At 42.7% G+C, this 143,808-nt stretch overlaps 2 protein-coding genes across 2 annotated transcripts in view; one reads left to right on the forward strand and one right to left on the reverse strand.

Moving 5' to 3' along the window:
* Positions 1-9,149: 9,149 nt before the first annotated feature.
* oprl1 (opiate receptor-like 1) lies at positions 9,150-103,014 on the forward strand (the record flags this gene model as incomplete). Its single annotated transcript, XM_079239382.1, has 5 exons — positions 9,150-9,346; positions 74,849-74,936; positions 79,006-79,188; positions 80,803-80,887; positions 102,467-103,014. 5 exons carry the CDS (start codon positions 9,150-9,152, stop codon positions 103,012-103,014), a joined length of 1,101 nt encoding a protein of 366 aa, XP_079095508.1.
* Positions 103,015-129,671: 26,657 nt separating this feature from the next.
* LOC306754581 (Ig-like V-type domain-containing protein FAM187A) overlaps positions 129,672-143,808 on the reverse strand; it is a gene marked incomplete at both ends in the record, with an annotated part of 35,876 nt that continues 21,739 nt past the window's right edge. Inside the window, 5 exons of the mRNA XM_079238599.1 lie at positions 129,672-129,898; positions 131,381-131,619; positions 132,933-133,289; positions 135,480-135,757; positions 137,076-137,269. Coding sequence (XP_079094725.1) covers positions 129,672-129,898; positions 131,381-131,619; positions 132,933-133,289; positions 135,480-135,757; positions 137,076-137,269 — 1,295 coding nt within the window. The remainder of the gene's footprint in view (positions 129,899-131,380; positions 131,620-132,932; positions 133,290-135,479; positions 135,758-137,075; positions 137,270-143,808) is intronic.

Below are 143,808 nucleotides of genomic sequence, written 5' to 3' on the forward strand. Positions count from 1 at the left end.
GTTTATTAAAGGCTGAATTTATCAGTCAGATAACTGGAGACTGGAAGGAGGAGGAATAACTGAAAATAGGGTCAATTATAATTTAGTTATATAAAACACTGTTTGTAATTTAATTGAGTTGAAGAAAAAAAACAAACAAAAGTGTCCTGGACAAATTAGAGACTTTTCTGTTGAACAGTGGGACAAAATACCTGTCAACAGGTGCAGAAGTCTGACTGGGAGGAACAGAAAACACCTGACTGGAAACATCAAAGGATTCAAACATATTATTTTATCATATTTGTTTGCTTTAAAAATATTTCTATTGAACCAGAATTTAAATATAATTTTCAGAAAATTTCTATTTTTTACTTTTGTCAAATTCAGCTTATTTCACTGGCAGCTGTTTTTCTCCTTCTTTAATGAGAGGTGGAGGTGTGTGTGTGTGTGTGTGTGTGTGTGTGTGTGTGTGTGTGTGTGTGTGTGTGTGTGTGTGTGTGTGTGTGTGTGTGTGTGCGTGGGGTGGGGCGCAACTGCATGTTTAATATCTGCATTTTAAAACATTTAAATTGATAACTGTATTTTGATTATTTTTCTATGAAAATGATTGTACCTGATATTAAAACATAGTTATTCTGCAGTTTTATATTTAGTTTTCCTCTAACACCCCCCCCCCCCCCCAAAAAAAATATATATCTTACATACTGTCAAGATAATTTACCCTCCTCTAAACAATACCTTATTATTATTATTATGAATTTTACCTGTTTTGTTGCAGTCTGACTCAAACCTGGACATTTTACAGCTTTTATTTATAAAGCACCAAATTAAAGTGTGTTTTATACATTTTGTTGATATCTCAGGTTTGTTTTTGTGCACGTATGAATAACTGGAGTCTGTACGTGGAAGATAAAGGTCAGAAAAACAAAAGCTCTGAGAAGAAATTCTGTAGACAAGCTGAATCAAAAGCTCGTCGATGAACACAAATATGAGCGTAAACTTTAATATTGTTTTAGACATGTTGATATTATGAACATGATTGTTTCCAAGTTATTTTATATTGCTCTGATGCACACATTCACATCAGGAGAGAGTAGAAACCAGTTTGTAAAGCCGTGTTTTGCTCTGTAAACCACGCACACAGTCGGCGAAGATGACAACGGCTGTTTTAAAAAGACATTATGACATCAGAGACATCGATGCAAGACTGTACAGAAGTCCCACCAGACCCAGTCATTCATTCTCTGCATCGTTTGGTCCAATTCAGGGTCGTGGTCGGCGGAGTCTGTCCCAGCAATGAGCCGAGAGGCGGGTACACCGGGACAGGTCGCTGGTCCATCGCAGGGCCATATACTATAAGTTTCACAGAAAATATCTGCTCTTGTATTTTGTGTGAAGTGTTGCTTAGAGTCAGACTTTGCTAGCTGATGTTAGCTAGTTTATTCGCAAAAAAGCCTATTTAAGCCTAATTATCTTACCACTGCAAGATGCTGGAAGTGCACACATCTGTGGCTTGCTGTGAATGTAGCTAGTTATAAAAGTACAAATTTAAACATTAAATTATCATTTCTTTGCTCTTCTTTGCAATTTAGTTGTCCTGCAGTAGAGCCTCACTAGCTGATAATAGCTAGTTATTTAGCCATACCATATGCATGGTAGCAAGCCTGTTGAAAGCTGTTTATTGCTAATGCTAGCTGCCTAAATGTTTCTAGCTTGCTGCAAATTTAGCTGACGGAAGAGGTACAAATTTCACAGAACATCAGCATGTATCTAAACTGCTTTACCCTCAAGTTATGTTTTGAGGTAGGAGCTGAATAGATGAACCAGCTGTGCTATCTGACCAGTAGCGCGGGTTTTGAGAGAAATGTTTTTCACCATTGCTGGACGTGCCAGCGCTTGTAGCTTGTTGCAGAGATGAAGTCTTCTATCCATTCATATTCTGTACCCCTCTGCTAGGCCTGTCGCAATAAGCAATAAGTCAATTAACCCCCCCCCCCCCCCCCCCCCCCGCCCAAAAAAAAAAGAAAAAGAGCGTTATAGGTTTGATGGACGCAATAATTTGCATTTTTCTTTTCTCTCTCGCTCACTCTTTCACCCAATGTGAGAGGGTGAACAAGCTTCCATTTGTTCTGCAGTTTCCCCACTTTTCAAAATAACAAATAATTGGTATAGAGACTGCATATAAAAGATGGGCGGAGCCTCCGTGACGTCACCCGTAGGTTTCTGAAGAGCTGAATTGAAGCTCGGTGGGCGGTTCCTACCATCACCATCTTGGCAGGGGCATGCGTGTCGTCTCGCCCGGGAAATACAAATATGGGCAAAGAGGTGGAGCTGAGATGTCATGGTGGATGAGTGACATTTGACAAACTCTGAACTGCCTGTAGCTAAGAGCTAACAGAGCTAACCCAGAGATAACAGGAGCTAACCAGCTAACAGAGGTAAGCGGACTAAAGCTAAGTCACGTTGTTAACCAGCTACAAACCGCGGTTGTCCTACGTTCTTCCTACTTGAAGCAGGAGATTGGGTGCCTGTCAATCAAAAGGACACGCCCCTAAATGTGCCCTTTAACTTTATGCACTTCAGCATAGGATTCACTTTTAACATCCGGAGGTTGCCGCGTAGGTTTAGCACAATATTATTGTCAATAAATTCTAAAACAATTAATTAGATGGCAGAACGCTGCAGGGTCATGGTGGGTGGAGGCTGGAGCATATCCAAGTGGCTATTAGAGGGGAGGCAGGTCGTCAGTTCTTTGCAGGAAAAACACAGAAAGACAAATACCACTCGCACTCAGTCCTCAGAATCACAATCTGACCTAACAAGCATGAGTTTGGATGGTGGGAGGAAGCCGGAATACCCAGAGAAACCAGGCATGCACCACCACACCCCTGTGCAGCCTCAGGTGAAATCTTATTATTCCATTTCATCCTCTGACATCCACTCCTTACTGGCATGGGTTGCTTGTTGTGTTAACGTTTTTCCAAGCTCTAGGAGGGACGACGGGACTGTAGCTCTACGCTGCACACAACCTGAAGAATTCCTGAGTAGTGAAAACAACTCGTATGGCATGGTCCCTCTACTGTATGTTACAGAAAACACGTTTAGATTGTTGGAGGAGGAAAAATCCTGAGACGCAACGTAAGAAAAGTTGTTATATTTAACTCATCATTATTCACGTGCGTCCTGCGTAGCTTAGTGTGGCAACCTGCAGTCATAGACCTTTCATGGAAGTTAACACGTTGGCTAATGACGGCAATATTTGTGTTGTATAATAAACTTTGTTTTGAATCGGTTTATATAATGTCGGAGTTGGACAAATGTTTTGTGTAGTTAGCAGGGTATTCAGTGCTCATGGTCTACCGGAGCAAACTTCAGTTCAGGTTGTATTTCAAAGCTGTTTTCTTATCTTTCAGTCCATTTTTCAGGTCTAAGAGTGGTCTCATGGTCTCTGCCAGACTTGGCCAGTGGTCTGGTGTTGTATGCTAGCAGCTATGACTGATGACCTGCCTTGTTCTTGCTACCTGATGATTACTGGAACAAGTGTTCCGTGAGATGCTTTTGTGTTGGGATCTATCAACAACAGGAGCTTTTTGCAGCAAAACCAGATGCAGCTTGGGATAATTACCACATGAGAGATGAAGACACACAACAGGAAGCAGATTTGTTGCTGTTAGCATTTGCTGTAGGCTTCTGTGAACAAGTTGGCAGGTTGAAAGTGAGCAGAGTCGGTAACTTCCTCCACTGTTTACCTGAACTGCATGGACTTATTAACTGTTTGTGTTACACGCTTCCCGAGGCACTTTGCCAAACCATCCTTTGTGCAGGGTACCTGCGAGACCAGCTTACTGATAACTTTTGTATACTTGACTGTGTGGCAATCCCTCATTCTTCCTCTTGAGTTTGTCATCACCTGTCAGTGGTTTTAATGTTGTGGCTGGTAAAGGTAGCTCACTTCGAAGCCTCCAGATTTATTCTGGTTTCTCTCCAGGCTCATCTCTTCTAATCCAAGGCCATTAAATACCTCCATCTTTTATAATCCACAGGCAGCTTGCATGCAGAAGCGAGGCTCTGCCATCCATAGCTCAATGCTTAGGAGGCATCAGAAACAAACACGCAGAGGGAGTTTAGCAGGATGGTGGTGGATTAAATGGGGCTTTGAATCATTAGACCTGAGTTTGACCTGAGAACACTCTGGAGAAGTTGTGTCTTCACAAACCTTCATTTGCTTTCCTGGCTTTTCAATCAACGTTTACTTTGAGTTTGAGTTTTTCATCTGTCTTGGAATCCATCAGCTACAGACCGCAGCCAGTCATGTGGTCTCCTGGTGTGACTGGAAGATGCTGAATAATGAATAATCTGACCAATCCTTCCTGTTATGTAGACAGATTATTGTTAGAAAGCAGATTAATTTCCATATATCCATCCTGTTGTGTAATCCTGCTCTGGTCGCAGGGGGATGGATGCTCTCTCGGATGTAATTGGGGGAGAAGATACACCCTGGACTGGTTACCAGTCTATTAGAGCTGAGCTCTCAGAGACAGATCACTTCCATTATAACCTAATAAAGACCAACATAACATTTTGTTAAAGAGACAATTTGAAAAAAAAAAAAAAAAAAAGAAAAAAAGGACTTTTCTTACCATTTCTTCATGCATCGGCCTTCAGAGAGTTAAACAGGAGTAATCAATACACGGGGCTTGGGTTTATATCAGGGCAGCTCATTGAGTTTTACGAGGTCCACAGTTCTGCAGGTAGAAGCTCTTTTAATGTGAGTCAAATGTGTTGGAGCAGGGACACATTTGCTATGTCTCAATTTCAGGTCTCCAGGCTTCAGAATGCATCAGCTACATAAGCTGCGGAGTTGCCTACCATGGCGGCTTACCGTTGGTGAAATGACAGCCTTCCTCGCCATAACATCGTTCCCAGCCTGCTGTCGCCTAGCAACCGAAGATCTGAAATTGTACCATGTGATTAACGTTTTGCCGATGCTTTAAGAAATTGGCCATCTCTATGTACCTCGGATGTAGAGGAAGTTATGCCAGAAAGCCTTAGACTACCAGAAGAAACCACCACATGGTTTCTCCATATTTATATAGTTTCAATCCTTTTCAGATGCCAGAATTACCTGGTTAGGTTTAGGCAACTAAAATATTATAGACAGTGTCATAAAAGATGGTGGGTTGGCAAAAATGATTCACCATGAACCACAAGTAAAACCGTCGGTGTGAAATGATCTGGAACTCTGAGATCTTTACGGCTGAACGGATCTCGCTCACGATGCGCTTTAAAGTTGAGGAGAATATTTTGTTTTTGCTCTGGTTTATCGTGGAGCCAATGAAGAGAAGCTAAAACGGGAGAAATATGATCTCTGCAGCTGAATGTGCAGTGTGAAACTCCTGCATTGATATTCGTTTCCATCATGCTCTCTGTCACCAGTCTGGATGATAGAAACCCCACATGGAGGAATATGAGGAAAAAAACTACGATAAACTCGAATAATAACCACATTCAACCTTGTGCTTTATTAGTTTGCGTCCGTGTTGCTTCCTTCTGCATGTCTACTGGTTTAACAGAAATATTCACTGATCCTCCCAGGTTTTATGTTCACAATGACAACTTTTCTGTTTGAATTGTAACATAATTATGGACATTTCATGAGGGATCAAACCATCGTCTTGTTCAACATTCAGCATGTGCCGTGGCGTGCAGTGACGGCAATAAAAGCATGGATTTAATTAGTGCCTCTTTGTCCTCTTCCACACACGGGGATGGTATACAGCAGCCCACCCGGCTTGGCACTGCAGCCTTACATGGACACACACTTCAGGCTCTTGCTTTAACTCCCCCCATTCATCACAGCTCAAGCAGCCAAAACACTGGCTCAGAAACGTGCACGCACTCTGCTGCAGTGGAGATCGAACTCGGAAAACAAAACACTTAGTAAGGATGAAGAGATTTGGATGTGAGGAAAGAGGAGGGGTGGAGAGAAGGATGTGAAAGAAAAGTTCAGCAAGGAAGGAGAAAAGCCAGATTTTACAGCATATATAATATGTATATATTAAGGCCGGCAGTAACCCTGGGGAAATTCAGCAACACAGCAGAGTTACTTTGCTGTTTTGATTTGATGAATATTCATGATTACGCAGAGAGGAGGGCGGGGGGGTTCACAGCATCCTTTTGATGTATTAGTGCTGCAGCTTGCATGTGAGGCTGTTGCAGTGGAGGAGCCTCGCTTCCCACAGAATCAGATTGTACTTGCACAGTAGCTGATGGAGGGGGGGCAAGGTGCGTTTATGAGCAGAATAATTAAAAAAAAGACGCGCTCCACTGCAAGTTTTAATTTTCCACGCAGTTTATTACTAAATAAAGAGAGAAAACTAAATGCAGCCTCCTGTTTAGTGAGGCTTACGTGTTGCAGACAGACTCCAACCCCACTCCTGCCAGACGCTTATCTCATCAAGGGCAGACTTTATGGCGTCCTTGTTCTGCTCTGCAGCCTCTGGGAGCTTTGCGTGGCAACAAGATGGTGGAGATGCAGTTTTCTGTAGAATGAGAGATTCTCTAGAGAGGCGCTCGGATGACATTGAGGGCTTGTACAACCTCTTCCTGGTCACTGAAGCAGGACTTTCTGGTGCAAAGTGCAAAGTCTTGACTCAACCCTATTTATAAATTGCAAACAAAATGTTGCTAAAATGTCGGTTAGATAACGGAAGAAAACTTTCTCCTTTAGGAAGGTGGCTTTTAAACACACACTACCAGTTCAAAAACATCCAAAAAGTCACCTGCTGGATCTAACTAAGCAAATAAGCAAAAACCTCCCATTGGATAATGACTGCACAGACGGTGTTTTAGTTTACAAAACCGTATTTAACCCCAACTGATGCTGTGAGGATTTTCTGATGTCTTAAACCAGCGATTTTCAAACCGGGGCTCAGGACCCCCATGGCGGTCAAAGGTGATTTCAGGTGACTGTCACATCTTTGTAAACACACACACAGACAATCTGTGGAATGAATGCATTCGTTTTTAATGCATAAAAAAACTTATTCTATCTTGAAAGTCTGAACTTTGCATGATGAAAGCGAGAGAAGCTGGTCCACACGCCGTACCAGTTGGTGATGATGCACCAAAGCGTTGCACGCCCACTGTCAGAAAGCAAAGAAGCTGCCTCATTTACGTAATGGATGATAGTGGGTCACAAACACCAGTTTGTTTTCTGGAAGGTCATTTCTGGTTTCTTCAGAATCTTAAACATACATATTGGAAGACCAATCCCAATGCCGTGAAAAAGATATTTATCTGCTTTAGAAGTGTCAACTTACTGAAACTGAGCAAAGAAATCCTCAAAGGAGATGATTTCACAGGTAAAACTGGGTTAAGACCCATCCAGTGCACCATTAGAAGCTGGAACAACAGTGGAAACCATTATTTTCCAGGAAGAAATGTGTCCAAAGAAAAACCTGAAATGATGGCGATTAACTGTTTGGGAAAATCAAACATTGAAAAACAGTGAAAGAAGTAAAAGGATTTCTCAGGAGAGTTTCTGCAGTTGCTCAGGTCTGGGTTCAGCAGATGAAGTCGGCTCATACCTGAAAGTACTGTATGAGCAGATTATTCTATATTACAAGATGGCAACACCAGGATTCATGGAGCTCAGATCGTCGGAGTGGTTCCAGGAACAGGAGATGTCATTTTCCAACCCGAGTCCAGACCTGAACCTCGGTGAGAATCTTTGGGATCTGCTGGAGAATGCTCTTCGCATTGGTCTTACTCTCCCATCATCACGACAAGGTCATGGAGATAAAGGACTGGATGGAAATAAATGTGATGCTGTAGAAGCTTACTGAGGCAATGAAACAGTGAATGTGTGTTGCAATCGAAGCTGAAGGAGGTCTAATGTGCACCCTTTTTGTTTTTTTTCCATGGGCAGTGTACTTTAATGAAAAAGCAGCCAAAAAGAGATCTCAGGACCTCCAGAGCGCCTGTGGAACTATCCATAAAGATTATTGTGAAAGACAACAAAATGTCTGGTTTCTTGAAAGCAAACATAAAAAAATATATACGACTAAGTTAAAACATTTACACGTCTACAAAAGTAGCTCTCCTTCCAGCTGTTACTGGTGGGTTGCAGGAAGTACCAAAGAAAATCTCACCTAAGGTCCACCGCTGTTGGATTGTCCAAAAATGAATCCAGAAGAGCCTCTCGCCTGACGATTGCTGGAATACGCTCCAGCATCACCGCGACCCTCAACTGGACTAAGCGGTGTGGAAAATGAATGTTTCCAGGCAAAGCATCCTGAGTTGCTGAACTGTCTTTTCATTGGATTGTTTACATCACCTTTACAACGAGCCAACCTTACGAGATGTCGTCATGGCCGAATCCTCTCGTAAGGCCGCAGTCATCAGTTCTCTGTAGAAGCAAGTTAAAAGTTTATTTATAAATCTCTGCAGAATGAATGTCTTGGAACTGATAAATGCATCTGCTTGCTTTCCAGTCATCTGTTATAGGCCTCTCATGGTGCTTCTCATTACATGGTGTGGCGCGATTGGCCACTGATCAACTTGGTACGTCTGTTCAGCTTCCAGTAAAGACAGTAGATTCTCTGTATGTCTTGATTATTGGACAGATTTAGCAGAGCATTTATCGCACAGCAGATTTCATGTGAGGGGTTGAAAAACTGAATATGTGTTTGGCGTTTGGCTCAGAAGGCTCCAGAACTCTGCCGTGACGTGGCCTCTGAATCAGTCTGTTGTGGTGAAAAGCCAGTAGAGCTGATGTTCCAGTCAAGCTGGGCTCCAACTCCCGCTGAAGGTCATGAGCTGTGAGTAGTGACTGAAAGAATACGGCTGCAAATACAAGCGGCAGATCGAAAGGAAAGTGAGCTGGTTGAGGAATCTGGTCAGGATGCCTCTTGGATGCTGCCCAGCGGAGTTGTTTTGGACACGTCCAACATGGACAAGTCCTTGAAGCAGACTCAGGAGTAACTGGAGGAATTATGGCTCAGCTAACTGGGGAATTCAGTGCTGTAAGGACTGGTGACAGGGCTGGAAGTTCAGGAAAAGTAGTGGTTAAAAGTTAGTGAAAAACACAATAAAGTAAAAATCTTTTCTCTTTTCATGAATTCACTTTCTTTTCCCGTCAGGTTGGGAGGAAAACTCTCCGGTCCGAGATGGAGTTGCCGGACGAATACCTACTGGCTGAGCTGCAGCACTTAAACGAATCACTTCTTCATGGCAACTTCAGCACCTACAACGAGACGGAGGCGTTGCTGCCGACAGGTGTGAAGCTCACCATCGTGGTGGTCTACATGATCGTGTGTGTCATTGGCCTCGTGGGAAACTTCCTGGTCATGTATGTTATCATAAGGTAAGATCATTGTACCGTCTAAACGGATACAGCGTGATGCTTCGTTGGTCGGTTCACTGCCCGGTCATCGTGTTCATGACGAGCTTGACCGCTACGTAAGGGAGAAAATCTTTTAAATTACTGAACGTGATGATGATGATGATGATGATGATTGTGGACAGAACATGTCAGGTGACTCGTATTTGGGTCATGTGTGTCAACCTCATGGATTTTATTGCAGTAAATGTAGGTGGAACAGTGGATGTTAGTCAGTCGTTGTCGCTGTCTGGTTGTTTGCTGACATTTGCTGATGAATGTGGAGGCTATCTGTGTGTGTGTGTGTGTGTGTGTGTGTGTGTGTGTGTGTGTGTGTGTGAACTCTAGAGATCAGATTCAAAAGTAGTTCTTCATCGTCCTCTTCTGTCTTTTTGTTTTCTTATTCATCAACATCACCTTTGTCTACTCTGTCTTCTTGTTCTTCAGTTCCTTCGTCATTTAATCATCTTTGTATTTAATTTCTTTCCAGTCTCTTTGTTTTCTTTGCCTGTGCTCTTCATCTTCTTCATCTTTGTCTTCTTTGCCTTCTTTTTCATCATTTTCTTCTTTCTCTATTTTCTTCACTGACTTTGTCGTCTTCTTCTTGTTCTTCTACAACCAGGAGTTATAAGTGTCTATTCTGGGAAATAATCACTGGCTGAAGTGAAAAATTGGATCAGAAAAATTCAAACTTACACACTCCGTCAGCATAAACTGTTGGTTGGAATTATTCTAAAATATCGGTCGTATTTTGTGACCACTCCCCAAGCTGGCAACAATTAACCTCCATGCAAAATAACTTAACTCGTGTTTCATACAAGAAAGAAACCTTATCATAGATCACACACAAAAAAATGTACCGACATAAAATCTACCATATAAGATATTTTAAAACAGTACAGGACATATTTCAGTAAAGATAGAAAAAATCTGGGTGATATGGTTCACATAAAATAGCCGTTCAGTTTACTCGTCATATCTGTAGTTTACCGTTTGCTTTTCTCAACGCTTAGTTGTATGAACCGTTGTATTAAGCAGAAAATGTGAAAATGACCAGTTAGCCCAGTTTTAACAGATGTGTGAACAGAGTTGAGTTTTTTGTTTTTTGTTTTTTTGCATCACATGACAGGAATCATCATAAATGAGTATCAAACTACGGAGCCTGTCTAGTGACATTGGAAGAGAATATACTTAATTCGATGACTACACTTAGCTTCGGGGCATTAGCATGTGATACTGGCTACTAACACACAAGAACGAGATAATTAAGTTGTGGTGCTGATTTACTAACATGGTGACAACTCGGCCAGTGTCAGAAGAGCTCTGTACATTTTCCAGTTGGGTACGTCATGAAATGTGACGTCTCTAAGTTCTGTCTGCAATTCTGTGGTGTGAGTCAAGTGTCCTGCTCACCTGCAGTATGATTTTCTGTTTCTTTGTTTATTTGATGGGATATTAAACTGTAGCATAAAAAAATACATTAAACTTGGAAATCCTACAACAGATTTGATGGGGACATCTAAGCCTTGACCGCTGATTTGCACCTTCTGGAGTTAAGGCGTTTCTGATAGTTTTAGGTTTTACATTTAGGGGTTTTATAATCAGTGTCCTGAAACAAAAATCTGAATGCTGCATTATCTCAGTGAGATATGTTGATTTTGGTTGTGTAGTTTCCTTGTCCTGATGTGGATTATTTGGTGTTAGGCTATGGCTAGTGGTCATGATGGTGAGTAGATAATGTCTAGCAGATGTTATGGCTAACAGATGTCATGGGTCGTTGGTGTTATGGAGAGTGGAAATTGTGGCCAGCTGATATGAATAGCAGATATTATGGCTAGTGGGTGTCATGGCTACCGGACATTATGACTAGCAGGTGTCATGGCGAGCAGGTGGGACGGCTAGTGGACGTAATGGCTAGTGGACATTATGTCTAGCGGATAATATGCCTAAAAGACGTTATGGCTAGCAGGTTTCATGGTTTGTGGATATTTTGGATAAAGGACGTTATGGCTAACAGGTGTCATGGCTAGCTAACATTATGGCTAGCAGATGTTATGGTTAGCATACAGTATGGCTAGTGGACATGGCAGTCATACAACTTATCTTGTTAGTATTTTATCTTTTACAGCATGCAAGCAGTTTTACCTTTAAAACCAAGCAGTGAGTTAAATGAATAATTATATTTTGAATAAAAGATCTTTCTTTTCTCCAGAAACATTCCTCCCTCCCTCAACATATCTGTATGTACTGTCCATTAAAGTAGAGGGGACATATTTATATTGATTTCACATTCTAATTTTTTTTTAATGGACTTTTTATTGGAGAATTTACTACAAGCTGTTTTCTTGCCATTAAACCTTTCACCAAACATGCTCATATTTACACTAAAGCAGTTATATGTTTAACATTTTCTCCTGTACCGTACAATTAAAGTGTGGAACTGTGATCTTAAAACAAAGGTGAACTACTGAACTGTTATACCCCCAGAATTCACCAAAAAATATTTTCATTTATGAAAAATCTGACAGTTTTCCAGCCATACTGTTAGTGGACGGCTGCATGATAATATAACACACAATTAACCGCTCAGTCATTGCATCTGACATTCTGGTCCACACACTTCTTACCAGTAAACTTTAATGAGATTCATAATGTGGTGTGATTTACTGGTGGTATTGTGGTATCGGTGCGCACCTACTGTAGCCTGCAGCCCAGGGTCGGGTGGGATTGGCTCCCTTGTGATGCTCTAAAAGCATATGCAGGTGTTGCTAATGGATGGATGGATTAAAGTTTTATTTTTTTATTGATGTCTGCCACTTTTTTTGTTGATCCTTTTGTACATAATTCTCCAATCTGGTTAAAAGCTGTGCTGCATTCAGCAGAGCGAAAGCTCTCTGCCTTCCAGGTTCCTGCTTGTCATTTGATATTGTTGGATGTTCAAAATAAATATGTCAGATGATATTAATCCTATTCAGACACGGACTTCAGAGCTTTCATTAAAGGTTCTTAGAGCAGATTTCCTTTTCTGTGTATATACTGTATAAGTCAATGGGTTTAGAGATCGGTTTTACTTCTCTAAGCTGTCATATAAATACCATTATCCAAAATGACTTCAAGCTAATTCACTTGTTTTCCACCAACAGGCACTTAATGAAAAACGATGCAGTAAACACGCATTAGGTCATGGAGATCAGTGGCCCTCGGTGTTTCAACGAATTACTCTGTATTTTGTGTTTGTTGTTATGCCGTGACAACTTTAAACTATGAATGAAGCTTTTATTTGTTATCTTGACCTGAAAATGCTTCTTCTTATCAGGTCAGAGCGCTCTCTATTTGGAGGAGGAAGAAGGAATTATTTTAGGAAGCCAAGAGGTGCGTAAACATGGCAACAGAAGAGTACATTTCTAATATCCCAAATATCTGTGACTCATCCTCCCAGGGAGTAAGAGTAGTTTAAGCAAATGGTATAAACGATGGATTACACCAAGCACGCATTTATCATGAAGAAGTTGTTTGGAAAGCATCTGTGTTGCCATTTCATGCACAATGTATTCCGCTGCCGATCAGCTGTTCTAATCTCAAAATACAATTAGAGATTATAAACACATGAGATGCCTGCAATGGCACAAAGTAATCTAGCGTACTGTCTGACCAAGCCGTAGCAGGACTCGCTCTACAGGAACTGGCAAGGTAAGCCATATATAGTTTTTCTTTTAGATTATTGGGATAGATCAGAGCTGCCTCATGTTTAGCCGTTGCAGGAGAAAGCAGAGCATTTTAGACAGACACAGAGGAACCCCAAGCTGAGATGGAGATGGATCAAAATGCCCAGAATGACATTTCTGCTGGACCCCTCCCTGTTACAGATACGGGAAGCAAAGGGACACGAGGTCAGCAGAAAATAAGGCAACAGACAAACAGAGCAATGGAAGAGTTGCTTTTTCTGGCATGTTTGAGCTCATTTTCAATCCACACATGTACCCAACATGAGCCCGGCATTGTGCACCATCCACACAATACCTGCTTTTCATCGCACCACCTGCTTTCACACAGCAGAGGTTTGGGAATCCCACCGGAGCCCTCCTGATTGGAACACTTTGGAAATCACAAAGCAAACACGAGCCTCCATGTTTTCTGCAGCGACTCATCCTCTTTTAGCTTCATCTGGTTTGTGAAATCAGTTGTTTTCCCTTCCATCCCCGCTCCAGTTAGCTTTCAGCCCTTCATTACACCTTCATGTAGCATCATCTCTGTAGACTGCTAGCTTTTTGTTGTACTGCATGCAAGTCCATTTTCCTTGGTTGAATACCCCAGATCCTTCACTCTGCTGGCTCTGGAGTCAACACTGATGCTTTCATGCATACTTCTGCAAACACGCCTGATTGTTATGTCACCGTTTAAAGCCCTCTGGCAAAGATTTCATTGGAGGGATCACAGTTTGTATTAATGTGGGACTGAGTCTTGTCACGCTCTGGCTATGGGATGCTTTGCAAGTTGGATTTAAAACCATCACTCCTTCAATTATCCAAATACAAATCCGTAATGGAAACGGCTAAATGTAAAAAGAAAAATTCAAGTATTACGCTCTCATGAGGTTTTCTAGACATGTTCAGATAGAAGTAGATCGCAAATGTGGTGGAAACAGTTTTCACGTTAAACGTCACTGGACGTAACGGGGGTCACGTGACATAACAGGGGTCATGTGACGTAACAGGGGTCATGTGACCGGTTACTCCCATAGATTATGGATGACTTTTGTTGTATGAGGAGAACAGCAGCAGAAGTAGAACCAAAACAGCTGCTCCAGCGTGTTTTGCATGTCCATCCTCCTCAAAGTGGAGTCTCACAGGACGGGATTGTAAGAGAATGACTTCTGTGCTGAATTCACCATTCAGTGGAAACTCCTGCAAATCAGTCTGTTTTGTTTTAGAAATATGTCTTTATTTAGCTAAAAACTGTAACCGAAAGGCAGCTTATAATTGTGACAACTTTAGCAGTGAAAAGTAAATAAATAAAAGAAGCAGAATCCTGTTATGTTGACTTCCACAGGGATGCTGACACCGCCTGCAGATTCAGCCCTCACACTGCGCTGTGTGAACGTTTGACGTTTCTGCTCAGCCTTGAAGACGTTTTTAACTTTTAAAAAGGGAAACGGCGCTTGCATTAGGTCGTCTTAAACAAAAAGCATAACGAAAGAAAGTCTCGGTAGAAACGGCATCCAGTGGAACTTCCGGGTAGCTGTTTCCCCTGGCACGTAGCAGCACTGTTCAGCATGTTTTATGCATTCGGAGCTGTCAGAGCGAAGGGGAAAAAAAAAGTTTTGACACTCAGGAGAAGTGCAGCATAAAGATGCAGCAGCAGAAATGGCGGAAACAGAAGGGTGGACGGATGGGAGCAACATGCTGGAAAGGAGCTGGTTACAGGAAAGATGGAGGAAGTTTAGGAAAACTGCAGCCTGAAGGGATTCCTGCTGGAAAGAGGGTCAGTTTCCATGACAACCGACTGATTACCGTGTTGTTCGGCTGGTGTCGGTCCTTAGGTGTAAAACGTTGGTCAGTTAAGGGAAAATTAATGTCGACGCTCAAAGGAAACTGGTGCAGGAAGTATCCGAGGACGAAACAAACCTACAGCACCTTTTTGGAAAAGTTTTTTGTCTTTCTAACCTGAGTAGTATTTGTATTATAATGTTAACCTGAGCTCTTACTTTTCCACCCAGCCCAACCACTCAGCTGATCCATCTGTTGATCTCCTGCTCCATAATTCCCTCACTCTGGAACAAGTCCTCCACTGGGGACAAGGTCTCATTTCCAACTTTTATGACAGATTTGCTTCACAAAAGAGTGTTTAGGGTTTTAAAAGGAAGATGAAGACAGTTTGGTGAGTTTTTATCTTAGTCATCGTTTTTGATCCAACATCCAGTTTTAAGACTGGTGAGAAAAGCAGGAAAGATGTCTGGACTGACAGGACTGGCTGAGTGACAGTTTGGGCCGTGATGAAGTCAGAATATACAATCATTTCCAACCCTGAAGTAAAGTCCCTGATTGCAGATCATCATGACAAGCTGCTGGAGGAGAAAAGGAATTCCGACTTATCATGTGTGGTAATGGGATCAGTTCCCTTACCCTGAGTGCAGTAACAGTCGGTTGTAGATTTTGCATCTCATATTCATGCAGCTGATTGGCGTATGATGCTTCCAACAGGGCTGCAGCTTCAGTGGCTGCAGAAGATCACTCTGGTATGACAGGAATGCGCTGAGGATATGAAAAAAAGACCTTTGTTTGGCCTCAAATTAGTCCTGGCCAAACCTTTGAAGACTCCAGAAAGGGCATCTGGTAGAACTGAAGACCCAAACCTCAGGATCAGATCCCAGCTTTCGCAGGTGATGTGGTTCTCAGGCCAAGGTCGGCTGGTTCCGCTGGTAACAAACGGATCGGTCGGAAGTTGTTCTCCTCCCTCCAGATTAGGAATGAGTCTTGTGGAAAACAGAAGAGTTTTAAGTATCTCAGGATCTCGTTTACAAGCGAGGGCAGGATTACATGAGAGAGATGGAGATGGATCAGAGCTTCGTCAGATGTCATGAAGATGCTGCTTCAGTTGGTTTTGGTGAAGAGCTGAAAGCCAAAGGCCTCGACTGAGTTGTCCACACTACGATCCAACCAGCAGTGATTATTTCCTCCCTCAAACATGAACTAATTAGAAAATGTAGAAATATTGTTACTTAAAATAGATAACTCCTGCAGCTGCTCGTGTTTGGCAGCCCTTCCTGTTGCCTTTGGTTGATAACTTCCTGTATTATGTGTGTGTTATGTGTGAGCGCCACCCAACAGGTGAGCATGTGAGTCCTTAAACTTTTGGCAAACAGGTGACCTGATGCTGCTGTCTCATTGGTCAAAGACTGGAGTTGGGATCTCCAACGCCGGTGCCCTGCAGGAATTGAAGCAACACACCAAATTCAAATAAACGGTAGCTGGGAAAGGGATGTCTGGGCGTTTCTGTTGAACCTGTTGCTGTGGCAACCGTGTCTCGGATAAGCAGAAAAAGAAACCCAGATGGATCTTTCCATTGCTACCGCTGAACTTAGTTTGTTCCAAAGTGCAGGAGACGTGAGGCTGTTAAGTGTTAAAGGTGTTAAACGAAGATGACATGGAAAGTGTGAAGAAGAGACAAAGCTGCTGTGTAGTGCGTCAAAGTGGAGGAGGAAAAGAAACAGCGGCGTGAGACTGCCATGTTACATAGTTATTGTTTATATTTGATTTTTTTTCTCCCTATTTTATCACAGTCTTTATAAAAGTCTGAAAAATCGTTAGTATTACACCTTTATTTCCTGCTTTTTCATTTTCCTTTTATTAGCATTATTTTTTTCAGTTTATTTACACCAGACTTTTGGTTTCTATTATATCCCTCATTAAACCCCACGTCTGATTCTAATTAGGATTTGGAAAGAAAAATATGAAGTTGCAGAACACGTGAGCCAATTAAACTGATCAAACCCGGTTCCATAGTTCTTACTCTTCTTTTCTTTGTCTTTGTATTCATCTTCTTCTTCTTCTGTCGATCTTCAGTGAGGGTTGCTGTCAGTGTAATTACACATTTGATTTGGATAAGTTGAGAAGAAGGAAAATGAAGGTATAGGGGTGAGCCTCCGGACACACTGCCTTCCAACTGGCCTTTGGCATAGACAGTAGGAATGTTATCTGCTAGTTTGATCATAATAACTTATTGGATGATTCTCAATTCTTCCCCTTCCGCCTTCCACTTCGCCCTATCCCTCCATATTGCCAATCATGTTGGGGAAGGGGTATCCCAATTCTCCTTTGGACAAAGGCTAAAGGGGAAGGGTGAGGGCTACACACCCCTTAAAGTGAAGATTTTCCAGGACCACACTTCATTGAAGAAGGGATAGAAGCGCACGACTGCCAATTACTAGCTCCTGTCCAGCGCGTTCACCAGCAACATGTCTACCAATGCTGAAAAAGAGGTTTACACATTTAAGTATTTTCAGCATGAAAATATGATTTAATAACAAGACTGAAATTACGGCGTTTTATTTTACCATCGTATGTTCTGCTCTGTGACAGTTTGCTACCGTTAGCACAAGAGGCTAGCATGTGCTGAACTGCTGGTTAGATATATGAATACATAAAACCACTGTGGCTGTTTTCTTTGAGTGACACTCATATATATATATATGTTGTAACATTTCCTCTACTTTTGTGCACAGTGCTAAATTGTATCACGTTTTAACCAGGGACACCAGAACACATGAGGGCACTTATCCACTACAGAGCAGAAAAAGAGGAGTTTATTGTTTACATTCCTGTTCTTGTACTAATTTCTGTTAAAAAGCCTCTATTAACTTATAATTACATAAAGAAGTTACACGTGCAATTCCCATGTTGTAAATACAATGTCTGCAAAACAACATTCAAGGGACAGTAGTTCCCGTTTATGCAGTTTACACAGCATTAACATTTTTACACAATTACTACTACAGTCTGTATTTATATCTACATTTAAAAAAGAATCAAGCTATGCACATGTATCTCATAGACAACTTGTATCTGACCCTCGTAATGGAACGCATTGGGCTGATGAAAACAAACAAAAAATGTCTACTTTAATACAGAACATTCATAAAAGAGGTGTGGTTGGAAGGGAAGGTGACTGGCCAACAAGCAGACAAAAAATGAGAGATATACCGGTTGCCTAGACAACAGAAAGTAGCACGGCTGACGACAACGACATCTTGGAAAACAATCACTCATCGCCTCTGTTTGCGTTGCAGCTAGAGTGCCGCAGCTTGATGACGTCGTCACGGTGTAGTGGTGTCCCATTTCTTAGGGGAACATTTTCACCACTTGACACTTACCCCTCCACTGGGGGGCCGAGGGCTAGGGCCAGGGGAAGGGGTAACAGATAGAATTGAGACTTAGCCATTGATTTAACAATCCGGCCCTGCGATGGACTGCCAACCTGTCCAGGTGTACGTGCCGCTCACCCAATGACTGCTGGGATAGGCTCCAGCTTCCTTGCGACCCTGAACTGGACTAATCTGTTTTGGAAATGGACGTATGAGCGGAAAACAATTTGATGTTTGTCGATATCTCACACAGTCACCATCTGATTTTGATTCACTTCGATCTAAGATCCACGGATTGATATGAAACGACGTCACAGGTGATTGAAAACAATCTTTTCTGTTCATATCAAAACAAATCAAAGCAACTAGAATGTTTAACATCTTTATTTCTGAGCTCAGATATTAAAAATGATTTAAACTTTAAAACAAGTTCTTATAACAGTGTACCAGGGAAAATGCAGCCATTTTCCAAATGACACTGCATTTGTTTAGCTGTTCTATTATTGATTTTTCCCTTTGGATTGATCCCATTAGCTCATTGACCACATGATCAATACGTTGCTGTGGATGGATGTGTTGCTCGGCTGCTTATGGACACCGGGCTTGATGGATTCATCATCATGTTTCATTTCTTGACCCGAGCCCTTCTCATACGCTGAGCTTTCTAATCATAGTTTTGGTAATGAATTATAAATCCGGTCATGAAACACGTCTTGTTTAAGATGTGCAGCTCTTTTGCTTATGCAAAGCAGAGGGTTCCTGTCGGCTCTGATTCCCTGCTGGGGAGCTCATCGGACTTTTTCAGAAAACCTTTGTGCCTGAAGAGTGTAATTAGGTTGTGACTGAGCTTTCAGCCGAACTGACCGACCATCTCAGCCTCTGATTGGCTGCTGGTCTTCCAGCTGATGGAAAAGCACGGCGCGCCCTGAGCCGACGACCGCTGCTGAATGGTCTTACAGAAGATACAACATGGCTGCTGGGTTTGGTAGTTTTCTGCTCCCTGATACTACGAGCAAAAGAGTAAAATATTCATCTCCCACTTTGTTTTGCTGTCACATTAAGCTAACAGGTGCTTAAACATAGCTGTTGTGAAAGAAGTTTTGCGTGGTGTTTACCAGCCGACGGTTGACGTTTAAAGGTCGTTTAGTTTCAGATTGGCTTTAAAAGGCTGTTTTCAGATTCAGCCGCTCGCTCTTCAGCTTTTCCTGCTAAGTGACTGTTGGAAATTGCAGGCTTGAATTTAGCATGAAGAGAAGTGATTAAGTCATTAAAAAGGGCTGCATTGTGTCCTGCTGGTGTTCAGAACATCCAATCAGAAACATCCGTTTAAGGCATTTCTGCATGCAGTTTTTTAGTTCACTGCATTTTTTTTCTTCCTCCTTGTTTCACACCTGGAAAACGCAGTGTGGTCGCCATAAACATCTGTAGCAGCTTCACTTCCTGAACGACGGCTTCATGCTGGTAGAAAATTCCATTTTACTCCTGAAATGAGATGGATTCTGTTTGCTGAAAATCAGAAATCTTCCCATGACGTCTTTGATTGGATTCAGGAGCCGTGATGTGAGATCATGTCTGCTCATTTTATTCCAGCTCCACATGCATGTCACAAATGCCTACCGTGAGTGTTTGAGCCTTGCTTTCAGTATGCATTGATCTTATCTATCAGATTGTTGATCATTGGGCTGACATACATAAGTGTTTAGTTACACCCTGCTTACCTACGTCTTTATGATTCAGCTTTAGATTGTAAATGTTAACTCCAGAAAAAATCCTGACTTTTCTCAAATATTATTGTTTGACTCTGTTGTGAGCGTCTGGATAGAAGTAGTGGTGAAGCCATTCTGGAACCATGGTAACAGAAAACAATGATTAATATTTCTGACCTGATAAAGATCATTTAAGTCCAATAAAAAACTTGTCTTGATAATTTCATTTCCAGTTAAGGAAAATAATACGACTGCATTCCCGTATTGTGGCACCCATGAATCTGCTGGTTGAAATGTGGTCCTGGTGGCAGCAGGTGTCCATTGTTAGTCATTTGAGGACAGCTGTGTAAGTCCGTCCTCCTGACGTCTCTCTGATTGTCTCTTTGGCTCAGAAACATGGAGCCGACGCCGTAGTTAATTGAACACAGATGGTCTGGTTGTGACTGTTTGGACTTCCAAAGAGAACATGCACACACATTCTCTCATTAGTCAGCTCTTCTTCTGCAGAAAAACGTCATCATAAAGGTCAGATTAAGCTTTGTGTTTTAACCCTGTTCAGTAAAAATCTGTCTGAAAGAAGATTGCCTTCATAATAAGCTGTTGAGCGATACAGAAAGGATGTACATATATGTCCTGGGATGTTGTGTGTTAAAGAATCTTAGCTTGTTTGTCACTAATTATTATATAAAAAATTAAGAATTTGGTTAATATCTGATCCATTCAGATCCAACATGCGTGCATCTCTAACTATTCACCCTGTTCAGTCCAGTTTTAGTGAGCGCTAGTGAGCCCGGTTCTCTAGATCCACCATCCTGTAACTTTTAGTTGGACCTTTCTCCAACATACCTGAACCGAATGGCTGAGTTCCCTCATCTGCATGTGTCTCAGCTCTGCAGAGGCCTGGTGACCAGGCGTTCATCGGATCCAGGCCTGTTGGAGAAGGAACACATCTAGAAGTAGCAGGATTGTAATTCCTGCAGATTGGATTTGGGCTCCCCTGTCTTACCGTGTCAAAGCAAATCCACCTTGTAATGAAACCCCCAAAACTACACAAACCTACTGCAACCCAAAGAGCAGTGTTTTCTTCTCATAACTGTCAGGAAGTTCGATCCTCCAAAAAAATGTAAAACCAAACCAAAGGCAAGGTGCAGAAATTTTCAGGAATCCCCCCCAAATCTAATAGAGTCCCACAACTATCCTGATGTTGAGGTGTGCTGGTTGGTCACGTCCAGCGTGAGGAAGCATTTGTGTGCGTCTGCATTTCAGGCTGGATGCAACGAAATCAGAACTTCAAACATAAATTCTGTAAAAATTCCCTGTGATTACTTGACCACTCTCCCAATGCTGCCTCGTCCTGGCAGGTGTTCAGCGCTGGCTACGTCATGTTGCCGGGGTTGTCATGTGACTTAGACCATCCGTAAGCATACATTCCCCTGACGTATCACCAGTTTCTTCAGTCTGAGACTTGTAACCTTGTTTTTTTGTTTGTTCTTTCTGCTGGTTAGTAAACAGGTTGGTAAATCAAGGGCAGCTTGTGGTGGTAGTAACACAATACTGGTAAAAGTAAGACAATTGCATTTTAATACGATTGTTACATTAATGCTTAAATTTCTTACAAATAAATAAGTTTTTAAAAAGTTGGAAAATGATTATCTTTCCCTTCTATATGAATGTTGAATAAATACAATCATATTCAGGACATAAAAACATTCCTTTTCCCTTCAAATTACTGACCAAAATGAAACCTGGAGTTTTCTTCATCTCAAGTGATCACATCTGCCTGAAAGGCTGCGAAATCAAAAGGGTTTTGTTGAGAGTTTTGAGTTATTCAGAAAGCCTTGAACTCTCAGTTTCCTTTTAAAAAATGGTGCCTTGGACCTGAAAGGCTGACAGACATGATAGTCGAAGAGAACGACGGCATCATCATAGCTGCCTGAGTTCACCTTGTGCTCTGAAAACTGCACAAACACTCATGCTGTTTATAAATGTGTGTGTTCTTTGTGCTCTTCCATGAAGCTTCATGCTGCCGTTGTGAAAATATCTTTTATCGGGATTTCCCCAGAAATTCTCTTCTTCTGATCATTTGATCAGAGAAATAGAACAGAAAAACAAATTTACAATTCTAAATATAATATTATTAATGTTGATCGTCGTTCCAGAGGAACTCAGCAGTAGGCGGAGGATGAAAGGGTTGTCCTTCTGCAGTCTGGTTCTATCTTTTAGCACTGGAGAAGAATGAACATGACATACAATCACAACAGTGAATCAGACAAACCTCATCTTGATGAAAGAACTCGTGCTAATGGTGGTTTTATGCATGTTGCACAATTCATGTTAAGCTAATGTGCTGAACACAAAGGACCCGCAACATGTAAACAAATATTTACACACAAGTAGGATCTTAAAAGATGGATACGGAGTCTGCAGTCCATCTCCTGCATCTTTTACGTGCATGATTTGGTCCCCTTCCAGGGCTGTTACAGATGGGTCTCCTGATGAAGTGAAATAAGCAGGATCACTGGGGAACCATGGGGGCAGCGTTGAATCGTTTAGCTGATGTGCAACTAGAACAAAGAACAGAGAAGAAGAAACTACCATAATGTGTTTGATGGCCATACAGACCATCGCTGTCTGCTGCGCTACCTCTTCTGTCAAACTAACGTTGATGTTCTGAACTCTGCACTGCCCCCTTGTGGACGCACTGCCTAACAGTCATGCCAGCATACCGGACACATGGAAATATCATTCTTCGATTTTTTTTACCAAGGTCATCAGCTTCATTTTAAAATTTATAAGGTGGAACATAAGTGGGATTTATCGCACGTACAGTGGATTCTTTCACAACATTATGTAACTAAGTGTGGACAGATCCTCTAAAAGACTTTATGATGTAATATATTGTATTCATTGACAAAGGATTTTCTATTCTGAATACATGGTTATTTGAATGAATTTTATGAATTATAGATGAAACAACAGAAACATTTACCATCAAGCTCGGTCTCACCAGTGACTCTGCCTTTCCATCAGCCTCTGTGCTGTCTTGTTGCTTCACTTTAATCATGTGACTGATGCCACATGAGACAAAATGTGCTCATTAAAAGTTCTGATTGCAAACATGGTGAGTTGTGACTAAAGACACAACCGCCGTTAGCACTGGTGTCTTTACAGTCAATCACCTGAGCAAGAAACAAAAGAAGGGAATCATATCAGCTGGAAATGGGTTCAAGGCGGGTTTTATAGACACAATGGCTTGTTGTTGATGGAGTGCACAGATGACTGATCTCTCAGCTGCAAGAAGTAGCAAACAACTCAGGACTTCCTGGACATCAGTAGAGACATGTCCTTACCATCCCTACCCTTTTCTCCAACATTTGCTATGAATAAAGCAGTGTCTCTCAATCCTGGTCTTCTGGGAACACTGCCCTGCATGTTTCAGAGGTGTCCAGACTTTTGCTCACCCGACTCATTAGCAGGCTGATGAGCAGTTTGATTAATCCGTGTGTTGGAGGTGTGTTGGAGTTGGCAATGCAGGGTAGGGGTCCCTGAGGGGCAGGACTGACATACGGACTTCCCAGTACTCTGATGGAATGGTGAAGGTGTTTTACAGACTTCCCAGTACTCTGATGGAATGGTGAAGGTGTTTTACAGACTTCCCAGTACTCTGATGGAATGGTGAAGGTGTTTTACAGACTTCCCAGTACTCTGATGGAATGGTGAAGGTGTTTTGCAGACTTCCCAGTACTCTGATGGAATGGTGAAGGTGTTTTACAGACTTCCCAGTACTCTGATGGAATGGTGAAGGTGTTTTACAGACTTCCCAGTACTCTGATGGAATGGTGAAGGTGTTTTACAGACTTCCCAGTACTCTGATGGAATGGTGAAGGTGTTTTACAGACTTCCCAGTACTCTGATGGAATGGTGAAGGTGTTTTACAGACTTCCCAGTACTCTGATGGAATGGTGAAGGTGTTTTGCAGACTTCCCAGTACTCTGATGGAATGGTGAAGGTGTTTTACAGACTTCCCAGTACTCTGATGGAATGGTGAAGGTGTTTTACAGACTTCCCAGTACTCTGATGGAATGGTGAAGGTGTTTTACAGACTTCCCAGTACTCTGATGGAATGGTGAAGGTGTTTTGCAGACTTCCCAGTACTCTGATGGAATGGTGAAGGTGTTTTGCAGACTTCCCAGTACTCTGATGGAATGGTGAAGGTGTTTTACAGACTTCCCAGTACTCTGATGGAATGGTGAAGGTGTTTTACAGACTTCCCAGTACTCTGATGGAATGGTGAAGGTGTTTTACAGACTTCCCAGTACTCTGATGGAATGGTGAAGGTGTTTTGCAGACTTCCCAGTACTCTGATGGAATGGTGAAGGTGTTTTGCAGACTTCCCAGTACTCTGATGGAATGGTGAAGGTGTTTTACAGACTTCCCAGTACTCTGATGGAATGGTGAAGGTGTTTTACAGACTTCCCAGTACTCTGATGGAATGGTGAAGGTGTTTTACAGACTTCCCAGTACTCTGATGGAATGGTGAAGGTGTTTTGCAGACTTCCCAGTACTCTGATGGAATGGTGAAGGTGTTTTACAGACTTCCCAGTACTCTGATGGAATGGTGAAGGTGTTTTGCAGACTTCCCAGTACTCTGATGGAATGGTGAAGGTGTTTTACAGACTTCCCAGTACTCTGATGGAATGGTGAAGGTGTTTTACAGACTTCCCAGTACTCTGATGGAATGGTGAAGGTGTTTTACAGACTTCCCAGTACTCTGATGGAATGGTGAAGGTGTTTTACAGACTTCCCAGTACTCTGATGGAATGGTGAAGGTGTTTTACAGACTTCCCAGTACTCTGATGGAATGGTGAAGGTGTTTTACAGACTTCCCAGTACTCTGATGGAATGGTGAAGGTGTTTTGCAGACTTCCCAGTACTCTGATGGAATGGTGAAGGTGTTTTACAGACTTCCCAGTACTCTGATGGAATGGTGAAGGTGTTTTGCAGACTTCCCAGTACTCTGATGGAATGGTGAAGGTGTTTTACAGACTTCCCAGTACTCTGATGGAATGGTGAAGGTGTTTTGCAGACTTCCCAGTACTCTGATGGAATGGTGAAGGTGTTTTACAGACTTCCCAGTACTCTGATGGAATGGTGAAGGTGTTTTACAGACTTCCCAGTACTCTGATGGAATGGTGAAGGTGTTTTACAGACTTCCCAGTACTCTGATGGAATGGTGAAGGTGTTTTACAGACTTCCCAGTACTCTGATGGAATGGTGAAGGTGTTTTACAGACTTCCCAGTACTCTGATGGAATGGTGAAGGTGTTTTACAGACTTCCCAGTACTCTGATGGAATGGTGAAGGTGTTTTACAGACTTCCCAGTACTCTGATGGAATGGTGAAGGTGTTTTGCAGACTTCCCAGTACTCTGATGGAATGGTGAAGGTGTTTTACAGACTTCCCAGTACTCTGATGGAATGGTGAAGGTGTTTTGCAGACTTCCCAGTACTCTGATGGAATGGTGAAGGTGTTTTGCAGACTTCCCAGTACTCTGATGGAATGGTGAAGGTGTTTTACAGACTTCCCAGTACTCTGATGGAATGGTGAAGGTGTTTTGCAGACTTCCCAGTACTCTGATGGAATGGTGAAGGTGTTTTACAGACTTCCCAGTACTCTGATGGAATGGTGAAGGTGTTTTGCAGACTTCCCAGTACTCTGATGGAATGGTGCAGGTGTTTTACAGACTTCCCAGTACTCTGATGGAATGGTGAAGGTGTTTTACAGACTTCCCAGTACTCTGATGGAATGGTGAAGGTGTTTTGCAGACTTCCCAGTACTCTGATGGAATGGTGAAGGTGTTTTGCAGACTTCCCAGTACTCTGATGGAATGGTGAAGGTGTTTTACAGACTTCCCAGTACTCTGATGGAATGGTGAAGGTGTTTTACAGACTTCCCAGTACTCTGATGGAATGGTGAAGGTGTTTTACAGACTTCCCAGTACTCTGATGGAATGGTGAAGGTGTTTTACAGACTTCCCAGTACTCTGATGGAATGGTGAAGGTGTTTTACAGACTTCCCAGTACTCTGATGGAATGGTGAAGGTGTTTTGCAGACTTCCCAGTACTCTGATGGAATGGTGAAGGTGTTTTACAGACTTCCCAGTACTCTGATGGAATGGTGAAGGTGTTTTGCAGACTTCCCAGTACTCTGATGGAATGGTGAAGGTGTTTTACAGACTTCCCAGTACTCTGATGGAATGGTGAAGGTGTTTTGCAGACTTCCCAGTACTCTGATGGAATGGTGAAGGTGTTTTGCAGACTTCCCAGTACTCTGATGGAATGGTGAAGGTGTTTTGCAGACTTCCCAGTACTCTGATGGAATGGTGAAGGTGTTTTACAGACTTCCCAGTACTCTGATGGAATGGTGAAGGTGTTTTACAGACTTCCCAGTACTCTGATGGAATGGTGAAGGTGTTTTGCAGACTTCCCAGTACTCTGATGGAATGGTGAAGGTGTTTTACAGACTTCCCAGTACTCTGATGGAATGGTGAAGGTGTTTTACAGACTTCCCAGTACTCTGATGGAATGGTGAAGGTGTTTTACAGACTTCCCAGTACTCTGATGGAATGGTGAAGGTGTTTTACAGACTTCCCAGTACTCTGATGGAATGGTGAAGGTGTTTTGCAGACTTCCCAGTACTCTGATGGAATGGTGAAGGTGTTTTACAGACTTCCCAGTACTCTGATGGAATGGTGAAGGTGTTTTGCAGACTTCCCAGTACTCTGATGGAATGGTGAAGGTGTTTTGCAGACTTCCCAGTGCTCTGATGGAATGGTGAAGGTGTTTTGCAGACTTCCCAGTACTCTGATGGAATGGTGAAGGTGTTTTACAGACTTCCCAGTACTCTGATGGAATGGTGAAGGTGTTTTGCAGACTTCCCAGTACTCTGATGGAATGGTGAAGGTGTTTTGCAGACTTCCCAGTACTCTGATGGAATGGTGAAGGTGTTTTACAGACTTCCCAGTACTCTGATGGAATGGTGAAGGTGTTTTACAGACTTCCCAGTACTCTGATGGAATGGTGAAGGTGTTTTACAGACTTCCCAGTACTCTGATGGAATGGTGAAGGTGTTTTACAGACTTCCCAGTACTCTGATGGAATGGTGAAGGTGTTTTACAGACTTCCCAGTACTCTGATGGAATGGTGAAGGTGTTTTACAGACTTCCCAGTACTCTGATGGAATGGTGAAGGTGTTTTACAGACTTCCCAGTACTCTGATGGAATGGTGAAGGTGTTTTACAGACTTCCCAGTACTCTGATGGAATGGTGAAGGTGTTTTACAGACTTCCCAGTACTCTGATGGAATGGTGAAGGTGTTTTACAGACTTCCCAGTACTCTGATGGAATGGTGAAGGTGTTTTACAGACTTCCCAGTACTCTGATGGAATGGTGAAGGTGTTTTACAGACTTCCCAGTACTCTGATGGAATGGTGAAGGTGTTTTACAGACTTCCCAGTACTCTGATGGAATGGTGTATGTGTGTTAATGTGTTACATACAAAGCAGAGACTTGCAGCAAAGCACACACAGCAAAGTTGGGCAGGAGAATGCTCTTTAAGTTTACTGTTACCACCTTGTGAAAACAATGTCTTTTTGTTGCCTATAGACGTAGTTGTGATGAATTAGTTAATCAGCGGGTAGTCGCCGAAGGCACCTTCAGCAGGCAGCTGTTTAATTGGTGGAACTAAATGGATCTCTGATGAGCTCAGAGACTTGGTTGGGCTACATACTGATAGCAAGTCAGAGATGTATTGAGGGGCCAAAGTGTTAAGTGCTCCTAAGGATTTTAAAGTTGATTCTGTATTGAACCAGTTGCCACTGAAGGGACTGTACTACTAAAGTGATGCATTTTAATTTCCATGTTTCTGTAAGAACCGTGGTTGCTGCTTTATCCATAAGTTAAAGTCATTTCATTGATTGTTTGAAGAATCCTACAAAAAAAACAAAACAAAAAAAACCGACAACAAAAAAAAAAAAACTGTACTGTTGTCTGACGTGCTCCATGGTGAAAATGGTCCACCAGTTTGGGGAGAAGTCCATTTTTTTACATGCCATACTAGTTAAAACCAACAGGAAGTCAGTGAAGGGAAACTAAGACTGGATTGATGTACTGTTGCAAAACTTTATTCGGTTCTTTATTACGCCATCTATTAAAAGTAAACAATTATCCTGTCAGCAAATGTGTTGGAGGCAGTGTGGCACTATAGGTGCTAATCATACTCATATCTTCTGGGATTGTTCACAGATTAAATTGTTTTGGACATCTGTTCACGTAACCTTGTGCGAGATGTTAAAATACCCCATTCCTTTGACATCCATTACATTGTATCTTGGCTATCTTTCTGATGTTGTAAATAAGGATGACCAGTATTTAGTAAAAATATTGACAGCCGCAAGAAAAGCAATAACACGGCGATGGCTAAAACCTGAACCGCCCAGCCATACTCAGTGGATGGAGGTCGTTCAGGAGATTTTCACCATGGAGAAAATGACTTCTGTCTTGAGACTTAAAGAGGGTGAATTTCATGAAAAATGGGACAAATGGATTGCCTACAAAATTTCAAAGAACACATTTTAAAAAGAAAAAAAGAGGGGGAGAGAAAGAGAAAGAGAAAAAGAAAAGAAAAGAGAAAAGAAGGGAAAGGGAAAGAGAAAAAGAAAAAAAGGAGAAAAGGAAGAAAAAAAGGGGAAAAGAAGGGAAGGAGAAGGGAAAAAAGGAAAAAGAGAAAAGAAGAAAAAGGGGGAAGAAGGAAGGAAAGAAAAAAAGGGAAGAAAAGAAAGGGAAGGAAAAGGGAGAAGGGAAAAGGGGAAAAAAGAGGAAAAGAAGGAGAAGGGAAGAAAAAAGGAAGAAAAATGTATGGGTGCCGATTGGATTTATTGCGATTCTTCGTATATACCTGTATATTCGAATACTGGTTGCTGTCTTTGTGTGTTTGTTCTTTTAATGTTGTGTTATTTTACACAATGTAAATCAATGCATCGAAGGGGCACTGGTTTGCCTTCTGTATATGTTTATATTTTATTTCTAAAAAAATTAATAAAGACTTAAGTGGGAAAAAAAAAAAAAGATGTACTGTTGCCATGGTGGACCAGTACAAAGTCTGGAGGCTTTTTGGACCAATTGAAAGTGGCTCATTGAAGATGGGTGAATGTACATTAGCAGAGCTTTACAATAATCAAAATGAGTCATTAAAAAGACATAAATAAGAGATTAAATTTTTGACAGCTGGCTCAACTAGAATAAATGTAGGGGTGATGATCCCTCTTGGGGAGATATCAAACTTTTTATACCATGGTCAGTAATAATTGTAATGAGAGCTGGCTTCCATTATTTTCATATATACGCAGATGTAGTTCAGGAAGTTAAATCACAGTAATATCTTCGTTACGGGGCATCGCCGTAGCAACGCGTTAATCAACTGGTTCAGATCCGCTGTCCTTTAACAGGTGAATGAGAGAAATGCGCCGTAGTTTGACAGCAGTTGTTTGGTATAAAAGTAAATTGAGGCCAACATGAAATAGCTCCTATACCTTAGCATATTTAGCAAGTGTTGTAAAAGAGAAATAAAATGTTTTCTGTGTGGGACCGTGGTATAAGCGGATTAAAAAACTCGGATCCGTGCATTAGACTGTTATAATGCACTTCATCGTAGTGTGCTGGACTCCGCGTTGTGCATTGTAACCATCTAATGCACGGCTCTTTGTAGTTTAATCCTTTTATGCCATAGTGATGATGGACTTCTCATAAAAGGGCCGGGTGAGAAGGGTCTAAAGAACTGGTCCAGTTTTACAGTTTGAATGAAACATCCCTTCTGTTTTGTTTTCATTTAAGCCCAAAACATTTAGCAACATCCGTTTGCTGAGAGTTAAGTCGAGGCTGACCTGAACATGTAGGATTGTGTTTTGGTGGAATATAAACTTGTCATCTGCATAACAACAGAACAAAAATGTATTTTTATGTAACATAATACCAAATGGGAGCGAAGAGTGCAGCAGCGCCAGTAAAGAGCCATGGGGAACCTTGAAAGAAGTGCTGCAGGGCTGGAAGTTCTATAAAAACTCTTATCAGTATGTGTGGTTTATAAATCATAATCACCTGAATGGGCAAGTGTTCACATGGTGAGCATTTATACATTTGTAGAGGCTCTCAAACTGGCTGCTGTAGAAACATCCATTTTTTTTTTTCTAAGTTGATGCGAGCGGAACAGATACTACCTGCCAGTGAGATCACCTACTCTCACTTCGAATTAAGATGCGACTTAAACACACCATCGTTAAATAAAGCTAATAATGATTCTAATTACGCAATTTAGCAGGTTTTCATCCCATGGAAATGAGAAGTGAAACTATATTTAATCCAACGTTCCTTCACTGAGATTCAGCATGCTTTACATGGCAGCAGAACACGTCTGAAATTCAGACATGTTGAATTTATTCAGAAGTCCCAAAGTCTTCGGCAGACTGGTTCTTAAGACGGAAGGATTCAGCCTTGAATTAATTTAGCCTTCATTAGATTCTCACCATGTGCTGGTGGACATGGAAAGAGTTTAAATGGATTGATACTGAACCATTTATTGATGATCACATTTACTATAGTTATGAGTTTAATGGAAATTGAAACCTGAGAAGCAATTATTTGTTTAAGAAGCAAGAGATTCTTTGCAGTTCGTACAGCATGCGTGTATATACTGTTTGCACATGCTTATAAGCCATAAATGGATTTGTGTGTGTGTGTGTGTGTGTGTGTGTTCTACAGGGTAATGACTGTGCCTTCCTTCTTGCTAATGACCACGTTGAATTATGAGGCCATTTACTCTGAACTGCAAATGAATCCTTCCCACTGAGAACAGAGAGTGACTGCCTGTGTGTGTGTGTGTGTGTGTGTGTGTGTGTGTGTGTGTGTCTGGCACCAAATATAGCTAGCTGTCACATGACTTCTCTGTTTCTATGAAACAGACTCAAACATAATTGCATATATTAGGGATTTTCCTGCTCTCTAAGTCCTCCGTCTGCTTTCCTGTTTTTCGTTGATCGTTTCATGAAATATTGATTTCGGTTAACTTGAATTTGATTTGAGAAAAACATATGAACTCATTTCTGAAAATGTCTGTAAATAGTTTAATAGAAGGATCATGCAGCGGGCCAATACCACATGCACATACATGCATATCCAGTTTTTTTAGGTTTCTATGCAGGACACACATCAGCTCTAGTTCACTCTTATGAGGAGTATTGATAATTCAGATGAATAGATGAATAAAAGTCTCCTGAGTTCTCCTGTCTTAGGGGTGAAAGCAGAAGGCAGGGAAACCAGTCAGAGGTTTGTTGTTGAATCCTGTAACTGCAGCGTTTTCTCTGCCAGTTCAAGTGAACGTTGGATGAGAAAGATAAATATTTCTGACAGTTTTGAATAAACAGCCAGAACCAAAAACTGCTAACTAAATGAAAAGGGTTTTAATGATTTGTTCTTGAAGCATGGATCATATTTTAAAAAGTAATTACAAAAAGCTTTTTATATTAGTGGACTGTAGCGCTTAAAGCCTTAAATATTTAGGTGATTAATTATAACTACAGTTACTTGGAGTGTAGAAAGTAGAGCACAATCTTTATTTTTCCATGATTTTATTTCTGTTCATGCCTCAAAATAAAATTTCTGAATGTTTTAGTTGCAGATTTTTTTATGCTAAAGGACCAACGGGTGGTAAACGCAGCAATAGTAGCAAGCTGATGTCGCTAACAACTGTTAAAGATGTTTCCAGTGAATTTTGTCATATCATAGGAAAGTAAAACAAAGGGAGGTTTTCATATGTCACACTGACTGAAGATGCAACCAAACCTCATGCTGTAGGATGAGCTGGTCATGAACACGAACGCAATGTTGGCTAATGCCTGCTAAGAACCGCTGAAGTGTTTTTCAGCCACCACATAAAACAAAAATATAAGTTCATCTAGTGAGAAACTGTTAGGAAAAGAGCCTCATGCTGTCAGCTGCTGGATTCAAAGACTGAATCAAAAGAAATGAAAGATGAACTCTGGATGGATTGCTTTGGTCAAGCTGCAATCCATCCACTGGTCACGTACAGTCGCTTTCTGCTTGATGCTTTAACTTTAACCGTCAGAGACATGTGGGATTAGGGCTGTGACGATATGCTTTTGTCCTGATTCAATTCTGATTTTTTAGATGCTGATTCGATTTAAATTGCGATTCTCAAAATTCTTCAATATTGGTGATTTTTGTAGATTAAAAACAAAACAAACAAAAAAAAAAATGATAAAACTTATCTTTGCTAGTCATTTTTCTTGATTTCAGTTAGAAAAAAACAAAAAAACATGGTAGCCAGACCATCATTCTGCTGCTATAATGGCCAAGAAGACCAATAAAAGATCAATAAAACCAATAAAAATGACAAAAATTTTGGAGTGGATTAATTTCATTTTATTGAAAAAATAGATTTTTTTTTTAACAAAAAAAAAATAGATTTTAAAATTGTGAAACAAAAAATCCTATTTTTTTTATTTTTTGATTGAATTTTCCCACCCCTACATAGGATCCATGTTTTTACATTGCTTTGGGGTTTTGTTGTAAAACATCCCCATCTTTCCAAGCTGTAGCTGCTGAAACAGAGATTCCAGACAGTTTGGTAGAACATCTGCAGCGTGACGGTGAAACAAAAGGAACGCAGCAAAGCAGCATCCACTGGTCCATCTGTGCGCCTACACAGCAGACATTCACATCCAGCGTTTGTTCACCATGAACCAGCTCACCTGTGTTTTGAACATAAGACTGAAATCATGCATCTAAAACCAATCTGCTCTCATCCAAAGGCACAGAAACCGGACAGCCTCTGCTGTCTAGAATACATCCAAGGTGTCTACGTTGTGTTGGTGGCATCCTGCAGCACACGTGGCAGAGATCGACAAAGGAACAAACACCGTCATGAACGAATCCGACACGAGGTCATTAGTTCTTCACCTCCGTTCACCTCGCCACTTTTACTTTGGTACTCTTTATTTGTCCACATCTCTAATTTTGCTGTCATGTATTTATTTTAGATGTATTTAAGCTTGTAAGTTTGATGATAAATTTGACTTATTTAATGATTTAGAAAGTAAAGGTTATTATATTTTTATTTAAACGTCATTTTGTCTTATTTATCAAGTGTTACGGCTCATGGCCGGTTAACTATCTCATCACTACTCATCTCATCCTTACCTGGGAGATTGGCCTCACCTGGCGCTGCCCTTACACTGAGAGGCCGGACCTCTGCTGAGCTGTCAACATTCTTCATTCGGGGCAGCTCTGTTTGGTTGGGTCTCCCTGTCACAACTTGCCACTGGTTCACTGCCAGGGAATGAGTTTTGACTGTTTGGTCTTTGTGCTTTGGACTACTGTGTTTAGTGAACCTTTCTGTTTTTGTGATTATTGCTTGATTGGCGTAAGCTTTGGTTTCTGCTTTTGTTGTTGGGTTTGTTTTGGCTTTTGGCTTGGCTCTTTGACGAACGCCTGTGGCTCTTGATGCCTTTTCAAGGACCAGTGGGTCCTAAATAAAGCCTTCATCTTTGTATACTTCTGGGTTTCTTGGTATTATTGTTGCAACCTCTTGTTCCCCTGGATGGATGAACGCCATCTGGGGTCAAAACATGAGAGGAAGGAGAAACAACACAAGGAAATTGTTGGGAAGGAATCTGTTGGGTTTTATTCACATGACAGCAAAAGAAACTGACTGGCTGTGATGCTTCACTTTACTTGAGCCACACACACAAGGGCTGCTCTACCAACATGAAGCATTTTTTCATCACATTTTTAAACCTCCTAGCTTGTTTTAAAGTGATTTCAGAACAACAGAGATGGAAAAAAAGTATATTTAGAGTAGGGCTATTGTTTGGATGATAGAGCCTCCTATGAACTGATAGACATTTTCTATAATTTACGCCACGATAAGCTGCTTTACTGCAGTATTTTATGTCAAGGTGCACTTTACGGCACGCTGCAATATATAAACAAACATGGAGGAAGACGGTAGCAGACGTGTTTCAGAGGATAATTCACTAAAAGATGAGCAGCCAACCCAAACTGATGAGCTTGTTCATAAAAAAGGGGAAATTTCTGTGAGATGGATGCAGTTTGGATATAAAAAGAGCGACGTGGAACCGACAACAGACTAGCTCACAGTCCCAACAACGGACTCCGACACAACTAACTCATTTTATCACCTGCAGGAATCAGGATAAAGAATACAGAATAAAGAATAGAGTCAACGACCAAAAGCAGCAAAAGCAGCGTCAAGTGGAGGCGAAAGCTCAGAATAAACTCCAGACACATAACTGATGACTGACACAAAATTACACAAACAGTTTTATATAGTTATGTATATTGTTATGGGGATATGAAATGAGCGAGATCGGGATATGAGATCTGGTCATAACACCCAGTCCTAATTTCAAGCATGTGACAAACCATTAACAAAGAACACAAAGAAATATGGTGTGAATTAGTATAAAATTATATCAGCATCATGCATGTCGTATCTCCTGGAAAATGTAAAAATGGGAAAAGAGGTGGAGCTGAGAGGAGGGTTGTGAGCGTGGGGGTGAATGATTAACATCTAGCAAACTCCGACCTGCCTGTTCCTGAGAGCTATCCATGCTAACTGGAGCTAACGGAGCGATGCGGGCCTAAACTTACGTCATGCTGTTAATCGACTAAAAGCCACGGTTGTTCTTAAGATCAGGTACCTGTCAATCAAAAGGACACGCCCCAAAAAAAAAAAAAAAGTTAAAAAAAAAAAAAATCACTCCTCCCACAGTTGTCATGAAGGCAAACCTGACCTATTGGTGGAAGGCAGAGAAAATGCTAAGAATTGTACTTAATATGCTGAGGAGGAATGGGAAAGAAACTCAAACAATGAACTGGCAAGTGGCAGCTGAAACCAAGAGGTATAAACACCCAGAAAACACAACAAGACCCAGCTGGAATGGACAAGCTGCATGGTTCCAGGTCAACTAATGAACAGGAAACAAGGCTAGACAGAAAACACAAGAAAAACTCCAAAATAAAACAGGAAACAAGAAGTCAAGACAAAAACCCACATGATGAGGGTGACGACACGAAAAGTCTGGAAGCCCCTTTCCCCCCGGGGGTTCTGGCAGCTCAGGGGGGGCAGTTAGGTGCAGTCGGATTCAGGAAATCCCGATCTGTGTTGCATTTTCAAATACAAATATATAGTTCACTATCTTCACCTATGACTCACATGTCCATGAACATGTGAACCACATGTACAAACGCATTTGGAATATTTTTATGTCAAGAACATGAAAAACCTATGTGCATGTCACATGAGAAAACTGCTGGAGTTTTCTAACCATCAATGGAATTTGCATTAATGCTATAAAACTGATATCATATGTGATTCACATGTTCTTCATATCTGGATCATATGAGATCTTTGCCAGGCTCATTTGCATGTGTATATCCATGTGAAACATGTGGATGGTTGTGTGTAGGAATACAGTCCACTGTCTCAGATGGAGCAGCTTCCAGGAAGTAAATGTCCGTGCTCTTTATGTTTACTTTCAACTTTCATTCCAACAGCAAAGAAATGCTCGAGTCCTCCCAGATTTCCTTCACATTGTGTAGAAAATGTCTGATTCCCTTCTGTTCTGTTCCGACATGCAGAGAAACGCCTGAGCAGCAGTGGTGTAGGGTCTACGTCTGCTGTCTGTACAAATTCATCTGGTTTTAATAGCATTTGCTGCCTCTTCCTGCTCTCTGGATAAAAAAGGAAACCTGAATATAAAAATCCCAACTGTGCTGCTGAAAACACATTCAGCAGAGACGGATTGAAGCAGCAATGTGAAAATAAAGAGGCAGGGAAAAACCTGATGGAGGGAGAGGAAATAAACCAAGCCCAGAGATGCCAATTACTTTCTTGTCCTTTAGTCCTTCATTATCTCCTCTTAAGCTTTGATCTCTGCTGTCATCTTCATTTTCTTTCCGTGCTCCTCGGTCTCATTGTTTTTTCTCTCCCATATGAATTTACATTAATGCTGTAAGTTCATGAGTGTTGTTGACGTTCTCGTTTGTATACACATTTACTTCAGCTTTGGTTTATACTGAGTACAGTACAGGAACTCCAAAGAACACCTCATTATGCGGAACCTTTTTCATTCGTGGCCCCAATTAAATGAAGAGATTAATATAAATTTAAAGGAATTTTCCATTTTTAGTGCTTTGCTGGGGGGTGTTGAATCCCTGAGGTGTGGAAGCCATGTTTATTCCCAACCAGTGAGCTTCAGTTTGTTGTGTTTCATTGTCTGGTTTTAAGTGCTTGCAACTGCAGTGATCATCAGTTCTTAATGCCCCAAACTGCTGATTTGATGTCCTTTATTATTCCTCCAATCTCTTTTTATGGACTTGTTTCTGCCTCTTGGCAGGACTGGGCTTCACAGCCGCTGTTTTCAGATGGAAATGCAACACAGGCTGGGATAAACTTGCCATGTATGATGCACTTGATGCAGCAGTATGCAGCCAAAAGGCACAAGACTGAGAGTCACCACTAGGGGCAGTACAAGGCACTTGCACACTGGAACACTGGAATAGTGGAAAGGCCAACTGGTCACAAGGTATTTCTGTAAACAACAGTTTATCAGTCTGTTGCCAACTGATAAAGTGTGATTGTTTGTCACTGTGCGACGGTGATAAAAAATCATGAAGGTATGATAGCTGCTCTATCGCTGGCCATTGTGTTTATCTCAGACCTCATGTTCATGCTCTCGTTCACATGAGTGCCTTTAGTATTCAAGTCAATACTAAAACACACACACGTGACACATTACCCGCAATTATATCCTGGCCCCTGGAAATCAGCTCCAGATCTTTATCTGCTAATGGCTGAATTATTTACAGCTGTCTGAGAAACATGTTTACATTTGGATTGCACATGTTTGATTTAAAGTAGCTTATGAACTCTTCCTCAAATCTGCGATTTGATTGCACTTCTATCAAATATGTTTACATTCTCAAGTTCATTTACCATCAACCTCCAAGTATGGAGTAAGACTTCCTTTTTATCTTCATAACTGCCCTAAAACTTGGTGTCATAGATTCAAATAGGTGTTCAGGGGGTCCACGTTGACATGTTACCGTCACACACAACTTTGGCAGATTTGTCGGCTACATATCCACGATGAGAATCTCCCGTTCCACCTCATTATGATGAGAATCTCCCATTCGACCTCATCATGATGAGAATCTCCCGTTCCACCTCATCACCATGAGAATCTCCCGTTCCACCTCATCATGATGAGAATCTCCCGTTCCACCTCATCACCATGAGAATCTCCCGTTCCACCTCATCATGATGAGAATCTCCCGTTCCACCTCATCACCATGAGAATCTCCCGTTCCACCTCATCATGATGAGAATCTCCCGTTCCACCACATCATGATTAGAATCTCCCGTTCCACCTCATCACCATGAGAATCTCCCGTTCCACCTCATCATGATGAGAATCTCCCGTTCCACCTCATCACCATGAGAATCTCCCGTTCCACCTCATCATGATGAGAATCTCCCGTTCCACCTCATCACCATGAGAATCTCCCGTTCCACCTCATCATGATGAGAATCTCCCGTTCCACCTCATCATGATGAGAATCTCCCGTTCCACCTCATCATGATGAGAATCTCCCGTTCCACCTCATCACCATGAGAATCTCCCGTTCCACCTCATCATGATGAGAATCTCCCGTTCCACCTCATCACCATGAGAATCTCCCGTTCCACCTCATCATGATGAGAATCTCCCGTTCCACCTCATCACCATGAGAATCTCCCGTTCCACCTCATCATGATGAGAATCTCCCGTTCCACCTCATCATGATGAGAATCTCCCGTTCCACCTCATCACCATGAGAATCTCCCGTTCCACCTCATCATGATGAGAATCTCCTGTTCCACCTCATCACCATGAGAATCTCCCGTTCCACCTCATCATGATGAGAATCTCCCGTTTCACCTCATCACCATGAGAATCTCCCGTTCCACCTCATCATGATGAGAATCTCCCGTTTCACCTCATCACCATGAGAATCTCCCGTTCCACCTCATCATGATGAGAATCTCCCGTTTCACCTCATCACCATGAGAATCTCCCGTTCCACCTCATCATGATGAGAATCTCCCGTTCCACCTCATCATGATGAGAATCTCCCGTTCCACCTCATCACCATGAGAATCTCCCGTTCCACCTCATCATGATGAGAATCTCCCGTTCCACCTCATCACCATGAGAATCTCCCGTTCCACCTCATCATGATGAGAATCTCCCGTTCCACCTCATCATGATGAGAATCTCCTGTTCCACCTCATCACCATGAGAATCTCCCGTTCCACCTCATCATGATGAGAATCTCCCGTTCCACCTCATCATGATGAGAATCTCCCGTTCCACCTCATCACCATGAGAATCTCCCGTTCCACCTCATCATGATGAGAATCTCCTGTTCCACCTCATCACCATGAGAATCTCCCGTTCCACCTCATCATGATGAGAATCTCCTGTTCCACCTCATCACGATGAGAATCTCCCGTTCCACCTCATCACCATGAGAATGTCCCGTTTCACATCCCAGAGCTGGACTGAGATCTGCTGACTATGAATGCCATTGATCATTTGATTGGCCGCTCATCTATTGGTATTGAAACTGAATTGAAGACATCAACGTAGTTAAGTGGCCAGTGAAACTTTCTGATATTTTAGCTGTGTCTAAAATGATATTGCTCTCGTCTTTCCACCATCTTGTTCTGTCTTAATGGTTTTCCTAATTGAATCAAGAAAATCATTCATCATATCAGCTCTGCAGGAAACATTAGCGGCCAGTATTGTTATTGAGTGACTGCCTTTAGAGGACATGAGCCAAAGCTTTTCATCAGGTGGAAAAAGCACGTTTTTATTCATAGATGTTCATTTCTTGGAACCAGCCAAAGGTTTAAATCTTTGCTGAGGGGCACGTTGGTTACTCACACAGAATCTTAGCTGTGTTAACAGCACATGCAACCATCCCTGCTCTGGGCCTCTGTTAGGCATTACCCTTAATGGAGGCCTCAGATGGTGAAACAGAGTTCAAGCATTTACCATCATCATGGCTAATTTCTGCTCCGCTCAGCCTGAACAAGGCATCGCCTCTACGCTTGAGCTCCTTTTATCCTGGCAGACTCCCTGGACTTTCTCTTGATTTTTAACAATGGAGAGCCAGGGTTGATTTTTGACCAGGGAGCACTTCATTTGCATTACAGTGAAAATCAGGGTGAGGTTTGATGGTGGGTGAAAGGATGGAATTAATGGAAGCGATGACAGGAGCTATGTGTGAGGAAATATTTTCTCTTATTAATTTTTTCAGCTTTTTTTTTCCTTCAGCAGACGTGAATGTGATGGGAGTTAGGGGTGTAATAAACCACTTGACGTCAGATTATCTCTTTTAACAGGGATAAATTTACCCGCCACCCCCCCAAGCTAAAAGCCAAAAACAAATTTAATGGCTCAAAGAACATCTTATTTTTATGTGGATATGTATTTTTTTTTTTTTATAAAGTAGCAACTAACACAATCACGTCAATTTTATAAAACATTTTAGCTCAATATGACTGTAATCCAATTCAACCCACTTTATTATAATCCAGTTACAATTCAGTTTTAGTCCATTTCAATCCACTTTATTATAAATGTGTTGATAAAATGTCTGTTTGACATTTTTCCCCTTCAGAAAGGTCATCCACGGGGAGAACTGACACCTACGTTGACCAAATGCAGAGACCAGACACCATGTCAGGGACATGTCCTTTGGCAAAGAGAAAACAGACACAGCAGTGTGATGGAAACACTTTTTTTTTTGCATTTACACATCGCTGGATGAGAAATGGGGGTCATGTGACCTGTTTATTTCAAGTACAGACGGCACAGTATGTTTAGACAGAGGAGACAAATAATCAAAGCGAAAAATGTAACCTTGTTTATTGCAAACAACGAAATGAGCTTTAGAAAGAAGAAAACCCTGCAAGTGGTAAACCCTGAAACAGTGCTACCTATCTGGCAGAAGCTGCTATTATAAAATACCATTTTTCAAGCATTAAGGCTCATGCACTGAACCCACATCAGTGAAAACATCTGGAAATTGCAATTGTACTTTGTCAAAATGGAGATTCTGAGCTATAAGCTGCTTTTCACATGAAGCAATATTTCTAACATGTCAAAGTCCAGTTGTGTTTTTTAGGTCTGTCCATTAAATTGTGTTTAAGCCCTGCAAGACTTTACTTTGTAGATGGACAAAGAAAACATTTTGTGTTTCAGTTGCCACTGTCCCTAACAGAGGACAAAAGAAGTCATTCAGAAGCCATTTATATTTACTTTAAATGAACTGATCATGTGACTCCTTATAGCACGTTCACCAACATGTAAAGACCAATTTCTGTCCCCCTATTTACAATATGTCCGTTTGAAATGTCATCGCCTTGATACGTTTTGACACCAGTTGGTCACGGTAAAGGACCGGTATAAAGTTACTTACCACCGTCCAAACACCACAAACGGAACAGCAGAAGATCATACAGGTCATCTTGCTGTTCTCAAGTTCTGCATCGTCTTTCCGTGCTTTTTAATTGCCAGTTTTGTATCTTCTTCTTCCCGATCCTCTTCTTATTCTCTGGTTTGTTGGTTGTGTGTCAGCAATACAACTTGACACTGGACAAAATTATGCACATAACCAATGGAAGAGATGGATGAAACGGTCCATCCGTCTTTGGTGTTGAGCATAAATGGGCCTTCAGGCCAGAAAAGTGTTCCTATTACAGAAGAATGACTGAAGTTCAGGTGCACCAAACCAGCTGGATATAAAAGCATAAAAAAGTTTAGAATCTGATCTTAAAGCCAGACAAGGTGCCTTCCTGAAGCTAAACTGGGAGCAGGTTCCTCTATGAAGGGAGTTTTTGATCTGTATTTGAGCAACACACCAGACAAGCGGCAGCCCGTTTGCATCAGCACAGTTTGGCTTTGGTGGGGAAGTTTGGAGGAAAACCTAGAGCGAGTCATTTGTAAGTGTTCAGTCTGCCAGCAGCTCTTACTTAACCATGCAAACAAAGCAACAAACTGTCTGTAAGCTGCAAACACGCATCCTGAGGCTCTACCAGTGTGAGGTGCTGAGTTGTGTTGTTGTGTCCTGCAAGTAGAGCTGCCTTCATCCCTTAGAGAGAAATGGGAAACAGAATAGCAAACTGCTTCAGTGGCTTTGCCTTCTAACCTGCAGCAGAAAGACATTTTGAAAATTGGAATTCATTAAAATCCCATCAGGGGCAATGAAGTGGTCGGATGTCACTGACACGTCAACAAACATGGCTGACCATAACACAGCACCACTTGTTTGATAGCTCCAGTGTGACCAAGAAAATGAAAATCAGACGGTAAAGATTAGTGAAATCCAAATGAAAGGAGTGCAGAGAGACAGAAAGGGGAGTGTAAGGGGCTGCTGGCGACAGCTGATCTAAGAACAGGATCAGACTGATGAGATGAAGCTAAATGCCGTTGATTTCTGGTTAAAAGCTGGCAAACGAGAGAAAGAAGACAGAACAAGACATTTTAAATATTATATTTGATGGATGACAGGATTCAAACTGGGATCATGACTGAAGTGAACAAAGACTTCCACTTTCATACGCTGCTTGATGAAGTCATGTTGCGTCGAAGCTGATTTGAGCAGCATGCAGCTTCTTTATTCAAACTATTTCAGGCTCATTAACTTGTTCAAGCCTGAAATCAGCTGATTCTTCGGTGATGCAGCTGCGTATCTGCAGTGCAAACTGGCTCCTTGCATGAAAGGGTCCGTGCTATAGGAGTATAAGGATTCTGCCTTGTCATGAAGGGACGTATAAGCAGAAAAGAAATAATTAAATGAGCAGATTAGATATTGGACTGTCCTAAATGTATAAACCGAAGTCATTTGTGAAGAGAAAAATAATCTGCAGTGATTCACTCCTTCCACCTGGACTGCTCCAACATCTGTTTTTCCTCTTTGTCACAGAAGTAATCTGAGGAGTTCTTGTCATTAAATGCAGCCTCACCAGTTTGTTGATGAGCTTCTGATGAAACGAGATAGATGGAAAATAATCTTCTATCCAATCAGAGGCGGCTTTGTTGGGAGGCGTAGCTGACTGTGCTGAGCAGCAGAATCAGACCACTTGCTTAAATGTGGAGCTTTTTCCATCTGGATGTAAAACAGTCATGTTTCTCACCTGAAGCTTGACGTTGGGACACAGGTAACTACTTTAATTTCATACATAATTAGTTCATAAAGATTTAATTACACAGTAAGTAGTCGTCATTACTGAGGACCAATTTAAAAAAAAAAGTTTGTTCTTCATTTAAAACTTTCTTGCATAGCTATTTAATCAGTTTTATAACTACTTATTAATGTATTATTTTAAAAGAATTATGATTTTACATCCATTTCAACCAAGTGCTTGGCCCACATACAGTATTTTAAACACATTGTTATTTAGATTTTAATGTTTTCAGGCTTTCTTTATGGAGTCCTCCACCTTGGGAGCCACTGGACTACAGGCTCGTTACCATGATGATTGTCCTTGTCTGGGTGGCTTGGGTCCGTGCACTGCAACCTTATGGTTGTGGTCTGGTTCAGGCGGTTTCCATAGTGATATGTGGTAGGTTGGCTCCCAATGTGGAACCCTGAGATATTTCTAAAGCTGGTTTATTGTTGCTCAGACATATACCTGTTTATGTTCTCATTCATACTTTGTTACTTGTTGCATGAAAAATCCATTAATCTGTCCGTCCATCCAATTGTCCATCCGTCCAATCGTCCAGTGGGTTGCATGTTTACTGGGGCATATTCCAGCTGCTATTGGGTGAGAGGCAGGGGGCACTTTAAACAGGCTGCTAAATAAATGTTTCCCACAGTGATCCCATGTGGTTCTAAAAACTTTGTAATCTATAATCTAGAAGTAAATGTTTAAAAAAAAAAGTTAGTGGAAACAACAATCTACTGGGGCACTGCGACAGCATAGAGATGGAATAAATGATGTAAAGATGATGCGTTGGAGGGTGAGATGAGATGTGCAGGCATGCAGAGAAAAGACAAAGACAGCTCTGAATGCAGTGATAAGACCAGTGATGAAGTCGGAAACATGCTGCTTGTTCGATAAGCAGTGATAAATTAAGGGAACGGGTTAAAGAGTTGCTGGGAAAAGCAAAAGGTGGAGGTAGAGTGACAGATCGAGCAGCGGGGAGTGGAGATGAAATCTGAAGAGACAGGAGGCAGGGAAGAGGAATAATCATGTAGGAGAGGAAGAGGTGATAAATGGTGGAAAGCCTCTGTCTCTGGGAACCCTCAGGAGGGTGAAGCGATGATTCACAGCCTTACAGGGGAACTGCAACAGGATTTAGTCGAAGAGGATTACAGTTGAGGTGGTTGGGAAGCTGAGAGACTAACAGACAGCCTGAAACCATCATCACCAGACAAAACTTTGATCAAATCCATGACTGTGTCACTGTTCGACTTGTTCCTTCTTCAGACAGTTTCTTGTGACATGCTTGGGTCAGAAAAATGGTCTCCCAGGCATGTCTTCACGCCTTTGTTCATTCTAGCCGGTGCAGGAAGCAGATGTACTCTGGGTCCTTCGGCTGCCGGTATCACTTAGTGAGGCTGGATGTTGGCATGATGATGTAGAAGACTGTGGTTTGTCCAAACAACTCAGAGTAGTTTGTCAGCAACGATGGGGTAGCGTTGTAACTATACTAACACTAAAACTCAACATGATATGAGAGATGGTGCTCATACGCAATACTGTTTTTGATACTACACAGAAGTAAAAAATCACTTTTATTAAAAAATCAATCAGAACACTATAAAATCATCACTACATAAAGGATGAAAAATAAAAAACAAAATATAATAAAAGATGTTGACTGTTGCTGGGGTTCCAAAAATAAAAGTGATACCTGGAAGTTTCTTTAAGTTTTGACAAACAACAACTGAGATTTTAAGGTGTTAAACTGTTAACAATGTTGTGCTAACAATGTTAACATTGTTTAGCACATAAACCTCAGTTCTCACAAACTTTCATACAATTGACGAGATTTTACGAGTATTACAGCTTATGCGAGGTAGCTGCACAGCGTTGTTTTGGGGTTTTCTACTTGCTGTGGAGAATTTGCTACGGCTTTCTAAGCTTGTCTTCTTCATTTTCTTTTCTAAAACACTGAAATCCGCTGTTTGTTCCACACCGCGCCATCTTTACAGGAAATGAAATGGTCACAGGATTCCTTATGTCACGTCCGGGGACACGCAAATGCAAAAATAAATGGGTCTCCATCTACTTTTGTGATATGTTTCTATATCAGAACTTCTGGGAAAAAAAAGAACACCTGGAGAGCGTAAAGACTATTTTCAAAATGTAGGTGTTTCCATTAGCCTTTTTTACTTGCGATATTTAGTTTTTGTGCAGGTGTAATGGAAACGCAGCCAATGTGGATTAAAAGCATTATTTTAAAGCTCTAATATCTCCAGCTGCTATCATCTTCTCAACCTGCTCACTGTGGAGTAAAAAGTATAAAACTAAAAGAAATTTCAATCTTAATACGAACACTAAGGCGCCGTTGAGACTGCAGGGCTCGCTGCTCATATCGGATGTTTTTTTAAATCTGAATTTTTTGAAAGTCCGTTCACTTTTCCAGCCAAACGTGACTTGTATGTGATCTCCTGTATGAACCTCATGAACACCACAAGCGTCCCGTAGAAGACACGGCGACGTGCACTGAGCGTGCGTGTGACGTCTTTGTGTTTGCAGAAGTAAACATGGACGGCAGCAGAGTATTTGCTGTTTTAAACATTTTGTCCTACCGTAGCCACAACATTGTGGATGGGTTCGTTTTAAGGAGACGTTTACAGAAGAGGAAAGTAAAAGTGTTGGTCTTTGTGGAGCTGTGGCAGCAACAACTGTAGAGAGAAACGTTTGGGTACGGAGTCGCAGTCAGGATCGGTGGGAGAGTGATGTGAGTGCATTTATCGGTAAAGAGTTCATAAACAACAAACGCAGAATAATGATGTTTGTCGCGTGTCGGATAAATGCCACCTGACTGTTCAGACTGAAGTCGCATGGCAAAAGATCAGATACACATCGGATTTAGGACCACATATCCAAGCAGCCTGGGTCGCATTAGAAAATATCAGATTTGTGTCGTTCAGACTGTTAAGAAAAGATTGGTTACATGTTGCATAGGGGCTCAAACACCGGATTGAAGTCACCTCAGCCTGTAGTGTGAACGTAGCCTCAGTAGTACACTCAGTGAGGCTGGATGTTGGCACAATACGGTAGAAGACTGTGGTTTGTCCAGACAATTTTAAGTAGTTTTTCAGCAAAGGGTACACCATTATGTACTTAGTATGCTAAGGGCACATCCACATCAGCCTTTGTCATTATTCTGATTTGGATTAAAGAGGCAAACCTGGTCCGCCTACAAACGCAGGTAGCAGTCCGCTTCAAGCTGACCAAATACAGGGAGTGGACTACAAAACTTCCTGCATGTGGTGTAGCATTGCATTGTGGGTAAATCCATAGCGATGGCGTTAAGGGTCCTCTACCTTGTGAATGCAGAATGAAGTGTAACATTTCTTCTGCTATAGTGTGAAATTTTTTAAACCAGCAGACTCTTCCAGGTGAGCCGATCTTCCCATTAGGGGGAAGCAGCTCTAAACACTGCTGAATGTTGTAGCTGGGTTCTTTATGTACCAACAGGCCTTTCTTTGTGTTGTAACTTATCTGGCTTTATGTCAGATACTCTGAGACATACAACACACTGTCGTCTCTCTTCATTACCATCTGTTACCTGGCCAAGTCATGCACAGGTGAGCCCAATCATATTTTCACTTCTTTCTTTAAGCTTATTTCTGGTGTTTTCACATATTTCTCTATGTTTTTCTCTGGTTTTGGAACCTCTAAAATAAGGAGTGTTTTTTGCATCATGTTCTCCTTGGTGGTAACATTTTGTCATATTTTGTGTCACTGTCCTCTCCTGGAGTTGCCAGATTCTGGTGTTCTGCACCTGTTTTGTCACTAATCTGCACGCTTTCATCAGCCCTTTATTGCTTTCTGTCCTTGTTTCAGATTGTTCCTTCACTTCATATTAAAGCCTGAAATGCTGCACAGTTTGTCACAAAAATGGACATGAAAGTGTTGACAGTTTTCTATTCTCAGATAATCCTGACTAGAGGCAGAGCCACAGGTCGTTGATCCCTCCCTCTCCCCCTCCACGTTGTAATTAGATGGGCTTTGAATTTATCCATTGAAACATGAACACCATCAAACCCTATCAAAACTAATTTCACACATGATTACACCCATGCCCTGAGAACAATAATGTGACGATAGGTATACGATGATGAGCAGGGGTTGTGGACAATGACGGGAGACATATTACTGTCAGGATGACATCTTGAAAAACCTGGCAAACGACAAAAGAACAGTAAAATCAATTGTTTTATCAGAAATCATTTATCCAGTTTCAGAAGCTGAAAATCTTTGGGAGGTGTTGTACTAAAACAAAGAAGGTAGCTCGATCTCACTGTATGTTGGCTTTGTTTGACTGGACTGGAATGAATCTGATTGGATTGGATCATGTCTGTTACTTGCTTTGATACAAATTAGTTGTGAATATACAGAACACAGGTAGACCTAAACTGGCTTAAATGGAGTTAAACTGGTCCGTCAGATCAGTGGTTCTCAAACTGGGGGTCGCAACATAATTTCAGGGGTCAACAAAAGATCTATTTATATTAAATTAGAGATTATTTACTAGAATTGTCAACATTAAACCATTAATTCAATTCAATTCAATTCAACTTTATTTATATAGCATCAAATCACGGCAATGCCATCTCAAGACGCTTTACATTAACCATTAATGCCGATAAACCTGTGAAATTAACACTGAAATTAACTTATTAACCCATAAACAGCAACGTTCATACATCATATTAAACATCTAAATTCGGCATCGTCTCTGTGAGAGAAGCTGATTTTAGGCATGTCGGTGCCTTTTCACAGCGAAGCACTGACCTCAGGATTCTGACACGTTTCCAGGTGTATGTTTAGAGGATGCTGCAGAAGGAAACGTGTGATTATAACACACTGCTTTTTACTCAGGCATTGTGGAGGTGAAGCCCAAACACCAGCGCGAGTTGTCTCGCAGGTCGGGGCTCAGACGGTTTCTAAACTGCCGTTTACAAAGAGAAGTTCATAGATCATTGTGGCGTGCCATCATAGAAAAAACATGTGTAAGCATGGTTTGTTTTCATGTGGCTCACATGTGGTTTTGCATGTGAATCCAATTATTTACATGTGTTGACTTTTAACCTCTTCATCACCAACAGGTAGTACAGTTTATCACCATTCTGTGGGAATGAAGAGCTGAAGACGTGTGAAGTGGTTCACATGATTCACATGTCAGCCACGAGATCCGTATGTGGAGCAGATCTGGTCTCTCTGTATCTATGATAAACAAAGAACAGAAACAGGAGGTGAAAAAGCTGAACTTGTAAATGAAAATAAGGAAAAGCAAGACGTCTGGTAGAAAGATGGCAGGAGAGGGGAGTGAAATGGGAGGTCATGGATACTTTCTCCTGCAACAGGTCTTCATCACCCTGGATGATGAGGGCAGGCACCTTTACCGGCTGCAGGAGCTGAAAGGTTTTGGATTAACCTTGGAAATTTGCCATGAGGCGGCAGCCAGCAATCACAGGGCCAGCGCTAATGTTTCTGACGTAGCTGAGAGTAAATCTGGGTGGCGGGCAGTGCCAATAAAAAAAAAAAAAAAAAAAAAGCTGTCAAATAACGCCGGCACTTCACGAATTGAAGTGCTTCCACTTCCCATGGCCAAATTGAAAGTAAAATTCATTCATTATTTACCGGCAGAGGAGGGTGTTGTTGTGTGTGTTACTGCGGTGCGGCGTCGGAGAGGAGTTGTACTGTGTGTCTGTGTGTGTGTTGAGCTTCAGCAGCAGACGCCATGACAGAACGGCAGGCGAGGCTCTAATGAACGGGTATCTTCTCCATCTCTCTTAACATCCTTAGATCTCACTTCAAGGCTCTCTTTTCATGGTAATGAGGGGAGCACCCCCCCCCCCCCCCCCCCCCTCTGTGCATGACAGAGTCACTACACAGAGTCACTGAATGTAAAGAGGTCTTCATGTGATCAGGATCGTTTGTATTCCTGCAGGTTCGGGTGTGTCTGAACGTTTTAAGTGTTGAGGAGACGCTGGCGGGCTTGATATAAATATCCTACACTAAGCATTCCCAGAACTTTCTGGTGCTTGACCTTCCCTAAACATGTACATTTTTATTCAAACTACTTCTGATAGGTAGCATGTAGAGGGCGTGGAGAACACCTGATCTTCTCTACCTTCTCTACCTTTGCCAGTGGAACTTTGTGCTGTTCAATTTTCAGTTTTCAGACCTTTCAGATCAGAGGATGTGGAAGTACTCTGGAAAAAGGTGGTATGCAGAGATCTTGGACCTTGCAGAAACAAATACCCTTTAAGAAATGTATCTGCATCTCAGTAAGAAGGAAGTTCTCCAGCAGTGGCAGACAAGCCTGAGGTGGAGTTCATGAAGGGAAACAGAGGGCAGGGCCGAGGGAGCAGCATACACTACAGCACAATCCCAAGCTGTGCAGATAAACTAGAAAAACAAGCCTATAAAGTCAGACCCTTGCAGCAGATAGCAGCCATGTTACATGAACAGGAACATTCAACAGGATGCAGACAACCTCAAACCAGAAAAGCAAAAGCTCTAAACGTGCTGAAGAGCTCAGGAGGAAGACTACTGATGGGATGAAAGGTGGTCGTAAGTCTGGTGCTCATTGGACAGAGGTTCCCATAGCACAACCGAAGGGCTTATCTGCACCATGATGGTCGCCCATGCAGATGTCGCTTACTCTCCTGAAGCATTGTTGATGTCACCAATGGGAGGACTGAAGCTCCAGCTGTTTTACCACCTTCTGAAGAGCCTTTGGTCGGCAACATGGCAGTTCCTGTACAGCGTCATAGGGCAGTTCGTCACGATGCTCTCCATGGTACAGTTGGTTTTCCTCAGGAAGAAGAGATGCTGGTGGTCCTTCTCCGCCAGGCTGGAGCAGTTTGTCCTCCAGGAGACGTCCAGAAGGATGCGACTTAGTCAGAACACACTGCTGGAAACACTCCAGAGCTATACCGTTGATGTGAACAAGTCGGCTTCTCTCCTGGCATCCAGGATTAACTCTACTTTTCTGGATGTTCTTTTTAAATCCATTTAGAAACAATATTCATGATAATATTTACCTGAAGGTCCATTTATGATCAAATTTAGTAGTCATGTAGAGGGCATTTGGTGATTATAAAAGTCTGACAGTCAGAAGGGTCTTTAGACCCTAACGGTGCGCCGTAGACGGAAGACTGCAAATCACCGGCAGATTTTTAATCAGCTGTGGACCAGGGTGTCCCATGGTGTAAATTTTACAGATTGCACTCGCCGTCTTCATTAACTTCACACTTAAATTAAATGATTTATTTAAGAACAGTCTGTTCACAAACATTTAACAGGCTTAATGTGATTTTACCCGAACGAGCCATAATGCATCATCTGCAACCTACGAGTCTGGCACCGAGCTTGTCTTATTCACAGAGTTTATGGAAATTACTTTCAGTTTCATGCATTAGATTGAAAATAAAGATTAAATTCAGAAAAGAGCACCTCTAAAAACCTTTAACTCCATCTCTTCAGGACAGAGTCAACAGTCTTCCTCCCTACAGTCTGAGACCTCATTAGCCTCTTTCTTTTTAACACATAGATCAGATAACCATCATGTTACCCCACATGGTCACGGTCTAGTTTCCAGAGGGACCCAGAGACCTTTTGTCACCTCTGATTGTCTCAGACTGGGTCCGTAGCTTTAAAAGACAGGTCAAAGCTCTCAATTTCAACACAGTGGTTTTGTCCGGCAATAGTTGCATTCTCATCCCCTCTCCATCCTTCTCCTCCTCTCTGCAGCTTTTCTGCTGGAGCTTAATTATTGTTGGAAATATTGTTGTGGTCATCATTACGGATGAACGGATGGATGGATTGAAGGGTGAATGATGGATGGACGGACTGATAGATGGATGGATTGAAGGATGGATAGATGGATGGTTTTGGATTATTACCGTTGAAAAATAAGATTGTTAACTTGACAACCAGGTAGAACTTGTCAGGATGGCGTCTCCGTGGAAACAGCAACACAGCTAGAGTCCCTGTGACATTGTCCTGGTTGTTTTACTCTTGTTCAGAGATTTGTGTGCTGTCAGGTGTGTTAGGTGTGTGTCAATCACAGACGTATGACTGCCACCTGAATAACAGACTGACATATCAGAATGAGATTTTAGAGCCGGTGTTGGTTCCATAGCTCCACAATCTGGAATCTAACTCTCCCCCACAAGGGATCCTCACCCACCCTTTCGGGGGCCTGCAGCTGGAAAAGTTGGGAACCACCACTTTAACCCAACTACATTTGTAGGATTGGTTTTGCTGTTTTTTCCAGAGTGACCAACAACAATCTCCAACAACTCCAGTTAGAGAAATGGGATGCCGTCCCAGTGCTAAATGTGGCCAGACTGGTGACCAGTATGAGGGCTAGCTGAGCTGGTGTGTGCGGCTGCATATGAATCTTCCACGTCATACTGAGATGGTGAAAAATAACCAGTTTGTGCAGTTTTCTCCTTCTCATTGTGGTCGAATGCAGTCACTCAATCCACCGATAAACTCCAAAGAAGCGTGAACACCAGCAGCAGAATATTCCAGGGATTTGGCAGATTTTGAGGGCACTACCCACATGTTGAGCTGTGTTACCGCTGACTACTCAGCTTTCTGGTGACGTGTAATACAGCACCAGCTGGTGTTTTTATTAAAGGGAAGAAATAATTGACAGAAATCTCTGAGGAATGTTTCCTCCTTGAAGAATCTATCACCAACAATTAAAGCAGTTCTAAAAGAACAAGGGGGTCCAACCAGCAAGGTGGACCTGATATTAAAGTGTCTGGTACTGTTTACACCCACCTCCATCGTACCATTGATGCAAACACATGAGGGATGTTTTTTATGTGGTTTTATATGGAAGAATGAACCAGTAAATCTTGTTCACTCTGGGAGATTGAGGCTTTAAAAGTGACTCTTCATCACTCCAGCTCTTTGCTGGACGAGGATCAGAGCAACACTGCTGTTACCTTCCAGTTTTCTGACCTTTATTTTCACATCAGAGACGCAGAACATGGCGTACAACACTTTCCTTGAAAGGATCCTTGGCCTCTCTCCCTTTAAACAGACATCATTTGTCTAACTCTTATATTTACTACAAAAACTACGTCATCTACACGTTGCTGCTGAAGCCCGGACCAAACCCTTGGAGGCTGGACGTCCTCCATCTCAGCTGCTCTGCTGAATGTCCCGAGAGACGGCAGACTCTGGCCAGAGAAGGTGGACGTGTATCGATTTAGCTTTTAATTGCTTTCGAATTGTGAGCATCTTTAATCACAATGTTGTCATTGGGCTCATAAATTTGCAGCAGGTCTTATTGGAAAATGGTGAGATACAGTCTGAACACGCATCATCTCTATAAAACAAGTGTTTTTGTTTCAAGAGAAAAAGTCTGAGTAAAAAACTTGTTTCTTGCTCCACAGCTGATGTCTCACATTTCTGAGACAACGCTACGTAGACCTGACTCTGATCATATTTCATCTTTTCATCGCAGCACAATCACTGAAGTTTTCCCTTGAAATGTTTCCAGCTTTTTCTAAAAGAGACATCAGGAATAAGCCAGAATGTCTGCATGGTGAGATGCATCTCAACAAGACGCTGTTTGTTTGTTTGTTTAAGATCCGCATTAGCTTTTGTGTAGCAGCAGCTCTTCTTCCTGGCGTCCATAAAGCTGACATGGTAATAATACAAGAAAGATACATTCACACTCCTCAACAAGTAAACATAACCCATCATAATGTACTCAACATCATATAAATACCTATACTCAAATACACACACATCTATCTATCTATCTTACCTATCTATCTTATCTATCTTATCTATCTATCTATCTTATCTATCTGTCTTATCTATCTTATCTATCTTATCTATCTATCTATCTTATCTATCTTATCTATCTATCTGTCTTATCTATCTTATCTATCTATCTTATCTATCTAATCTATTGATATTGATTCTTTTTTTTAACCACTTGCTATGGCTGAGGGTCGTGGTGAAGCTGGAGTCTATCCCAGCAATCACTGGGCGAGAGGCAGGTACACCCTGGACTGGTTGGCAGTCCATTACACTGTTGATGTGGAAGTCAGCTATGCTGGGTGTACTTGTATGATGAAAGTACTTTGTTCACATTTACTGAAAATTGCACTTTTTTTTCTTATGCCCTCTATGTAAGTCGATGTGAACATTTGGTAACAGACAGAAAAGAGGAAAAGCCAAGACAAACTGGTTAAATAAGAGAAAATGAGCTGGACATGCAGGAAAGCCAAGTATCAGCTGGAAAGTCAACAAAGTCATGAAAGTATCGACTGATTTTAAAGTGGAGAAAGTTTTCTGGGCTCATTAAAAATATTTGAGAAAATACATTTTATTTTATGGTCTTATCTAAGCGTTGCTTCCGAACTATTATTTTCTGTGCAACTTCTTAAATTAACAACTAACAAAAGTTAAACTTAGCTCATCATTAAATCAGTAGTTTTGCCTTAAACTGGGAGTCCCAACAACCCTTCAGGGGGTTGGTATGATTGTAGTAGTAATAATAATACTATACTACTGAAAAAGGTATGGAAATCCATCTTTGTGTACCTAAAATGCATTAAAACCTTTAAAGGTGACCGTGATCTGAATTTCTGTGAACTTTCGGGTGCTCATGAACAAATTCAAAAGCCCCGTCTGAACCATCAGTCGACCACTAAATGTTCTGGTTCCATCTCTCTAAACAGACCTCTTCATCACACAGATATGTCACTACAATCAGGTCAAGTTATTAACACGTTGTTTTCTGTGTGTGATTTACACACCACTGTTAGCTTTTCTACCAAGTTGTCTGGAATGATGCAATCACCGTGACACGTCCTGCATCCATGACATTGTATCAGTGTTGCATCACATTCTGCCAGTTTTACCTGAAAGTTGAGTAAAAGTGGATTTAAATATGACCATTCATCAAATAAGTTTGGGATATTTGTTTGGGCTGCCATATGGATGACATGTTAAGGGACTTTTTAATGTATTGATGCAAGAAAACAGTTGTTCATTCCACATGACAGATCTGAATTTGCATTTTACACTCTCTGGATGTTGCTGGCCTCGATGGCCCAGTCCGTCGCTGGTGGATGGGTCGTGTCTCTGTGAGATGTAGCGGGGCACAGTTCCCGGTGTCAGACGTCTGGTGATGAAGCTGTCTCTGAGGTTGAGTGTAGCCTGACTGGAAGTAGTAAATTCAGAAAATATGGCTTCTCTTGGGAAATGTTGATGAAGAGGATTCACAAGGCTCATTTCTGAGAAGATTTCAATATTCCTGCTGGCTTCTGTGGAACTCGGAGCCACTGTGGATCAGTTGGACAATAATGCTAAAACACAGCAATTAATCCAGATTGACCTGGTTTTACATGGCACCAGATCCCGCTCCGAACACAAGCGTATCGTTCTTCAGGAGCAAAAGGCAACATTTCACCATGTTTTTCACGCTTTGTGATGATAGCTCGGCTCTTATCTGGTCTCAGAAAAAAAACATCTAATGAGTCACAGAGTGCGCTCCTTCTCTCCAACCCCCCCACAGTCTCTTTCATATCATTATCTATCGCATCAGGGGAAATTACTTTCAGCCCCTCTTTCTAAGGAACCAACATGAGCTGGAGGAAAAAGAGCCTTCTTCAGGCACAGACCGTTAATTTCACAGGACATGTTGACAACACCGAAAGGCAAGTCAATATGAGGACGAATCATTTTAGTTTAGGTGATTTACTGGATCTACTGAGGTGATTTGAGCTTTGCGACATGATGAGTTATCAGAAGATCCACGTTTTTATGATGTTTACACCAAACTGTGACCCAGAAATCCAGACTTCTGTTGTCCAGTTTGGGACTCTCCATACATTAAAGACATTGTGTTGATGCATTATGCTTAAACACATACATGTGACTGATCAGGTCTTGCGTAAGTGTGAGTGTCATGGGGTTCTCCATTGTTCACCAATGATATGGTGAAGTCATGACTTTGTTTGAGGTGATTTATTCAGTTTCCGGGCAATCCACCATCATGAGCAATATATACAGTGAAAAATATTTACAGTATTTACAAATGTAAACTTTTTACACTGATCTCGCCTCCAAAACAACTCCAGCTCCAAATAAGACTGTGACTCACTGTGACTGAACTCATTCTCCACCCCAACAACTCCGAAATGAGCATCTTGAAGATACCAAGCTCCGCCCAGCAGGAGTCCCAAATTACCACGAATGACTGGTTTCTCCTAAATCCCCACAGTACATACACAACACTCCATAAATAAGACACATTTGTAAACCCCATACATTTTCCACCTTTGAAACATAAATAAAACAAACGTAATACTCTGGCGGAGAGCGGTGTTCAGTGAGGCACAGGATGGTGACGTCACTGCGGCATTGCGACATCCTCTGGCTGTGCAAACACAGTAAACCCATTGAGACCGTTGATATCAGCACCACCACTAGGTGTGCACCTCTAATGGATGTGATGTTAAGATTCATAATGTCCAGAATGTGAGGCTACGTGGGACTGCGGGTGTAATTCTGGGGATAAAATAGTTCGTAATAGTAGTCCGGTAGGTGGGTGTGGGCGGCTGTGACAAGGTGGTCTTGTCACAGTGAGATGTAGGTTGAAAGCTTGTGGGATATAGAATGTCATCAAACTTTATTTACACCTCCAGGACCAGCAGGAAATCTGCAAGATGGCTTCAAATGGCAGCGTTTGAAATGCCGGTTCATGGGGCAGTTTTGCTACTGTGGACGAGTACACTGGGAACTTTGGACGATGAGTAATGTGGACAGACCAAAGTAAGGGAATTAAATGGATTGCTTCTGGGATTTGGACACATACTGGATGATAAATGTGCAGTCTGATGTGAAATGGGAAGATTGGCTTTGTGTTTGTTCCGATGCTGACACAAGTCGGTCGCACCAGATAAGATCATGTTTGGTATCATATGAAAGCGCAGATCTTCTAACATCATATGAAGCCCACTCTGTAGGGCTGGTATAGACAAATCACCCCATCAAGCAATGCTAATGTTGATGGAAACATTAATTGCTGCATATGTGTTTTAAAGTTGTTTTGTTAATAAAATACATTTTGAAAGTGGATTTAGTTGCATTAAAGCTTCTTATTTAAAAAAAAAAAAAAAAAAAAACATCAGAAAGAAAATGTCCCCACCTCACTTCAATAACTTTTTATGCAGAAGGACTGGTGCATACAGCTGGTGGGCTAGTACTGGTTCTGAACAGGCTTGAAAGGGTTTTCATCAGCAGTGCAGCAGGTGGGCATCATATATAAAACTTCATCCTAGCAGGGAGAAGCTGATTGTTCCCATTTGTGCCACAAAGTGTTCGACCAGTTCCCCGAAAAGCCCCCATAACTGCAGGATAAGATTAAATGTAGTCTGCTGAATGAAATTTTAATGAATAAAAATGAATGAAACACAGTTGTTTTAGTAAATGCAGTTTAATCTCCATGGATATAAGTTCTGGAGGCAACACAACAGGGTAAAACAGAATTTGTGATGATGTTTTTCAAATCCAAAGCATAAATTTAGCCATTTTTTGTGATTTGTTTTCTTTTAATATAGAAAGTTTCATTGCATTTTCTTGTTTCAGTGAACCTAAAGATTTCTGCACTCTTTGCTTTTGTTTAATGAAACAATTGTTTAATCTTTTTCAGCCCAGATTGCTTAACATTTTGTTGTTCTATAACAGTTTGAAGTCTTTTCATCACAGAGGTTTAAAGTATACATCAATAAGCAGTATACTTTATTCAGGCAAATTCCTGGTGTGATCTTCACGGCAAATAAATAAACATTGGTCATCAATTTCCTTAATTAGAAATGATCAGGATCAGTCCTAAAAATAACTTTATCAGTCAACCCTCAGTGCGTAATGGGAGAAAAAGCCAGATTGTAATCAGGTCATTGTTTGTGAGGTGAGAATGAGGTGGTTGTCATTGCAGCAGTCCGGGATCTTTGCCAGAAAGGGTATGTTGGAAATTCATTGTAAGTTTGACGTGATTTCATGGATGAGACTGTGGTTTATGTGGATGGAGGTGACCGCAGCCAGTTTGGTGGGGGGCATGTTGATCAACATTTTAATGAGTCTTTTGTAGAAAGTGTTGCGTACAACTTTTAGCTTACACTTAGTACGAGTCCCGTCCGTCGTTCATTCACCCTGAACGTCGAGCCGGTCCCCTCGTACCTTCACCCTGAACGTCGAGCCGGTCCCCTCGTACCTTCACCCTGAACGTCGAGCCGGTCCCCTCGTACCTTCACCCTGAACGTCGAGCCGGTCCCCTCGTACCTTCACCCTGAACGTCGAGCCGGTCCCCTCGTACCTTCACCCTGAACGTCGAGCCGGTCCCCTCGTACCTTCACCCGGAACGTCGAGCCGGTCCCCTCGTACCTTCACCCTGAACGTCGAGCCGGTCCCCTCGTACCTTCACCCTGAACGTCTAGACGCTCCCCTCGTACCTTCACCCTGAACGTCGAGCCGGTCCCCTCGTACCTTCACCCTGAACGTCTAGACGCTCCCCTCGTACCTTCACCCTGAACGTCTAGACGCTCCCCTCGTACCTTCACCCTGAACGTCTAGACGCTCCCCTCGTACCTTCACCCTGAACGTCTAGACGCTCCCCTCGTACCTTCACCCTGAACGTCGAGCCGGTCCCCTCGTACCTTCACATCGAACGTTGAGACGCTCCCCTCGTACCTTCACCCTGAACGTCGAGCCGGTCCCCTCGTACCTTCACCCCGAACGTCGAGCCGGTCCCCTCGTACCTTCACCCGGAAGGTCGAGCCGGTCCCCTCGTACCTTCACCCTGAACGTCGAGCCGGTCCCCTCGTACCTTCACCCTGAACGTCGAGCCGGTCCCCTCGTACCTTCACCCTGAACGTCGAGCCGGTCCCCTCGTACCTTCACCCTGAACGTCGAGCCGGTCCCCTCGTACCTTCACATCGAACGTTGAGACGCTCCCCTCGTACCTTCACATCGAACGTTGAGACGCTCCCCTCGTACCTTCACATCGAACGTTGAGACGCTCCCGTCGTACCTTCACATCGAACGTTGAGACGCTCCCGTCGTACCTTCACATCGAACGTTGAGACGCTCCCGTCGTACCTTCACATCGAACGTTGAGACGCTCCCGTCGTACCTTCACATCGAACGTTGAGACGCTTCCGTCGTACCTTCACATCGAACGTCAAGCCGGTCCCCTCGTACCTTCACCCTGAACGTCGAGCCGGTCCCCTCGTACCTTCACCCTGAACGTCGAGCCGGTCCCCTCGTACCTTCACCCTGAACGTCGAGCCGGTCCCCTCGTACCTTCACCCTGAACGTCTAGACGCTCCCCTCGTACCTTCACCCTGAACGTCTAGACGCTCCCCTCGTACCTTCACCCTGAACGTCGAGCCGGTCCCCTCGTACCTTCACCCTGAACGTCTAGACGCTCCCCTCGTACCTTCACCCGGAACGTCGAGCCGGTCCCCTCGTACCTTCACCCTGAACGTCTAGACGCTCCCCTCGTACCTTCACCCTGAACGTTGAGCCGGTCCCCTCGTACCTTCACCCTGAACGTCGAGCCGGTCCCCTCGTACCTTCACCCTGAACGTCGAGCCGGTCCCCTCGTACCTTCACCCTGAACGTCGAGCCGGTCCCCTCGTACCTTCACCCTGAACGTCGAGCCGGTCCCCTCGTACCTTCACCCTGAACGTCGAGCCGGTCCCCTCGTACCTTCACCCTGAACGTCGAGCCGGTCCCCTCGTACCTTCACCCTGAACGTCTAGACGCTCCCCTCGTACCTTCACATCGAACATTGAGACGCTCCCCTCGTACCTTCACCCTGAACGTTGAGCCGGTCCCCTCGTACCTTCACCCTGAACGTCGAGCCGGTCCCCTCGTACCTTCACCCTGAACGTCGAGCCGGTCCCCTCGTACCTTCACCCTGAACGTCTAGACGCTCCCCTCGTACCTTCACCCGGAACGTCGAGCCGGTCCCCTCGTACCTTCACCCTGAACGTCGAGCCGGTCCCCTCGTACCTTCACCCTGAACGTCTAGACGCTCCCCTCGTACCTTCACCCTGAACGTCGAGCCGGTCCCCTCGTACCTTCACCCTGAACGTCTAGACGCTCCCCTCGTACCTTCACCCGGAACGTCGAGCCGGTCCCCTCGTACCTTCACCCTGAACGTCGAGCCGGTCCCCTCGTACCTTCACCCTGAACGTCTAGACGCTCCCGTCGTTCATTCACCCGGAACGTCGAGCCGGTCCCCTCGTACCTTCACCCTGAACGTCGAGCCGGTCCCCTCGTACCTTCACCCTGAACGTTGAGACGCTCCCATCATACTTTCACATCGTATGTCAAGATGTTCCCGTTGTACCTTCACCCCAAATGTCGAGACAGTCCTGTCGTACCTTCACCCTGAACATCAAGCCGTCCCCTTTGTACCTTCACCTCGTATGTCGCGCCTCTCCCGTCGTACCTTCACCCTGAATGTTGAGACGCTCCCGTTGTACCTTCACATTGAGCATCGAGACGCTCCCGTCATACCTTCACCTTGAACGTTGAGACGCTCCCATCGTATCTTCACCTTGAACGTTGAGATGCTCCCGTCGTACCTTCACCCCAAACGTTGCACTTTTCCCGTTGTACGTTCACCCCGAATGTCTAGACGCTCCCATCCCTCCTGTTTGCACCCTTTTAAGACCAGTATTATCAAATTAGGCCACAGTGATGGTCCAAAAGCTGCATTGTTTAGAAAATTTACATTTAAAAGATCTTCTGGTCAAACTGTCTTTATTTTTTACTGGAAACTTTTGTCAGTGACGGAACAACCATGTGTGCTGACATTTGCAGGTGACTCTTGGCGTCGGTGCTTCCTGCTGCCATTGCAGGTTTGTAGTGTCCACTTGTGCTCATCAGTGCCACTTCACACCCTTTTTACTCTAAACTGAGCTGTAATTGGCTTAATGAAGAGTGTTTGGGGTTTTGCAGAGTGAAAGTGAAGCGTGTGAGTGTAGAGCCTGATATAAACGGTTTCTTCAGCTCTGTGTGAGCGCTTGCATTTGCATGTGCATGACCTTTGGGACTGCAGTAAGTGGGATGGATGGGAGCGAATGTAGGACCTTTTCACTCAGTGAGCAGTGATATGTTAAAATGAACTTCAGGATGTGAATGATTAAAGGTAGATGAAACAGTTTAGGCTACAGGAAACTAGAGGATGTATAGTTTCTAACAACACAACACCGTCTCTTCATTCCACCCTCTTCAAAGTACAAATCAGGACAGAGACATTGGTTCATTATCCCCAGGAAGCTACCAGAAATAAGTGTTGTACGATATATGATATATCGTAAAGTTGCCTGGGATAATGTCGCTGTAAGGTGGCACCAATCAAATCTGAAAATTGTTAAATTTTGGTATATATCAAGTCTTATCAAATGTATTTCTTCAGAGCATTTAAAACAACTTAATCTGACCAAAGTGTCGTATAGGCAGTGTCGAACATCAAACAATAAAACAAAAAAATAAATAAATAATGACCAAGTTTTAAATGACAATGATTAAAAAAAGTACAAAGAATAAACTAAAATGTAAAAGATTTGTAAGAAAAAGGTTTAAGAAAGGAAAACTTTAAGATTTTTGTCTCATTTGTAAAATTTTGGCTTGAATTCAAGCGCAACAATACACAACAATATTCCCATGTAACCTACATTGACCATGTAACCACAATGAGTCAAACACATTGCACACACAACAACTATTTTGGCTTTTAAAAAGAGAAAAACAATCTTAAGTAATGAAGATTAAAACATGACGATAATCAAAGACAAACACCGTCCCAGTACAGATATTGTCTCATTTGTGTGGCTGGAAAACCAGTTGTTTAAAACCAATTAAAATTTAATGGAACTTTGGACCAATGAATTATTAAAACGTTTAACTTCACGTTCAGGAACTCTGTGCTTTCTTCTAGACCAGGGGTCGGCAACCCGCGACTCTGGAGCCACATGCGGCTCTTTAGCGCCGCCCTTGTGGCTCCCTGGAGCTTTTTCAAAAATGTTTAAAAAATGGAAAAAGATGGGGGAGGGATATATATTTTTGTTTTGATCTGGTTCTGTAGGAGGACAAACATGACACAAACATTCTTAACATTTTCCAGCGCTGTAAAAATGTGTAGAATAAACATTAAATTTTAACATTTCTGTCAAGGAAGATTTGCATCATAGCCTGCGTGTCGCCTATCAGCAGCGCCAGATGCCAGGCAGGTGTTTGCTGTAAACAAACCGGGGCTGTGATGGGACATGGATCCCAAAGGGAAAAAGAGAAAAATAACCGAGGAGAACAGAGGATTCAACGTTTCTTGGACCGAATCATTTGTATTCATTGCCAATGCGGAAGGATTGCCTGAATGTTTGCTCTGTAGCGAGAAGTTGTCAAATAACAAAAAGAGTCATGTGGAAAGACATTTCCAGGGAAAGCGTGTGTGATTGCATTACTTCTGGAGAAATTCGAGAAGCGCAAAAATAGATTTAAGTGGATTGCATCTCCAAACTCCACTACTGCTGCAAGTTTAGTTGCAACCCGGGAGATAATAAAGCGTAGAAAACCGTTCACAGATGGTGACTACATGAAGGAGTCAGTCATCAACATATCAGGACACGTATTTCCAGACTTCAGAAACAAAACCGAGATCATACAGAAAATCAGAGACATGCGCCTCTCCGCTAAGACAGTGAAGGAAAGGACCATTAAAATGGCGGCAACATCACCGATCAGCAAATCAGGGACATTAATTCAGCACAAGTTACATCTTACATGTTGAGAAGCTGACCAGTGATGTCCGACAACAGAAGTCACATTAAACGGGTAAGAACATCATCCTTCATAGACACAGACTGAGTAACAAAGTGGATGTTTTTATGAAATGATTTCTGATGTTTGTCAGTATATGTGTGGAATGACACGTGGTAATGGTGCTCAGGTTGGAGGATAGCTGCGTTGGTTGCGTGTCTAAAGAGAAGAGGATGCTGCTGCGTTTTAGACTCGCACTGACTTGCTTGACAGAAATCAAACTGTATTAATTTGATTTGATATACTTTACCTTTTTAAAAGGCTGCTGGTTTATTTTTTATAAATGCAGGCTGCGTTTTATTGCGCTCTGTTTGTTGATAAGGGGCGCGTTATGCACGTTCCATTTTGTTGTTTTTTTCGAATTCTTAAAAATAAAAATGACATAAAAAAATCAGATTTCTTTATTGTATTTTAATTTGATCAAAGAAACTAAACATAATTCATTAATATAGTAATGAAGTTAAACATGAGGCAGCATCCTACAACAGCGTAGTCATGTGGTGCGTCGTTCTCTACAGGATGCGCCGCGGGGAAAATAAACATTTTATCATTAAGGCTCATTATGTATTTGTAGCCAACTTAGTCATTTTGATAGTAGGCTAATATAGCTAATATAGATACATAAAGCATGTGTTGCCTTCATGATAAGGCTTATATTAGGCTTTTCATTTTTTGCGGCTCCAGACATATTTGTTTTTTGTTTTTTTGGTCCAATATGGCTCTTTCAACATTTTGGGTTGCTGACCCCTGGACTAGAAGGTAAGAACTCATTTTCAGGATGAAGGATGTTTGACAGGTTTGATAAAACTCAGATTATCTGAGCACAGACTGTTCCTGAACAGATTGCGGGGAAACTTCCAGTCCTCCCATCACCTTCACACCAGCTGATATGTAGCGTGCGCTGAGACATTCCTGTAGCGTGCTAACATCTCTGATAATAACTAATAATACTCTGACATACAGCCTGATTCACACCAGAAGAAAACATGACTGAATATAGGAGTCAATGTGGTTATTTCAGCTGAAGAGATAAATGCCGTTACAGAACCTGGTTACTTTATTTACGTTGTGGGTGGAAAGTCGAGTGTGGTCCTCACCATCTTGTTATTTGGGCCTTTTCAGATAATGCTCTTTACACCACTGAACACCATAAAGATCTGTGTTTTGATCAGAGTTTTTCATTAAAACAGTTTAAAACCCGTTGCAGTCATCTGCATGAAGAATAAAGACATCCTGCAGAAAACACTGACCTCTCACCTCAGAACAGGACAAAATCCCCTGCAGTGTGTGTAGAACGCTGTGTATTACATAATAAGGCTGTGAGGAGGGAAATAAGTGCTTGTCTATGCGTTTGTTGGGCAGACGGGAGACTCCAGGCTGCAGGAGTTCTCTCCAGATACGCAGGCCTACTTCCTTTATCCAAAAGCATGGATCTTAACTGGTGACACTAACATTGTACTGATTGTAGCAACCTCATCCGTATGCATCCCACTTCTGGCTTTGTTGGAATGGAGATGCACTCCAGTCCACTGGGAACCAAACTGGATAAGGCGGGTATGGAAAATGAAGAAGATAATTGATAAAAAAAAAAAACGAACACAATCTCAGATTAAAAGTAAAACTGATTGGTTTGATCATCACAGCTGTTAGAATTCCCACAAAAAATGTTAAATATTGTAGAAAAATGTTATGAGTCCATTAATTTCCTTCATTATATGAAATCCAACGAGCCCCATGAGGCAGAAATGACAAAGATATTCATTTCATGTTATTTTATATCAGTGGATTCCACCAATTCGCGCCATGTCTACATCATGTATTCAGACATTGTGATCCAAACATCCTCCAAACATCAGCGGGCGGCTCTGTAGATATTTATGACTCAAATCATGTGATATTTGAGGTAAAAATGAGCCATGTAATCCTCAGCACACATCAAAATCCTGGCTCAGCTGTTTGAAATAAGCACACTATAGGGATTATCATTCAATTACACCTTTTTTTCTACTCCCCTTCCAGCTAGGTGACTTTAATCCTGCAGATCGCTTTCGGAGACGCCTGAAGGCCTTTACGAAAAGGGCCGATGATGTCAGCCATGGAGAGCAGAGATAACGCTCTGTTCCTACACCTCTGCAGCAGCTGGCAGCTATGAATTAGATTGTGTGATTGCCATCGAGAGAGGCTTACCTTCAAGAGCTCTCTCCTGCAGAGGTACACAGAAATATGAAAGGACTCATATCAGGAAACAGATGAATGGGTCTGTTTTATAAAATGCTGTCGTTAAAAGCCAGAGAGGGGAGCTGAGCGAGAGAGGAAATCAGTTGTTGCCGTTCTGCTTATCGTCAGGTTAGGCAGAAACAGGTTTGCTCTGCAGGTGGGAGTCATCTACAGAGTGCTCATATACATTTTAAAGTAGAGCACTTCGTTCAGCCGCTGTTGCGAATATTGCAGTTTGGTATTTAACATTTCTGAGGTCCAGCGGTCCAAAAGAAAGACTTGTTTACTTGTTTAAATAAGCTTTTCCAAGCTTTTCCAGTTGCTTGCTCTCCATCTGTGAAGATGGAGGAGTGTGAATCTCTACCCGCATGCAGGTATGTGACTCCTCGGCTTGGGGGGTAAATGAAGTGGGTGATCGACAGCCTTTATCGCTGCATCATCAGTTGCAGCGCAGGTTGTTCTGTTGCAGTGAAGATGTGAACTGAAAGAGAAGGAACACAAATGCAGTTTCATGTGCAGGGTGTTATCCAGGAGGGGCTCAGAGTCCAGGTATGATGCCTCCTGGATGGTGGCCTGAAGAGGTTTTCCAGGCACGTCACACTACAAGGAGCCGTCCTCATTACATGCTGGAGCGACTGTCTCTTGGTTGGCCTGGCAACACTTATGGATCCCCTGCCAATCAGAACTGCCTCGGTCAGCCACCAGCATGTTACAATCCAAAAGGCATTTTGTGTTAGACATCCATCGCGTTTCAGTGTCGCACCTCCTCAACCTCTGCCAGTCCAAAAGCTGAAAAGTGGAGCTTCCTGTTAATTTTGTAGAGTTTATGGGAGATTACTTGTGCAGAGGAGGGAGGAACACTCTGGTGCCAGCAACATGCTCGGATTTAATGGCATCGTGTGTGTGTGTGTGTGTGTGTGTGTATAATATATATGTAAATTTGGTTGGTCTGCTGTAGCTTTTATTTCAGTACACCTTCACTGTGTTTCCAGAAGCATCTGCAATGTGAAAACCTTTATTTCCATCCAGTGTTGAGTTTTTGCTGAGGATAGGAGAGTCCGACCACTGTGCTAAGCCTTCTTCAGCACTTTCCAAAGATCTTCACTGAGGTTCAGGTCTGGACTCTATGGGGACCAGTCGATGTGTGAAAATAATGTCTCCTGTTTCCTGAGCCACTCTTCCACAGTCTGACCCCATGAATCCTGGTGTTTTTGTCTGGGAATGTGGCCGTGCCATCGGGGAGGATGGAATAACCTGCTCATTCAGCATGTGAACACATAGTGTTGCTGATCCTGGATCTGAATCTAAGGGTGGATTCCCATCAGGATAGTCTGCTAGACTCGGTCCGGTTGGGGATTCGGCTCAGCCGTAGGGGGGTGTATCCATGCGGACAGAGATCATGTTCACGCTGCACTTTGGTCAAGCGAGCCAAACCTTTACAATAATATATCCCCATTCCCACCAGAGGTGGCGCTGCACTAGTATTTTGCAGAAGAGAGGACAAGACCGGCGTGAAGAAGAAAACTGTTGCAAGTTCAACATAGAGCATGAAACTATGGCTGTTTTGGGTTTTTATTGTGTCTTATGCAAGTATCCTGCAGAAATCCACTGCAACAATGGAGGCAGTATGAACACCAGACGAGGCAGAGGACCCTTAACGCCATCGCTATGGATTTACCCACAATGCAACGCTATGCAACATGCAGGAAAGGACTTTTATTTTGTAGTCCGCTTCCTGTATTTGGTTGGCTTGAAGCAGGCCGAGACCTGGGTTTGGAGGCGGACCAAATACAGATCAGAGACTGACGCCCTCCAGACTTGTATAGTTGGCAGTAGACATGATGTCTGCATCACTTCTTATGCTGATCCTGATCCTGAAACAGGGTCAATCTGGACTCATCAGACCACAGGACCTTCTTCCAGCTCCAGAGTCCAGTCTTTATGCTCCCTAACAGACTGAAGCTGGTTTTCTCTTCACTGTTTAGTGGTTTTCTTGTGGCTCCACAGCTGTTCAGCCCAATTCCTTCTAATTTTCACCACTAAAGTGGGCAGCTGAAACTGGTTTGGGGAGGTTATAACCAAGTTGTAACAGGGGTGTCTCTAACGAGGGGTGTCATCGGGTGTGATGGTCTTTCCTTCATGTCTCCTCCATATTTAGGCGAAGAGCTCGTATCTCTTTTTTTTTTTTTTTTTTTTTTAACCTGTCCTGTCCAGCATCTCAGCATACAGAACAACAATCTGCGTGCCATTGTTTGCCAGACAGATTTGCTCTGTCAAGGGAGACATCTCATGTAAATAGCTGCCCTTGATAATCGGAATATTTTTATTATTATGATAATTATTTTATTTATTTATATATATTTTTTCCTTTTATCCGTTTGCAATCGTCGTCAGTCCTGATATGGCCGAGCTGGACCTGGCAGGGAAAGAGGAAAAAAAAGAGGAAATGAAAGGAGGAAAAAGAGAGAGAGAAAAGAAAGGCGTGTCTAAGCTGCTAAAGTTACAGTATTTGCAAAACAATATAAAGTAGTGAAAAAATACAACAAGACATAAGTAGGATAGTGACAATATTCAAAAACAGACAAAAAATGAAAAAGAAAAGTAAAAAAAAAGTAAATGAATGAATAAAATAACAATTACAATACCAACCATTATTAAACATACCTACAGAGAGTCATCAGCAACATTTAGTAGGAAGCAGATGGGAAGATGAGCGCATGTGGGCGTGCACGTGTGAGTGTTCAACCTGTGCTTGTAGGGGAGCACGACCACGACCCGAGGCGTAGGGGAGGAAGCCAAGGCCCCCAGGGCCCGGCAAGCCCACCGCACACAGAGCCCGGGCAGGCAAAGCAGAGAGAGCCTCCGTCCCCCGAGCCCAGAGCAGTGGAAGCCTCCAGGCAGGCGCCACGCGGCGCCACGAGGCAGGGGCACCGGGTAGCACAGGGCGACGGCACGCCGGGTGCTGAAGCGCGGGCCGCACAGAGAGCCGGCAGCCCACAGGCCCCAGGACCACCCGTTCCCCCCGGCAGAGCTCATATCTCTCAACAACTAATTTCCAGAAGCATGACGTGGATTTATCTGAAAGTAACATATTGAAAGTTTGCTGTTTTTGACATGTTGGCATTTCTGCTTCATGGATCAGGTTTAAAATCAACGTCTAATAAACACTCTGTCTTTCTCTTCCTCCTTGTTTCTTGCAGTGCTCTCCTCTGTATTTATGTCATTATTATCACTAGCATCTCACTGTGGTAGCTCAGGAAGGATGCAGACTTTGTCATTTCTCTCTTTTGTGTTGTTTTAAGCATGTGTGGAGTCCAAATGACATTTCTCTGCTCTGACTTGCCAAACTCGATCTTCAGGCATGTTCACATGCATGATCCATGAAACATAGATGTGCATTGGCAGGAACGGCATCAAGTCAATAAAAGTTCATGAAACATGATTTCAGGCGATCCCTGGAGTTTGAGGAACCAAGCTTAACTGGAGATCTGGAGATGCTTCGAGACGGCCAATTCTGGTTTCCTGTTTACTTCCAATATGTCACTTCAGTAAAGTTAACAAATAAAAGATATATAGACTGTCAACACCGGCACTTTATAAGCTATCATAATAACCATAATACCGCTTCAGTTCTTTTCCATCAGGAGATTTAAAGGGCAGCGAAAACAGGGAAGCTGTTTATTAGTTTTTATCGATTTGAAGCGTCATCCATGACACGGAAATGGCAACATGTCAAAAACATCCTGTCGTCAATATATAAACACCCTCACAAAAGTTAGAAATCATGTTTTCAGGGAGGCTTGTCTCATTAACAGCCATCAAATCTCCTTTCATGTGCTCAAACAGTTTTACTCTTCTATGCAAACAAATTAATTAGAATATCCTGGTGTGCAAATTGCTTGTTAAAGTTAAATGTTTGACATGTTTGGGTTTCAAATGTGGGAGATTTTACTCAGCGCCGAGCTGAAATGCATCGACAGAATTCCCAAGTAAACAGAGCAGAGGTGACATAAAGTGTGCAATATGCTCTGCACTGACTTGGGATAGAAGTGGTTGGACTCTAAAAATGTTCCTCAGATGATAAAATTCTTCTTAATGACATATTTAATGTGTAATTTATAGCTCAGAGTCCCTATTTGCTCTGTAGTTTCTCTTTGACTGACGCTTTGTGACTGAGATGTAAAAGGTTTACTGCCATCCATACCTTCATATCTCAAACATATTTTGTAAGGACATCAAGTACCGTTTTGACATGATTTACATGGGATTAGGTGATGCAGGAGAAAGGGGGATATTTTTATGTTGCTTTCTAACTGACTGGTTTGATGTGAGTAATATTCCTTTCATGCTTCACAAAAGATGAATATGGAGCTTTTCATCCATTTCTCTGCCATTTATGTGTTATTTGATCTGTTTCTGTGGCCCTTGAGGATCCAAACCCTGACAAAGCAAGCGAGAAGTTCAGCTGGAAGCCATGGGGACCGTGTTGAGCGGTACAGCTGATGTTTGGCTCATAAAAGCAACAAAAACAACAAACAGGATGTATTTACTGGCTGCACAGACAACCATCATCTACTGCACGTCCTCTGGTTTATGTCTCGTTGGGAAGAAGATCTCCCCCACCAACACCGTGTGTGCTGTTGTCTGAAACATGTGGCTTAGTGGTGAACTCTGAACTCTGCCCCGCTTTCTGGCAAATGTGTTGGATAAAAACCATGGCAACATAAGGGGTGCATGAAAGTGTGGACGCCCATGAAACCTGCTATAGATTAACTGGACTGTAGTTGTACAGCACTTTTACAGTCATGTTGACAACCCAAAGTTCACCCACCCACACACACACACACACACTCTTATCCCAAAAGACACATTGAGATGCAGTGCAGGGCTGGTCGACAACTTCTCTCCCACCTGAGCAGCATATACAGTATAGTATGCCAGTAAACTGGCCTCATGCTGGCTGCAACGCTTCTGTGGCAAAAATGTACCATCACCTCGTCTTACCAGGTTATGAGGATCCATTCAACATGTTTCTCACATCCTGTCTCTTCTCTGAGATCTCTCCAGCCAGTAAAAGTCACTCTGATGTTGACACTATGTCTTGATCTGTGACTTTCTTCCTTCTCTTCCTGAATAACTGCCATCTTGTGTGTCTTTACTGCATCGGCCACCATGGAGGCGAGCTGGTTCCAGAGCTGGTCCGGAGCCAGAGCCAGACTTAGCACCGGTTCTTTGGCTTTCGACTGCATAAGCACCAGCTCCTGGTTCTCAAACCGGTTCTGTTCTGGCACCACCTCTTTGCAGGGCCAGAGTTTGACAACGCTTCGCGTTGTGTGCGTCAGCAGCTGGTTGCGGGGTTATCTCACCAAAATATGACTGTTTTTTGTTGTTTATGAAGTTTATTTGAACATAATGACAAATCTAAACAAAAATTGAAATAAAACATTTGACAAATAGTTCAAAAGGAGTTGGTAGAAGCATAATCATATATATAATTCCACCCCAGTGATGAAGCAATTATTATCAATAATAGCAATAGTTACCCTTTAGCAATAAAATAAGAATCCAGTATATTAGGGATACCTGCATGAAAATAATATCCTGTGTGTCATATTTTAATCACTTACAGTGATGGAGTAATGCAGTAATACCAATAATAATAGCAACAATTATAACAATAATAATAGAAATACTTTGTTTATGCAATATGTCTTCATTCTATGTCATAATCCATTAAAAAAACAAACAAACAAAAAAAAAAAAATCAGTTATAGTGGTGGAGTAATGCAGTAAGAATACAACAAATTAGTTCAACAAATTTTACAGAAGATCTCTGGAGACCAGAAAAAGAAGCTAGGACGCAGAAGCAACAAACGACCCAAAAGAAACCCACATTTCCATATCCTGCATTCTGTTCGTGGTGACCGGCCAGCGATGAAGCAGCACTGACCAGACTCTCTTGGTCGAAACCAAAACCGGTTCTTTGCCAGCACCGGAGCTGAGACACCTAAGCACCGGTCGAAAATCTCTACATGTGCATCCAGGAGGGCCAGTGTGGATGTGACCCTGTCAAGTTATCTTCTGGCATGGAAAGAAAAGTAACAAAGGGCTGTTTCTCAGCCATGGGAGGCTGCAGGGCAACAAATGGCTCCTGGGGTGTTCATGATGGATGTCAGTGTGCCATCAGGATGAGTCAGCACAGAGCCTCATTCCACAAAATAAAACAACAGTTACTATCATCCGCACCTCCCCAGTTTACTGGAGATTCGTCAGTAAATGGGAGAAATCAGCACATCTCGACCAAAACGTCCACTGCAAAGGACATCAATACGGCAATTAAATCTAATTCAGTTCAGCTTTGTTTGTGTTACGCTGATTCACAACATCCCTTCTGGTCACTTTGCAGCCGCTGTAACGATTTCAGCAGCCTGAGCCAACAAAAACTCAGTAAACCTTAGGACTGTCAGACGTAGAGATTTTATTAGGATTCCAACTCCACCAGCTTGTTCCTCTGTGGGGAAAAACAGGTGAGTCTTCTTCGAAATCAAGCTTGAGAAGTGATTCTACTGAATGGCTTTAACGTAACCGGAGTAGAGTCCAGATCAGGCGGCAACCTCCAGAGAGAACAAGTGAAGCCTGGAAGTACATAAAACTGCAGTTCCCCCTTCATCCACTAGGGGCTGCAAAACTGAGCAAATCCCCATAGACTCCCATGTTAAACAGACCAACTTCAGCGCTTCACTTTCTGTTTTGTTTAACGCTGCAAAGCTGCCAGATTCTCTGATATCGGCTGGAAGGGAATTTTACATCTCCACCGCTTTCACAGTCACATGTGCCACCACGATACAGTGCCGTAGCGATGTGGGAGGAGGAAACCCATTGCGTACAGACACGTCGCCCCCGTGGAGCCATTAGACCTAATAACTGTGAGACCTGGAGATGTTTCAGTCAGCAGTTTACGTCCCACATTCGCTCGCCGTTCACCTGCCTCAACATCAGACTGCAGAAGCTGGGCTGGAATTATTTCCACTCGCTCCATATTGGTTCAGGAGGGAAGAATCTTAAAATCTGTGCTGGCTTATGACAGCTCAGTTCAGCCAAACACCGCCGAGCGGCTGGGTGTGAATAATTCACAGCCACATTAATATTTGAACGTAAACAGCTCGGAGGATTAAAGAGTCATCAGATGGACTCCTTTCATCGTCCTCTGCTAACGGAGAGAAGAACCTGAGGGAGGAATGAAGAGAAAGGGAGCTCTGTCACAGTTCCACTTGTAAGAGAAGAAGAAGTGGTGAAGAGGGAGCGATGAGGATGGTGAAGACAGCCAGTCAGCATTTGATGACGTCCTCTGGTGCATTGTTGCACGTCTGACTCTTCCTCCTACATGTCTTGCTTTTGTTTCAGAGAAAATGTTATTTTGATCAGAACAAACGGAACCACAAGATGTCCGTTTGGTGTCCTGATGACGACCTCCGACCAGCAGCTTTCTGCTGCGTTCCTTTATTCTGGTCCCCGTTAGCTGGAGCTAACGCCGCGGCCGCTCTTCCAGTGGTCCCACATTTAACAAACACAACACACACCATGCAGAATCCAAGCAAACAAAACAACTTTCCAACAAGAAAACATGCAAACCGTCATTTATAAGAACACACCAACAGTAAATCACCGTTTTTCTCATAAACCATAAATCTGCTGGTCAGACATTCCATGTTGGGACATTTGTGTTGCAGATCTACATGCGTCAGTTCTGGCTTTGTGTTTACCAAGGCAGAGCGGCGTATCGATCCAAATAACCTTAATGTCAATACTGGTATTGATTAGAGATGGATCCTGGTCCTTCGCTTCCAGTTCTTCTCCTCTACGCAGGATGTGCTGCAACCTTCATCACCTTGCTCCTCCTCCTCCTTCCAGTGTTTTGATGTTGTACCTTAAATCTTCATATTTCAGGAGGATAAAGTGGTTTTAGTGACACTTTTATAAGATTAGGACTGTTAGGACACTGTCCAGGTGTATTAGTCCAATCAGGAGGGACTAAATACGACCTTAAAATTCATCTTTTATTTCTGCTTCTTGACATTTTATCTGTGTAACCTGGAAAACTTTGGCGTTAGCACAGTTCCTCATCAGATATTTATTCCTGCTTTTCACTGAAAGTCCGGCGGTTTTCTTTTAGGAGTGAACAACCACAGTAAATCGCCACGACTCAGCTTTCTGTTGCTGTTGTGAAGATCCGTCCTGTAAATGAGGTTTGTTGCATCAAACTGAACTGAAATAAATATTAAAATGTTGTAATGTTCAAAATTTTTTTTTTTTTTTTTTTTTTTTTTTTTAAATCCTGCTTTATAAAACATAAAACGGGGTCAGCTTGACCCGGGAGGTCAACAGTTTGTTGCCAATAAAACTCTGAATCCTGACTAAACTTTATTTTCTATCAGCATTTATACAATCTAATCCATATTAAAGCTCCAGTAGGAAACGTTGCTCAGAGACATGTTCCTCTGGGTGAAGTGGTTCCTCGTCCTGATAGTAGTCTATACATTCTGTAATCATGAACAATAAGAAATATAGTTAGACCCCTCAGTTTACTGTAAATCTGTAAAAACTCTGACCAATCCAAACGTTCCGACCCAAATGAAGTTGTTCATTTCTTATATTCTGTAGCTTCTTCTCCCGGCTCCCCTCCTCCCCCTCCAGCAGAACATACCTGATAGCCACACCCTGCATATAAACAGCGTGTTAGGATGAAAATACAAAGTAGTGAAGAAGAAACTCGGAAGGCAAACATGGCTGAGAAAATGCAGGAAGGATTTCCCGACCCGGCTCGGTTTATTTGCCTCCTCCTGCTAAACAGCCGAGAAAGAGAAAATCCTTGGTGGAAAAAGCTGCGAATAAAAAAAAAACCTTGGATCACGCAAGGAGCAGAACCAGAGGGGGAGGAGCCAATACAGGGGGAGGGGGCAATGCAGGGGGAGGAGCCAAGACAGGGCGCCGCTTCCACATCTTGCTAGCTCCCCAACATTAGGCTACCTACCTCAGCTTTAAGGTGAAAAGAAGGAAGTTTAACTTTTGTAAATGCTGGTTTTCATTTGTCGCATTGGGCCAGTTTGACCCCGGAGGACAGACAACACACTGGTTAAACAAAAGTCAACAAACAAACTTGGTTAATTGATTTTTTTTTTTTTTTTCCATAATGGAGATTAAAATCTCCATGAAACGTTTCTGTTCGCTCAGCACTTTGTGGAAACACACGAGCTGCAGCATCATCAGTTGTCGTCCTGACACAAAGATATCGACGCAGCGCATTGATTTGTTTCCTCCTGCTTTCTGTCCTTCTTGTGAGGTCGCTTGTCTTGTCATGGGGAACAACTTGATTATCTGGTGCATGATTAAATGCCTCGTCTTGCCTTTTATTTTTTCTGTCTGCCTATTTGAGGTGTGTAAACAAGATATTACCTCGTCATCGCTCGTTGTGTGGCCACGCCAACTTTCTCTTCCTGCACATCGGTTCATGTTTTAGCTCTTTGTTCATCTCACCGCTCCCACAGCTGTTACAATCCTTGAACTGATGAATAAAAAATAATTTAACTTTCGTTGAATGATGGAGAAGTGGACAGAAAATAAGGCCGTGTGGAGAAGACGGAGTGAAAAATAAAATATATTATAGTAGAGGCAGAGAGAGTGAGGCCAGAGAGACCTGCAGCGTTCAGAGACTGGATTATCTGGAGAGAAAAAGACAGATAAAGAAGGTATGATGGAGTAGACTCGGCCCCTGATGTAAGCAAAGGGGAACAGCCATGAAATATTCTCTGTGAAGACTCTGCATGCAAGTGTTCAGTATGCAGAGAAGGATGCAGGGATGCACTGTAAGAGAGGATAATGTGAAGGAGGAGAAGGCAGAGAGACAATCAGACAAGATTTAGACGGCAAAGGCAAGGCAATAAAGAGAAAAGAAGGAAAAGAAGAGAAAAACGGCTGGAAAATAGTCGAGATTTGAAAGGGAAGGAGATGAAGATGAACTGCTTAGAGATGGATAGTTTATAAAGAGCTGAAATGTGTTTAAAGGAGAGAAGAGCAGAAATGGGTTCTGGAGAACTGGGAGGAGATGGAAGTAATGAGGAGGAGTTTAACCGTCATTTTAAGTGTTTCTGGGAGGGAGGAAGGCAGAAAAGTCATGAAGAGGTGGAGAATAGTCAAGAGCCGAAGGTGAATGGTGGGATGAAGGACGAGAGCAAGAGAAAATGAAGACATGATGAATAAAGGCCTTTAAAAAGTCTGGTTTTACAAAGCTGTAAAACTACTGATCTTCCACATTAACTTTACCTGGATATTGTTTCTGTTTTGATGGCATTTTGATGCCAATTAGCTCCAGCTTAGCTCAGTTAGCTCTTAGCTACAGAAAGCTCGGAGTTTGCTCGATGTCAATCATCCACCATGACGGTCACAGCCCCCCTCTCAGCTCCACCTCTTTGACCATATTTGTATTTTCCGGGTGAGACGACACGCATGCCCCTGCCAAGATGGTGATGGTAGGAACCGCCCACCGAGCTTCAATTCAGCTCTTCAGAAACCTACGGGTGACGTCACGGAGGCTCCGCCCATCTCTTATATACAGTCTACGGTTCTGACAGCAGTTGGTAGTTGGCACCACTATAAAGATGTTTCCAGCCTACCAAAAACACCAGAAGAAGAAGGAAACCACAAGGTCTTTTGCTGCTCTTACCTTCTTCTTCTTGTGATTTTTATTTGTTGTGTCTACGTTGTTTACTGTTCTTCTTCTCTGGTTTGCCCTCATCATTTCTGGTGCGATTCCTCAGTTTTCCTGCATCAAGCCTCAAATGATGCACGCAACCGACACGAGACGAAACTGTTCCTCCGTCTGCATATCCGTCTTCCAAAGCACCAATCAGCCTTACGACGGCCTGAGGCTACACTACATGCAGGCTGAAGGAAAGGGAGTTACTGTTGCCTGGATCTCGTATCACTCTGCCCATTAAGACCAGTCTGTCTGGCACCAACAACCATGCCACCTTCAGCCTCTTCTTGTATGAACTGACTTGCTGCCATGTGATTGTATATCGATTGAGCTGCAATCCAGCTGATTAAACCATCTGGTTTTAAAGATTTAAACATTTAAGTAAATTACCTCCACAACTCCAAACATTATGATAAATACAGTGCTGTTTTGATGTGGGATTGAATTTGATGGCGTAGTTCCCACGCCGTCCACATCGCTACGTGGAAGGTGTTTGGGACTGAGCGGCCTCTACGTCTCAGCGGCCTGCAGTTTGAGCGGCACAGCGAAGCTTATCATGCTGACTGTCCCATGTTTGCCATGGAGAACGGAGGAAACCGTAAATTAGCTGCATGAAGACAGAAAAGTGCTTCCAGTCTGTTTTATTCTGGTTGTGATAATTTGCTTTTGTGCTTCGTCTCTTCTCAGATACACGAAGATGAAAACGGCGACAAACACGTACATCTTTAACCTGGCTCTGGCCGACTCTTTGTTCCTGGCTACTCTACCTTTCCAGGTACTACTTTAAAAGCTTTTCATTTATTTTTCAGCACAGTAACAGTTTAAAAAAGTGAACAGGTAATAATTAACCACATGCTGTCCTCATTAAATCTAAATACCAGACAGGTGGAGGTAGAAATGGCTGTCAGGCTCTGCTTTAAGAATTTTTTAATGAGACATAAAGATTAAATTTTGCTCTGCCAAACAGTTTAAATGATTATTCAGTTCATTTCAGTGAACTTTATTATCCCAGAAGGGCATTTCAGTTTTCACAGTCCAGCAGGACCACACCAGCATTAACAACCACAGGTCAATGAGGTGATAAAATAAACGATGTGTACGTTGTTTAAGGTGCCTGCAGCCATGATGAGCAACAAGCAAGTCCTACAAATGCTTTGTAAATACCTGCGTTTCATCAACTTTGTGATTGTTTCCATGGATACAATCTGCTTCGGGTTTGACATGGTTTTCCTCAAAGCCATTTCAAACTCCTGTATGCAGGACTTCTGCATATAGGAGCCTAAATCCAGCACTTATAGGAGACAAACGTTCATTTAGTAGCTGCTTCCTTACAGATGGCTGGAGATCTTGGTCTAATGTGGATCATATAATGGATTTTGTTAATTGAATTATAATTGGATTAAAATTAATTGTACTGAATTGGAGTCTTTCTGTGATTTATAATTAATTGTGTTCATATAAACCAATCATACTTGCTTAGCTAAGGATTACATCAAATCTAGATTTAATCCACAATCCAAAACTGCACAAGGAGATGGTGAAATGGACCATAAACCCTCAACCAGACCCAGGAATGGGGGCCTTGACCAGATGGGATTGGAGAGGGATGGAAAGAGAGGCCAATGAACACCATACTTCCTACATACTAACTGCAAAATGGAGGACTTTGCCCTCAGATGTCATTGTGTTCTTGCAACCTGGTTCCAGAGTTCTTGCAGCTTGTTCATTGGAGCAGAACTTTTTTTCGTGTGATGTCTGAGAACTATTGTGTGATTGGCCATCATTTTAAAGTGGTTGGTGTAAAACAGGGGTTTCTACGTGCTACGATCGAGTGCTACGATCTGACAACTTTTAGATGCAACCGTTCTCCAACACACCTCATGTGCATGCCATCCAGCTCTGTAGAGGCCTGGCAACGAGCCATTAAACTTGTGCACTCCTGCTGTAAAAACTGAAAATCCAGATGCTATGCTGCTATTTTGCTGATGCGAAAGATTAAAAAATGGTTATACACCAGTTCCAGGCAGTGAAGAAGTACCAAAGTCTATCAATGTGGCTTACAAAGACACGGACACTGCCATGTGCAGACATTCCCCAGCTGTCGACAAAAAATCGCCTCAAGTATGAGATAACCAAGTTAAAACTAACTTTGTTGGAGTGCCTGACAAGCTAAGTCCAGAATACCTGCTGGGAAAGAAGAGAAGCTGCACGGAGAGCCAGCACCCCACAGGCCCAAGAACTACCCTTATCTCACAACCAGCTCTTTTCCGCTTCCTTTACGTATATGAATAGGCACATCTGCTTCAAATGTCATTGCCCACACACTCCCATGCGTCCTTTATACTTGACTTGGTTGTTGGGCAATACATCCATTAGAGGACAGTTCAGAGGTGCGTTAAATCCCATTTCAAGGCTCAGTTGCAGACAGTGGCAAATGTAGCAACAGTGGAAGAAATTATGATAAAGCAGAGATGTAAAAGGAGGAAGCGTAGATGAGGAGGGCCTGTAAAGCTGTTAAATACGTCACAGCATCTTCTTCGTTCCTCCATTGGTTTCACATCAGATGTGCTGCTCAACACTGCCGCTAATGGTTCTGGTGGTTCAGCTCCACTGGCTGTAGTGGGGGATACATCTCCAAATGCCTTGGAAATGGACCAAATTACTCATGTAAAGGATTCAGATGGACAGAAATCTTGGTATACGTGGGACATAAAGGGGCTTTAAAGGCCACCAAGTCAGACATAACTATAAACATCAAAAAGTAAAGCTTAAAGCCTGAACTTTAAGTTAGCGAGGCCGTCTATTCCCTGAACCCAACATGGCCGCTGGTTTCACAGAGAGGGACCTGATAACCGAAGGCTATTCATAGAACCGACTCATTTTACCAAAACCTGCTGCTTCCTATCAGTTACAAAGAAGAAGAGGAGGTGAAAATGAGCTAGAAGCAATCTGATTAAAATAAGTTTCTGCGTGTGATTCTGGTCTCGCCATCTGCTCGTACGTCTCATCAGAGAGAATACCTTTGACTTTTGGAAGGAAATGGGGGGGGGGGGGGGGACAATCAGCCTATTGTAGCACAGAGTGATCACCAAACCAAAGGTCAGTGGATTTCCGAGGCTAAAACAACCTCCAGCAGGAACAGGGACTGTGTGGAAAGGGTCACAGACTCCCTGCCTCCTCAGTGGAGGTGGTGGATTGCCGAGACCACTAAGGAGACTCTGCTTCTACTTACTGCCTCACGGTGGAGAGCATCCTTACATACCACCTATGCCAGGAACTCCTGTTCTTGAAGGCTGATGTCCTGCAGGTTTTAGGTGTTTCCCTACTGCAACACTTGATCAAATGAAATGGATCATTAAGAGCTCTTGGCAAAAGTTGAGCTGTTGGAGGTCACTTTTATTTGAATCAGGTGTTGCAGGAACATCCAGTACCAGCAGGTCTGGTAATCCCTGGTAATTCCTGATGCATTTGGTTCGAGCCCCATGTGATCGTCCAGGCTGCATGGCGGCTAGTTGGTTACCCTCTCCTACCTCTTGATGATATGCATGAGGATTCTCAGACACATCTCACTCTGGACACAAACTCTATGTTTGCCTTAACGCTGACATTTTTGAGGCAACCAATCAAAATCCTGCAGAGTGAAAATAGTTTTTACCTTTTGGCCATCTCCAAACTTGCTGCTAACTTAGTGCTGGTAATGAACAGGAGTCATTCCATTCATCTGGTACCAAACAGGCTTGCTCAGTTGTTTTCTCTTTTAGAACTTAATTTCTCAAACTGGCCTGTTCTAAATGATTGGATGGTGACGTGTCTATCAAACTCAACTGCCATGTGCCTTCCAGACACAATCTCTCCAGGATCTCAGAATTAAATAAAGCTCACAAAGCACAATGGATCTATTTTAAGCTGCAATATGACTGAGAATTGACAACGCTGACGGGATCATAAATGTTGTGCGAGTGTCTGTGTGTGGGATCAGGGCGAAACTGCCGTGGACACCCAGAGCAGCTACAACATGCTGTCATTAAACCGGTCGATAACAGCACTGTTTTATCTTTTGATAAAAGTGTTGTAGTTTCTGCCCTTCAGCGTCACATGTGCATGACCACCAAATCCAGATGCACTAACTTTAGTAGCTCTAGTATGTTCTTTGGGTTACATGGATGACACAATCTGTGCATTTTATATGTTCCTATATACAGTCTCAGGACTGGTCCAGGTCTGAACTTAGCAGTGTCTTTGGGTTCTATACAAGAAAGGCTGATGGGATTTCCACAATTTCAGAGTCCTTACAGATTTCTGCAGAAATGATTTAGTTATCAGACTCTCCCCAGCTGCTGATCAAACCAGCAACATTCATGCTGTGGAGCTAACCGCCACACCGCCATGCAGCCCAAACTTATAGTTGACACTACTTCCTACAAACTGAGGAGAAAGTTTCTGAGAGCCTTCTGCAGGAGCAGCACAGAGGCATCCTGATGAAACTGTCTGGCGCGGCAGCTGCAGATAGTCTGAAAACAAGAAGACCCTGCAGATAGTAAATGCAGCCAGCATAGAGACACAGATGTAGGCAGCTCTCCCAGAAAGCTGTGAGATTCGCCACGGACTCCACTCCACCAGCTGTTACATTATCTATTATCTGTTTTTATATGATCCAGTTAATATTCATCTAATTAATATCAACAAAATCAAATGTCAAACCTTGTGAAGTCTGACTTTAAATTAAGTGTGTGTGTATACAGAAAAACTGTTGTCCGTTAATCTTACATGTTAATGTAAAGACAAATCTGCTCTCTGACGGCTGACCTTGTGTTCTAAAACCACTGATCTGTGAATGTTTGCAGGGCACTGATGTGTTTCTGGGCTTCTGGCCTTTTGGGAATGCCCTGTGCAAGACGGTGGTGTCTATCGACTACTACAACATGTTCACCAGCATCTTCACCCTGACGGTGATGAGTATAGACAGATATGTGGCTGTCTGCCACCCCGTCAAGGCTCTGGACATGAGGACTCCTCACAAGGCCAAGGTAAGAGCGACTTACGCTTTTGAAGACCGTCACGCCTCCTTTGACTTTGCTGAAATGTTCAGATGTCAGTACCGATGTTCACAGCTGCTTGAGTTTGCTTTAGTGCTTGAGTACAGGATGAGATTTATCTAAATGGACTCTGTGTGGGCTGTCATTGGGTCATGAATCAGGAGATAAACAGGTTGCCCTGCTCAGCCATGCCTCTAGTTTAGCTAGGCCTGGTCTGTGCATTTGTAGCCTTCTTTAATATGCAGAAGCATCAATAGTTACATAAACATTACATAAATGAAGATTGTTAAGCCCAATTATCTAAGGGTTCTTGCATTTGTAGTATTTCTTTCTCATTATTCTTCTTCCCAGTTAATGACGTTGACCTGTATTGTCATGTTAGTTTGTGCCTTTCAGCTAAAAATCTTCGTATGTTGGGGGGAGGAGCTTTTGCACGATCAGAGAAAAGTGCCTCAACAGCACCACCTGCTGTGGCATCCCTCAAACTGCAGCTTGTAAATGTGAATGGTATTTTGCACAAACAAACCGAGACTGATAAGAACCCTTGAAGACGAACAGGAAGTCTGCCATTTTGGTTCAAAGTTTAGCGATTTGCTCAAACTCAGCCTAGAGATTCCAAATGATGACTCTTAAACTTGATCAGCATAGTCTGCGTATATGTGTGTTAAAAGTATCGTATTAAAAGATAACAGAGTGGTAAATGTCTTTTTATAAATGTATATATAAGTATTATATCAGACTACTACAGTAATCTGATTACTCCCAGATTTTGATGTTCATGTTGACGGACTCTGTTTTGTAGTAGAGGTTTTCTGAGAATGTGTTTAAACCTTTTAGCTCTGAGGTTGTTTGTTTTAAAGGCACACTGAACATGAGGAAAGATGCCGACTGTGAAACAGAGGTTGTGACGGCAGTAAAATCCTTCATCTGATTCTGCATTGTGACATCACAAGTTAGATTCCATAACGTTCACGGTGAACTATGGCTTATCAGGAATTGTCAGTTTTTCATGATTAATCACACGAGTGTCCTGAGTGATGAATCACAGATTTTTTAATATGTTTCTTACTGTGTCACAAAAGTTTGTGTTTTTTCTAATTACCCTGTCAGCAGTTGTGTACTTGCAGTTACTGATGCGTTTCAGAGGCGTGATGTTTTTACACCTTCTACTGTTGCTGTCGGCATTGTGAGTACCGAACCTTGAGCCTCTTTGACCAGAATGCTGCTGTATTCCTGCTAAAGTGATCCTGATCGAAGGTTCATGGATAGTTGTCGTTTTAATCCCCAATAACTGAAAAGATACAATGAAAGGAAAGTTTTTATTGAATGCTATCTTTTTGGCTAACATCGACCAACAAGCTACTGGATTCTTCCTTTCACAACGTGTACATCTACCTGATACATAACCAGTCTGAAAGCCTTTATAAGCACAGGTTCTTCATCTTCATCATATTAAACGGTAATCCTCAAACCCAGTCGGCGGTAGCTAAAGCTAGCTCTCCTAACATGCATTCAAACTGGCCTGACGCTCGTCCTGCAGCAACCATCCAGGTAGCCCTTCTGATGACTGAACGTTCTGCTTCTGCCATGCCTCTGTGTTTTCAGGTGGTGAATATCTGTGTGTGGGTGTTGGCTTCTGCCTTCGGTGTCCCAGCTATGGCCATGGGGCACGTAGAGGAGGAACTAGGCGGTAAGTATTATCCACATGGAGCGTAATGATGACTGGGTTGGTCTTTGCAAACGATATGAACAGTTATTTGTTTCCAGTTAACTTGATACAAGGTGAGTAAAATGAGATTTTTTCCAGTAAAATGGAAATAAAATGTTTTTAGTTGCACATCTTATAAACTAAAGTTTTATGCACAAAATAGCGTAAAGAACATCAAAGGCTGAAGGAAACTTGATTTTGTCCTAAATGTGGTGGCAGCAGCACGTCTCAGAAGAGGTTTTCTGAGACGTGGTTTTTCTTTAAGAGGCAGTGTCTTACAGAAGTAAAGATGTTCAGCAATCTGCAAAAAAAAAAAACACATTCACAACTAAACAAATGAAAAAACAACAAAACAAATGAAAAATTAAAGACATTTTTTATATATTCAGATCAATTCTCGATTTCAACACTTTCAGCAAGAGGTTGAAAAAAATCTGAGGACCACCACATTGGTCGCCACCACACAGCCAACTTTCAGTTAGATCAGTTCAGTTCCCTCCATCTGTACGGCGCCTCTTCACGATGATGTGTCTGTCTCCCAGAGCCAGTCTGGGATCTGGTTCCATAAGTGGAGCCTGATAGCCGAATGCTCTTCCTCCCAGAGTGTCTGGAACCACAAGCAGACCTGCAGTCTGAGAGCCAAGTCCTCTGTTTGGAATATATGGAACTATAAGATCTTTGATGTAAAATGGAGATGGTCCTGGAGAGCTTTATATGTTTGGAGAAGAATTTTAAACTTTATCCTGGATTTACCGGAAACCTAATGGAGAGACGCTAAAACTGGAGAAATATGATCTCTCCCGCTAGTTCTTATCAGAACCCTGGCTGCAGCTTTTGGACCAGATGGAGACTTTTCAGGGCAAATCTAGTTTCATAGTCTGCGGTTCTGATGCTGCTGAAGACACGCTGCAAATATTTCTGACTAAAACTTCCACTAGAAGCAACATCTGGTTTCCGTTTCCGTTTCACCTTCCAGCTGAGCTCCTACGTAGCTCATTTCAGAGTCCAGAACTTCTTTACAACAAGGCAGAAGAGTTCCGGTGCAGCACAAGAGTATCAGCATCATGTCTTACTTTGTGCACACATACAAAGAAAATGTTATTCATAAAACTTACAACTGTGTTGATGATGAAGGTGGAAATAATCCCACAAAACGAATCAGGCACCAACTCCTTTGCATGTTTAAGTGTTTTAATATTTATTTTGCACCATTACTTTAGTCTTAAACAGCAAAAAGGAATGTGTGGCCATCGCTGTAGCTTCTGAGTGAATACCGTTAGCATTAGCCTTCCAGATGGCGACTTGCCGAACTGACTTTACTCTAAAAGACTTGTTGAATTCAGCCACTAGTAAGGGTTTTATTGCAGACATCCAGCTAACAGATGCCTAAAGTGAGTAATCTTAAAAAAAAAAAAAAAGAACCTAAGCTATGTTTGAACCTATTGAAAATAAAATGAGGAAATAAATCAAAATATAGAAAGTGGAAACTTCTCCCAGCCAGCTTTTGTCTCTGTCTCAGCCTCTCTGATAAGACTCGGCACCTTCTTTCTCTTCATTTTTCTTCCTATATGTGCTTATCTGTTTCTGATGAGTGGATCCACCTGGGTCCTTCTCTTTGCTGACTAGGTGAGTGTCTGTGTGTGCGAATGAGTTTATTTGTTGCAATAAATCATGCCGCGAGGCTCTGATATATTTTGGTTTAGGTCAGTCTTATTAATGGAAAAGTGTTGCAGTGGAGCAGATTCTCCTTCACACATATTTAGCTGAGCGTGTGAGGACGTTTGTTTGCCTTACAGGGTTGCGTGAGTGTGAGGGTGAGTATTTATGTGTGTGCATGTGTGATACGATTGCGCCAGCAGCCTACATATCATTAGTGAAGTTGCTGTCAGAGCTCACAGATGATAATGTTTCTCCTAAAAAAGGTCAAAGCATTGAAAGAATGGTGTTTGGTTGCATGGCAACTGGTGCGAAAGGAGGAAAAAAGCTTGTATGGTGAACAGAAATGGTCAACGTGAGGCTGATACAAGCATGCAGAGGAGAGAGAAATATATCATCTGTAGATGGTTGTTTAGCAGCTTAGTGGCTGAAGCAGAGCTGCTGAACTGTAACCAGTTAACACAATGTGTTATTATTTAATTATATACAGTCCCAGTCAAAAGTTTGGATACACTTTCCCATTGAAAGTACTTACATCGTGTTGTTTTACCAGCTACGTCTTTTAATAAACTCCTTTATTTATATTTTATACCTGCTGTTTCTGTTTGTTCTCATGAACATTTTTAACTCTAGTATTTTCACTTACTAGGAGTTCGCAGTTAAAAGTGAAGAATCTGTGGCAGTGCCAAACTGCAGTTCCCCCTTCATCCACTAGGGGCTCCAAAACAGAGCAAATCCCCATAGACTCCCATGTTAAAAAGACCAACTTCACAGCAGAAATAAACATGTTTACAGCAGAAATAAACATGTTTACAGCAGAAATAAACATGTTTACAGTTGAAAAAAATGTGTTTACAGCCTGGTACAAAATCCATTTTCAGTTTAGTAGGTCAGGTTCGCCTTCATCACAACTCCTTTGTTTATAACCAGTTTTATTTAAAAATTCAGCATAAGTTGGGGCGTGTCCTTTTGATTGACAGGTACCCGATCTCTGGCTTCAAGAAGGAGGAATGTAGAACAACAGCGGTTTTCAGCCGGTTAACAGTGGCTTAGCTTTAGCCCGCTAACCTCCGTTTGTTGGTTAGTTCCTGCTAGCTCCAGGCTAGCTCAGACAGCTCTTAGCTACATACATGTTGGAGTTCGCTAGATGTCAGTCTTCAACCCCCATGCTCACTGAGATGACACACATGACGGTGCCAAGATGGTGATGGTAGGAACCGCCCACCAAGCTTCAACTCAGCTCTTCAGAAACCTACGGGTGACGTCAAGGAGGCTCTGCCCATTCTATATACAGTCTATGAGTGGCCCTGACTTCTTGGCCGTTGCCGTGGCGATCACCCTTGTCTGGCGGGGTCCCGTGATGCAGGGCCTCTACTTCTCCAGATCTGGATTTTGGCTCCTGCTTTGAGCCGTTTGCTCACATTGGAAGTTTATTTCTATAACAACCTTAGGCGAAGCTGCAGAATTTGGGTGGGGTGAATGCGTGTTGTGTGCATATAAGGACTGTAAGAGATTATGATCAGGCGTGTGTTTTTATGTGGAGCACTTTGAGCCACTTTTTTGTCTGAAAGGTGCTTTAAAAGTAGGATTAGACTAGAATGGATTCATTTGGGAGACGAGACGCTGGCGAAGCTTGGAGGACGTTGTGATAACTTTGACGCTGCACCTTTAAACCAGAAACAACTTTGCCTTTTTGTCTGCAACTTAATTCTCCCAGCTGCGCATTCAGTCTATATAAATTTAATTTTAGTTTTTAGAAAACAACAAGGCCATAAGCATAACCACTGGTACACACTAACCAGATACAGCACAAACGCACAGATCGCCTCGCTATGTGCAGATGATTTTCTCTTCTGCAGATTCTCGAGATGGTTGTGTGTGAAAATCCCAGTAGTACTCAAACCAACAACCGTCAAAGTCCCCCTTTCTTCCTCATTCTGATCCTCAGTATGAGCTTGTGTTGAATGGCTGCCATGTGATTGGCTGATCACATATCTGCATTAGACAATTTAAAGCGCAGTAACAGCATGTCGCCTGTAGATGGCGGTTATTCATTTTTACTGTATATAAAGAGATCAACGGAGCCTCCGTGACCTCACCCGTAGGTTTCTGAAGAGCTGAATTGAAGCTCGGTGGGCGGCTCCTACCATCACCATGTTGGCAGCGTCATGCGCGTCGTCTCACCCGGAAAATGCAAATATGGGCAAAGAGGTGGAGCTGAGAAGGTGGCTGTGAGCGTCATGGTGGATGATTGACATCGAGCAAACTCTGAGCTTTCTGTAGATAAGCGCTAACCGAGCTAACCTGGAGATAACAGGAGCTAACCAGCTAACGGAGGTAAGCGGGCTAAAGCTAAGTCACGTTGTTAACCGGTTAAAAAACGCAGTTCTACGTTCTTCTTAATTGAAGCCAGAGATTGGTACCTGTCAATCAAAAGGACGCGCTCCTAAATTTGCCGAACTTTGAGATTAAATTACTTTAAAAGAGGCGAGTTAGAAAAAAATCCACTCCCCCCACAGTTGTCATGAAGGTAAACCTGACCTATTAAACCTAAAATGGATTTTTGAACCAGGCTGTAAACATGTTTATTTCTGTTGTAAACATGTTTATTTCTGCTGTGAAGTTGGTCTTTTTAACATGGGAGTCTATGGGGATTTGCTCTGTTTTGCAGCCCCTAGTGGATGAATGGGAAACTGCAGTTTTATGCACTTCAGCATAGGCTTCACTTTTAACCGCCGGAGGTTGACGCTTGATTTTTACCCATAAAAAGCATAAATAAACGCCATCTACAGCCAACATGCTGTTACTGGGCTTCTTGTGATTGGGTACTTTTCACAGCAGGGGTGCTTTTTTTGTCACAACACCGTCCCGTCTCCTACGTCACTTCCTGTCTTACAATTTTAGATACAATAGTAAAATTCCAACAAAAACTACTCCAAAAGCCCAAAATAGTGTATTTGTAGGTGTGTTTGTTTTTAACGTTGGTTCCGACAATATTTTTCTACATATTGATTTAAGGGGGTTTCTAACCTGCAACATGGTCTTTAACTACTGTACCTGCTACTAGGGCTGCTCGATTATGGCAAAAATTATAATCACGATTATTTTGACTGAAATTGAGATCTTGATTATTTAACACGATTATCCTTTTATCTTTAACAACATTTTTCTTTTTTACATTAAACTTTTAATAAACTTTTTAAAAACTGTCTTTAAGATTCCACATATTTTAGAAAGCAAACAAATAACATGAAGCTTTATCTTAACAAAGTGCAAATACGGATGTAAACTGAATAGATAAATATAAGTAAGGATTAAACAACGCTGCGCGTCGTGGTGTTCTCGACTCGGCGTCGGGCATTATAACCATCTAACACACGGTTACGAGTTGTTTAATCCCCTTATGCCATGGTCCCACACCGTGAATATTTTCTAACAACATTTTCTGAAGTACAGGAACTATTTCATGTTTGCTGTCAGGCTGCAGCGCGTTATTCTCATTCACCTGTTAAAAGACGGCTGATCTGAACCAGCTGGTTAATGCGTTGCTATGGTAACGCCCCGTGACGGAGGGATATTACGGCGTTTAACTGGCCGAACTATGTATAGGAAAATAATGCAGCCAGTTGTCACTGACAATGGTATGAACTATGTTTAGGTGAACTTCCACAACCTACTGCAGTTATTCTACATTGACCTGCAGCCGGAGCCGACTGAGACTGGCCGCCTGGGAGTGCTTTAGGACGGGAGAGGCTCCCGCTGCTCCTTCCTTACAGTAACTGCAGAACAATATGTGTCTTCAAGTCAGTCGCCAAAACACCAGAAAAGTCTAATAACTCCAGTAAAAGCTGCTAGATTTGTCGCTTTTAACAAAAAAGTCTCCAGATTTAGCGAGAAAGTCGCCAAGTTGGCAACAGTGTCTGAATGAAAGCAAGCGGCTGTGGGAGGAGTTTACAGCACAGCGCTGCAACGCCAGAGACGCTCGATTAGCAGCTGAAGACAGCAGGAGAGGAAACTGCAGAGAGAGAAATAATCGCACCCTTTTATTTTTATCATCGTTGGAAACCCAGATCGGAATTGAGATAAAAATCTGATTAATCGCCCAGACCTACCTGCTTACAAGCCCAAACAACTGTAACTTACTAAGGCCCTTCTTCAGTCTAAAGCAACCTGTTCTAGGCGTTTCTGCTCATCCTTCATCCTTGCTCATCCAGTGGTTCTCTTACTGGGGGTTGAGACCCACATGGGGTTAATCTATCATCTTTTCAGAGCTATTTTAAATCACTTTACTAAGTCTATGACATTACAAGAAAGGAACACATGCTCAGACGTAGAACTGTACTTATCAGAACCACTTTGCAGCTGAGTACTCTTACAGAGAAAGTAGAGGTCTGCTGGTTTTGTATTGATCCAGCTTCAGCCTGCAGCAACATCCTAATGTCATCACCACTTTTATTAGTCCACTCCACAGCTGAGCAGGGCTGGCTCTTTGTCTCAATGTAGCTTTTGGACCAACTGGTGAACACTTTATATTCCCTGCAAATAACAGCACTTACTGAAAGATGATGTCATGTATCGCCTGCTTACAATTCCTGTATATCTAACACAAACCCACAGAGCTCAATGTCTTTGTAAAGTCTTTCAGATAGTTAAGGTTGTTGCTAGCCGACCAGCTCTGCTCCAGAGCGCATTGCGGGGTCAGCATCGTGACAGTCATGTCTGGATATGTAAATCAGAATAACCTGAAGACACTTTTGCAGCTCTGTTCTAATGCAGGGAAAACGGTCATGAGAAATCTCTTTCTGTTTCTCAGTCTGACCATGGACATTTTCTGGCTCTTTGTGACATACTTGACTTCCATCATGTTTTACTCTTCCTTCATCCATTTTTCTCTTCACACACCCTTCTGTTTTAGCAGCCTACGTGTTTTCCGGTCTCGTAGCTGTTTGCATTATTTGTTGGCTGGTTTCTCATTCTGTCTGCCAACTGTGCAGCAAATTGACATGAATGCATCTTAAGGCTCATTTCTGCTCCTTTCCTTCTCTTGTTAACTCTAAACAAACAAAAAGGGGGTCGCAGCAGCTTCATGACCTCACAGCTACGGGGAAAGTCACAGCAAGCTGCTCTCAGTAATTGGGGTCAAAAGCTTCGCCATAGGACAGAGTGACAGTTAGAAGGCTATAATCAGCAGCATCCCCACTGCCACTAAACGATGCTCTGACTAATTCACCCAAGGAATCTGTCCAACATGTGTCAGTGTGTATTTGTTGGTGGATTGTCGACTGTCAGATGCTGAAAACATCACAATGACAAAAAAAGGCTTTTAGATTTGAATGAGGCTTTGCATCTTGAAGGGTTTAGACGATACGAAGCATAATATCTCTTAATGATAGCGTGGTATACATACAACTTTCCAGAAAACATAAAAAACCCTGCAGTGAGGCAGGAGAAGAGTATCACAGAAATGAGACAATTGAAGGTGCAGCCGAAGTGTTGACAGGATCTTGTTTGGTGGATCTTAAGACTGCATCTCTGCTTTTTGCAGATGATGTGGGTCTGTTGCCTTCATGTAGTTGTAATCTCCAGCTGAGTGTCCTCTCCGGGTCTGGAATGATGTGCTGCCCCAGGTGGAGGAGTTCCTGACAGGAGTCTGTCAGAGTCTTGTTCAGCAGTGAGGGAAGGATGGAGCGTGAGATCAACAGACGGATCGGTGCGGCGTCTGCAGTAATGCGGACTCTGCGCCGGTCTGTCGTGGTGAAGAAGGAGCTGAGCCAGAAGGCGAAGCTCTCCATTTACCAGTCGATCTACGTTCCTACCCTCACCTATGGTCATGAGCTGTGGGTCGTGACCGAAAGAACCAGATCTCGTATACAGGCGGCTGAAATGAGTTTCCTCCGCAGGGTGGCCGGGCTCTCCCTTATAGATAGGGTGAGGAGCTCGGTCATCCGGGAGGAGATCAGAGTAGAGCTGCTGCTCCTCCGCATCGAGAGGAACCAGTTGAGGTGGCTCGGGCATCTGGTCAGGATGCCTCCTGGACCTCCCTGGTGAGGTGTTCCAGGCACGTCCCTCTGGGAGGAGACCCCGGGGAAGACCCAGGACACGCTGGAGGGATTATATCTCTCGGCTGGCCTGGGAACGCCTCGGGATCCCCCCCGCAGAGTTGGCAAATGTGGCTGGGGAGAGGGAAGTCTGGGCTTCCCTGCTTAGGCTGCTGCCCCCGCGACCCGACCCCGGATAAGCGGCAGAAGATGCATGGATGGAAGGACGCATTGATTTTATTAATTATATTTTGTCATAAAAAGAAAATGTTTTAGCCAAGCTGACTATCCTACAGGACTGACTTTTCCCTGCTGCAACACATATGATTCAGATTAAATGGATGTCTGAGCAGCTCTGCACAAGTCTGCATTTGACCCATTAATATGAGTCAGGTGTGTCATAGCAAGGGAGCACAGATAGTCTGCAGGACTTGAGGACCTGAGGTCCCTGGTTTAGGATGTAAGCATGTTAAGTATGATGCAGAAAAAAATATTTTCAGATACACTAGCAAGGTTCACAAAGGAAGTTTGTTGTGGAGGAACTTAAATGGTCTGTAGAGTTCTGATTAAAACCCAACAGAACCAACAGACCACATCAGACTAAACCCAGTCTTCTCATCCATCAGTGTCTGATACAGAGGAATGGCCAAATATCCCCATGAACACACTCCAAAGCTAAGCTTTGGCTGGAAAGTTTAAGCAGTTAAAGTTGGAAAGTATGGTCAGAGCCATGGTTCTACTCTATGGAATAACTTCTTACTTAGGAGTAACCTCTGTACAAGCGCAGAGTGACATCTGAGCAGCACAAATGACCTTTACAGATGCTACGAAGCAGCAATGTTTATATGAAACAGAGCAAAATATCCTTCTGTGGAGACCAAGATTACAAACAGCCCTCGCATTTGATTTTTTCTTTAGTCTGTCATTTCTGAGAGGAAGCAGAAAAAAACGGGCCGTGTGATGAAGAAGTTAGGAACAGAACATTCCAGACATTCCCAGAAATATTCCTTACAACAGTACATGTTGCACTAGAGTGGCTGTGGGTTGTACACCAGTGGAATACTCGATGCCAAAGACATTAAACCCCAGGTTGTTTCTGATGGCAGGAGAACATATATAAAGCACTTCCATCATCGGTGTGGGACTGTAGGTGTAAACACAGTAAAGCACTTTGTAGACCGTTGCAAAGATCACTAAGGGCGGTCTCAGTTCTGAGCATGACCCAATCAGTGTCTTCTGACTGATTTAGACAATATACAAGACTTGATGAGCAATCTCAGGAATGAAGATTTCCTCTGAGACGTATTACAGGTTGTGTAAAAGCCATGGATTAGAATGAAACCATGTTTATTCAGCGAGATGGAAAGAGAACAAGCCTTTGCAATTTCATCCATTTGTCTTCAATGACACACAACACAAACAGCATACAGGTGGATGCAGCTTAATGTGCATCTGAAGGTTTTAAAAAGCCAAGGACATTCACTTTCAGTTCAGTTCAGCTTGTGGTGGGATGTATACACCTTCACAAACAAATCCCAGCCGCCTTCTTCTTCATCACATCGTTTCATAAAACTGTAACGGCCTTCTGTTGTGCTGCTCCAGTACTATCTTATAAAACTGTAGGAAATATTCATTAATACAAAATGCTTTAAGTTCAGCAAGTTAACAATGGTTAACGATCGCAGAATGGCCTCCTGCTGCTGCTCTGAAGGAACCACGAGGTAATAATACAGCTGCTTTGTTGAAGACACATATTCATGAAAAAATAAGACAATAAAAAGCCTTCAAGGATTTTAAAGTTGACTTTATAATCAAAGCAGTACTTTTACGGCAATTCTGTTAAACTATGCTGTTCTGAAAAATATAACTAGTTACCAAAACACATTATCTTCTTTGTCTCAGTGATGATATCAAACAGTTTTTGTCTCAATGTCAGACAAATATGTACAGGTTTTCCTGAATAAAAACCCAGTTAAAGCCAACGTAGCGCCACCAGCTACGGCTCTGTGACGCATCTCCTTACAGTCATTGCATGTTTGTGCCGCTCAGGTTTGGCCTGAATGGAAAAACTACAAATCGCTTCTTCCAGCTCTTATATCCAGATGTTGCGTCATCAGTTTCTGGTTTTAGGAGGAGGGCTACATAATTTCCAGCATCCTGATAGTCTGGTGGTTTTCAGTAATCAAACCAGTTGTAAATTTCAGACCATGCTGCTTTAAAACATCCACTTTGTTCCCAGAAAGTATTGGCTGCACTGGCAGGTCCTCAGTGAAGATTTGGTGAGTTTGTAGGAATCTAAAAGTAAAGAAGAGAAACTACAGCTGGAGGGTCATGACTGTCGAGTCCTCGCGCAGCATTGAATCAGACCGACATCAGGACGGCCACATGGGCTCAGGGGAAGTCCAAACAAAACCATTTTACCTTCACAGTCGAGTCCTTTATCTAGAAACTGGATGAGCTCTGTCCATGTTTTCTGTCAGACGAGTCTGTTTCAGCTTAATTTTCTTGACAAAACCCAACATCTGGTTCTGCATGCCAAAGATTATAAAACAATCCACATTGTTATCAGAGAAATCTATAAAAACCAGCATCTGTGATTGTTTTGGGGGACATCAGGGTCATGGCGTGGACACTGACGAGCAGGCGTTGATGCAGGTTTGGAGAGACTTACGTTACCATCAAGGTGATGCATTCTCCCCGGAGGTTCGTGGTTTTCCAGCAGGACGATGTCAGACCTCATTCTGCATGATTTCTAGCAGACAGGAGAGTGTGTGACTGGCCTGCCTGCAGCGCATATCTGTCTCCGATCGGAAATGTACGGAGGATCACGACAAGGAGACCCTCAGGGAGCGTTCATCATGTCCTCCTTCCTACTGCTCTATTGTCCTAAAATATTCTAAACTAGTTAAATTGCTGCTTTATGTTTATTATTTAATTCTAGAAAACTTTACAGCTTTCTGGGAATAAAAATACTCTGCATTTCATCGTGTTACATACAACGTACCTTAAAAATTCCATTGGTTCGCCTGTTTTTATTCATGTAAAAATGCTTGTAGAATCTCCCAGTCAGCATGCAGACATGATGTTTTCAGCCTCAGTTGTCAGATTATCAGGCTAAAATTATGCCAAATGAATGTAAATAGCAGCATAGAGACCTTTTTTTCATCTGCATATTGTTCTGTCAAGTCTTGGCTCAAAAAAAAAAACCAAACATATCCAAAACTTTTTACATATTTACACACTTCATCCTGCTACTTCCTGCTACTATCTACCTGCTATCCTCACTGCAGCACCTCCACCTCAGCTGCATCCCAAACATCTTCTTGGCTTTATTCCAGCCATAGAGGATCATTATTTTCCTGCTTTTCTCATCACTTGTTGATCTTTGGCTGCTCCTGATTGGACGTTACCGTCAGTTTAAGCTCTCTGATTGGTGGAAAGTCTGACAGGAAGTGTCTTCATCATCATGTCCAGGTGAAAATAGAGGTCTCTTAGCAACATGGTAGTGATGGTGATGAAGATGTGATAAATAATGGTGTCATCATGGATGAGCCATTGTGAGTTTCTTTATAGAGTCTCTGAACAAACAACATTATGTGGCTGGATTGATATAAAATACCTAGAAAATGTCAGTAGGTCACCTAAAGGGTCAGATATCCATCAAAATTTACCCCTTAGTGTTACACACTACCTTTCCAGAGAAACTGGTGATGACAGAAGTCGTTGCGCTCTAGCTGCTGGCGACCTAGCAGAGTTTTGAGGGTTAAATGACTTTACAAGTGGACTTCCTAATAACATCTTGATTCATTCATATGTTTCCAAGGAAGCATTCAGAAGTTTAGTCCCTTAAGTTTTCATAAGGTAAATTATGAAGTGTGACATCTGGAGGCTGGTTAACGGCAGGATCTGAGGTGGCAGTTTAACAGCACCAACAAGCTGTCATGTTCAGATGGGAATGCAACCAAATCCAATTACTGAAACCCCACAGCTACCCGGCAGAAGATAAGAAAGAATCTATAGAGGGAGACATGGGAAGCAATCTGACATGAAAAAAGATATATATACACACTATATATATATGTTAGGGCTGGGCGATGCTGCAGATATTGGTAGTGATCTGATGCCAAGTAAAACAATCTGTATCGTCGATATTGATGCTGATACTTTTCTCTTAAAATTTCAGTCATTTAATGATTTTGCTTTTATTTATTGATCATGATCTTGATCTTGATTGATCTTACTTTGTAATCAATATAAAACAATATCATCATCAATGTCACAAAATAATCATTTTTCCCTTTTTTCCCCATTTGCAAAAATTTACTCAACAATTCAAATTAGCTAAACAAACGCAAAACCTACTATTGGTTGGTTCTTATTTATATTCTTTGGCTTTTTCATCCCAAAGTCTTCAGCCAGGAAAATATTGATCTCATCTCAGTGGTGTCAAATGATACCAATACTTGCCTGAGTTTCAATATTTGGATTGGTCGGCCTGGATCTAATATACGTCCATGTACTCACTGGTTACTTGATCAGCTCCACCTGCTCAACTGCTTGTTACCACAAATATCTAATTAACCAACTGCATCCGCAACTCAGTACATTCTGTCATGTAGACGAGTTACAGAGACAGAAATGTGATCACGAGACGCAACGTTGAGTTAAAGTACTGAGAAAAGAAAGAGAACTGAAACTAAATCAATAGGAATGGAAAATAATGGATGTGAACCAGAGTAAAGGGAGGAAGAGAGACCACCATCAGGCAACTGGAAAGGAAACAATGAACAGGAATGGATAGAAAGGCAAGTTAGTGAAACGTTCTGGGCTCAAAGAAAACAAATTAAAGGGGGGGGGGGGGGGTAAAGAAATGGGAAAAGGTGGAGAATTATGCACTGAAAATGAAAACCAGAATGGACAGTAAATTCTCCGTATACATAAAAAGAACCATATTATAAACAGAAAAACCAAATATAAGTGTTTATTTGTAGGATAAAAAGGGACTGCTCAGAGTAAAAAAGGGGAAATATTGAGTCAGATGAAAGCAGCATACTGGAAATACGTGTAATCTTATTTACTGATGTGGATAACATAAATACATCACTCTTTGTATTGAAAACACCTCTTTCTCTGGTTAGAAATCTTGATTTACACTCCTCCATGACGGGAAATGGAACAGGACTAAATGTAGTCATAGCAGTATGAATATCCATCCGCTCACGTCTTTGTTTTCTCCATTAGCAACGTCTTGATTAATATAACAGAAGCATTTGCTTCTATACAAGTGTTACTTTCTAAGATTAACAAATACGCCATTGATAATCATATCTTTTGTCCCACAAATGGAATTAAAATCATTTAACTGAAACAATTCTGACTTAATATTCATCAGAAATGAAGCTGATTTAGCAGCGTATGTCAGATCCTTTCCTCAGCTCCGGTGCAGAAAGCAGCTTTAACAGCTGCCAGTATTCACATGTAGGACAGGCACCAAGCAGTCTCTTCTTCCTGTGAGGGGATCGGATAGTTCTCTGCAACCTAACTGCTTCTTCCAAAGCTTCTGCTGTGTCTCGCATCCTGTGATTTTGCGTTTAGCTTTTAGTCGTCTCTGTGAGGCGGTAAAGGAAAGGAAGCAGTGGGAGCTTCCACTGAGCTGAGCAGAGACGATGTGGCACATCACCCTGAGGCAAGTTTATCTGTAGCACAATTCAACAACAGGGTGATTCAAAGCGCTTTACAGAAACACTGAAGCATTTGAGAATAAGAAGCATCATTTACGAATAAAAACCAAAGAGAAAGAAAACGAGCATCAGATGAAAACTATTAAAAACATGATGAGGTTTTAAATTCCAGCTCCGCAGACACAGATGCAGATCTGGACTTCAGATAAAAACTGTTTCCATGCAGCTGAGAACAGGAGGTTCTTTCACTGGATGTTCCAGCTGATCGGAGGCTTTCTGGAAGTTTCTTCCAGACATGTGGAGCACAGAAGCTGAATGCAGCTTCTCCAGGTCTGCTCCTAACTCTGGGAACTAATTAAAGACCAGATCCAGACGACCTGGGGGTCTGGTAGGTTTATGCTGCGTCAAAAGGTCACGGTTGAGTTTAGGTCCTGAACCATTCAGAGCTTTGTAGACCAGGAACAGAACTTCAAAGTCTGTCCTCTGATGGACGGGCAGCCAAAGACCTTAGAACTGGACTGATGTGGTCCACAGAGAAGACTCGAGTTCTAAATGAGCTACAAAGAGTATAATAAGATTTTTAGGAAGGCCCATAAAGACCCTGATTCAGTATTAAAATGGATGAAAAAGGAAAATCTAGACCAGTTTTTCCAGGTCCTGCTGAGATTTGTTACCCTTCGTCTCAAGATGATGGCAGTTCAGCTTTGTGATTCAGTTAATGTGCTTTTCTAAATTTATGCCTGAGTCCATTGTTACACCCCGATTCCTGGTCTGGTTGGTGGATTTTAGATCTGACTCCATCCCTACACCCACATTCCTGGTCTGGTTGGTGGATTTTAGATCTGACTCCATCCCTACACCCACATTCCTGGTCTGGTTGGTGGATTTTAGATCTGACTCCATCCCTACACCCCGATTCCTGGTCTGGTTGGTGGATTTTAGATCTGACTCCATCCCTACACCCACATTCCTGGTCTGGTTGGTGGATTTTAGATCTGACTCCATCCCTACACCCACATTCCTGGTCTGGTTGGTGGATTTTAGATCTGACTCCATCCCTACACCCACATTCCTGGTCTGGTTGGTGGATTTTAGATCTGACTCCATCCCTACACCCACATTCCTGGTCTGGTTGGTGGATTTTAGATCTGACTCCATCCCTACACCCCGATTCCTGGTCTGGTTGGTGGATTTTAGATCTGACTCCATCCCTACACCCACATTCCTGGTCTGGTTGGTTGAAAAGACAATCAAAAGACGGTGATCTATTTAAGGGTTGGGTAAGGGTCAGAACATCAGCATTAAGCAGAGAAAACGTGATGCAGAAATCCCTAAACTGGCTTCAGAACAGTCCAGCACATTTTAAAAATAGAATAGAAGGGAAGCATCATCTTCCAGGAAGAAATGTGGTCAGAAGGGTGAGTACTTAAATGTTTGGTAGATTCAGATGGAAGAAAAACAGCAGTAGAACTCAGTGCCATGTTAAACAGAGTAAGAAAGTTTCCACATCTACGATGTTAAGGAACTCATGGGACTGAACAGCTGTGGAGCCAGAAGAAGACCACTGATCAGAGCAAAAGCAGAAAGACCAGACTCTGGAGCTGGAAGAAGACTCATCATGTGGTCTGATGGGTCCAGATCCACCCTCTTCCAGACTGATGAAGCACCAGGAGAAGGAAGCCAGACTAAGTGATGCTGACATCATGTTGGCTGAGCCTGTGGAGGCAGTCTAAGATCACTGGTTCATAGAGTTTCTCAGGTGTAGGGTCAGGTCTAGGTTCTGCTGAATGAGCAGGTCATTCAGCAGGACTCAGATTGTGAAAGAATCAGGAGACATGCCCTGATTATCCACCACAGAGTCCAGACCGGAATCTGATTCAGTATCTTTGGGATGTTCTGGTTACCGGACTCTCCCATCATCAAATGATCTTAGCCGGATGGAAATAAACGTTGCAACACTGCAGATTATTGTGACAATGGCACAGACAATAAAAGCTAAAGGTGATCCACTGAAACATTAGCATGTCTGATTTTCCTCTCTATTTGGGTGGGCAACGTGCGTTTGGCAGGAAATGAGTATGGACAGAAAGGAAAACGTTCTTTGTAGCAGATTATAGCTCTGGTTTAGCTCTGCAGAGCTAAATTCCATCTGCAGTCCCCAAAAACATAGAAAATGAAAACATGCAGATATTATGTTTAAAAAGAAGAAAAATAGGAAGAAAGACGACAGATTACATTAGCGTAAATGTCTGGGATGTTTATATGGGGAGAATTGGATTTATTATTCATAAAGACATGTGTGACAACCATATAATGCGGTGCAAGGCTCCCGTCGCTACGTCGGCCCGCTGTGCCAGGCTAATTTCATCTGCAGCCGAAAACAACCAAACCCCTTTCTCAACAATTAACAGGATGGCAGAACCACCTGAGATTCTTCCGTCTGACTTCTGTTCAATTTCACAGAGAAATGTCTTCCTCTGAAAGTAAAATGATGAATTTTCCCCAGCAGCTCATTATGTCACATGCTTATTAAATAAAGTCTGCTTTACATCCTCCGTATGGTCAGTTTTCCCACCAGTATCTGGACTTGTCCAGAGACCCAAACCATCCAACCAGCTACTGATTTAGTTTCAGTTTTCTTCCTTTTCTCTGCGTCGTGTTTCGTGGTCCCAGTTTCCGTCTCTGTGACTTGTTTACACGACCGAGTTGCTGCCGTGTGATTGGCTGTTTGGATATCAGCTGGAGCCGATGAAGAGGCTGGAGAGGATTTTCCTTTTGAGGATTAAAATCTTTTCAGTTAACATTTAGAAATGGGATGAAGTGAAACTTAACTCACATGACCGTCTGCATCTGAGAGCAAAATAACTGAAAACTGTGGGAAACGGAGCTGCTGGCAGGATGCAGTAGTACCGTAGGCTCTCTGGACTCTTTTAGCCTTTTTATTAGAAATTTTGGGGTTTTCTCTGATTTTCATTTTAAATTTGATAAGCAGGTCAGGGTAGTGGTCCAGTCTAGTTTCTATCATTTAAGGCTCATCAGTGAAGCCTTATCTTCCTCATGACGTCCTGGAAAGGGTCATTCATGCTTTTATTTTCTCCAGACTGGACCACTGCAACTCACTTTATACTGGGAATGATGAGTCTCTTCCCCGCCTACAGCTGGTCCAGAACTCAGCTGTAAACGGGGAAAAGACGGTGTGAGGACATGACCTGTACTGCCTTCTTTTCACCGGCTGCCTCTCTCATTTAAAGTAGTTTTTAAAGTTTTACTTTTGGTTTTTAAACGTCTAAATCAGGGGTGTCCAAAGTCGGTCCTCGAGGGCCGCTGTCCTGCGGGTTTCCCATGTATTCCTGTTCCAACACATCTAGCTTCCACTAAATGGATCAAACAGCCAATGACGTGCACAACTGATTAAGCTCTACTACTAATTAATTTGAATCAGGTGTGTCTGAGCAGGGATACATAGAAAACCTGCAGGATTCTGGCCCTCGAGGACCGGAGCTGGACACCTCTGGTCTAAATGGTCTGGCTCCTTTTCCCCTTCTGCACCGTCATCGTCCTGTCAGAGCTCTGGGATCTGAAGACCAGGTGCTCTGAGTGGTCCCGAGGACTCAGGGAGACAGAGCCTTTTCTATAGCGGCCCCCAAATTCTGGAATAATCTCCCTCTTTCTGTGATGTCCGCCACGACTTGAAGTGGTTTTAAGTCTCTTTTAAAAACTCATCTTTTTAAATTGGCTTTTAACTCCGCAGAGCAGGACTACTAGGCCTCCTTTTTTTCATCATATAAAGTCTATTTCACTGTTTTTATTCAGCCTTTTAATGTTGATTTATTTTATTAACTTGTACAGCACGTTGGATACCTTGTGCTTTCTGAAAGGGCTCTATAAATAAAGTTTTGATTGATTGATAACTGAAAATAAGAAGTGTGCAGAGTTCATCCTCAGCGTCTGAAAAGCAGACAAACAGGAAGCTTACAGATGAGAAAAGAGAAGCGAAGGTGACAAATCTTCACGTTGCATCCTGAGTGTTTATCGCGCTACGAGGACGATGAGATTCCTGACCTAACCCTCCTGAAGAGGGATCACTGCCTAACGGGAAACACTCCCGGTTTATTTGTTGGTGCTTCGGTCTGCAGCTGCGTTATAATACACACAGAATTCCCAACCTTATCAAGCAGTTCATCGCCATCGATTCACTCAGACTTTTAGAGTGTTTCCATCAGTGTGTGGAGTGTTGCAGTAATGGAAGCAGGGCTGCAGTTTATGTGACTACCTGCAACACCGGCTCACTATAAATCATAACCACTCGTGGCCCCACGAGACGCGTCGTATAAAAACATCCCATCCTGCTCCTATTTCTGTTTGCTTGATAAAGCTTCTTCTTGGCTCTTTATGGAGCTTATTTTGCCAAATGTGTGTGTGTGTGTGTATCATCATCCCAGCCATGCAAACACAGTTAAAGGTGTCATTTAAAGAAAAACCTTCTGCCTTTATGATTTTCTGTAAGAGTTTCCACATCGTCAGCTGAATGTTCTGATGTCACACTACTGGATAAAAACTGGCAAACGCGCTGTGTTGTGTGAGTTACTGGTATTTAAACAGTTTCACTGCACTGGATGGGGTTATTTTTCCACTGAAAGAGATGTAACTTCCTTTTTTTATTTCTGTTAATGTATGCGTGTGCACGTGACGTAAAGTTGCCGTGCATGCCTCTCCGCTGTGTACAGGTGAGATCTGACTCGTGTTTGCAGCTTCATCAGTGTCACCAGGATGTGAAGCATCCGCTCCTTAATCTTACACTTTTACTTTAAACGCACAATTTCAGCCAAGAAACTGGAGAAAATTCTGCATTTTGTTCCATTTTCTGCTCCACATAACTGTTTGCTCCATGTCCAACTGATAAAACCTTTAAACCTTTTATCTTTTAGTGACGTTTTCTTAAGTCCTTCACTCTTTTATCCTAAAAGCGATTTTTTTCCCTTCCTAATGAAAAAGCCAATTATGCCACTTACAAACCCAAATGGCTGAAAATGTAATAATTAGGAAGTCTGTGTGAGAGATGACAAGAACGAAGAGAAGAACAATGACAGTGATTTTTAATTAACTGAAGTGCTGTTATTGACTGTAACAGGGTCTTTTTCTGAACAGAACGAACTTCTTCATCTCCTGCCATGTTTTCAGAGGAACACAAACCCAAAGTAAAGCAATGTCGCAAATAAACAGGCTCATTTTCGAGTTTTTGGAGTTCAGGAACTTCTAGCTGACCTGAGAAGAGATTTAAGGTGTGAAATAAAAAGGTTGTTTCTGCACTTAAACTGCAACAGACCAGAGGAAAACTAGGACATTTCTATCCTCCCTATCCGGCAGAGGATCACATGCCGACAATGATTCTACGAACGCTGATGTTGTTTTCTCTCTTGTGGCCTCGAGAGCCAGAAAAAACTGGCTTTAATCATCTACAATTACATCATCTGACATAGAGAGGCTTCATCTCTGTGAAACAAACTGTAAACATGAATTCATGCCTTCAAACTTCACCTGAAATCCACATTTTTGTTTCTGTATTTACTGCTGATTTAAGGCCCATTTATGCTCGACACACAAGACTGTTACAAGACAGACAGTTTGGTCAGTCAGTCATTTTCTGAACCGCTTCTCCAGTCAAGGGTCACAGGGATGTTGGCGTCTATCCCAGCAATCATTTGGTGAGACCTGGACCCTGGACAACTGGGGTAACCAATTCACCTGAACCCAGCCGAGGCTCAAACCAGCGGACTTCTTGCTGTGAGGCCACAGTCCTGACAGTTTGGTTTGTCTACTATTGTGTAAAAATTATGTACATAATTTGGTTGGTTTTTGAGAAACTCACGGGGGGCAGTGTTGAGTTGGAACAAACCAGAGAAGAAGACGGGGCAGAAACCACTAAATAAAAAACACCTGAAGAAGAAGTTGAGAACGGCAAAAGCCTTTGTGGTTCTCTTCTTCTGCTCTTTTTGAACGGTAGTAAACGACCTTATAGCGGTACATTACAGCTGCCAGCTGGTGTAAAAACACAGAAGTGAACTGTCAACTCAGCGCTGCCCCCTACTGGATAAACTGACTTAACCGCAGTGATGTAAAAGACGGATGGAAGTAGGAGGACGGCGACGTCCCACAACGTTTGAAATGGACGTACGCCAGGAAGCAGGAATGGACCTTTACCATTCCATTAACACCCACAAAGCATAACAACGATGACACATTAACACTAACAACAGATTTTTTAAAAAATCCTATTATTAAATAAAATCTCTTGAGAGATGCTGTATAATCATAAATGTCACATTTTAACCAGACTGGCTGCTGCATTAATGCACCCGTCCCCAACACATACACCACTGCTCCCTTCCAGTTTGCAGCAGAGCTGGATGTTGCACAAGAAAAGGTCAAGCTGCAACCACTCAGTAGCTGTTAGCATCAATCACCATAAAGGCTGTTTGGGAATATTTCATGTTTTCAAATGCCAATGGATGACTTCTACTTCCCTTTTCCACAGATCGTTGTTCTCATACATTTAAACAGATAATTATAAAATCAATCCAAATTTGTCCCAAATCTGATTTGTTTTTCATTTCATTAAACAGAAAGTTCTCATTTCTCTGAAATGCATCCTTTAAAGCGCTCGTGGAAAAGGAAATAAAGCTGAAACGTAAGTTAGTGTCTGTCAAGATGATGCATATTTAATCTGATGGAAGCCAAGATGCAACAGAGATGTAACGTTTTTCTGGTCAATGTCAGTCTTTATACTGCAGCTGATGCTGGAAACATCAGCAGCACTCTTCCATCTGCGTGTCAACAGATACAAAGCTTTGAGGTTAGATTCAGCAGAACTCAAAGCAGAAAAACCAGCTCTGCATTGCCACAGGCCTCCCACTCATCACACGGATGCTAAAGTTTACTCAAGAGCCCTTGACTCGGCTCCTTGAGTGCCATATTTGAAAGGCTGGTTATCCATTTAGATCTCCGTCTTGCTTGATGGGAACATTGAAAAAGGTCAGAAAATAGAGATGCTGGATTCAACAAGGTTCTCATATGTTAGAGTAGAAAACAGCTGGATTACCTGATGTTGATTTAACGGATTTCTGAGACAATATGTGGAGAGTTGCGATTACTCTCTGGGGAGGACACAAAAATGGTAAAAACGTAAAAACCATCATTAAACACGCCTATCTAACACTTTCACAGCTACTCCCACATTTCATCTCCAAAAGTTTAGATCTGAAACGTGTTGGTCCGACAGGTTTAACAGCTCGCTGGCACAGTCCTGCTCTACCTTTTCCTCTCATCATTACAACCATGTGTGTTCACACATGTGCAGTCCATTACGTACATTTATTGAGAATTAATGAACTGACGCTTCGCTCTTAAAGTCGGTTGCGTTTTCACCTGAGGGGTGACCCCGCCAAAGAGGCGTAGACTATTTTCACATCTTTCTTTTGAGGAGAAATGTCAACTTACACTCCTGTTTGTTATGACATACCAAGGGAAATGGTGTGTGGACTGCTATTGAATCATTTGGGTAGCTTTACAAGTTTTTAATGGTGTCTCACAAAATTGATTGTGTTGGATTAAGCAGCTCTTTACCTGCCTGCATTTAGATTCTAACTTGTCTGGCGCAATTTGCTACTGCCTGCCTACCTAAACATAGAGCTCAAAGCATGTACCTGCTAGCGACCTGTCCAGGCCATACCCTGGACAGAAAAATGGATGGATGGACACAGGCGGGTTGGTCACGGAGTCAATATATAAATGTAGATCAGGCGAGGCAGATCTCGACATGAAACTCTGCATGTTGCTGCAGGGAAACTCCCAACACTTGCAGGACTGGGGTTCTTGAGGAGCAGAGTTGCCCACCCCTGATGAGGATCAATGTTTTTGGACTTTTTGGCTTAAAGCAGTATTGCTGCTTTGGGAAACTAAAAGAAACCAGTTGTAATGGTTATCTAGTCAGGATCTAAAAATCTCCCTGTGGATTTTCTCGTGACTGAATCATGCAGCTGGCTTGTCAGTGTTCCTGGTGCAGTTAGATCATGGTGTCTGGCTGAGGGAGGGCCGGGGGCTATTTCTTCAGATTCTGCATTAACTGATAAGCACGATTGGTTGATTGATGGATTGACTATTTCTCTTTTTTACTCTTTTCTGTCCAGGTGTTGAGTGCATTGTCCTTTTACCTGAACCAAAGAGTCAATGGGAACCTGTCTTTGGCACCTGCATCTTCCTCTTCTCCTTCCTCATCCCCGTGGCTATAATTAGCATCTGCTACAGTTTGATGGTCAAACGCCTGCGAAGCGTTCGCAACCTGTCCGGCTCCAAGGAAAAGGATCGCAACCTGCGGCGCATCACCCGGATGGTCCTGGTGGTGGTAGCAGCGTTTGTCGTCTGCTGGACTCCCATCCAGATCATGGTCCTGGCTCAGTCCCTGGGCTTCAACCTGAGCAGCTTGTCCACGGTGGTCATGATGCACTTCTTCATCGCGCTGGGCTACGTTAACAGCAGCCTGAATCCTGTACTCTACGCCTTCCTGGATGAAAACTTCAAGCGCTGCTTCCGGGTATTCTGCCAGCCGTCTCCGTTCCGCCTCAATACGCAGCAATCGGGCAGGATGAGGAGCATCGCCTGGGAGGTTGCTGCAGCCTACAGCTGCAAGGCCGAAGATGATGAGGGGCTTGAGGGAGGGACACCTAATCCAGCATGACTAGGCGTGGAGCTCCCTTTGGGGGGGATCGACCCCCCACAGAGGGGAGAAAATCATGCAACAGGGAACTCCAACACAGAATTCACTCAGATTACATCTCTCTAGCGGCACGAACCCTCCCGCCCCCCAACTAGGAGGCTGGCCTGGGGCGGGGGGGAGAGAGATGAGGAGGATGCGGTTGAGAGGAAGAGAATTTAGAAAGGGAATGACAAACGTAGGACCAGCAGGGGCAGACAAAGCCATGTTTGACATGTTGCTTTGTTGGGAAGGTTGGTGGATTTTACATGAATGTAGCTCAACCCAGACTATCACCATCAACCTCAAAAACAGACTGACGGATTTTAGAGCAGAGACTACTGAGATAGACATAACCATGAAGAAATCCTGGTTGAGGAATCAGTCGCTTTCACAAAAGTGGTAAAATCATAAACTTCATGTTAGTTTCAGCTGAAAACAAACAGCCCGATGAGCAGACTGTGGTCCTGCTAACTGAGGCTAATGCCCAGTTGCTGCATCTTTCAAAAACTACCTAACTCCATGCTAGGATGTAGACTTACAGTTGGAACGAGTGTTTTAAAGAAAGGCGGATTAGTAACTATCACAGATAGCAAATCTGTGACACCATCGAGCACTGCTTTAGTGGTTGAAGAAGGAATCTAAATGAGAATTGACTCGCTGACGGGGCTCTACAGCAGTACGGACCATGACGGGGGAAATGAAGGATAAACACTCACCACACTTTACTGCAGTTTATATTTGGTTTGAAGAACTCTCACAAGTGTTGGGTGTAAAAAACACCCAGACTGACTTCAGAATGAGGCTGTTACTGTGATGATCTCACTGCAAATGGTTTACTTAACATTCATATGTTCCTGGAAAGAGTTGCGATATTTGCATGGTTAGGAAGTTCGATGTACAAAAGAGGCAAAAGAAAGCTACCACAGAGATAAGAACTAGGAGACAAAGTTCTATTTAACAATACTTCAGTTTGTAAATGGACCTTAATTGGCTCCTAAGAATGTACTCTCTCATCCAGGGAAACTTTCTCAAACTAAGTCTAAGAAAACAAGGTTCTGAGAATTTCCACAACATTGGTGAATTTTTTTATGATTGCCTGTGGTGTAATGGGAGTCATGTCGGTGGGATTGGAACTCAAAAATTACATCCAAACTGGAAAACTGGAGTGGCTTTCAGACAAGCATGCAAAGGTTTATGGACCTCTTTAAGTCATTGCTGTCTCTTGGGACACAAAATGAAGGAAAATACCATTTGTTCTGTTTGCGGTGGCTCAAAATTTGGACTTTTCTTTCAATTATCCCAAATTGACAAAAGTATAAAAAGCTGAATTTAAAATACAGGTTGAAACACTTTAAACTTGCGTCTTACAAGCCATAGCAACAAGGCTGTGGCACGGGATTAGTCAGAGATGAAACATTTTACTGCTTTATTGGAATCGAGACACTGGCATGGAGTAAAATCCGACTGTAAGAACATCAGAAGCTTCTGGAAAGGTTTGAAACTCATCCACTTTCCACAGAGTTTCGATCCCACTAATAAGGTAGCAAATACTACGACTGCATCCGTAGTGAATCTGTCAGATGATACAAACAGACTGTTGTCTGGTTTGCTGTCAGTCTGAGACTCCGGCTGATGTGTCAGGTGGTGACAGGGGTTTTGGGAGTGTTCATTCTGAACACGCTGGGTTTCAGAAGCGTCAACATGGAGCATTTACATAGTGGTGTTGGGCAACCGCTGTAGTGTAAGGGGGTCATGGTGGTCTGACCCCATTTCTAGGGACAAAGGGGCTCTCTCTCTTCTTGGTGTCTTAAAGTGGAAATCAGCCCTAAAACAGAAACCACACCGGATGTTTAACAGATATTCTAGCACTTTAAATTCTTTTCTTTAAGTTTTTATTTGTTTTTTCTCTGATTATTGATCTCTTGAATCTCTTAGCAGGATCTAAACATTTACAAATCAAATTTGTTCCTGAAATGTTCAAAGATCCACTTCAGGAACATTTCTGAATGCACTTGCATAACTTGAGGTGTGGTAAATTACACAGATGAAAAAGGTACTTTCTCTTGGATTCCCACTGCTGCCATGGTTTTCACCGTTTGGCTGCAGCACCATGAACTGTCCATGAGAGGTTTGTTTTAGGGCTGGTATCCCCTTTAATTTTACATGTCATATAACTTATATTAGTATGATGTCTGTACTTTGGCTTTAAGATGTTTGTTTTCTTTGACTTGTTTCATGTTTTTACAGAATGACTGAGGAAAACCAGCAGAGGTTGCTTGCTGATGCACTCTGCGGGGTGATGGCTTTATGGTAAATGTCTTGTTTTCTCTTGTTGTTTCACTTTGTGGCTCATATAAATCATTCCTTTTCAGTTGTGTGAACTTAAATTGCCTTAAATATGAAGTGAAGTCTGTTACTAAAGCTCGCTCTCTTGCTGGATAAAATTTGTACTTAAAGGTGCTTTGCAGTTAGTTTACACTAGCCCAAACCTGTATCCATAAACCCTCTGGGGACAGTAAAAAGAAAACAAATGGTCTCACAGCTTTTCTAAGGTTAAATTTGGTTCCCATCTTTAATTGAATTCATTTGCACATTTCAGGGACTTTAACCTTTCAAGGTCCTACTCTACCATTTGTAGAGGTAAATTTCCAGTGATTTTGATGAAGTTCTTTATAAAATGATGATAATTAATTTGCCTGAGCATCTCTACCAGTTGGTTTAGGTGTGTAAACCCCAAAATGTTTGTTATAACTACTGTTTCACTGTTGTTACATTATTATTAACTTCTTCTTTTTAGCATCTGAACCATTTGCTAAAATACTTTTTTTTTGTTTTGTTTATTCTTGTCCAAAACACAGAGAAACATTTTTCTCTGATCTTTTTGTTCGTGTAAATAGTAAAGGGTTAAAACTGATGTGAAGCTGCAAGTTTTTTATTCTGACTTTGGGACTAAATTTAGCACAAAAACTGGGTAAACTAGTGTCGATGGATTCTTTCTTTGTTGTGACAAAGCTTCTTGGCCATAAAGTTTATATATTTGTAAACCCCATTTGTTTCTCTTTTACATGGCACCACTTTTGTACGGAAAATGTACATGTGGGATGAGCAGCTGAGCTGAGTTTGTGAGTTGCGTCCAGGAAAAACTTGCCAGATTCAACCCTCTGTTGAAACTGGCCGTGTATTAAGTCTGAAACAAGACATGTTGGCAATTTAACAAACAACCTCAGTACCATGTAGATTAGAAGAACCATTACTACACCACCTCCTCATTTCACCAGCTCAACCACACTCAACGCTGGCTGTTTCTTCAGCCAGCGTTTGTCACCAGTTAGACACTGAGCTTGTGTTGGTCATTCTGGCTCCAGCAGCGGTCCAAGCTGAATCCAAGTTAAGGTGTTATCTGGTCATTCCTGTCATTGGTTGTCTTCCAGGATAGAGCGCAGTTCCAGACTTTAGAGATATGGCATCTTGTTTTTCCAGAGAAGGAAAAACATGACAATACCTCCAATAAAACGTGTCACCCTATCAGTGCACCAATCAGCATAGCTGCATCTTCCTCACAGTGTGACGCCATAACTGAGTTTTCACCACAGTTTATCACAAAATAAATCAATGATCCCAAAGTTTTTACAATGTATCACCATTTCCAATGAATGGCTGTAGGCTTATAACATCTCCACTTGCATCTGTTTTAGTTGATGCTGCCATCAGATGACAAAAGAAATCCACCATTATGTGAAATCATCTGGTCACGTGACACCCCTGGGACCACAACACTTTAGCCATGCATTTCTACATCGACACACCAGTAAAATCCTTTCAGATGATGTTTAATCATGGTATTAACGTTCTGTGTAATTCTAGGGGTAATGGACACTCAGCTAACAATCCAGCTGTCTTTGGCAGAATCCGGACTCATGGCTAAATGTAGCACTCCTGCACATGTCTGTGTTGTCATCGCAGCATGAAGGGGCTGATGGGAAAGGCTTGTCATGGCAGTCAATAGCAGCAAAAGCTTTATTTATCATTGGCACATTTTGCATGCGTCTAACCCACATACTGTGTGTGACTGCTCATCCCACAAATGTATTGTCCTGACAAATTTAGCTCCATTTAAAAGGAAAAGAAACTGACTTTCTAGATATTTCCAACACACATTGTTACTACTCAGTTTTTGTGCTAAGTTTGATTAAAGTCATCTAAAAGGGAAAATATAAAGCAAGAATCATGATGTGAAAAATGCATTAGAGAATGTATTTGAGTCTCGGCACACCACCTGATTTCCTTTCGACTCATTGGTTCAGTTCTTGTTTCAAAATACATCTTGATAGCGGGATTAGCCCTCTAAGCTGGTGGACGGGACCCAACACAAGCTTTGCCAAAACTGCGGCAACCTTGATGATCGAGTCTGTCTGTTCTGAGAGATTTATGAATACTGGTCATCTTTTGTAAAGCTAGCGGACTTCGTGTAGGAAAAGTCGCCGGAGCAACAAGGACACTGGCTTGGACACGACGTGTCTTCATGAAGACCTGTTCCAACACAGCTCTGAGACTTTGTGCTTAGAAGTCACTGTTAAAACTCAAGAGGCAAAGATATTTTGTACAAGTGTTTGGTGTTTTTCTTTCTTGGTTACGGAGGACTCCAAAAGGGCAAACATTCTTGTTTAACGATGCAGTCTGCCACAGTTGGAATTACGGGGGAGCTAAGAGAAGCTCGGCAGAAGAGATCCAGCTGCTGCTTTCTAGGGGAGCCCTAAAATAGTCCAGTTTCATTTTCCACTATGGTTCCCGATGATTCTTAAAGAGCAAGACATGAATTTTTAGCTAATCCGTTCTGTTTGTCAGCATCATGGACAGCAGCTTGGCTTGTCCGTTGTGAGCATCTGTACAACGAGCACCTGAGGCCTGTACTATGAGGCTGGAATTTCTCTCATCCTGGTAACTTCAGGGTTAATCCCGTACTGTTCCCTTCCTTCTGGGGTAAATCGCCATGGCAATCTGCGCTGAATGGCGAACCTGGTTTGTTATGTTCCAAATAAGAGATAAACGAGAATAAAAGCACCATCTCCTGACCAATCAGATGTCTTGGAGAATGGCAGGCCATTGTCAGAACATTTAGTTCCCATTGGTTCCTTCGTTAAGAGGGGCGTTAGGAGAGTTTTTAAGGACAGACTCATTGTTTTGATGAAGCCTTGTTACTGACCACTGTGATGTACGTTTTTGTTCTTGTTTTTGACTTGTTTCCAAGTCCGGTTAGCTACACCAGGGTGGATATTCCAGTACAAAACGTGCTCATGCGGCTTGCTGAGCTTCAAAAGAGCTGAAAAGAAAATATAACGGAGAGGAACTGAAGTAGATCTGCCAGAAACATCCGTAGTAAACTAAAACTGGGTGATGAATTTCTTTTGTATAATGTCGCAAACAGTCAACATGACATGACAAGAGTGTTGCTTTTGGCTTGGATGATATGTTTACATTGGTGAAGCAGCTGCCCTGCAGGGTTTCTCCACGCCTGTGATTGGTCAGACACTGTGAACTCCACCCCTTTATGTGATGCAGATGGAAAAGCCTTGGTTGAATTGAATTGGCTTATCATGATCCTGAATCCCTGGGTAAGTCAACATCAGGACCAGTGATATCCGGGTCAGAGTCCTGCAACGGGTCAGGTACCCAACATGTAAAAATTACACAGACATAGTTTAACAACATGGGTTTAGATGGGTATTTACGTTGTGCATAAGTGAGTTTTTCCTTCCTTCCTTTTTATTTATTTTCGTATTGTTGTGGAAATCAAAACAAGACAAGGAAGAAGATTTCTTCAATGTAGAGGACTCTAGCAGTGACATGTTGCAACCTGAGGATAAGACGGCCTCTTATATTAACTACACGAGTCCCAAAGAGGTTTCTTTTGATTTGTTGCATTGGCGGAGGGAGCATGCAAGTGTTTTCCAAACCTTGCACTTGTCACCGGGAACCATTCCAGCACAATATGGAAAGGCACTGATTCAAGTAAAAAAAAAAAAAAAAATCTGCTCCTAAATAAATCTTTAAGGTACTGTGTTTTTCTTTTATTAATTTTAAAATATGTCGATAAAGAATGAGCTATCACATTAAATTATTAGGAATGCAATGACCTGAGTGACGGGTGGGGTGTTAACAGTTACATAATGTGTATAAATATGCAAGCCGGGTGGCGGGTTAAACACCAATGAGTCGTGTCCAGATTTGTCTGGTAGACAGCGGCGGGAAACGGGTTGGTTTGTTGATCAACATATTGAGTTTGGGTAGACGCGCGTTGGTAAAATTGGACCTGTGCAGAACTCTGATCCGGACTGCGTTGTTATGCTTTCTCATATCTATAAGTGACTTGCAAAGTTAGAGTGCTCCCCTGGTTTAATTCAAAATGTGCAGTCTGCTTACTTATACAATCTGTTAGCCCTGTAGAGAGGATAAATCCCTCACATGTAAAGTATAAAACTTGGCCTCATTATCAGCTCAAACTATTCCTCTTGTTGTTGTTGGTGTAAAAACAAAAGCCATTTCTCACCATGGTAACGGTAGGCATCAGAGGAGATGACTTTTCTTTGTTTACATCCTACAGACCACATGAATGTCAGAAGAAAAATACTGTTAAGTCTCGATCTAAAAATGGAAAATAAAATACTATAGTGTCGTTGTTGTAATATTATTGTTATTACCAAAAGAAAAAGGAAAAAAAAAAGTTTTGAATAGGTGTTTGGTTTCGTTTTATCTTCGACAAGGAAATCGTCTGGTATTTATCAGTGTGTCACTTGTGGACTGAATTAACGCTCACTGCCTGAGTCATGAAGCTGCACAGCTTCACGAGCTGGAAAATTAAATAAATAAAAATTCATTCATTCACTAATTTATCTCCATTTTTTTAAAGCCGTTGTCGTGTTTTTTTCAAACACAATCCCACTAACGGCAGATTTCTACGATTCAGTCCAACATTAAAATCTTATTTCTGATGGACCGCTTGCTGCGACAGCAGTCGTCCGGGGATGGACTGGTGAGCTTATCGAGGCTCGCCAGGATACACTCCAGACCTGAAGAACCTCGATGGAACTGCTAATGGCCGGATGGGGCAGACATCGTCGTATCACATGACTCAGGCACTGTAGCTGTCTAAACTTTCTTGTTTCTGTTCTGTACATCGCAGAACCAACTACTGTGCTAGCTGGCTTGTTGTCTACACATGAAGTTTTGCTTAAGCTTGAATTTAAAGTTGTATATTTTTCTCTGCTTATGAAATGATAAATAAATAAATGTCTGCTCATGAGATGATTCAGTGTTTCCTTGGTTACGTCCGTAGCGCGACAAGATGGCTTTACGCCTGACATGACTGGTTACATATTAGGGATCTTCGATGTTAGCCTTTTTTAATCGATATCCAATTCACCAGTTTTGTCCAACTCTTAATTTCCGATATCAACCAATGCTGATGTTTTTGAAGTGAGTTATGTCAAGCAAACCAAAATATATGGAAAGCTACAGTATAAAAAACCTCTCATATATTGTTGTTTCGAATAAGAAGAGACGTAGCTGCAGAGTTTGCACCATAGAAAACTAGCAACACGTCGAGGAAAATTCATCAACGTCAGCTGTGGCAGTCCAACGGAGACGCCGCCTGACGTTAAATACAGCTTTAGAAGTCAAACTCCCCATTTACAACAAACTTCTTTCATTTTTCCTTCATGAACACTTCCAGTGTTCGCCATTATTTCACCTTTTTCTTTGGTTATTTTTACTTCCCTCTCCTCTCAGGCATACTAGCGACCGTCTTGTCCCATGAGAAACCTCTCTCTGGTTCTTTTATTTCACCTCTACCTGAAGAGCAGGTGCTTTTAAATAAAGTGCCTCCTTTCCAGCTTATACATTTTAAATACTGTATAAGCTGTAGTGTGTGTGTGTGTGTGTGTGTGTGTAGAGTGAGTTCACTTTGGCAGGCTTACCAATGCTTGTGGCTACTGAGGCTTAGGAAATAAAAATGCTTGACTTTCTGCAGTAACATGTTATTTTCTATCTCTGTCTAAGTGATCAGGAAAAATACCACCTGGGAATGATTCTGTTCATCAAATTGAGAATTTTTTACAGACTTTTAACCCACTGACATCTGACCTCTTGATGCTAGCAGTAAGGAGTTTTGTGCCTTCGGGTTAAGGGTGCTATGCCGCCAACTTAATTATTGGATAATTATTGAAAGTAACTCCAGCAAAGAGAGAGACATTTGGATTTGCATTTCTGTTTTCTTTTAGTGACTAAGCTGTTGCAAAGTTTGCACCAAGAGTTGAACTGAACAGTTTAGCATTGAAAGGGTTACCATGGTGATATATGTCCTGGTAAGGCTGACAGATTTAACATGGTGGCGTATTTCATTTTAACCTTTTTTTTTTTTTTTTTTTTACATTTCTGCATATGCACATGCACATGATGGTAACGGAGCCTTTTTTTTCCCTCTAAACGCAGATTATTTTTAAAATTCCAGTGAAATTTCTTGTGTGGAAGAAAAGAGAAGTATTAAAGGAGGTTATTCTAATCTGCCTGAGAAACCGTCGAAACATCTTTAGTGGCTCTTTTGTCAGTTCAACCAGCCCACACTGAACCTTCCAGGCTTTGGATGGAAGTGTCAAACAGGCCTCAGACCTGCAGCTCTTCCTGCATGTCCTCGTGTCCTTTTATGTGGACTGAGGAAAATATGTATTTATTTGTCATGATCTGCTCTCAGACATCTGCTACAAAGCATCTGAAGGCAGCTTGCACAGAAAGTAAATATCCCATGTAACCCCATACGGAGGGACAGATCTGGCGCAGCGGCCATTTTCCTGCTGGTCCTACACCAACAGTGTGTAAAGTTTTGTTACCAGCATGTGCAAGTCACGTAAGAATACTTTATGAAAACCATCTATTAAATGCAAAATTTAATTAGAAAAATGAAGGATGAATAAAGTTAAGTACACTCAGTGGAACTAACGTTTAAATCAGTATTTGATTGGACGCCATCATTCAAGCCTTATAACTGACCTTAGAGGGTTGAAGGTTACAGAAGGTATAAGATGAACACCTATCATTGTAGGAGTGCCCAAGTCTGCTTCTAGAGATCTACGTTCCACTTTTAGATGTACCTACCTACATACCTTGTCCATTCCAGCTCACCTGAATGGAATGAATGCGTGGTTGCCAGACCTCTGCAGAGCTACAGGACATGTGCATGATGGAATTCAGCGACTTGATTCATGTGTGTTTGAGAAGGGATTCATCTAAACTTGTCCTGCGATGGACTGGCGAGCTGTCCAGGGTGTACCCTGCCTTTCACCCTAAGACTGCAGGGATAGGCTCCAGCTTCCCTGCAACCCTTCATCGGACTAAACGGTTTGGAAAATAAATGAATGAATGAATCATCTAAACGTTGCAGGGAAGACGCTCTCAAGGACCAGAGCTGGGCAGAAATGGGGAACACCACCCCAGTACTGACACGTTGCCACAGTAAACGGAGTTTTCTTTGCATGTAGCTTTAAACTGAACTTGTTTCCTCCTAACTCTTCTGAGTCAACTTCCACTGTGAATTAATGCAGAAAAGAAAACTGACTCATTTATTTGTGCAATTTTGGTGGAATTTTCCAACATTTCTAAAGACATTCAGAGATTTCTACCAGATTTACCTCCAGCTTGTGTGTGTCGGCTCCATTCCAGGGTCGACACTTGGATATGATTTGAGCTGAAAAAGTGGCAAAATATCAGTTTTCTCTTGCAGAAAGCATCTAATTACACCACTTAATGATAATTAATCTGCGGATAAAATCTGTATTTGGGTTTTTATGTTTCTTCGAAGGATGTTCGTACCGTCACTGGCAGCAAGATGAGATTGCATCATCACTCTCCTCTTCATCGTGATTTATTCTTTCATGGCTGACTTCATCTTGTGCCCACAGCAGGAGGCCCAGCCTGTGGGCAGGAGACCTTCTCAGTTCACCGGGGTGGAAGCATCATATAATATCAGGAAAGAACTGAACCGGGTGAATGCAGGTGTGTAACAATGGTTAGCCTTTTCAACTATAGTTTGGCATTGTGATGATCCCACTATGTCCCATTAACAGGTTGGAAACCTGTCTTCTCTTCAAGGTCACCGTATTCACTGCTGAAATGCCACAAAGAAACAAATCTACAATGGTATGTAGATAAGTCACTCCTGTAAGAAATCTGTTTAATAGCTGAACTTTATTCCCATTATTACATCCGTTCATCAGCCGTTTAACCATGTTACCACATGTATCTAATCACCTGGGGCCTCATTTACGAAGCTATCGCACAAAACCCACCGTACGCCAATTATAGTCAATTCTTGGGATTTATCAAAACACGACTTGGCGGTAAAATGTCCCGACCTCCAGGCCAACTCTGACCCCGGCGTACGACAACATCTGGAGAAACGGGAAACGGCGACACCAAAGGCAGAAAATAAAACCAAAGAAATGGTGTGAAATTTGAGGCATTTGTTCAAAATCAAATATAAACCTTTATGCAGAACGCCGTACATTAACAGCATTTGCAAAAACTAAAAAAACAAAACAAAAAACCGCACATTTGATATTGTTCCTCCACCAATAAAACATCAACCACTAAAATCTGTTCTGAAACAAAGCAGTTCTACGTGTTATAAAAACCATTTCACACAGTTAAGTCATACAGAAGGATATAAAATGCTCCCCAATGCGTAAAGGCGCACAGTGGCTTATCTGTCCCTGCTGGTGAACATGGAACATGGAGACTCTGGACTCCAGTCCGGCACCTTCCAAAGGGAAGGGACTGACAGGTCGGGTCCGCTCCTTTTCCCAACCCAGAGCAGAGGAACAGAACGATGTTCTCCACAGCCAGACGTGGTGTAGCGGCCATCGGGCAGATGGAGGCAGGTGGAGGTGCCTCCATGCCCAGGAGGAAACCTGTTGTACAGCTGCAGATGTGTGCAGATAGTGGAGACGCTACATAACATGCTACTAAATGACGTCAGCGCTTCACCTGCGTTCACCTGATCAATCATCCAATCTGAATGATTGTGTTGTCAATCATCCTCTCACGTTGGAACCAAACGCTGCTGCTTTACGTCTAGAAGTGATGCAACACATCAGAGGTGGAGAATTCTCATTGCACCACCTCCTTCATGGCAGTTATTGGTTCCTCTGCGAGGACACCGCAGCTAGGACACAAGGTGGAACCACTGCCCCCCCTCTCCAACCACATCTGCAGCGCTGCAACCCAGCTGGGACAAAGGAATGAACCACTTTCTGTCACGGTGGCTGTAGGGATGTGGACCCAAATGCTGGAGTCGGGAAGCCGGTATGCAGAAATCAGACATCATTTTAATCCATGACAAAGTGAAGGCCAAAAACCAACAAATGAACCAGCAACACAAGACAAAAACTGAGGGGTATAAATACACAGAACACAATGGGACAGGTGAAGTAATTAACAAAATGAAACCAGGTGAACTCAATAACAGGAAATCAATGAAGCTAAACAAGAACCGAGGGAACTAAACAGGAAAAGTACAAAATAAAACAGGAACCCTGAAAACAAAGCAAAGGGAGAAACCCAAATCATGACACTTTCAGCATCATCTGGAGCATTTTGTTCCAGCGTATCTCTGGACTCCTTGATTTTCAGCATCTGTCACCTTCTGACACTCCGTCTCCACCAGATAAAATATTTTTACATTTTACAACCTCATCGATTAGAATTTCTTCCTCATTTTCCAAAAAATTCCTCCTTTTGGCTTTTTTCCTGCTGAACCGTCATGGAAATGAGCTCGATGAATATTTATCAGGGGTGTTCACCTGACCTTTTCTGGCCAAGACGTGGGCGTGAGAAGATGTGCGCAACATTTAGTGTTGATCCTGATATATGATGCGAAACAGGTGTGGGACGTGCGTGCGCACTGCTTTGTAAATCGGGAAGTTTTTTTGCGCCACATGTCCTGTTTTCCGTACGTACGCCACCTGTAGTCAGCGCTGCTGCGCACAGTTTGATAAATGAGGCCCCTGGTCACAAGGCAGCATGCAGTCATGTGGACGACTTGCCGAAGTTCTAATAGAGCATCAGGATGATGACAAAAGGAGATTTAAGTGACTCTGGACGTGGCAGGTTGTTGGTCTGAGTATTTACTGGGATTTCCACGCCCAAACATCTGTAAGGTTTCCAGAGAAGCTCTGAAGAAGAGAAAATATCCAGCAGTTGTTTGGATGTCAGAGGAGATTTTGGCACTTCTTCAGCTCTCAGACTTACTCCTAAATCAGGCTAAAGGTCCATATATGCTGGTTGCAGGAGATGGATACATGGACAGACGGACGGTTGCTTCGGTTATGTACGTTGGCTTTTCAACGCCATCTGAATGCAAGACTTTCTGCTCTCTGGATGTTTAGAGGTGATGACCAGGCTGCGGTCAGTCCCTTTTCACCATCTCCAGTCCTCACAAACACAAAAACCTGCAGGAGGGATCATCAGGATCGGAGTTGGTGACCCTGCTATAGCTAATGATGGATTTCTTTGTAAAGAAGAAGCTGCCATCCATGTTTCCCATGAAGAAGAACTGCAATCCGTCTCTGCTGACAAACTGTTTCTGTAAGTTGCCTGGACCAAGCACAGTTTTCTACGGCATCGACCCAACGTCCAGCCGTAAACTGTGACATCATCGGCAGGCCAGGACTCCCAGCATATCCGGTACCTGCAGCAGATGATGTGGCCTGCCATGTTTTTTATAACCAACGTCATGTAAAATCCCATCTTCAAGTCTGAAAACAGAATATGAGTCTTGGGAAAATTCCCTGCAGTCCTGATCCATGTGGTTTCTACTGGTGCATGAGATGGGACTGGAGGTGGGTCCGATCAGTTCAGGCGCCAGCGACGTGTTTTTGGCTTTAAAGCTGAGGGAGAGTAAGATGAAATTAAAAATTGAGGGAACGGCGAGGGGAGGAAGGAGGATCTCACTTCCATCCAGCAGCCTGGTTGCTGATGTTTCAGCTTGTGCTTGTGCAGCGTGTGCATGTTGGCTTTCACGACGATAACAAAAAAGTCACGCATGTACCGTGACCTTGTATAATCACCCTGACTCTGTTTGAGAATGATAATGGAAAGCTGAAGCCGTGAGGTAATTACATCAATACAATTACAGTGAAATCATTTCCAGGCAGCGGTGGTGGAAAGGGAGGGATGTAAACTCAGCCGGCCTTGCACATGCACGCACGGCACTGCTTTGGTCACCTCACAGACGTTAACATTTAAACAGAACTCTTAAGACAGCTGAGCATGTTGCAACCATGTGCTGCTCATGTTAGTTAGTTAGTAGATCATGACGTGTATTAATAAATGATGAGCAACCAAGCAGCTCGCTTGTCCACAAGCAGAATGATGAAGAATAATTGGAGGCACCAGATGAACAGATGCAAAACGACAGGAAGCTTCTGTCACTGTTGGACACTCAGTTTAATCACAATGCTCCAACATCTTTTATTTCTTGTTTTTTTTTATATTAAATACATTGTAATTTTTCCCATTTCCTTCCAGTTTATTCAGGTTTTACACTGAAAGTCATGTCAGTGCTCTTTACTAGGACAATTTATCACAACTGTGTTCACGTTAATGCAGCCTAGCCGAGAAACCGAATGGATCGTTTTCAGTCCTCATATCAATGAAATCTCTTCTCCAAAGCAGCAGTAGAGAGGAAAGCCTGCCCTTTCCCTGGAGGAATTGAACACAAGGAAGACGATGGTCTGGGTGGACTGGTTGGAGGGCCGGGTAAAGTGGGCAGAGATATGGCCAAACACAAAGACGTCGAGCCAAGAATGAATGATATGATGATAAAGATAACTTAAACAGAAAGCTAATGTTGTGAAAAAAAATTCAGAAGTTGTTGTATCAGATCGAACTTCCAGTAACGGGTTGGAACCTTTTTCCTCCGGGACTGTCTTCGTTCATGGTGTCATAAACTCAACAAGATGGAAAAATACCCCAGACATTTTGCTCAATGTTGACATAAATCATCACATAGTTACACCTCATCACCATGAGAATCTCCCGTTCCACCAATCATGATGAGAATCTCCTGTTCAACCTCATCACCATGATGAGAATCTCAAGTTCCACCTCATCATGATGAGAATCTCCCGTTCCACCTCATCACCATGAGAATCTCCTGTTCCACCACATCATGATGAGAATCTCCCGTTCCACCTCATCACCATGAGAATCTCCCGTTCCACCTCATCACTATGAGAATCTCCTGTTCCACCACATCATGATGAGAATCTCCCGTTCCACCTCATCACTATGAGAATCTCCTGTTCCACCTCATCATGATGAGAATCTCCCGTTCCACCTCATCATGATGAGAATCTCCCGTTCCACCACATCATGATGAGAATCTCCCGTTCCACCTCATCATGATGAGAATCTCCCGTTCCACCTCATCACCATGGGAATCTCCCGTTCCACCTCATCACCATGAGAATCTCTCATTCCACGTCATCACCATGAGAATCTCCCGTTCCACCTCATCACCATGAGAATCTCCCGTTCCACCTCATCACCATGAGAATCTCCCGTTCCACCTCATTATGATGAGAATCTCCCGTTCCACCTCGTCATGATTAGAATCTCCCGTTCCACCTCATCACCATGAGAATCTCCCGTTCCACCTCATCATGATGAGAATCTCCTGTTCCACCTCATCATGATGAGAATCTCCCGTTCCACCTCATCACCATGAGAATCTCCTGTTCCACCTCATCATGATGAGAATCTCCCGTTCCACCTCATCATGATGAGAATCTCCCGTTCCACCATCATGATGAGAATCTCCCGTTCCACCTCATCATGATGAGAATATCCCGTTCCACCTCATTATGATGAGAATCTCCCGTTCCACCTCATCATGATGAGAATCTTCTGTTCCACCTCATCATGATGAGAATCTCCCGTTCCACCTCATTATGATGAGAATCTCCCGTTCCACCACATCATGATGAGAATATCCCGTTCCACCTCATCATGATGAGAATCTCCCGTTCCACCACATCATGATGAGAATCTCCCGTTCCACCTCATCACCATGAGAATCTCCTGTTCGACCTCATCATGATGAGAATCTCCCGTTCCACCTCATCATGATGAGAATCTCCCGTTCCACCATCATGATGAGAATCTCCCGTTCCACCACATCATGATGAGAATCTCCCGTTCCACCTCATCACCATGGGAATCTCCCGTTCCACCTCATCACCATGAGAATCTCTCATTCCACGTCATCACCATGAGAATCTCCTGTTCCACCTCATCATGATGAGAATCTCCCGTTCCACCTCATCACGATGAGAATCTCCCGTTCCACCTCATCACCATGGGAATCTCCCGTTCCACCTCATCACCATGAGAATCTCCCATTCCACGTCATCACCATGAGAATCTCCTGTTCCACCTCATCATGATGAGAATCTCCCGTTCCACCTCATCATGATGAGAATCTCCCGTTCCACCACATCATGATGAGAATCTCCCGTTCCACCTCATCATGATGAGAATCTCCCGTTCCACCTCATCACCATGAGAATTTCCCGTTCCACCACATCACCATGAGAATCTCCCGTTCCACCTCATCACCATGAGAATCTCCTGTTCCACCTCATCATGATGAGAATCTCCCGTTCCACCTCATCATGATGAGAATCTCCCGTTCCACCTCATCACCATGAGAATCTCCCGTTCCACCTCATCACCATGAGAATCTCCTGTTCCACCTCATCACCATGAGAATCTCCTGTTCCACCTCATCACCATGAGAATCTCACGTTCCACCTCATCACCATGAGAATCTCCCGTTCCACCTCATCACCATGAGAATCTCACGTTCCACCTCATCATGATGAGAATCTCCCGTTCCACCTCATCACCACGATTATCTCCCGTTCCACCTCATCACCATGAGAATCTCCCGTTCCACCTCATCACCATGAGAATCTCCCGTTCCACCACATCACCATGAGAATCTCCCGTTCCACCTCATCATGATGAGAATCTCCCGTTCCACCTCATCATGATGAGAATCTCCTGTTCCACCTCATCACCATGAGAATCTCCCGTTCCACCTCATCATGATGAGAATCTCCCGTTCCACCTCATCACCATGAGAATCTCCCGTTCCACCTCATCATGATGAGAATCTCCCGTTCCACCTCATCATCATGAGAATCTCCCGTTCCACCATCATGATGAGAATCTCCCGTTCCACCACATCATGATGAGAATCTCCCGTTCCACCTCATCATGATGAGAATCTCCCGTTCCACCTCATCACGATGAGAATCTCCCGTTCCACCTCATCACCATGGGAGTCTCCCGTTCCACCTCATCACCATGAGAATCTCTCATTCCACGTCATCACCATGAGAATCTCCTGTTCCACCTCATCATGATGAGAATCTCCCGTTCCACCTCATCATGATGAGAATCTCCCGTTCCACCACATCATGATGAGAATCTCCCGTTCCACCTCATCATGATGAGAATCTCCCGTTCCACCTCATCATGATGAGAATCTTCTGTTCCACCTCATTATGATGAGAATCTCCCGTTCCACCACATCATGATGAGAATATCCCGTTCCACCTCATCATGATGAGAATCTCCCGTTCCACCACATCATGATGAGAATCTCCCGTTCCACCATCATGATGAGAATCTCCTGTTCGACCTCATCATGATGAGAATCTCCCGTTCCACCTCATCATGATGAGAATCTCCCGTTCCACCTCATCATGATGAGAATCTCCCGTTCCACCACACCATGATGAGAATCTCACGTTCCACCTCATCATGATGAGAATCTCCCGTTCCACCTCATCACCATGAGAATCTCCCGTTCCACCTCATCACCATGGGAATCTCCCGTTCCACCTCATCACGATGAGAATCTCCCGTTCCACCTCATCACCATGGGAATCTCCCGTTCCACCTCATCACCATGAGAATCTCCTGTTCCACCTCATCATGATGAGAATCTCCCGTTCCACCTCATCATGATGAGAATCTCCCGTTCCACCACATCATGATGAGAATCTCCCGTTCCACCTCATCATGATGAGAATCTCCCGTTCCACCTCATCACCATGAGAATTTCCCGTTCCACCACATCACCATGAGAATCTCCCGTTCCACCTCATCACCATGAGAATCTCCTGTTCCACCTCATCATGATGAGAATCTCCCGTTCCACCTCATCATGATGAGAATCTCCCGTTCCACCTCATCATGATGAGAATCTCCCGTTCCACCTCATCACCATGAGAATCTCCCGTTCCACCTCATCACCATGAGAATCTCCTGTTCCACCTCATCACCATGTGAATCTCCTGTTCCACCTCATCACCATGAGAATCTCCCGTTCCACCTCATCACCATGAGAATCTCCCGTTCCACCTCATCACCATGAGAATCTCCCGTTCCACCTCATCATGATGAGAATCTCCCGTTCCACCTCATCACCATGAGAATCTCCCGTTCCACCTCATCACCATGAGAATCTCCCGTTCCACCTCATCACCATGAGAATCTCCCGTTCCACCTCATCACCATGAGAATCTCCCGTTCCACCTCATCATGATGAGAATCTCCCGTTCCACCTCATCATGATGAGAATCTCCTGTTCCACCTCATCACCATGAGAATCTCCCGTTCCACCTCATCATGATGAGAATCTCCCGTTCCACCTCATCACCATGAGAATCTCCCGTTCCACCTCATCATGATGAGAATCTCCTGTTCCACCTCATCACCATGAGAATCTCCCGTTCCACCTCATCATGATGAGAATCTCCCGTTCCACCTCATCACCATGAGAATCTCCCGTTCCACCTCATCATGATGAGAATCTCCCGTTCCACCTCATCATGATGAGAATCTCCCGTTCCACCTCATCATGATGAGAATTTCCCGTTCCACGACATAGGATGATGCTCATAAAAGGATGGACATGGTCAGCAGCAATATTCAGTCTGTGGTGGTTAAACCCCGTCATGTTGGTACCAATGTGAATGTACATCCAATGTCACTGAAATCCATTTTCGTCCTCCAGTATCATCCTCCTTTTGAACTTTGAACACGTTCGTTTTGACCATGTCCACATCCACTGAGTTGCCGCCGCGTTATTGGTTGATTAGATGTGTTAACAAGCAGTTAAACTGGCGAATCTAATAAACCAGTTTCTATATTAGATTCTACCAACAGGAAAACTTAGATATCAAACAGGAACTGTCTAATGTCTGCAGACATATTTTAGGATATATTTTTATTATATTTTAGACATATTTAATGATTTTTCCCCAATTTTCAGTCTGGATGTCTGGCTTGGAGAAAAATGACAAGCTTTTTTCTCATTAGATTTTTTTTGTATTGATCAGACTTATTTAGAACAGTTTCAATCTGATCTTTTTCTGTTTTCAATGTTTGATCGGTGTCTGTGCGTTGATTCTTTTGGAAACTTTGACGTACCGGAGGAGACCAACGGTCTGTTCATACCAAACCATTCTGCAGAGTTCCTGCTCTTCTGGTTTGAACCTGATTGTTTCTGCATGTGTGATGTTTAATCAGCATCTATTTAAACCAGGAAGTCAACGTCTGACCGGCTGCTTGGTGACGAGACACGTCTGGGTGAACTCTTCTGTCAGAACACGTTCATCACACCCTTATGGTTCTATAATCCTGTCAGTGTGTCTCCATCTCACACCCAGCAGGAGCCGTGGACCCATTCACACCCTGTCTCATGACAGGATAATGATACAGCGTGACAAACCCAGTGTGTGTTGGGTGGTCTGAAAAGGGAGGAAGTAATAATCCAGAGTTATTGTTGTCCACATTGAGCAGAGGCTTCGCTTCAGGGAGAAATGACAGCATCTCCTGCCTTCTTGATCTGTACAACATGGGAGACAAAAACACAAAGCAGCACTCCAGCAGCCACACAGGGTGATCACACCCCGACCCTAACGCCACCTCCTGCCCTCTCATCTCCTCATAATCTCCACCTTCACCTCCAATTACTCCTCTCCTGTCTACATCTGCCTCCTGCTGCCTGACTTATTGTAGTTTATAGTAAATATGAAAAAGACTTCTAAACCAACAGAGTGAAACTGTTGTGGCCATTAAATCTGATCTAAATAAGTTTTTACTCTTCATGACTCAGTACCCAGAGCGACACCATCAGGACTCGTCTTGACATTTCTCTGCATTAAGATCATTGTTTCCTCCCGTTTTCATCAAAACTCTCCAATATCAGAAATGAAAAAAGGTAGCTTAAGTCTGCATTACAGACTCATGATGTGTTAGAATGACATGGCAGGATGAGAGCTGATGCAACAACTCCACGTCTGCAACGCTGCTGTCGTTTTAAGAGGCTGCAGCGTTGCAGAGCGATGTCTACAGCTTCTACTGTCCTCAGCAATCTGTTGGCAAGATTGTTGTAATAATGATGTTCACGCACATTAATAATGCTCTGAATCACCTGTCTGAGTCTCCTGATGATCCTCACCTCTCCCTCACGCTCCCGTCCGGATTTATGTACCTGCTCTTCTTCTTAAGTTGGAGAACCTTCATATAAATAATCAGTTCGACAGTTTTAAATATCCAATTTAACTTTATTCAGATGAATAAACCTGGACGCGGTTTTATGACGCGTGGCCCTGAGGTAAAAATAAACCCACCAGAAAAGGACTTCATTTGTTTACGTGTTACTGGAAGTATGTATTAATTTCCCAGATTTGTCTAACTTGCCCTTTTCCCGCCAGCGCCTCCCATCGACGGCTAACCCAGCCTCCATCCTGCATCCTACCTGACCTGTCAGCTCTCTTCAGACAGCAGGAGACCATCTGATGATGACTCTTGTTTTAATCTTCTTGTCTCTTTGCTGAATCAGCGACATTGTGTGTTTAACACAGCCAGTTCCTAATTTTACCGTGAAGCGAAACGTCTCGTTGCATCCCGGATGTAAGAGCTGGATTGTGTCGGTACTTCTGCTAGGTGGCAGCAGCTCTAGAAATGCACATGACAGACATCACTGTGTCATGGAACAGGTCAGGAACGCAGAGTTTTAAGGTCAGAAAGTTACGTGATGCATCGTTTATGTTTTTATTTTGACAGCACTGGTAAAAAGTCCACATTTATTTGAGAAATCTAGGCTGTATATTTTTAACAACTGCTTGGCGACCACCTTAAATTATCCCATGACCCCCAGTTTGAGAACCGCTGACCCTAATCCACAGGTACAGTGCAGCGCACGTCTGGCTGAAAGGCCTGAAAGTTGCAGAGAAAAGGTGAAAGAGAAGCGTGAAATGGCAGACAAAGCCTACAGATGTCGTCAGTCTGAGCTGCAGTGGAGGAAAATGCCTGCTGACCTTTAACAAAATGACATTTCTGTTGCTTGATGTAAGTTTAGTACAGCATCAGAAGCAGCTTTCACTGTCAGCAACTCTAAAGAAGTTACTGCGTTAAGATATTCTTTGTATTTATTTTAATGACCTTCAATTTCAGCTCCACTTTATCTATACTTTTTATTTCTTTACACACCCTCCCACACACACACACACACACACACACACATTTCACATCCATTAAGGAGCGAATTGAATGTTTTTGTGCTCAGACTAACTGCGTTTGCCTGCTTGGAAATGTTTCCATTTGCTCCTTTAGCAAACACAACGAGGGTCCTTTTTACCTTCACGTTTCTTCCATCTCTGCTCTTTCTGCTGCTACGTTTCATCAGTTTGTTCACTGACCTTTGCATGTGTTGCATCTACTCCGACAAATCCGCAAGCTTCTGCCTCAAGTGAGGTAGAATTTCTTCCAGAATCTCTTCATTCTGCTGAGAAAAGGACATGAAATCGATGGGGACAGACAAAATCTTCTTGGCGTGTTTGTTACCTGCAGAGATGATGTGAACCTCTACATTTGGTGTAAAGTCACAGTCAGGTTGCTGATCAAGCTGGGTGCGGTCTGTGCTCACCATATTCCACTTGCAGACAAAGAGCAGCTTTAAAATTAGAAGCACACCAGACGGGATTTATAGTGATTAATTCATCCATAAACCAGATGAGACTTCCTCTGTCTAATAATATCGAGTCCTCCAGTCAAAGCAACCGAATGGGTTCTTTGTTCGTTCCTTGGAAAACACCCCGCTGGGTTTCCTGTAAACTGCTGCTGGAAGCACGAGGCGAAAACCCCTCATGACTGTTTCCACATCGTTCACAGGTCTTTCCTCTAACAAGCCACAAAGGGTAGACATTAGCCTGAGGGTCATTGTCCAGATCACGGGTACACATCAGGATAGTCCGCCAGACTTGGTCTGATTGGGGACTCGGTTCAGCTGGTGGGCGACATTACTCCGGTCTGAGACAGTGTTTACACTGCACTTCTCAAACAAATTGGACCTTTTTTAAATAAAGTGTTTTACCCAAGCGGCAACTTCTGGCGGTTAAAAGTGAAGCCTATGCAGAAGTGCATAAAACTGCAGTTCCCCCTTCATCCACTAGAGGCTGCAAAACAGAGCAAATCCACACAGACTCCCATGTTAAAAAGACCAACTTCACAGCAGAAATAAACATGTTTACAGCAGTAATTAACACGTTTACAGCAGGAATTAACACGTTTACAGCAGTAATTAACACGTTTACAGCAGGAATAAACACGTTTACAGCAGGAATAAACATGTTTACAGCAGAAATAAACATGTTTACAGCAGAAATAAACATGTTTACAGCAGGAATAAACATGTTTACAGCAGAAATAAACATGTTTACAGCAGGAATAAACACGTTTACAGCAGGAATAAACACGTTTACAGCAGAAATAAACATGTTTACAGCAGGAATAAACACGTTTACAGCAGAAATAAACATGTTTACAGCAGAAACAAACATGTTTACAGCAGGAATAAACACGTTTACAGCAGGAATAAACATGTTTACAGCAGAAACAAACATGTTTACAGCAGAAATAAACATGTTTACAGCAGAAATAAACATGTTTACAGCAGAAATAAACATGTTTACAGCAGGAATAAACACGTTTACAGCAGGAATAAACACGTTTACAGCAGAAATAAACATGTTTACAGCAGGAATAAACACGTTTACAGCAGAAATAAACATGTTTACAGCAGAAACAAACATGTTTACAGCAGGAATAAACACGTTTACAGCAGGAATAAACATGTTTACAGCAGAAACAAACATGTTTACAGCAGGAATAAACATGTTTACAGCAGAAACAAACATGTTTACAGCAGAAATAAACATTTACAGCAGAAATAAACATGTTTACAGCAGGAATAAACACGTTTACAGCAGAAATAAACATGTTTACAGCAGAAATGAACATGTTTACAGCCTGGTTCAAAAATCCATTTTAGGTTTAATAGGTCAGGTTTACCTTCATGACAACTGTGGGGGGAGTGAATTTTTTTCTAACTCGCCGTTTAAAAGTAATTTAATCTCAAAATTCGGCATATTTAGGGGCGTGTCCTTTTGATTGACAGGTACCCGACCTCCCACTTCAAGTAAGAAGAATGTAGAAAAACCGCGGTTTTTAGCCGGTTAACAACGTGACTTAGCTTTAGCCTGCTTACCTCCGTTAGCTGGTTAGCTCCTGTTATCTCCAGGTTAGCTCTTAGCTACAGAAAGCTCGGAGTTCGCTCGATGTCAATCATCCACCATGACGCTTACAGCCCCCCTCTCAGCTCCACCTCTTTGCCCATATTTGTATTTTCCAGGCGAGACGATGCGTATGCCCCTGCCAAGATGGTGATGGTAGGAACCGCCCACCGAGCTTCAATTCAGCTCTTCAGAAACCTACGGGTGACGTTATGGAGGCTCCGCCCATCTTTATATACAGTCTATGATTTTACCTCCACCGGAGACAAGAAAACATGGATCTGCACCAGGTCCCAGTAGTCTGGGTTAATCAGGTTCTATTGGTCTGGGTGGATCTGTTTAAAGTTCACAGCACCTCAACACAAACCCCAACAGAGCCATTTTGCATAAAACCTGTAATTACATACTGTTCTCACCCTGATACAAGGCACAACACCTCACACGTTCATGGTTGTTCCACCTACTCTGACCATGATGCATTGCTTTGCTGCCTTGTGATTGGCTGATTTTATGTTTGTGGGGCCTCATTTCCCCATCAGAGCATGGTAGATATGGTACAGACATTTTCTGTGACATTCAGCATTACTTTACGTCCTGATTCTTCTTTTCTGCCCCTAACAGACACTGGAAAGCAGAAGATACAATCATCCAGACATATTACACAGTTATAATTAGTAAATAGCCCCAAAACAGTTCTTTCTTTTTTATCTTTATTTTTACATTTTGTTGAATGGACAAATAATACCTCATATTTTGTAAAGAATGTACTTTTCTCGCCATTTCTCCATGGCTCGGGCCTTAAAGGGTTAAGTGCCTTAACAGATTAGTTGTGTAAGAAAAAGCCAATAAGAGGTTCAAGAGAAACAAATAGTTGACTCCATGTCTAAATCAAAGGAAACGCCACGAAGCTCGCGCAGCGTCTGCGTAAGGTTGTACGCAGAGGTACTCCTTGTGATTGGATGGTTTGTTTCCATCTTTCTCACGCTTCTTGCTGAATTTGTGAGGTTACTAAGGAGAAGCTGCAACATCCACAAAAAATCCCCAGAAAACTGCAGTTCTGCTGAAACTCTCAGCAGTTGTCAACTTTCTTTAAGCACATGTACATGAAATATCTTGCAACGGGGTTACTCAGTTTGCTCGCAGTCCTGCAGATTTTCCATGTTTCCTTAATCCATCATTGTGCAGAACCTGATAGGCTGTTGGATCATTTCATTGGATTCGGGTGTGTAGAAGCAGGAAAACTGGCCGGATTGCGGCCGACTGAAGAGTGTAGACCTGGGTAAACCTTGCAAATGTTTCTTTAAAACGCTGATCCTCAACCAGTTGACACAAAGGGTTAAAACTCATGGATCTGGTTTTGCTGGAGGTTTTTCATCATCCTTTTCTTGCCTCCTGATGCTCGTTCAGCATCATGCGAAAAATGATTAAATTATATAATAATTTTATTAAACTGAGCTGCAACTGATTCGGATCAAACTTACATTTTCTTTAAATGACCTTCAGATGACGTCAGCTGGAAACAACACGACTGAAAACTGCTGCTGAACTCGGAGACTCAGAACACCTGGAGGTGTTGAAGAGTCTGTTGAAAGCCTCTTTCATCACGGAGGAGTGGCGGCAGCAGAGTGAGCAGAACAGGAGGATGCTCGCTGTCGGACAGAAGGGGCATCAGATGCTTCCTCATTAAGACGCCTCTTCAGTCTGTGTTCTCCTACAGCTGTGGTTTCGCTTCACTTCCTCCCAGCAGTTCAGTCCAGTCAGAAACCATGTAGCTTCGCCACATTTATGACCAACATCAACGACGGGCCACCTTGTACTCGTCACATAAAAATGTAAAAAAAAAACTTTATATTTTGTTTATACTTTGTTTTCAATGTAAACAGTGCTGCTCCAGTGCTGTTCGACGATCCTGCAACGTTTAGATGCATCCCTACTCCAACACACCTGAATCAAGTGGCTGAATTCCTTCATTTGCATGTCCTTCAGCTCTGCAGAGGCCTGACTCTATAACATGGACACCTGTAGACATTGCAGCAGCGTTCGGTTGTGTAAATGTGTCTGCAGTACAACCACAAACCATAGACTTCATGTATAAGATGGGCAGAGCCTCTATGAAGTCACCTACAGGTTTCTGAAGAGCTAAATTGAAGCTCATTGGGCGTTTCCCATCATTGTCATCTTGGCAGGGTCACGCTTGTCGTTTGAAAATGTAAAAATGGGCAAAGACGTAGAGCTAAGATGGGGGCTGTGAGTGTGGGGGTGAACTATTGACATCTGTCAAACTCCAACCCACCTGTAGCTAAAAGCTAACCGAGCTAATCTGAAGCTAAAAGGAGCTAACCAGCTAACGGAGGTAAGCGGGTTAAAGCTAAGTCATGCTGTTAACTGGCTAAAAACCGCGGTTGTTCCACATTCCTCTGACTTGAAGCAGAATATCAGGTACCTGTCGATCAAAAGGACACGCCCCTAATAATGCTGAACTTTGAGATTAAATTACTTCTTAATGGAGACGTTAGAAAAAGAGAAAAAGGTAAACCTGACCTATTAAACCTAAAATAGTTTTTGTAGCAGGCTGTAAACATGTTTATTTCTGCTGTAAACATGTTTATTTCTGCTGTAAACCTGTTTATTCCTGCTGTAAACATGTTTATTTCTGCTGTAAACATGTTTATTCCTGCTGTAAACATGTTTATTCCTGCTGTAAACATGTTTATTTCTGCTGTAAACATGTTCATTTCTGCTGTAAACATGTTTATTTCTGCTGTAAACCTGTTTATTCCTGCTGTAAACCTGTTTATTCCTGCTGTAAACATGTTTATTTCTGCTGTAAACATGTTTATTCCTGCTGTAAACATGTTTATTTCTGCTGTAAACATGTTTATTCCTGCTGTAAACATGTTTATTTCTCCTGTAAACATGTTTATTTCTGCTGTAAACCTGTTTATTCCTGCTGTAAACATGTTTATTTCTGCTGTAAACATGTTTATTCCTGCTGTAAACATGTTTATTTCTCCTGTAAACATGTTTATTTCTCCTGTAAACATGTTTATTCCTGCTGTAAACATGTTTATTTCTCCTGTAAACATGTTTATTTCTGCTGTAAACCTGTTTATTCCTGCTGTAAACATGTTTATTTCTGCTGTAAACATGTTTATTCCTGCTGTAAACATGTTTATTTCTCCTGTAAACATGTTTATTCCTGCTGTAAACATGTTTATTTCTGCTGTAAACATGTTTATTCCTGCTGTAAACATGTTTATTTCTCCTGTAAACATGTTTATTTCTGCTGTAAACCTGTTTATTCCTGCTGTAAACATGTTTATTTCTGCTGTAAACATGTTTATTCCTGCTGTGAAGTTGGTCTTTTTAACATGGGAGTCTATGGGGATTTGCTCTGTTATGGAGCCCCTAGTGGATGAAGGGGGAACTGCAGTTTTTCCCGACTCCTGCATCGGCATCACTTTCAACTGCCGGAGGTTGCTGTTGCCACAAACACTGAAGTGAACTCTGAACCCGGTGCTGTCCACTAGTGGCTGAACTGACTCAACAACCATGGCAATGGCAAAGATGTATGGAGGTAGGAGAACATTTAACAACAGAGGAACAGAGAAAACAGCAGAGGAGGTCTCGCTGTTACATGACATGTGGGAGAAGATGATGATGATGATGATGATGATGATGCGGCCATGTCCAGATCCATGACTGAGCTGCAGGATTACGCTGTCAAGTTGTGACAGAGAAGCTGTTTGTGAGTTCTGTGTGGACAGAATAGTTTCCTTTCTATCACACACACAGTTCTGGAATAGTCCATCATTCCCCACAAAATGCCACCTTTTCTTTCATAGGAAGTTAATAACGGAGGCATAAATTAAAGACATATTACCAGATTTATTATTGTATTTTGGTGGCTCTGAAAGACGACTCGTCTTCTCTTTGAGTTTAATCGATGTGTGTTTCTGTTTTGTCTCGGAGATGTCTGACTACAGCTCTGCAAAACACCAGCAGGGAAAACACAGCTGTCATGGCAGCGTAAGACGTCAGTACAGTCCTGACGGCTGCTGGGAAGTCTGGATCCGACAGCACAGACCGACCCCGTCCCAGAGATGGATACACCACAAGATGAACCTCTGCAGCGCGGCGACCCTGAAGCCAGCAGTAGTAGATGCCTAAAGAGCCAACAGTAAACAAGTTCTTCATTATGTCAGCACTTTAATTTAATGATAATATGCAAATATATTGAATAATGCACAACTTAATGATTACTTGTATTGGAAAATAATATGTTTCTGTTTATATTTATATAATTTCTGTTATTAGTATATTATTAGTAATTATGCAGCAAAACAGAAAATAATTATGTATTATATAACAGTAATGAAATGAGTAAACATCCATCCAGCGTTCGTTCATACCTGCTTGTTACAATACATTACTGTTTGTAATGAATCAAACAGATAGTAAACATAAACGTAGCGAGTCTGTACTATGCCCCGAAATACAATGACGATAGTTTATGTTTACATTACTCACACCTGCTCGAAACGAACCAAGAAAGTTCGAAAGCTTGGATGTCTCGTCTTTAGCGGGAAAATGAGAACAATACCTGAGAGTTTTACGTGTTTGAATGTTCCATAAGAAGAGGACAGAAGTCACGTAAACAGGGAAGAAGAAACACAAGCAAGCAGCCTGGAGTCGTGCAGCTGGAAGCGTATGTCCTGCCACTGGTTATGCTGCTCATTCTGTCTACAGCTGGCCATCTGACAACTCCAAAAACATGGACTACAGCCTGGACTACATCTTTCCCCGAGGACATCTAAGAAAGATGAAGGACAGCGGCCCGAGTAGGAGGCTGCAGTGAGTTTGCCGCCAGGAAACTATCAAGGTAATCACTGGCCAGAAAGCCTTAACGCTTTAAAACATCACAGCATGAAGATCATCCTCATTTATTGTCCCAAATGCCAAAGAAGGATCTTTAAAATCCACCTGAAGACAACCAATGCTGGATCTTTGCAGGATCTTGATTTTCTTTGGTTTAGCTGACAAGATTGCAATTAATGATGTTTTAGAGGCTTCTTGGGCAGTTCAGAAAAACCGTTGGTAATCTCTTAGAATTCTCCTTTCTTCAGCTTCTTCAAATCTGCTTCAATGTCAGATTGGAATTTAAAAAATAATCCACGTTCAAAGTGAAAATACAGAGAAACTCTCCTTGCTGCTTTAGGTAGTGACGAGCAGGCACAAGTGACATATGCATAAATTATGAAAAGGGTCTTGTGTTGAGACGGAATTGAAGTTGGACACTAAACGGACTGATAAGCTGGTAGCACAACTGTCTTAAATCACCACAAACTATATGTTCAGTCATGTTAACCAGCTGGAAAATGAGTCTGGACAACCAAAAGAACGGGACGAAGCATCTTCTACCATTAAAATTTGGTGACACGCACCATCATCCACCTGTTAATGTTTATCTGGCATTATGAAGATGCTTGTTGCTCGTTAATTAACCTAAAACTTTTGCTTCATAGTTTATAAATCCTAAATATTTTTGGATTTGATCTACAACTTGATCTGCAACTATGAAACGAACAGCATAAACTCTGTCTTTTAGAATGAAGGCTGACTGAATAAGGAACATTGCTGAATGATACCTGAGTCTTGGGTTTGTGCTGGCTGAAACACCAGGTGATGCCCAGTATCCATGAGCAGCCTGGTTGGTGTGCTGCTGAGATTCAAACCAGCTGACATCTCAGATCGATAGATTGGTTTAGAACCTTGATCCCAGGCCACGACCATGTTAGGACGTGCCCCGGGGCACCCCAGGGTAAGGATCTGACCAGCTTGATGGTTCAGGTAATATACCAGTACCCGTACTGGCGACGAGGCAGAACTAAAAGCACAAAAGCAGAAATCCATTTAGATTTTGCAAAAAATGGTAACAAGTAAATACATTCAATAAGTTCAATGCTCAGGTTGTGTAGACAAATAGGTCAAGTCACCCAGTGGTCTCTACCGATTTGCATGAACCATGCTAGAATTAACATTAAGGTTCTTTACAAGGCATCGTTTGCTTTGCTACTCTGCCATCTTTGACATTTCATTCTTAATCCACAGGGTTTGTAATTGACCCACTCTTTGCAGGTATAACAGTTTCAGCTCTTATGGGAATGCTTGGCTACATTTGTGTGATGTTGTCGGACAAAAAGCCGTTCTAAGTTGAGGTCTAGACTCTGTGCACATCAGACAATAAGCCCCCACCAGATTACTGAAGTGTTCATGGGAAATGAAATAATTTGCTTCATTCATCAGCCACCAAACTGGCCTGTAGGTTTTTATTCATACAGTACCCAGCAACCTAAATATGAACCTGCTTTTGACAGGTAAGCGTGTGTGAATTTTGAACCCTGTTAGGAATTCCTACACTCTGACTGACTCTTTTCCAGTTTGTGTGCAGCGATTGCTAATGGAAGCAGGAAGGAATAACGACCTTCTGGTCACCCTGCTTTTGCCATCTGGATAAATATTTCAACAGTTTCAGACAAGTATCCAGTCACAGGATAGCTGAGTGGCAACTCCAGCTATTTTTCTTGTTTTTTCCTAAAATAAAATCTACTTGGCTGATGGATGAGGACAGCAGCACCTTATCCTCTCTGGTACATTAATGAGACTCTGTAAAGTTGGTGCAAACAGCTCTGAGGTCCTCTAGGACCACAATCCTGCAGGTTTTCTACATGTCCCTGTTAATGTGCAGGACTTCATAGGGTGTTGGATTTAATTAATTTGAGTCATTTGGGATACATAGAAGATCAGTAGGACTGCAGTACAAGAGGACCTGCTGTTGTCTGAAAATAAAATGAAAATTAAAAAAAGAGAATCTGATATCCTGCCATACAGTCATGTAAAACATGTCCTGTATGGCATGTTTGTAACATGAGCAAAACATGCTAAGCTACGTTTGCATCTACCTTCAGTTTGCAAGCATGTCATTACACTGGTTGATCAGTGTGTGTTAATGCGCTAAAAAGCCAGACCCTGCAGACTCTTCCCATGTTCCGTGTTCAGAAATCTAAAGTTACATATGTAGCTTATATAGGTTAAGTTATGCCTTCTCAACATCTAAAAACAAGCTTGAAAAAAAATTGTGTCAAGGTGCCATTAAAAAAAACCCTTGTACCCTTAAACCAACCAGCAGTTATTGCTCACCTGTATCCAAGAAATGCCATCATGGCAGCTATTTTAGAGGACTGAGGAGCTTCAGTCGGACAAGTCACTTGACAGCTTTTGACCTCCAGCCTTGGACCCACGCTGCTTTTCCTCAGAAGCCCAAAAGCCTTCGGGACTGCTCCTGAACCACATGAAGCAACTGTGTGATTGGCCTGTCTGAAGCGCACATGCAGGAAGAGGGAATGAACGTAGCAGAGTCCCACACGGAGCTGCTCTCCTGGAACGCCACAGCGATCACACACCGACCAGGGCTGGAAGCCGGTGAAGACCCGATACGATGACTGAGAAGAGACCAGTCTGTTCTGCATTTTCTTTCGCCGACTTTCTGGAGCAAGCCTGGAAGAGTGCAGTCAGGGAACCGTGATCAGTTACAAAATCAGATTCTCTCTAAAAAGTAGCCAGTTTGCATGTTTATTTAACTATTTTTTTCATGGAACCTTCCTCTTGATTTTGACCAGTATGAGGCTCAGTCTCGTTTTATATCATATCAAATTTATTCACGGAGCACATGCTGTAGTTGGTCAAATGGCTGCACAACAGTAGTAGTCCTATGACCAGAATCCGATTGAACATTTGCAGATTTTCTGCTTTTTTCTCCAACGATGGCTAAAGCAGCTTCCATTCTGCAGCATGTCTCTTCTCTGAGCTCCCTACAGACAGTAAAAGTCAGTCTGCTGATGACGCTTACTTAATCTGTAGCTGTGTTTCCATTACCCCTAGAATTATGCAAAACCCAAATATGAAAAAAAAAAAAAACTGGTAATAGAAATGGAAATTTAGAAAAAAGTGTCACTTAAAAGTTTTTACTCTCTCATCAGGCAGTTATTCCGATGTGTTGGTATAGAAGTACGTTGCAAAGCCTAACAAGTTTTTTTGCATTTTCACATCACAAGATGTGACGTAGGGGGTCACATGACCAGTTTGTTTCTAATAAAAATGGTTTCTGGATTACTTTTTGTCTTCTGATGAGAACAGCGGGAATACTTTGCAAATCACAAAATGTTTCGTATCTTCATCAACCTCAAAGTGAAATTTTACAGGATGAGATTTTACAAGAATTACACCTTCTTTTCTAGCTCTTGGCAAAGGCAGATTCTGCATCCAGCATTCTGCTGGATACGTTTTGGACTCTTGGACAAAATGGGGACCAATGTGTTTGACAGTTTTGTCAATTGAAGATGTGGAGGACGTGTATAATTTTGGTCGAACGGTACTCGGTTTTCTGCTGATCAGAGCGGGCGGATTTCTGCTGTACTTCAAGATCCGCAAGAGACAGACAGCAACTGCCTGGATTCTGTGGAATCATCTACCGTTTGAGCAGTCCATAGACTCAAGCGTTGACCGAGCTAGATCGCAAACAGGATACCAATCTGGCCCAGTCTGGCTCAAACTGGCAAACTGGTGGTGGTTCCAGAGCTGGTCCGCAGAATTGATTCCAGCATGGAGCGGATGTCTGTCTGTATCGGTGGAAACTGACACCTCCAACATCCGGCTGTTTGGAGATGCCAGCATGAGACCAGTCATGGACTCAAGGATGAGAGCAAAATATATCCCTGGCCTGAAACCCAAACAATCAACCTTTATCGGGAATTAACTTCTCCGAAGGCCTTGGGGCCAGTACAACCCCCTGGGAAAGGAATGTGATGTTGACTGAAGCTCTGTCCCCCACCCTTACCCATATCCACATGGACTGTGACACCTGGGTGTGGTCCACAAAAACCCTTGACTCACCGCCTGACTGGACTTCGTCTTCTCTATCGTATGAATTTGTGCTTATGTGTATATGAGGAGTTTTTTTTGTCTCTCCAGACTGCGCCCCCCAGAAGCACAGTCTGGTGGTACCTGTTTTTTGCCCCCTACCCTAAGTACTCATTACTTCTGTTCTTATCAGTTGAAAGGCAGAACCGGCTGAGCTAGCTGCGAGGCCTCAGTCTGCCTGATCCTGTATCTACGTTTTATTGTTTGTTCATGTATGGCTGTCTGATCTGGGACGGCTTGTACTAGAACTGGAATTTCTCCACTGTGAGATGAATAAAGGCATTCATTCGTTCATTTTATGTGTTAAATACAAGTGGAAACACCCTCAAATTGCAGGTATGCTATTTGGAAAAATCACTTATATTTTGTTAAAAACTGTGACAGAAATGCAACTTCTTCCTCTGTCCTTTCCTTTTCCAATCTTGCTTTAATGATGTCCTCTCGGGTTCCTCTGCTGAATAAATCGTGGTGTATTTTCAAAATGGCCAGTGTGTTGATAGCCAGTTGCTAGCATGTGTCGTGATGCTAGCAACTGGCTAAAAATGCTGCTGTGAAGTGACGCTCTGGAAAGGGAATAAAAGTAGCAAAGTGTGGTATCTCAACCTCAGGATGCTGCAGGGCATAATAACTGTTGGTTAACCGTCGCGAGTCGGAAGTGTATCGCTTTAAGGTCAGACAGTTGTGTAGTGTGACTTTAAACAGTTTCACAATGATTTCTGAGAAGCAACTGTGCTTGCTGTGTTTTTCTCCAGCTGTCTTCCTCCTAACCTCTGAGTGAAACTGAATGTATGAACTTCCTGGATGTCCAAGTCATAACCAAAGAAGTAGTCCTTGTGGGCGGAGCCACAGATATAAAGGCCGGAGTCTTTTAGCCCCGCCCTGAAGATGAGCAGGCTGAAGAGTCGGATGGAGAATCGACTCTGCAGGTCACTGCTGTGAGGGATCTGGCTGGTGTCTAGTAGCCTGTTGCCATGGAGATCTGCCAAGACGCGGGTCTCCTCGAACGCATCCCAATGTTTCCGAAAGAACCACACGACTGACTGGACCTGAAACACATGGACAGAAACAGATAGGCTATTGATTATTAATGCTGTTCAGCAAATCAACCTCCAGACACAGAAATGACTTTAGCATTGTGTTAGTTGTTACTTTTATTTAGTAAAATCTGTCTTCTTTAAGTTCTCCTTTTTTTAAATGTAGTACAAAGTTGGGTGTTGTTTTCTGTGGCTTTTTGCTTCCAGTGTTGAACGCTGTTCTTAGTTTTCTTGTTTCAGTTTAGATGTGCAGGTTTCACAGCAGGGTTGTCACCTTACTGGCATGTCAGACTCAACACGGAGAATACTTCACACTGGAAACCATATCTAACATCATGGGGGGAGAAAAAACTAATTAAAAGTGATTAATTATCTGACAGGACCAACATGGATCATCCACCATAAAGAGGTTTATCCACTGCCTGCCTTTATGGTCTGTTAAATCACACCCACCTTGTTTTTACCTGTGATCAGGATGAGCAACACAAGATCATGATTAATGCATTATGACTACATTAAGGATGAATAATTATATGATTATAAACTAAATTGATTTAAGATAAAAGTTTGTTTTATTTTTCACGTAAAAGGCCAAATGAAAAAATGTTCCTTTGTATACATTTCTGTAGAATAACATTTTTTGTTTTGTTTTTTTTTAGGCAATGATCTGCCAAATCACACATTTTTATCCACATCTGTTTATTTAATTAATATCTTTTAATTAAATGAAAATGAACTTTTTAATCCCTGAAGGAAAATATAATGTATTTTTTTTCTTTTATATAAATCATAAAAAAAAATATTTAAACCTTTCAAATGATTTTTCTGCTCTTTGACAAAAGTCCAATTAAAATGATAATAAGCCAATTATAAACAATGTTTTCGCACAGGCTGCAGAAAGCAGCAGAATAAAAGAGTTTCATGATGCGCTTCCAGCTTCATATCTGGGAGGACGAGCTCGCTGCAGGACAAAAGTTCAGGTCCGGGTTTATTCTGCTCACAGAGGTTCAACGTAACTTTATTAATACCTGAAGGCAGATTAGTTTTTCAGGAGAAAACACAAAGTACAGTCACAGACTCAGAAGGACTTGATGCACAAACACCAATGGAAACCATCTAAAGCCTGGATATGAATAATAATAAAACATAAAACACCTGGTCACTGTGGATCAAAACACAGAAGGAGTCAAGGTGATAAATAATAAAGCAGAAAGTAATCATCCTTCCAATGAGGATCTAAATGATGAGATTTGGTTTCTGTACCTCCGATGCGTGTCTGAATGTGGAAAATAAAACCATTTCCAGCTGGAACATAAACGGTCTGACTCACCTCGGCGGGCTTGCAGTGGCAGGGCAGCTCCACTGTGGCTCCTTTCAGGTAGGCAGCGTTGGTAAAGGTCAGGAAGGCCGGGCAGGCTCGGCTAGCGAACACATCCTGCTTATCCTCAGGAGCTTCATACGGCCAAACATCGGAGGACAAGAGGAGGACGAGGACGGACAAGGATACCCAGGACATTCTGTCCTCTGAAGTGGATAAAAGATCAAATTTAAATGCACAAATAAATGGGTTTTTTTCTTATTTCAGATGTTATGAAAGAAGCTCAGACGTGTTTACTTTTAAATAGCAGAACCTCACAGTGTTGTTTTGTTGCCAAGACAACCATCTTCAGGTGAAACCCTGTACAGTCTCAGTACAAACAAAAACCTTAGCAAAGATCTCTACATTACATTTTTCTTTTGGATATTGTCAGTTTACAGTCAATTTTCCCTCCTGCTGTTAGTTGCCATGACTTTATCATCCTAGTATCAGGTTGGCTCCCCTTTTCTCCCAAAACTGCCTCAATTCTTGGTTTCACAGATTCAACAAGGTGGAAAAATTCCACCTTGTTCCATTTGTTCCATATGTACATGGAGCATCACAGAGTTGCTGCAGACATGGTGAGACTCCGACAGAAAGGTGAATGTTTCCACCTACAGCCTCGGCATCTCCAGCGTTAACGGACAGTAAAGAAAAATCCAGAAGATCTGAAAAAGCTTTGAAGAGTTTTGAGTTCTTGCTGAGTTTAGACGACATTAAACTTTGAACATTTGGACTGGCCTGATGTGTTTTCTGACAGTTGAAAGGGATTTCTTCATGTACAGAGAAGTGTGGATGGTTGGACTTTGGCTGAAAAGATCAACGTTGATCATTTACAACTCGACCTGTTTTCATTTCAGTTCTATTAATGACTTTATATGTTTATTTATGTTTGCTGCTGTTATGTTGCTAGAATATTGATTAGAATTTATATTTATATGATATAAACTATATAATTATATCTCGAATATATCTCTATTTCTAATGTGTCCTTCGGAGTTCTCCTGATATTTTTTTCTCTGGGATATTGTCATTAGATAGTCCTCTTCCTCCTGAACTTAGTTGTAACACCAGATTCAGCAGGAAGTTTATCAGGTCCACCTTTACTACCAGGTTGGACCCAAAACCTGCATTAAATTTTGGTTTTACAGATTCTACAAGAAGGAAACATTCATCTGATTTTGCTCCATATTGACATGAAGCATCATAAAGTTCCACCTCATCACCATGAGAATCTCCCGTTCCACGTCATCACCATGACAATCTCCCGTTCCACCTCATCATAATGAGAATCTCCCGTTCCACCTCATCACCATGAGAATCTCCCGTTCCACCTCATCATGATGAGAATCTCCCATTCCACCTCATCATGATGAGAATCTCCCGTTCCACCACATCACCATGAGAATCTCCCGTTCCACCACATCATGATGAGAATCTCCCGTTCCACCTCATCATGAGAATCTCCCGTTCCACCTCATCACCATGAGAATCTCCCGTTCCACCTCATCATGATGAGAATCTCCCGTTCCACCTCATCATGAGAATCTCCCGTTCCACCACATCACCATGAGAATCTCCCGTTCCACCTCATCACCATGAGAATCTCCCGTTCCACCTCATCACCATGAGAATCTCCCGTTCCACCTCATCATGATGAGAATGTCCCGTTCCACCACATCACCATGAGAATCTCCCGTTCCACCTCATCATGATGAGAATCTCCCGTTCCACCACATCACCATGAGAATCTCCCGTTCCACCTCATCATGATGAGAATCTCCCGTTCCACCTTATCACCATGAGAATCTCCCGTTCCACCTCATCACCATGAGAATCTCCCGTTCCACCTCATCATGATGAGAATGTCCCGTTCCACCACATCACCATGAGAATCTCCCGTTCCACCTCATCATGATGAGAATCTCCCGTTCCACCTTATCACCATGAGAATCTCCCGTTCCACCTCATCATGATGAAAATCTCCCGTTCCACCTTATCACCATGAGAATCTCCCGTTCCACCTCATCATGATGAGAATCTCCCGTTCCACCTTATCACCATGAGAATCTCCCGTTCCACCTCATCATGATGAGAATCTCCCGTTCCACCTCATCATGATGAAAATCTCCCGTTCCACCTCATCATGATGAGAATCTCCCGTTCCACCTCATCACCATGAGAATCTCCCATTCCACCTCATCACCATGAGAATCTCCCGTTCCACCTCATCATGATGAGAATCTCCCGTTCCACCTCATCACCATGAGAATCTCCCGTTCCACCACATCACCATGAGAATCTCCCGTTCCACCACATCATGATGAGAATCTCCCGTTCCACCTCATCATGATGAGAATCTCCCGTTCCACCACATCATGATGAGAATCTCCCGTTCCACCTCATCATGATGAGAATCTCCCGTTCCACCTCATCATGATGAGAATCTCCCGTTCCACCTCATCACCATGAGAATCTCCCGTTCCACCTCATCACCATGAGAATCTCCCGTTCCACCTCATCACCATGAGAATCTCCCGTTCCACCTCATCATGATGAGAATCTCCCGTTCCACCACATCATGATGAGAATCTCCCGTTCCACCTCATCATGATGAGAATCTCCCATTCCACCTCATCATGATGAGAATCTCCCGTTCCACCTCATCGTGATGAGAATCTCCCGTTCCACCTCATCATGATGAGAATCTCCCGTTCCACCTCATCACCATGAGAATCTCCCGTTCCACCGCATCACCATGAGAATCTCCCGTTCCACCTCATCACGACGAGAATCTCCCGTTCCACCTCATCACCATGAGAATCTCCCGTTCCACCTCATCACCATGAGAATCTCCCATTCCACCTCATCATGATGAGAATCTCCCGTTCCACCTCATCATGATGAGAATCTCCATTTCCACCTCATCATGATGAGAATCTCCCGTTCCACCTCATCATGATGAGAATCTCCCGTTCCTCCTCATCATGATGAGAATCTCCCGTTCCACCACATCATGATGAGAATCTCCCGTTCCACCTCATCATGATGAGAATCTCCCATTCCACCTCATCATGATGAGAATCTCCCGTTCCACCACATCATGATGAGAATCTCCCGTTCCACCTCATCATGATGAGAATCTCTCGTTCCACCTCATCATGATGAGAATCTCCCGTTCCACCTCATCACCATGAGAATCTCCCGTTCCACCTCATCATGATGAGAATCTCCCGTTCCACCTCATCATGATGAGAATCTCCCGTTCCACCACATCATGATGAGAATCTCCCGTTCCACCTCATCACCATGAGAATCTCCCGTTCCACCTCATCACCATGAGAATCTCCCGTTCCACCTCATCGTGATGAGAATCTCCCGTTCCACCTCATCATGATGAGAATCTCCCGTTCCACCACATCATGATGAGAATCTCCCATTCCACCTCATCATGATGAGAATCTCCCGTTCCACCACATCACCATGAGAATCTCCCGTTCCACCTCATCACGATGAGAATCTCCCGTTCCACCTCATCACCATGAGAATCTCCCGTTCCACCTCATCACGACGAGAATCTCCCGTTCCACCTCATCATGATGAGAATCTCCCGTTCCACCACATCATGATGAGAATCTCCCGTTCCACCACATCATCACCATGAGAATCTCCCGTTCCACCTCATCGTGATGAGAATCTCCCGTTCCACCTCATCACCATGAGAATCTCCCGTTCCGCCTCATCACCATGAGAATCTCCCGTTCCACCTCATCACGATGAGAATCTCCCGTTCCACCTCATCACCATGAGAATCTCCCGTTCCACCTCATCACGACGAGAATCTCCCGTTCCACCTCATCATGATGAGAATCTCCCGTTCCACCTCATCACGACGAGAATCTCCCGTTCCACCTCATCATGATGAGAATCTCCCGTTCCGCCTCATCACCATGAGAATCTCCCGTTCCACCACATCATCACCATGAGAATCTCCCGTTCCACCTCATCGTGATGAGAATCTCCCGTTCCACCTCATCACGACGAGAATCTCCCGTTCCACCACATCATGATGAGAATCTCCCGTTCCACCTCATCATGATGAGAATCTCCCGTTCCACCTCATCCCAAAGCTGCTCTGCTGGATGTAGATCTGGTGACTGTGGAGCCGTTGGAGGACAGTGAAAATCATCATCATGGTGGAGATGATGTGAGCTTTGTGACATGGTGCATCATCCTGCTGGAAGTTTCCATCAGAAGATGCTACACTGTGCTTAGAAAGTGATGGACATGGTCAGCAGCAGGACTCAGGTTGGCTGTGGATGTTAAACCAGGTCTTCCTCTTTCTGACGTTCATTATAAACTGGAAGTTATCTTCACCATGTCTGCATGACGTGTTGAGTTGCTGCCATGTGATTGGCTGATTAGACATTTGAGGTTACTTGCAGAGGTCAGAGAGTGGAATTCCTGCATCCTGAACATCTAACATACAATTCAAAGCTCAGATAATTATTTATTTTACAGATGAAGTAAGAACGCATCAACCCTTTTCCCAGACGGGGGAATTCAGTCGCCTTTTTTTCGGTTTGGTTTATGTTGTATAAACTGTCTGGATATGTTTAACATTCCAGGACGTATGTGATTTGTTCAGTGTGTATGAGAGCAGATTTAAACAGCTTCATCCTGATTATGAGTGACTGTCCTGCTTAACGTCAGCGTAGCAGCATTAGTCTGTCAGAACGCAGAAAGGTGTGTGACTCACGCTGCAGCGTGCAATCACATCATTATTAGAGTTAAAACACTGTACTTCACTTGATTATTTTGGTTTTTTTTTTTATTGTTTTGTTTTGTTTTATTTGTTTCATTCTATTTTATTGTTTTGTTTAATTCTGTTTTATTTTATTTTTATTTTATTTTGTTTTATTTCATTTCATTTCATTTTGCTTTGTTTTGTTTTGTTCTGTTTTGTTCTGTTTTATTCTGGTGGCAGTGTCCCAGCTTTATTTATTTTTACTGTAATCATAACAGTTATGACTTAAATGACGAAGGAAACCGGCATAAAGGAGAAGGAAGTTGCTTCATGTGAGGAAGCAGCAAGCGAACAGCCGGAAGCTTCTGGGATCAACCTTCTTCTCCGGCGACGCTTGCAGCATTTTCAGGATACTTCATGTGTTTTTTCGCATGAAGTGCACATGCACATGCACATGCACATTGGAAGCAGTCTCTCTGAGTAGGTGGATGATGTGAATTGTTGACTCAAACTTTCCAGCGGCGCCACTCTTCCTCCACAGCAGCATGGAAAGCCGACGCTTCCCCAGGTGAGCCTTCATCAGCTCGATGGTGGATGGTTCAGCTCATCTTCTGCTTTCCCACAACACAGCTGGAGGCCATGTTCTAATAAAGCCGCCATAAATGCGAGCGAAGAAGAGTCTTCCAGCAGGCTGCAGGTCTGAGTGGCGTCCAGCCTGCAGCACAGTAAATGATCACAACACATCTGCTGACCAGCTCTGCTGCCTGCAGCATCGCATGATGTAAGCTGTCAGCCTTAACTAAAGGCGTGTGTGTGTGTGTGTGTGTGTGTGTGTGTGTGTGTGGGTGGGTGGGTGGGTGGGTGGAATTTCTTTAAACAAAAACCAGAGGTGTTATGACAGCAAAATGACTTAACTGTACGTTCAGATGGCTAAATTACTCATAGGTTATTTTTAAACACGTCAGATAGTTTGAATCCTATCAAACTTTATTTATAAAACACTTTCGGTGCGTAAGAGCAGCACAACCCCTGCAGGAAAACCTCATGTGGTTGTGGATGAAAAAACTGTCCGTTACGTGGTTGGTACATGTGAATGTAATGTCATTCATGCAGGTTTATTTACTAAACATTTAGCCTTTAACGGGACATTGTGCAACATTTTCTGTTGTTTACAGGCCAAAATGCGTCTCTGCATCTAGATGCACGTTAATACTGGTGTGCTTCGACCTCCGCTGATACACTCTTATAAACAAAGAATTTTAGATTTGTTTACGCTAACGGTGGTTAACCTGGTCAGAAAGAGTCGTGATGTCTGCATTTCTATTCCATTTTTTTTTGCAAAATAAAATCAATATTTTGACAAACAACAGTTGCCATTTGCAGGTGATTCCATTGAACAGTGTTCGGTGCAGTTTAAGCCTCAGTTCTCTCAAAATCTCGTCCAGTAGCTCATGCTACATCACCATTTGGGGTTTCTACTTGCTACGGAGAATTTGCTTCGACTTTTTGAAGCTTTCTCCCTCGTTTTCTTGTCTAAAACTCTGAAATTCGTTGTTTGTGTCACTCGGGCAGGGTTACGGACCTGAAGAGCAGACGGGGAATGTAGCGCTGAAACACAAACTTTATTACAGAGAAGGAAGGGGTCTGATAGAACTGCAGGCAGGCAGTGCATGGATGTTAGGAGTGCAGGTGAGACGAGGCACAGGACTGGTTGAAGAGGTTGTTCCATAAAGTTGAAGATTGCAAAGGGATCAGACTGGACTCTCCAGGAAGAAAAGTAAAATATTAAACACAAAACAAGCGCTTGGAGAAACTCAGAATACTAGAGACCAGATCCCACTAGTTCCACGGTCTGGTGTTGAATGCTGGATGGACTCTGACAGGTATCCTGCTGGTGTGATGGGTTGATGAATGACAGCTGTGACTCTGGAGTCAGAAAGAAAATCGTGATCGATACGA

Source organism: Telmatherina bonti, assembly GCF_933228915.1.
Source record: "Telmatherina bonti genome assembly, chromosome: 4".
Taxonomy (NCBI): Eukaryota; Metazoa; Chordata; class Actinopteri; order Atheriniformes; family Telmatherinidae; genus Telmatherina; species Telmatherina bonti.